Genomic DNA, 144,179 nt, shown 5'->3' with positions numbered 1-144,179 from the left:
TAGATTACACACATGCACATATTTAAAACTTGTTTGGTCTACTCATAGGGCAGATATTAAAATAATGGATGCTTATACAGTTCTGAAGACCAGAGTAGATATTCATAACTGAGTTTGATTGACTATATAATTGTCTCTCGGGACTTTCTCCCTTAGGCCAAGCCCTACAACAGCGGCCTTCAAACCTGGCCCTTTTATGACTTGTGGACTTCAACTCCCAGAATTCCTCAGCCAAGCATGCTGGCTGAGGAATTCTGGGAGTTGAAGTCCACAAGTCATAAAAGGGCCAAGTTTGAAGACCCATGCCCTAGAAGTTATGCCTCGGCTTGACGGTAACCATTTCCCAATATGCTCTAGTTAAATGAATTTAAATTCAAGGAACACATATCAAGAATTGTTACTCACCTTTACTAATGCCAGCAGGAAGAACTTACTGCCAAGCCAAGTGAACCCTCCATCTAAATCAAATGATAACTGAACTACTGGCTTTAGATCACCTTCAGCTGAGTCTCTTGATGCAGTCTTGAAGAACTATAACTTTACCTTTCCCCAAGAGTTCCAACAGCATCTAACCCACAATAATAGTGCACCTTTGAGGCAATAGTAGCATCACTCCAAACCCTGGTTTGACAAGGATTACAGTATATTAATGCCAAAAAAGCTCTTGCTACTAATTACCAGGCTTATGTATCCAATACTGCACCAACAGCTGCACTGGACTTTCTCCAGCAAAAGAGATACCACAAATAACTGCTGGCATACAAGAAAAAGGAAGCCATGAAAAACAACTGGACACAACTCATTCAGGCAGTCAGATCCAATGCTTCGACTTTATTCTGGCATATTGCATCAAGTTCCTAAAGCAATTGTCCATCCATAGTGGACTGTCACATCTCCCCAGGGATTTGAGAGGCATTCTTTCAGGTACTCCACACACACATCTCTGTTGAAAATGGATGTCCTAGCCAAAATATAGAGAATCTGCCAATGTGGGCACCAGTGACAATGACTCTGGCCTCACTCTTTACCTGAATCAACACTTATGACCGAGTCCAAAGGAATGGGGGCTTATAATCATTGTCCCTGTTAAATAGTGGGTTCTTTGGTGCAGGAATGAAGACGCGAGGCTGAGTACAGGATAATTCATACTTGCTGGAACTGTACTGAAGCAAGGGCTGCAACCAGCCGCAATATATAGTCTAGCCCCTAGGTGGCAGCCAATAGGTTTGAACCAACCATTGCCGCCTGGGGCTAGCCAGTTGCAGGACAGGAGACAGTTAGTCTGGGTTGCTGGAGAGCCATTAGCTGCTCCAGCAACCCACGTGGTGTATCACAAGAGCCCAGTACATAACAGTCCCTATATATAAAAAGGGGGAAGGAGTTATTATCCAGCTAATTATAGACCACTAAGCTCCCTCAACATAATAAGCAATCGCTATTCAAGACACCTCTAATGGAAATTCCAGTACCAGCTGGAATAAGAAAACATTATTGTAGAAGAGCAAATGGCTTTAGGGAAGGCCGAACCACCACTGATCAGTGCTTTGTACTCCATCGTCTCACTGAAAAATACTCCTCTCTGCAATACGATCTCTCTTTAAGCCACCTGCATAGACTGCAAACCAGCATTTGATTCTACATCCTGAACTAAACTGTGGGGAAAACTGGAGGCCTCCTACACTGACCAATGTCCACTTTATTTATTACATATGCTCTACGAAGGGACCTCACTAAAAGTAAAATATAATCCCCAGGGCTATCTCACCAGTGCCACTGAAACCAAAAAGGCACCAAGAAGGGCTGCATATTTGTCCCTAATTGACTTTCTCTTCTTTTCCTTTTTTCTTTTTACAACTTTATTGAATTTCAGAAAAGTATAAAACGCAAAGCACAAGGGGAAAAAAAAGGTTTAAACAAAACAGAAGCCCGTATAGACAAGGAAAAATTCTAGTTGGAACTACCAAAAACAGCAATTTATTAAAAATCTTGATCTTTAATCCTTTCAAATAATGTCCCACAAATTAACTTCTTGACATTTTCTTTTTGTCTTGTCTCAGAAACTCCTTCACAACTTTAACACTTTCCTTCAATTTTAGTACCACAGCTGATACCACTTTCTCTAAAAATACAACAAAAAGATATCTTATTCCCATATCTTATCTATAAACAAATCTTGAAAATCTAATCATTCAGTCCTGGTGAAGCAAAATTCATTAAAGGCTACTAGAAATAACATTGTACTGTATATATTTTAACCTTGATCGAATAAACCAATTTTATAATTCTCTTCTTTAACTTTTAAATGTCTTGATGTTTGTTCCTTTCAAGTAATGTCCCTAAAGCTGATTTAATCATAATCATAATAGTAAAGTTGGAAGGGACCTTGGAGGTCATCTAGTCCAACCCCCTGCTCAGGCAGGAAACCCTATACCATTTCAGGCAAATGGCTGTCCAGTCTCTTCTTAAAAACTTCCAGTGTTGGAGCATTTACAGCTTCTGGTGGCAAGTTGTTCCACTGGTTAATTGTTCTAACTGTCAGGACGTTTCTCCTTTCTTTTCTTTTCATTCTCTCATTATCTTATCTCAGGAATTTCTTCATAAGTATAACATGTTTTCTTTTTGTAAATTCAAGATAGGAAAGTTGTCCAAGTCATTCTTCTGAGTAAAAATCCATGCATCCCAGTCACTCTTCTGATTTATTATTTGTCTGTCCCTTTGGCTATTAAAATATCAGCCAGTTTCATTTGTCCATATCATTATTGTAGTCTGTCATTTTTAAGTCATTATAAAAAACAGCCTGATTCTCAGTTGTATCCTCTACTATCTCTCCTTTTAAAACCAGTTTTATAAGTAGCAGACAGTCTGAAGGGAAAGTTCTGAGTAGCTTGTTGCCAAATATCCTTGAATTCTTTCAGAGTTAAAATACTTTTCTCCATTCTATATTAGTAAGACTCTTCTTATTTAATTATAATATTTAGTCCTTCCTGGTTGTCTCTGGCGACCAGTTTCCAGGACTCCTCTTATCATGTTTTTCTCTAATCGACATTTTCTTTGGAAAGGTTTCTGACATTTAAATTCAAGATCTTCATATATTTTAATATATATATTTTTAATCCCATTTATATCCCGCCCTTCTCTGAAGACTCAGGGTGGCTTACAATCTAAGCACAAATCAAATGTGCTTAGCAATAATAGGATTTTAAACAAACCACAGGAATGATTCTTACAATTAATTTCAAAAGTTTATTTCCGGTCAATTTGTAATTTGAGAGTTACAATCTTCCATATACTAACCTTTATGTTCCCTTACACACATATTCTATCCATCCTTTTAGATTCTTTTAGACTTTCTTTAGAGACACAGAGAAAGAGAGACTATATATATATAACATTATTATGTTCCAGTAGATATATTTTTATATCTTCTAGCTTATCATGGTGAGCCGGTGTACAGTAGCGATTAAGGATTAGTTAATTCAAATTCTGCCTTAGACACAAAGCTGGATGAGCTTGGGCCTTTCACTTTTTCTCAGCCCTAGGAAGGAGTCAATGGCAAACAAATCATTTCGGAAAAACCTTGCTCCAGGCAGTCTCTGAAAATCAGACACAATCAAATGGCAGGAAAAAAGGGGTTTTAATATTTTTGTTAGACTCTGGTGTATCTTCTATGCTTTTTAACTGACTGAATCCCATCTTTCTTATGCTAGTCCATAACTGTAATAAAGATTTATTTGATCTCATTATATGAGTTTGGGACTGGATCTCATTAGACCAGGGCTTTTCAACCAGTGGCATGGGTACCACCTGTGGTACATTGGCACCTGGCAGGTGGTATGCAACCAGCCTAGAAAAGTGGTAGCGGGGGAGGGGAATGAGCTGAACTGGTGGCAGCACCGCACAAGCCTGAGCGAGAGATGGCTGGAGCTGCAGGGCTGTCAGGGCTCAGCGGAAGCGTCAGGATCAGCACCAGGTTCCAGCTGGAGCTTGGCGCTGATCCTGGCACTTCTGCTAAGCCCAGAAGAAGCGCTGATCAGCTGGAATGTTGCAGCATCTCCAGGGTCTTGTGATTTACATTCAGATACTTGGCAACTGATTCATATTTATGATGGTCACAGTGTCCCAGGGTCATGTGAAGTGACCAAAACATGCTGCAACCACCCAGCAGATGGGGGGGAATAAAAACCAAATACCCCCCACCCCACGCCCGCTGCCAATCCTCAACAGAAATACTCACAACAATGAAAACCTCAGACAGGAGGAAGAGCACCGCTGGGCAGGCAAGCAGGTGTTTTGCTTGGCTGTGGCTTGGGGTGCACTTTTTTCAGTGCCATTGTAACTTCAAACAGTCACTAAATGAACTGTTGTAAGTCAAGGACTACCTGTACTTCATCACTTTTTTCCTTTTTTTTTTTTTTTTGGTCATCAAGTTTTTACACCTTGCTAGGTGACTGGTGGTACTCAGATGTTGCCATATCCTAAAAGCGGTACAATGGGTGAAAAGGTTGAAAAGCCCTGCATTAGACTACAAGGGATCATGGACCTTGAGATCTAATTCTACCTTCAATAGATATTCAAACTTGTTTACCTTGCTTTTGTTTTGTAATCAATCCATTGTATAATTTAAGTTAATTTTAATACTTAAAATAAAAAAATGAAATTAAAAGATGATGTTCCTTTTTGCCAAAACACAAAATGGCTTCTTCCTATATGCACCCAAGGGAATGCTACTCATTAATTCTTGGAATCGAGCCATAGGAACTGGCTAACTGCAAAGCTGAATAATGTTTCTATAGATAATAACTTCAGAAATTCAATTCATAGGAGTGATGAAATACCTTACTGTTGAAATGGAGTGTTGAGGAAGATAAGAAGACTTCCATAATTCATGAGGGCAGGAATCAAAATGGCAGCTGCATCCAAAGACAATAAATTTTTCTGTGTGGAAGAAAGGGGTCTTAATTGTTTTTGATTTGTGCAAAGAAACTATCCCTGTTCATTCCTTCTTCAGTGATGAAAGCTTTCAGGCAGCAGGCTCAATGCAGCTTTTGTGTGATAAACTGAGGGTGGGGAGAGAAGGAAAAAAGTACTGAGATCTCAAGGAAATTACAAATGACATGTATCTTTGTCTTTGATAAGCAGCAATCAATACAATTCTGCACATCATCTAAAATAACCAATATAGCCATAGGCTACTAGATTATATTCTTAGAGCATGTCAGGATTTTAAACAATGAATTGGTGGAAACTGTATTCTGAATGAATAGACAGAAGAAGATATAAGGGTAAAATAATTCAAATCAGATCTGCTCACCATTTATAGAAGTATTAATCTTTGATCATCTAGAAAAGCAACAGTAAAATCTTATATATTCAACTTGGTTTTGTATCAAATTTATTCAAGAATGCACAAATACAAAGACTGCAACTAGAAATAGAATGACTGTGGTCAAAGAAAGCAAAGATAATCTCCAATAGAAATAGGAGCTCTTGTGTGCAATCCCAAAACATCTGGAGCACCATTGAACACCAACATTTGTCATTGACAAAGTCATATCAATCAATTGCAAAAGTCAGCTTTACTTGGAAAATCTTACATCCTGCTACAATATCGTTAACACCATCAAATAGCAACATCTACCTATCCCAGATCTCAATAAATACCTAAACCAGTCTAAACATCCTGGGTTGTATAAACAGAGCCACAGCAAAATATTAGTACCAGTTTATAAAGCCCTAGTAAAACCACACTTCGAATACTGCAGCCAATTTTGGTCACCATATCACAAAAAGATGTTGAGAGTTTGGAAAAAAATCAGAGAAGAGCAACTAAGATGATCAAAGGCCTGGAGACCAAAACATACGAAGAACGGCTGCGGAACTTGGGTTTGGCCAGTCTAAAGAAAAGAAGAAATAGGAGAGACATGATAGGAGTATTCCAGTATCTGAGGGGCTGCCACAAGGCAGAGCAGGTCAGGTTGTTCACCAGAGCACCAGAGGGAAGGACGAGAAACAATGGTTGGAAACTGATCAAAGAGAGAAGCAACCTGGAATTAAGGAGAAACTTCCTGACAGTGAGGACAATCAACCAGTGGAACAGCTTACCCCAGAAATCATGGGTGCTCCATCACTGGAAATTTTTAAGAAGAGACTGGACAATCACCTGTCTGTGATGGTATAGACTCTCCTGCTTGAGCGGGGGGCTGGACTAGAAGACCTCCAAGGTCCCTTCCAGTTCTATTCTATTCTATTTGGCTGAATGGGCAACCAACCATAATAATAAATTAAACGTATATGCCTACCTTCTGAGTTAATGATCCTTCAAATATTTCCAACATAAAAAATCTAATTTCAGTTCCTTTATGAACATTCTTTGAATGGTCCAATAAACATATTTTCTAATGAATTTTCATTTTTAAATTATAGGAAATATATTTCACAATTTTTAATACCTAGACTCATTGATTCTCCTAAAGTGGATATTCTGATTGTTATTCACATAGTTCTGATATATTACCAATACTAACTTTCATTCCTTATTTTAATATCTTATAAAATTGAATTTGATTTCCATTCAAGTCCTGCATTTCTTAAAGGAACTAGAATTACAGGTGCCTCAGAAATTCCTAAAGCATTCTGTTAATTAATGCAAGTTTCAGTTGTATACAGTCAAGCTCAATTACAATCTTTCAATATCTTTAAAATACCCAGTGCTTTTTTTGTTAAAAAAGAAAAAAAGTGCTGGAACTCACACATGTCAAACAACCTGCCTTGGCTACCCTACAAGGTTTACCTTTGTAGTTGAAAAAAAACCTCTTCAATTTTTAGCGTATCTAAAAAACTAAGATTTTGTTCAAGGTAAGTTAGTACTATTAATGTTACTATTACAAGAAGGCATTTTTAAATCTTTTGGTATATTTACCACTGGCATACCCATTTAGTTTAATGAGTGGAAATGTCAGTCTTCTATGTGGAATGAAAATGGCCCAATAAAACAAAATTTGGTTGCTTGTAAAAAATTGAATTATTTTTAAGAAGTTGTCAAACAAGGTGGAAAAATTTGCATTTGGAGTTTAATATGGATACTGACTTGAAACAAATTAAAGTTGAAACTTTGTCAGTGAACATATTACTTTTAATTCACCTTTAAGTTAAACCCAATTTAATAAATAGATCTGATTAAACCTCATACTGTAGGTCTACCTTTACATCTGACCAATACATAATTAAAATATATTATTAATAATAATAATACCTCCAAATCACAAGACATTGGCTTTATTCTTATTCTTCCCCTATGCAGTTTGAATATAAAGTATAAAAGACTAAAAAAAGATTTTCATAGACATCCCAGCCTTTGAACTACCCAAGAAACCAAAACAGCAAAAGCTTCCATGTCAGCCGCCTTTTTTCCCTCTCACTTTGCTTCTTTTTAACCTCACACCCCACCTTCTATAAGGGAAGGCAAAAGGCTTACTCACCCTCTCCTGAAATCTGGCCTCCATGTTTATGTGTCTCCCACCGCCACCATCGGCTTCCATACCACATAGTCTGACCCAGCCAATCAAGCCACCCTCTGGCTGTGGTACTCCGGCGCCTCATGGCTCCTGCTAGAGGAGGTGGACAGTGCCAGAGGGGACCCCACTCACACTGTACCACCAGTGGGGCATTTTCAAAAGCAAATGAGGATAGGAAGGGCAACAATAGGAAAAGAACACAACTCTGCAAAATCCGTCGAAAAAAGGTACTGGAACACCGTTGCAGTGCGTTCTATGACAAAAAAAGCCCTGAAAATACCTATTAAAAAGAAATGATTTAAAATATTCCAACAAAACATTTTCCTTGCTGTTTTCAAGTTTGAGTCATATTACATATCACTTTCTCATGTGAATCAGGATCAAACTTAACAGTTATCTAATAACAACCAAATGTATCTGGCAGCTTTGAAAGCAGGAAATAACCTAATTTAATATATCTGCATCCTAAAATTTGCCAAGTTTTCGTAAAGCTATATACTTGTTCTTCCAATACAGGGACAGTCATAACATGGTTAAAACTATCATAATATGGATCTAAGTAGATAGCTATTGATATTTAGGGACTTTAGCCCTACCACAGATATTATCTGTGGGTAGATATAATAATAATAATAATAATAATAATAATAATAATAATAATAATAATAATAATAATAATAAGTAAGTTGGAAGGGACCTTGGAGGTCATCTAGTCCAACCTCCTGCTCAGGCAGGAAACCCTATACCATTTCAGGCAAATGGCTGTCCAGTTTCCTCTTTAAAACTTCCAGTGTTGGAGCATTCACCACTTCTGGAGGCAGGTTGTCCCACTGGTTAATTGTTCTAACTGTCAGGAAGTTTCTCCTTAGTTCTAGGTTGCTTCTCTCCTTAACTAGTTTCCATCCGTTCCTTCTTGTCCTGCTTTCAGGTGCTTTGGAGAATAGCTTGACTCCCTCTTCTTTGTGGCAGCCCCTGAGATATTGGAACACTGCTATCATGTCCCCCCTCACCCTTCTCTTCGTTAAACTACACACACCCAATTCCAGCAACTGTTCCCTATATGTTTTAGCCTCCAGTCCCCCAATCATCTTTGTTGCCCTTCTCTGTACCCTTTCTAGAGTCTCAACAGCTTTTTTACATCGTGGTGACCAAAACTGGATGCAGTATTCCAGGTGTGGCCTTACCAAGGCATTGTAAAGTGGTATTAGTATATAACCTGGCTATTTGTCTGAAGTGTCTAATTATATTAATCTCAATATAATATTTCTTATAATAACATTAATCTTAGTTCCTTGTTATTGCTACAATAACTGATTTTAAAAATCAGATCCCATTAGCTTAATAATCTTGACCAATCTTCCAATACCAAGCATTCTCTGAAGAACCTTGAGTTGAGAGATACCATCATGGCTAAAGATAAATTTGAACCTTGATTTCTCTGGTTCTAATCTAACACCTCGGTTACTGTAGCATACTGGAAGATTTAATCCTTTCATCCCAGATTATGTAGCACAAATCTGTACCTGATCCACAGCCACTAACTCCTTAATAACACTGTTGTTGCCCAGTGGAGGAGTTGTGGATCCAAAGGCAGCTGAACATCAGATTACAAAATTAGTCCTTCTAGGAGAGGGGCGAGCAATTAATTTTCCCAAGATGCCGCATGAGGAACTGGGATGTTGTGGAGAGCTAAACCAATAGGGCAGTGAAGGCACATAGACTTGCATGCATGCACATACTGTATGTACATTAAAAAAGAAATAACAGTAGCCTTCAAAGTAAAAGCAATCCACACAGGCTGAAGAGGGACAACCAAAGAGCCAGATGTGGCCCCAGGGCCATAAACAACCTTTATGGAAGCTAGAATCAATAGGAATACTAGCTGAGCCTGGAAGAGGTCAGCTGCCGGGAACTTTATAAAGCAGAATGAAAACTAAGGTTGCTGAAGATTTTGTTTCATCTTATTTTAGGCTCCAAGCCTTTGATTTTGAATTGCTTACCTGAACATTCTGGGTGTTTGATCGTATTTTTACACTTTAACTCTTCATGTTAACTCTTCTTACGATATCTCGCAAAGTACTGAACTTCTCATAAAATAGTTTTGAATTGACCTTTGGAATTGGCATCTTTCTGGGTATGAAATACTAGCTTTTGATGGCCCTCTGGCTGTTCTCTCTATTGCTCCCAGTATTTCTAAGAGAGATTTTTATTTTTATTTTTTAAAGAGAGACTTCATATTACTTCTAGACTAAATAAGCAACCTCAACCAATATCATTATGTAGGCCTACTTTATTATTAAATCAAAATGTTAAACTGTTCACTGTATAATTGTGTTGGTCAATAGGCTAAACAAGTATGTTTTATTAGTAATTATATCTTCATTGAACAGTCTGGATTTCTCCCATAAATTAAATTCATAATAAACATACTGTAATGTGGTTGTGCTAATTTCATTACATTCTACTAGCTATGCTGTCTTTGAGTGCTATCAAGGTGGTACAGTACAGTTTTTAATAGTTTGTTTCTACGTAACGTGATTTAGATATAATTTATTGTTGGGATCAATTATTTCTATTTACCAGCAGAAATGCTCTTATTCAGTTTAGTCTTATACAAATATTGGCAAAGAATATTAGGAAGAATAAGGAATAAATCTGTTTCTTCTAATATGCCTACTTTTCTTTAAAATCTTTTTAGTAATATCAACAGATTTTAATAAATTTAACATAGCGTGAAGAACTAAAGTCTAATCTGATCAATCATCTAGAATATTAATCAACATGACAGAGTTACAAAAACACCTTCAAGAATCCATTACTTCATATTAACCCAGGTGCATTCAGATGTTTAGGAATAATTATTATAAAACATTGGCTTCAACTAAAGGAACATAATTATGGGTCTCTCTTGCAAAAGATCAAAACATAATTTAAATCATGGCACAATGCTTTATAGAATAGCAACAATTAAAATATGATTAATCTTTCTAAAATTGTATTCCTGTTTCACATACTTTCCCTTAGCTATTACTTGGATTACTCACAATAATATTTTATATTTGGTATACCTGAACCTTTTGCAATTGTAGTATGAGTCACTGAATATATATATTGAATATTATATATATATATATATATATATAAAATATGTCATACTACAATTGCAAAAGGTTCAGGTATACCAAATATAAAATATTATTGTCATGTTTTTCAATTAAAACCATAAAGTTATATTATTCAGAATTCAAAGGGAACAAATTAAGTTAGCACTAGATACTCACCTATAGGCCAATACCATCCCTTTCTGACATTAAAAGTTAATTAACTATTACGGTATCTGTTATCCCAAATACACATTTAAATATTTCCATAGAAATTTGTAAAGAAATTCAATCTACTGATCTTTCTTTTTTTTTCCTCCCTTTCTTTGATCACTCATATTTTAAACTGATAAATGTGATTAGTTCAATGAAATGAGAAAACAGAGGACTTCATAGACTACAGACTTGGTCATGAATGGGAAAGTTATTTCTACTAAACATGTTAGTCAAATCTTTCAGTTTCAAGACAATATTGGGAAGTTACCTATATCTGCAACATTTGAAATCAAAGGAACACCTTCAATAGCTTATTATACAAAACTCTTAAAGATTAAGGTTTTTTTAAAAAAAACGATCTTTGGAAAGCATTAGAAATAAACGTTTTGCTACTTCCTTTTCTTACAATAGAGATGACATTGATTGTTCTAATAGATGATGGTCATGGTATGCTTCGGACTGTCTTCCAGGATGAAGGATTGGAGGAACAGTGTTTCAGTCTCTCTGTTCCTTTCTGAAAGATGGTTCTAAATGGATCCTTGACTTTATATCTCAACCTGTCAGTCAGATGGGATAGACCAAATCAGGAAAACTGACTCCACAGGAAAACTAGAGCCACCCTTCATTGAAATAGGCTATATAGTGACAGAATCTTGCCAATCTCATTCTGCTTTTCCTCCCTTTCCTCTTATACTTGAGCGAGTATAAGGAAGGCATCAGCCTGAGTTTCTTCCTAATGCTGTTTTCCTTCCCAAGACTTAAGGAATGCTTCTCTCCATTTTGTTTATGTCACAGTTTCTAAATATCTGCTTCAAAGAGACCATCTCCCCACTGGTCTCTGCACAACTCCAGACAATATAGTGAAAATGTTCCCTGCAGGCTCTAAAGGATTGTATAGAATAGAACACACTGAGATTTAAGTCTCAGAAAAAAAATGGTTTCATGGATATTCCAGGGTATTACCCTGGATGAGTTGTCCTGTAAGAACGTAGGCATAAACTGGATTCTTTCCTGGACTCACTTTGGAATAGCTTGTTCCCCAGATTCCAGTTAGCTCCTGCCCTTTTATTGTCTTGGAATCCAGGGTAGCGGTTCCTGTAATCTGACATTCCAGTATCGACAGCCAAGAAAAGTATTAGAACCAGAGAAACCTAAAGACAGCTTCAAAGGAACGCAGCTTCTCCTCCCCACCTATTGTACACAGACCGTCCAAACCACAAACCTGTATGATGAAGAAGAGTGTTGCATTAATCAGAGAAGTTCTTTTTGTTTCTTAAAGAGAAACCAATGGAAAGGATTCAGATATAACAGAATAACAGAATGGTTAGATACCCAGCCTCAGGGAAACAGACAGAATGTTACATGCCAGACAAAATAATTGTTCAGTTGACTTAAATCAAGGGAGGGCAGCCTGAGACAAAAAAAAAAATGCAAACTCTGAAAAATCCCAGGGGTCACCTGCCTTCTTCATGCTAACATTGAGTAGAGCACGAGTAAAAGCATCTCTTTCCCTTTCCCCCCATTTTATTCTTGTTCATCTTTGCTCTAATAATCCAGGTTATAGAGAAAATGTAACTTCTGTCCTTGTCAGGGAACGTCAACCATCTCTTTTCCTGTCCTGGAGAAAATTAAGATTAGAAATAAGACATATGGGGAGATTCCGTATTGGTTTCCCTAAGGAAAACAGGCTGCAAGCGCAGTTCCTATTTAATCCAAATACATTGGGGATAAAATAAACTGTGAAAGTGACTCATAAGTTCAACCGAGGGGCCAAACTATTGCCAGTGTCCTAAGCATCATCATTGTCCAGTTAATGCCATGTAGATTTATGAGTGATATGTAAAGAATCTCCTTATAATGCTCTGTTTAGCAACGCAAAACAGCAAGAGGTTGCTTAGAACATAGATTATAGAATAAAATATAGAATATAGATAAAGTTAACAATAGATTAAGGATTCGGATGGATTTGGAATTACAATTTTGAAATAATTAGCAGAAATCTTCCTGTAGGAAATGGTGATTGTCTGACTGTTTTTAAGAGAAAACATGATAATGGGACCATAACACTTACAGGGCACTAGGGGGACAATAAATTCATCTCATTAAGAAAGAACGGACCAAAAAACTTTGATGGACTGTTTTTAATTACTTAGATTTAGACTTATATCCTGCTCCATAGTGCTTTACAGCCCTCTCTAAGCAGTTTACAGAATAAGCCTATTGCCCCCTACAATCTCATTTTACCAACCTCAGAAGGATGGAAAGCTGAGTCAACCTGTCAGGATCAAACTCCTGGCAGTGAGCTGAGTTAGTCTGCAGTACTGCATTCTAACCACTGTGCTACCACAGCTCTGCATTATTTAGTGATGGCAATCCCTGCAGTCCCGCTTGCCTTCATTAACTAAATCCCACAGTCATTAGGCAAGACAACTTCCTGCTGGTTTCTTGCAACCAAAGTCATGGGAAAACTGGCAGCAAGTTGCAAGTCCCGGGCCTGCAGGCAGATAAGCGACTCTGGGTGGCGAACAATTCTAAAACAATTAAAATGATTGAAGATTATAGATAGATATAGGAGCTGTTTGCCTCCCTGAGGCTCTTTCCATTCATAGATAGATACTCAGCAGCACGCACACATGCACACACATCTCACACACGCAAATGATCCCACTCCTACCAAATGCATCACCAGGAACCTCCAGCTGCTGGAGAAGACTGCTTACTACCTTTCTAAGTCATGGTATAATATATCAAGATTTGTTGGATAGACTGTAATGCCTGGGCTCAAGAATGGTAAACCAATAGTTCTGTTTAATTATGACCATGTTAGATAAGCGCCACAGTGTTTGAGCTTAATATTAAGATGCAAACTGTGATAAAGGAAGTATCATGGCTGGGTTTATACACATGTTAAACCAAAACCAGACAAATTGTTCTGTGGCCGAGCTTCATGCAGGAACCTGAACTGTAGATCCTCAAGCTCTTTGTGGTTATGTTTCCGCAAACCACACTTTGATGTACATGACTGCATCTACACCAATCTTTTTATTCTACCGAATTCAGACCTGCATCTGAAACTGGGCAACCCTCTGCTGTGAGAATTTCAGTTTAGCTTTCTTTTTCTTCATTCTGCAATTCTGAAATTTTTCACATGCGATATAGCTGCCTCCCAGAGGATCAGTCTTCCACAAGTACTGTAAGACAGTAATTGCTGCCTTGGATTCTTGCCAATGGTATTTTTATTTAACAAGAACCCAGTTCAGCCTGCTTTAATTTTGGCTATTGCTCAAAATTATCACTACCGCAGGCTCCTTCTATCACCCACCCCACCCCACCCCCGCAAAGCCAATGTTCCTCTGCTTTCAATGCTGCAAAGGGAATAAAAGCACAACAGATCTGTATTTGGTCAGTGCCCTAGTTTGGCAAATAGTTTTGTCTCCGTAAACTTGGACTTTGTTCATTTATGTCAGACATGTCAAACACAAGGCCCGGGGGCCAGATCCGGCCCACAAAGTGGTTTCATACGGCCCGCAAAGCCATCCTGGAAACAGTGAGGGAACGGCCCCCACTGCCTTGGCCCTGGCCCAGAGACCCTCCTCCTGCCAGAGACCCTCAGATCTGTCCCATTCCTGCCCAGGCCCCCATAGGCACCCTTGATGCGAACGATGTAGAGCTGGCCATGCCCACCCAGTAGGCCATACGCACTTTAGCCACACCCACCCAGTAGGCCACACCCACCCAGGCCACACCCACCCGGCCCCCTGAGGGCAACCGCAATGCTGATGCGGCCCTCAATGAAATTGAGTTTGACACCCCTGATTTATGTTATTATCAAATGAATTCCTAGCATTTTCATCCCCTTCTCGGACAAATATTGTTTTCCAAGTGACTCACATTGACGAGAAACACAGAGATGAGAGACAGGCCCTGCCCTGGGGCTTGCAAATGGAAAGGGTAAAACTAACTGGGAGGGGAGCAGGAGGGGAGAGAAATCAACCTGACAGTGCCAGAAAACAAAATGAAGAGTTGTAAACAAGCTTTTGTACAAAAAATGGGGACAGGCTGATCTTTTTCCTGCTCCATCTTGTCTGAATAGCAATGCAACAAGACCTGCAGACCTGCTCATCCTTTTTTTCTCTTTGCTCAGGGCTGCCGATTTTTCCTTCCTCTCCGTGTCTCATTTTTGCAGGTTTGTCAAGTTTATTTTTTTTTAAATCCTTTTCTTCTTTTTTGTGAGAATCTGAATCCATTTTCTTGACCTTGAGAATTCTTTTAAAAGTCAGATTTAAATTCTGCATTGATTTTTAGGAAAGGCGTTGATTTGGATAAATACGGTCTCCAGGCCCGATTTTCACACCTGTAGCTGTGTTTGAAGTTTTACCCAAAATATGTGGGGATTTTTTTGCAAGAACTTTGCCTAATAGAATGCATTTGGTACATTTTATATTTATTTATTTATTTTATTGGATTTGTATACCGCCCTATTCCCATAGGACTCAGGGCGGTTTACAGGGCAGTTAAAACCATGAATACAAAAAATTAAAAACAATTAAAACAAATTAAATTCAAGCCCCAAGAGTAAATCTAAAACCCAGTTAAATTAACAACCCCACAGTCTGGACCAAACAGATCGAAGAGCCAAGTTTTCAGGTCCCGGCGAAATGAGCGAAGGTCGGGGGCAGTCCTAAGTTCTGTGGGTAGTTGGTTCCATAGGGCAGGTGCACCCACAGAGAACGCCCTTCCCCTGGGAATAACCCGACGGCATTCATTAACCGGTGGTACCCTGAGAAAGCCCTCCCTGTGGGGGCGCACAGGACGATGGGAAGATGATGCCGGCAGCAGGTGTTCCCTTAGATAGTCCGGACCATATTTTTATTATTTTACTATGATTCATGCAGTAATGGTTTACCTTGAAAATAAAAATGCTTAAAATTCAGTAATGAAATGGCATAAATTAAAACAATACAGAAATCTATTCCACTAAATAGTTGGGAGAAAGAAAGAAAAAATCATTCACAAAAAAAATCATATCCACAAAGGGAAGGGCTGGATATAGAAAGAAGTCTTCAAAAAATGCCCCAAAATCATGTAGGGAGTTGGTCAAATTATTTTATGGACTTCCAGAAGCAGAACTTTCTAATGAAATAGATGCACACTTACACAGATTTTGTTTCCTTTGGCGTAATACTTTTAATGGCCAGATAATATTGCAAAATTCAAAAACATGGTCAATTTGAATAGTAACTTTCAGTTCATGGATGTTTATTGGCTGAAAAATGCAAAACCAAGTCAATTTGCCTTCAGCTGAGAACTAAACACATTTTTCTCCCTATCACTAGTTGGTACAGCTTTTAAGCACTGAAGAAATTAAGGTTGGCTTGCCCTGACAGGGATGCTGTAAGCAGATAGTGCTGCTATTGGGAATGTATCATCTCCACTTTCTTGCTTGCCTCAATAGAGTGGAAAGAGGGGTGGGAGTTTGTCCTTGCTCTAAGGAACTGGATGGGTGGAGAAGCCTTGCTGCTGGAAGATTGACAGGTTGTTTGATGCTAGATGAGAAGACCAGAGCACAAAAACTTGATATCATTAAAAATTGGCATAGGTGACATTGAATGATGTGATCAACTAAATGAATCTGAGAAGCTCCTGCCAGGTTGCTTGTTGAGTTTGGGGTTGGGGAGGGAGGAGGGGAGAAGAAAGAAGAGACCAACCTGGCCAAAGTCACAGAAATCAGTAAGTGAAGTTTCTTGTAAGCACACCCCTTTGCCTAAACCAGGGGTAGGCAACCTTGGCTTTTTTATGACTCCTGGACTTCAACTCCCAGAATTCCTGAGCCAGCATGGCTGGCTCAGGAATTCTGGGAGTTGAAGTCCAGGAGTCATAAAAGGGCCAAGGTTGCCTACCCCTGGCCTAAACATTGGCAGGTAAAAACTCCTGGAGACTATATGGTAAAACATATAAGTAAAAACTCCTGGAGTCTACAGGGTCACACGTGCAGTTTTCTTCCATGCAATAAAGCAGCATCTTCCCAGTCTAATCCATGGTCCTGAGATTTTCTGGTAGTCTCAAATATTAAGCAGGCCCAGTCTGGACAGGGAGGGGGGGATAGGAGGGGAGAATCTCTCCAGACTGGCTAGTCTCTAAAACGAATCTCTGTTTATTAGCTTCAACCTCTTTTTCTGCTATCTGAAAGAAATGTAGGACTGCCTGCCTACATTATCTGCAAAAACGGCTAGTGTGGGTGGAAGAATAAGTAATGATTATTCAACCTTACTTGGGTTTCTGGTGGCCATCTCAGACTCTGGTCCCTAACCTGTCTTATCCTTGGATAAGCCACCACTCCACCACTCCACACAGTAATTTTCCAATGGATTTTCTAAAAGTGTAGGATCCAAATGGAAGTTGGTCAGTAAGGAGTCAGGCTCAAGGGATAAAAGAAACAACGTGGTTTTTAGGAGAGTAATGCCGCCACCTTGTGGCATCGTTGCAAGCCTGAAAAACTGTGGGAGAAAAATCAAAGAATCCTTCCATAATAGATGAAGTGACAAAGATGCATCATTTTCCTGAACCTTGCATTTGGGCTACATTTAGATTTATAAACGTTCAAATTCAAAGCTATGTCATATATATCCTGTTGTGACAGTTGAAAATGGAAATATCTGATATATTTTCTATACTTATTGAATAATTTCATGTTATCGGACACATATATCACTACCATTTGGTGGGCTCTATAGCAGGACATACTGATTTGAAGAAGCTCCACAAAACATCTTCCTTTTAGATTAATGAAGGTGACAGAAGCCAGACATTGAAGAGATAATTACTTAGTGAAAGACAGAACACTCACACTCATGCATTGACCTCTTCTGGTCTCAGTCAATGGAAGAATCCACAGTCCCTTCCTGAAAGCATCACTAGAAATTTCATTCTCTTTGGAAAGGGAAACACTGCAACCCATTTATTTTCCACAAATCATAAACTAATCATAAACTAGCTTGGCTAAAGACCACTCAGGGGTCAGAATACTTGGCTATCAAGACAAGAGCACAGAGAGTAACTGCTCAGGCACCCTGGCTGAGGAATTCTGGGAGTTGAGGTTGACAAATCATAAAAGGGCCAAGTTTGAAGACCCCTGATCTGCAGCCGTCCCTTTGAAGACGTCAGCCACGGTTGCTGGTGAAGCATCAGGAATCTGTTGTTTATTAAACCATGGTTGCTAACCCCTGAAGCCCAACCCTGCCAAACATGAGTCAATCATCAAGAAGTATGTATTCCGTAGGCATTTACTAGTTCAGAAGCCTTATGATGCTACATTATTTGATCCTCAAATCCTTCCATTGTTCTCTCATTTAATATATACAGTATACACACACACACACACACACACACACAGAGTTGTGTGTATTAAATATGTATTTATATTTATTTATATATTTGTGTATCCAAAAACACATTTGTGGGTGGGTGGGCAAGAGGAGTTTCTTAATCAACATTTAATATTTTATTTCCAATGGAGACCTACAAAATTATAATTATCCCACTTACATGTAGGTTTGTATTTCATCTCAGCAGATGAAAGGCACTTTTCCTCATCCCAAGCAACTCAAAAGCTTTCCAAAAGAACAAAAGAGCCAGCTTCAATTGCTTCCATCTAATGCAATACTTTGCCCTGGCAGAACAATTTTAAATAAAATGAATGAGATGATAGAAGCACAATTTGCCTCGATGATACATATCGGGAGTGAAATAATGGCAATCTGGAAATGCCATATTCATTGCTGTTGATTTTGCAATCTGTTCTTAATGTTCTGCATTGTCTTCTTTAGGATCTCGCAGAATAAAGGTACTATAATAACAGGAATAAAGCATAATATCCATTATATATATTTTTTCTTTCAAGGGCTGCATTAAATTCTAAACCATGTTTCTACATTATAAATTCTCTTCTAATTTAGTTTGCATGTAGAACATTGTGGCTTTTTAACAATTAGAGATTATTGCTTGCATAACACTTACTCTGAAAGTGGCAAGTAGTCTTGCAGTTTTCCCAAATTGTCAAAATGCATGTTAACAGAAATCTTTAAAATAGCAGCCAAAGTTTCCTTTCACATCCCACTGCAGATGCACTAGACTGTGTCTTTTAGCAACTTCATTCTTTTTTGGGGACTCAGTAACACACAGCATATGCTAATACACATCATTCTATATCTCTGAAAAATCGTATATAAATGCCTAGCTATCCAACCATCCACCCATCCATCAGTAAAGTTTTATTATTATTCTATCCCTTTGGCAACTAAGCAATCATTAACAATACCCCAAGGAAAAAAGGATTAAAAAAGAGGGAAGGAGAATGGCAACATCAAAACCAAGGTGACTAGAAGAATACTAGCTATTCTCAAATAGATTTGTCATATTTTTTTCCCCTCTGGACTATTGCATTTTATTAGTGTGCATGACAAACAGCTAAAGTGCTCAGTTCTGTTTAAAATACCAAATACATTTCAGGTAACTTCTTTTCGGGTTGGAAAATCTATCTGTCTATCATCCAAGTAGAACACCCTATGCACATCAATCTGAAAATGAGCAGAATACTCAGTTCATGGTTAAGTACTGTGGAATGAGGACATCCAGCTTGGGTCAACCAGGAAATAAAGACTTGAGATTTCTGAGAATATCCCACTACAAATACAGCTTTGCAGAAAGTTTCATTATGTTGATGGAGGAAACAGTCTAAAATCACAACAGTTAAGGCTGTTCTTCCTGACAAGGTTGTAATTTCAACTCTGAACTGAATTGAATCTCCGCTGCCAAATGAAACTATGGCCACAAGGCAATTCTGTTCAATTCCAGTTCTCCTGTTTTAGTCTTGACTGCTCCTTCAAATGAAGAATTCCAGTTACCAGGTGTGAATACCACTGCAGAAGCCATAACATTTCACTGTCTCCTGGGCAATTTGTGTTTATAAGCAGAGAGGAATGGATAGTCCTGTCTTCTAGAACGCTGAGGCTGCAATTGCAAAGAGAGGGCATGGCTAGAAAAGTTGTCCAAACAGAATTGTCATTGCATGACTAACAGGAAGTGCCTATCTTGGTGGATACAGAATTTCAATTGGGTTTAATTGTTTTTTTTTAACAAGAGGATTTTTGCACAAAAGTGAGGGGGCAGATTGGATGGCTACTGACACACAGTTTGGAAAGTAGCTATCAATGCTTAATTGTTGGTCAAAAAGGCCAAAGTTCTAAAGACTCATACATATGTAAATATGACTATTTCTATGGGTGTCCTAATATTTTAATACATATAGAATAAATCAGAATGTCCAGTCTATCCCAAATACATTTTAATTGTGGACTTAAAAGGCTGGTCATCTCAGCATACCCCAAGTTCATATTCTGCACTTAGAGAAAGATTGTTTTTTCTACTTAAGAATGTGAGGGAGGAAAAAACTACATGTTCAATACTAGTCTAGTTTCCCCCTCTGCCTTTGATGAAAAATTGATATTTCTGTATAAATCAATTGGGCTGTAGTACATTTAATCCAATAAGTGGGTCACTGTAAATACCACAAAACAGGTTTTTTTTAAAAAAAACTTACTTTAAAATCTAAAGAGCTTCTGAACAGCCATTTGATTCTCCATGGAGCTTTTGTTTTGTTTTGTTTTTAATCACACTTGTGCAGCTGTCAGCTATTTCGTTAACTTCACTTCTTTTTTTGTTAACATAAGATGCATAATGGAAAGCATATCATACATGCTGTAGAATTTTTTAGAGAAATGTATGTCGCTTGGTAATAACACTACTTAAGTTTTCTAGCCTCCCGCATTAAGCTTCACAAACGGCATCTGTAGAAACTCTTGAAACACAGCAATAAATCTCAAGTATTATTTAATATAATACACAATATGAGCCAGAATGTTCCTATGCAGTTTTGCATCCTGCTCTTCGTGATCAGAACAGACTTCTCTATTTGTTGACGTATAAGCAAAGGAGAACTGTAATCTTCCAAAAGCTCCTTGATTCAATTATAGAGAATAAAGAGCGCATCTGAAATTGTCACTAATTGTTACTTACACAGCCCAGTCCAGCAGATTTGGAGTACAGTATTATTTGTTGCTAGTATGTTTTTCTTCTCCAGTGAGTGGAGAAGAGCCTAATGCTGGGAAAGGTTGAGGGCAAGAGAAGAAGGGGACGACAGAGAATGAGGTGGCTGGATGGAGTCACTGAAGCAGTAGGCGTCAGCTTAAATGGACTCCAGAAGATGGTGGAGGACAGGAAGCCCTGGAGGAACATTGTCCATGGGGTCGCGATGGGTCGGACACGACTTCGCAGCTAACAACAACAACAAATGTTTTTCTACTATACTTGAATTAACTCTTGAAGTCATAAAACATTTCATAAGGTATCACTTTGTTTCTACAGTATTTTGTGAGCCCATAGTTATTTTTATTTTTATTTTATTTATTTTATTTTAATTCCATTTATATCCCACCCTTCTCCGAAGACTCAGGGCGGCTTACAAGCTTAGCAGTAGCCTTCATTCTATGTATATGCCTGCTTATTAGGGCTTTCACACACACCCCAAGCGGCATTATTACAAAGTCAGCTTAATTGCCCCCAACAATCTGGCTCCTCATTTTACCTACCTTGGAAGGATGGAAGGCTGAGTCAACCTTGAGCCTGGTGGGATGCGAACCTGCACTAATTGCAGGCAGCTGGTGTTACTTAAGGAGGCATTAGCCCACTGCTCCACCAAGGCTCCTGAATTTTCTAAACTGAAATTTTCACAGCAGTTAGGAGAAACAGAGAAGGGAGAATATATTAGACCCACCAGCTAACATCCACTCTCCAAGTATCTTGCCCACTCCTCAGATTGAAACAACTGTAAAATAATGACCACATCATTTACCATCAGTCTTGCATAGATGGATGACTTTCAATTTATGACAGAAGCAAATGCATTGCATGTAGTTTTATTGAAGAGGTTCTGGAAAAATAAGAGAAAGCATCTTTCCAGAATAGCTTTTGATCACCTTGAGTGTCTGTCTGAAGCAATCTCCACAGCTCTAGGCAGGACAACAAAGTCACCTTGGTTAAATTAATGGCCCAGAAGTAGAAACAATTCATAACTCTTGGGGTTATGTTAATATTGCTACAACGGACACAAAGAATCACACGACGCAGCTGTAAATCTTAGAAAGCATTTCTCTATCTTTCTGGACAACAGAGAGCAGAATTCAGGCCCAAAACATTCAGTGTAATGAAAGGAGAGCAAGATCACAGAAAAGACAGGAGGGGCAATAGCATCCAATTTATGCCACATAAATATCCAGATTGGGAACTCTGGGTGTATTTGCCTAATTTTGCATTCTCTGGAATCCTCCAAGTTTGCAAGGCGCTACTGTTGGTAATTTTAATATAAGCTTCATATCTTAGTTATATAGTGAGGTGTGAGTGTGTGTGTGTGTGTGTGTGTGTGTGTGTGTGTGTTACAGTGGTTTCTGTGTGTGTATCAGATAGTTGATGGATGGATGGATGGATAGATGATAGATAGATAGATAGATAGATAGATAGATAGATAGATAGATAGATAGATATCCAAAGATATTCCATTCCTGCAGTACAAATTCTTCTTGTTTTGTTTTCTTTGTGTCCAGCATTGCCTTCCTTGCAACCAGTGCCAGCCAGCTAGCTTTTGCAGACACAATCCCTTTATCCCGCTCTTCTTCTTTTCTAACACTTTAATATGTTCAAAGGTTTTATTGACTTTCACGGGAATTCAAGAAGTTCTCCCAAGTGTACGTGGTTAAGAAGAATATGCTTAATAAAGATAATGCCCAGCATGTGTTATTTGGAACAAGGTCTGTTTACTGTATTACTTTATTTAACACAGGACTTTTATATCCAGCTACCTCATATAATGACTCTAGGTGGCTCACAACAATCCACAAAACAGGGTTAAAAACAGAGGTACCCTTTTCCCTGGGCACTATACCAAACATCCTCTCCACTCAACCCCCTGCCCTGCTACCCCAAAATTTGTGGGGGGGGAGCCAGATCTTCACAGCCCTCTGAAAGACTAAAAGAGTAGGGTCTTAGGTGGGAGGCTGTTCCAAAGGACTGGCAGTTCTGCCAGGTTTAATTAGATTTATTGCCAAGTTAGTGAAGATAAGAAAATGCAGAACTTAAGAAAGTGAAGAGTTATTATTCTGCAGCATCTCTTGCCTTGGAAAAAGGATTTTTTTCAATCCATATTGAGTCAGTCGTCCTATTTCCTGTCAATTCCACAGTATCCAGCAACATTATCTCGAGCATCTAATTTGATTCTGGCACTTTGCAGGCACTGAGAAAGAAAAGGAAGGGGCCTGTTCAATGGCTGACTTCAGACCTAGAGATGGCTGCATCCAATCAGTGTCCCTGTCAGGACTGAGGAGACTTCTTGGAGAATGACTTATAACATCATCACATCTCCCTTATTTCACAGCACAGGCTCTTCTCCACACTGAAATACAGATCGTCCTTGCTTACCAACTGCCTTATTTACTGACCCCATTCAAAATTAGGATGGCGTAAAATATTTGCTTCGCAACCAGTCCTTGCATATTGAGTCAACTGTTACAGTGTCCCACAGTTACATGATTGCTATTTGTGAGCTTCTCAACTGGCTTGCACAACAAGCAGAGTTAATAGGAAGAAATGGAAATAAAATCACAAGTCATGGTCATGTGATGTTTCGCTTAGCGATTGTGGGGGAAGGGAGGTCATAAGCCTTTTGCCATCACCTGAATTTCTGCTTAGCAACCATGGCACTTAGCCATGGTGCAGCTGGTCCCAAGTGCGGTTGCTAAGCGAGCGATGTTACAGCTGAGATAGAAAACAAATTTATTTTTAAACGAATCCCTGTGGATGTGATAGGTCCAACTTCCTCATTCGCCTAATTCTTCATACCTAAGGAAACTATTCCCTTCCAGAACAAAGTCCTCTAATATTTACCTTGCCAAAAAAGAAGTACATCTCGCCTTAACAAAAGCAGAATGAAATGGACTAGACTCGCAGGAGTGTCAAACTGCCGGCCCATGGGCCGGTTGCATTATATGGAGGCCGTGCCCGCAATGCAAAAAAAGTCATGATACCTCACAACATGTCACATGACGTGGTGAGTTTGACACCTGTGGACTAGAGGCAGCAGAGATGCAGCCCCATTTAATTGTCTGAGACAAATAAGAAAAGGATCAACAACCTAACTTAGCAAAGCTGTAAATGTTTTATGGTGACCAAAGCCATCCACTCTTTATCAAGGATACAGGAGCTATTTCCAGCACCCCTACACCCTCATGATTCTTCTTAATAATAAAATGGCTTTCCTTACCTAGAGAAAACTTCTCCAGTTTTCCTCCTACGGTACTAAAATCTTGACAAGTGCCAGAATTTCCTGATCCACAAGTTCAACGTTCTTATAAAATGTTTGTTGTTTTCTGTTCCATAATTTCACATTCAATGGCACCTGTCTTCCCTTTTCTGTTCCACTTAACAAAGAAATGAAGGTATCTTCTTGTGTTTTCATTATTTCATTATTACAATACTATTACTGTGGCAATATTATTACAGTATATTTGCTCTTTCATTTGTGAACCTTCTTTTCTTTTAATCCCCTCCCCCTTTTTCCCCAACCTGATTTTACTAGGTGATAAGCAATGTTTTGTTTCCTTCCTTCCTTCCTTCCTTCCTTCCTTCCTCCCTTCCTTCCTCAATATTGAAACTTTATATAGAACTGCAGAATTGAATGTTACTCCAAGTGGTACATCTGTTCTCTGATTGGCTTAAAGTGGGGGGGGGAGAGAGAGAGAGAGAGAGAGAGAAAAGAGACTGACCAAACTCCCTAAGGGAGTTTCCCATGGATTCCATCAGGAGACTGCTGGGTGCCAGATTAGGGCTTGATAGTTTTCTTGTAATTCTAGACTCTAGAATTAGCATATGTCAGAAGTTTATTTCAGTATATGAACGCAGTGGCAATATCATTACATGCACAAAGATGGAAAGATTCAGCATTATCCACCATGAAGGAATGATTGGTGAAATTAACAAAACTGGCTGATGGCCAAGTTGACTTCTTTGAATAGGAAAAAACCCATTACTGTCATTCATCAATGATTAGAAATCCCTTATGGACTTCTTATTGAAAAAGGAAATCGTGTCTTATAGATCTGATGAATAGAAAGAGTAGGTTATAGAAAGAAAGGAATTATGGTGTAATCTTAGAGAGGGAGAGTCTGATTAAATTTGAATGTATAATTGCCAAGAGAAAAATCGGAAGCCATTTATTTATATGTATTTTTTCATCTTTTCTTGGTTTTTTATTTTCTTTTTTCTGTCCCCTTTTTCCTTGACTCTTCTTTTCCTTTTTAAAATTTTAATAACAGCTATTTTAAAAAATTGAATGAGCATATGCCATCCATGCATGGAAGTCTCTATGGGAGACTTCTAAAATCCAGTGGTAGAATCTTACTGGCAGAATGGAGATGGCAATAATTGAATCTGCCTCCCTGGGAAGGCCGACAGCACCAAAACGGTGTGAAGGCCCACTTAAATCAAAGCCACACGTCTTTTTACATGTATGCATTTATGCAGTGCATGCAATGTGCATTAAGAAAGGGCAGGGTTTTGATCACCAGATCATGCCCACCATTTGGTTTCCCGCTACGGGATGTCCAGGGTTCCACCAATTTTATTCTAAGATTATAAGAACTGTACAAATGTTGGTTCTCTTTTTTTAACTAGGCCTCAAAAAAATACCTGGTGCATGCAACTGTGTTTGGCATAGGTGGGAAGGGGACAAAAAAGGATGTAGCTCCACCACTCAGGGACTGTGGTAAAACATGGTCCAGACACAAAACCTAGCCACTGTTGTAGCTGAAATGGAGGAAAGTTAGTTAAAACTTAGAAGGCTAGTTAATATCTAGAAAAGAAGTTGGTATCACGTCAGCCGGCCCCATTTTCCAACCACTTTATATGAATGGGAGAAGCGACTAAAAGCTGCAGTGCAGAGAAGCCTACAGACAAGGTAAGTTGTGCCCCAGGTTGACAACCAGTTTATTATCATTTTTTACTCTGCTGGCTTACCTAGCAACAACAAGCCTTTATTGACTCACAAATCAGGTTCTGCATTTGGAATCCATTTCCATGGCACTTTAGAGAAAACACTGTATCGGGTTAAAGTTCCCTTTTGAGTGGGCTGTAAGCCAAAGAGGCATTCCTCTTAAATCATTAAACCAGCCTTCTTAAACAAGACATGTTAAATCCCTTTCTTCCAGCACCTGACCCTTTCCCATCCCTCCTGCCTTCTGATTCATGTACTTAACTCACTGTCTAGTTAAATTATTTTGATTCGAAATCATTACTCAAGTAGAGCATCTTGGTGGCATGAAAGGCAGGTGCTGCTTATGATGGTTTCTGGTGGATAAATGGAATTGATGGCACATGAATCTGCTGGCAAGTACCCACAGGGCTATTCTCTCAGCCAAGATGCTGCAAAGGCACTCCTCCAAATTAGATAACTGCAGCAACAGCAGCAGCCACAGCAGCAGCCACAGCCTGTTCAGTTTTCCACGACTGTACGAGCATCAGTTTTGTATCTGTTATAACTTACTTGGTTTGTAGTAGAATAGTATAGTTTTGAGGAGACAATACAGCAGACCCTTGTATCCAGCACAGGCAAAATTTCTGTTTTGCTGTGGATTATTGTCCCATTCCCTAATTCCCTAAATACAATTAAATGCAGAATAAGGTCTTTTGAGAGAGAGAGAGAGTGGGAGAGGGAGAGAGAGAGAGAGAGGGAGGGAGGGAGGGAGGAAGGGAGGGAGGAGAGAGAGAGAGAGAGAGAGAGAGAGAGAGAGAGAGAGAGAGAGAGAGAGAGAGAGAGAGAGAGAGAGAGAGAGAGAGAGAGAGAGAGAGAGAGAGACCAGGAATTCATCTCAAAGCAAGGACATAAAATAATTGTGTGGATTGAGAGCCTTCCAGAATTGGCTGAAAGAAATAACAAGTTTGTAAAGGCCATTAGGATAAGAAAAAATAAAGAAAAGGAGAGTTTATTTTGTAGGTTTTGAAGAAAAAGAAATTCTCAGTTATTTTATAGGCAATCATAGGTAGTGATTGATAGCAGGAGTAGAAGGAACTTTTTTGCAGCAAATTCTTTCATCCAGTGTTTGCAAGAAAGAAATTAAAAGTTGCTGCAAACACACTTTTTTTTGCCAGTGGTTGACCTTGCCTACTCATGTGTTTTATTTATTTCACTCTCAGCACAATTTTCTTGGAACAATAATGCGGTTGATGATTTTATCGAAGGAGATTTAGAACCAGTATTTGGCATAATTCCTTACTTTTGCCAGTCGTGCTGTTCTGAAAGGAGATTCTGTTAACCACATTACAAGCACCAGAGCTTATTTTCAAAGTTTATTTGATCAAATGATGGAACAGTAGAACTTTTCCTTTAAAAGGCTTGATTAACGACTAATTACTGAATATTCTTACAAAGTGACTGTGGTTGAACCCATTATGACTGTTGCACAGAATCAGAGAGAAACAGTATACAATATGCAAGATAAGACTTTTGTGAGGAGAGTAATCTGTACTAACAATACATAATATTTGTATGATATGCAAGGATGTATATGGGTTTTTTTAAAAAAAATATTGGGTGCTGCTAAAGGTAAATACTGTAGAGTTGGCACCAGCATCTCAGCATTTGCTCATACTGATATAATGAACTGTGGCTGATACATGTTTTGTAAAATTCCAATTTGACTTTTAAATCCCCCTGAAGCTTATCAAAAGGCAATGGATTCTATTGGCTGGGATCTTTCTGGCATTGTTTGGCATATGGGGCAGTTTTTGAAAGTTTTCATAAAATATTCAAACTAAGCAAAAGCAAACTCCACCCTAAACCCTTGAAAGACTGTTTTATTGGGGCACACTGCATCAGCTGAATGAATGAAACTTAATCATTCAAGCCAGAACATATTCTGATAGCCAAGCTCCTAAAAATATGGATTTGTGTTCTTTTCTACTTACCTGTAGCTATCATGTGAAATGTATTCTTTCTTATGTGGATATTTCAGAACCACAATATCTGTTGGCTTGCATTTCACATCACCTGAAATATTTGTTAATTAAGGAATCTTCTCTGGCTTATTAGAATCTGAACACAGATTCTACACAGATTGACTGATGGCAAGATGGATCAAAGAAACTGTTTTATATGCCAACTATTTTCTTTTCCAGAGCAGAGGTATTTACAGGATGAGTACAGAAATTTGGGGTGTGTACAGACTATACTTCTCTGTAGCGGCATCCATTTGTACTGTTAACAAATACAACACACTTGTATTTCAACCTCATAAAACCACCATTTATACCTCACAGCCAGCATCTCATCTGGAAATTATAATCACAAATGAAGGCGAATAGACATGTCCCAAGATAATATTGCAGGATCCAATTTGGATCAGTCACCAGGACCGGAGACTTTGTCTTCCGAGCTTTTGGACTCATGCTAGAGCCCATCTTCAAGGAACCTCTCTATAGCAAAGTGTATGCTGTTCTGTGTGCCTGTTGTAAGTGGCTTTTTAGGTGTTGATTGGGGTGTGTGGATGGTTGGCTTTTAAATCATTAGCTGTTGCTTGCTTGTGCTGCCTTCTAAGTACTTGATAGGCTAGTGCAGGGGTAGGCAACCTCGGCTCTTTTATGACTCATGGACTTCAACTCCCAGAATTCTGGGAGTTGAAGTCCATGAGTCATAAAAGAGCGGAGGTTGCCTACCCCTGGGCTAGTGCTAAATCAGCACTCTCGTCGTTGACTGACAAGAGGCCTGTTTCCCAGGCTTCAGTCACGTCCCTGGCTGTTTTGGTGCCTGCTCAACCAACAATCTTGGTAGCTGCAAAATTGAATCTGTGTCCTTGTTCATTGCAGTGTGAGGCTACCAATGAGTTCAGGTCTCCTCATCTGACTGCTCGCTTGTGTTCTAGCAATCTGGTGCAAGAACCAGATTATGATCTTTATGGCTCAACCCATTTCTGGGTAAATGAATATAGCTGATTTCTTACCATATCTTTCCATTAGCTGATTCAGGATCAAACGTATTGATGGAGGAGCATGTTTGATGTTTTTTTAATGTATGCATGTTGGATTTTGAGGAATTATTATTTTAAAATACCCTCACCTTGCTATCTATAACTAGGGAGACAGCAAGCAATCTGGCACCACTAATTGTGAAATTAATTAGACAAATGGAATGGGAAAAGTAAGTTATCACCACATGGAAATGGAAGAATAAAGTCTTCAATTGCTAAAATCATGAAAAAATACATGGAACCAGGAAGTAATTCAGTAAGCACGTAATTCAATCAGATGAGATCAGACAGAGACCAGAGCAGGTCAGAGAGAAGAATATAGGTAGTCCTCAACTAACAACAGTTTGTTTAGTGACTGTTTGAAGCTACAACAACACTGAAAAAAGTGACCTATGACAAGTGGTGGGATTCAAATATGTGAACAACATGTTCTCTGTGTGGATGCCACTTCCAGAAGTCCATTCTGGGCCTGGGCAACAAAAAGTAGCTACCGGTTCTGCCGAAGTGGTGCAAATCCCACCACTGCTTATGACCATTTTTCACACTTACAACTCTTGCAGCATCCCCATAGTCACATGATCAAAATTCAGCTGCTTAGCAACTGATTCAAATTTATGATGGTTGCAGTGTCCCAGGGTCATGTGATCCTCTTTTGTGACCTTCTGACAAGCAAAGTCAATGGGCAAGCCAGAATCACTTAACAACCATGTTACTAAGCAGTCACAGTGATTCGCTTATCAATTGTTGCCAGAAAGGTCATAAAATGGGTTAAAACTCACTTAACAAATGTCTCGCTTAGCAACAGAAATTTTGGGCTCAATTGTGGTCATACGTTGAGGACTACCTGTATTAATAAATCAGTGCCACATGACTTAACCACGTTAAAAAAGGTAAAGGTAAAGGTTCCCCCGCACATGCGTGCTAGTCGTTTCCAACTCTAGGGGCCGGTGCTCATCTCCGTTTCAAAGCCGAAGAGCCAGCACTTGTCCGAGGACGTCTCCGTGGTCATGTGGCCGGCATGACTAGACGCCAAAGGCGCACGGAATGCTGTTACCTTCCCACCATAGTGGTCCCTATTTTTCTACTTGCATTTTTACGTGCTTTCGAACTGCTAGGTTGGCAGAAGCTGGGACGAGTAACAGGCGCTCACTCTGCTACACGGCACTCGGGATTCGACCTGCCAAACTGCTGACCTTCTGATCGACAAGCTCAGCATCCTAACCCACTGAGCCACCGCATTATAGGTCAACAAAAAACTAATGTGGCATGGAAATAATATTTGATGGAAACTACAGGCAAAGAATTTTTTTAAAAAAACAAGATTTACAGGTGTCCACTGGAAGACTTCCGTCATCCAAACCCTCTCCTGCATTACATAGCTATCTTCCCTAAGGCCCAGGCTAGCTGAGCATCCAAGCTATGAAGTGGTATGCAAGTTATATGAGAGAGTAAGTATATGTTTCATTAAAAAAACACCTTGAAATTGATATACATCTATTGTTGCTGAATCTCAGTAGTGTCTTGTGTTGATTACTGCATCAGTTTAAGCTACCTCTTCAGTGACTGGCAGCCATCTTCCATATCAACGTAAAAGCTGTGAACGTACAAATGTAAAGCAGTGCAAGAGCCATTTCCTGTAACAGGAAGCTGCCAAACATCCTAATGTCTTTTTTCCCCAAAAAAAACCTTCATAATTTGGTTATGTTGAACTACAGTTCCCACAATCCCAAGGCAGCATTGCTTTTGGAGGTATGAGCCAATATTTACCATACTGAGTTTCACTGTTAAGTGGAAAATTCAAGATGGTGATATAAGACATGGACATCATCTATGACCGCTGAGATGTGATTCTCCTATTTCAGACTCAGAGAAGAGCAATCAGCAGCTTCCAGTGTAACACGGAGACATTTGATTTGCCAGGAGAAAACTTGCTCTCCCAATGAAGTAAATGTAAAAAGTCTCTATATGAATCAACTTTGATTACATATAGATACATAGCTATGATGCTAGCCACTGATTACATGGCTTTAAGAGAGATTACCAGATTTAACAGAAGATGGTTAATGGATGCCTTAGGATTTTCCACGCTGAGAGATAACCTATCTCAGCGCGATAGATACTGCATGTGCAACAACAGATGACCATAAGCTGGATCCCTTTATGAGAAATGTCAAATCAATTAGCTGATTATTAGAGGCATTGTTATGTACCGGACAGCTTTGCCCTCCTCCATCGAAAGTTGTTAGCCGTTGTTAACCATTTTGCAATCTTTATACAGCTACAAATCCTTACACCTGAGCAAAAAAAAAAATCACATGTTCCTCTAAAAAGGTTGCAAATAGATGCTGCATTCATGCATTCAGATGTAAATAAATTGCTATGAAAGAGTGAAAAAGGCACATGCATCTTTCTTCCACCTTTCTGTCCTTAAAAAAATACCCTTCCTTTCTCAGTATGATTCATTCCCTGCCTTGTGATGATGCTTTTCTTCTATATTATCTTCTGCCTGCGTGGTGCCCTAGTTATTGACTTACACTTTTATTTTTCTGAAATAAAAGGGGTTATTAATGAGCAGGAGCAGCACAATGAACAATGTTTGTCCTTATTGAAAGTAGTGATAACACCATATGTTCCTATGCTGAAAAACATAATAAGTGAAATATTTATAAGTTATGGCTCTGGCAATGACATCAGTACATATTTGAAGTATGAAGGGATATAGTTTTGTCTAAATGTTTATTTGATGTTACTTCCGCTTTGAAGCTATTTCAGTGGATATTAAATAAACGTATTCCAAATAGTAAAATAGTCATTGAGAATCCTAGTAGACCGGAGCAGCACACAAGCCCCAGCAACCAAACAAACAAACAAGCAAAACTAAAACATTGTTAATGCTGCCATATTATTAATGTTATCAATATTAGTTGTTTTTTTTAGTTTTTATTTTCTTTTTCTTCAGTACTCTGGGCAGATGGTCCAGCTTATTTCATTGCAAGTACTTTCTTTCCTTGAAAAAGAATAACTGGTTTCACGATATAACAGACATACAATTGATTCAAATATTGCCTATAGCTAAAAAGACTCCCTTTGTGATGACTTCTTACACATATAATGACACATATAATGACTCAGATCTACAATATCTACAATATATATATATGGTGACTTCAGCTTCGTTCTTCTGGGAAAACGTCTTCTGCTTCTCCCAGAAGAAGGAAGCTGAAGCCACCAGCCTGAGGATGACGGATGGGTCTTTTCTCGTGTAAGATTGAGGGTGTCTTGGCGACGTTTCGACGAGGTCCCACTCGTCATCTTCAGGCTTGTGTCTTCAGCTTTGTGCTTGTGCAAGCAATATATATATTTGTAATTTACACACACACACACACACACACACACACACACACACACACACACACACACATATATATATATATATATATATATATATATATATATATATATATATATATATATATATATATATATTGCTTGCACAAGCACAAAGCCGAAGACACAAGCCTGAAGATGACGAGTGGGACCTCGTCGAAACGTCGCCAAGACACCCTCAATCTTACACGAGAAAAGACCCGAATACGCCAAGACCTACACACACACACACACACACATATATATGTAAGTATGTGTATGTATGTATATGTATATATATGTATATGTATGTGTATATGTGTATATGTATATATATGTGTGTGTATGTGTGTGTATGTGTGTGTATGTATACACACACACACACATACATACTTTCAATGTAAATGTTAGGCTTCTTTGAATTGTTATGTGTTTTATGTGCTTCAAAAAGCTGAGGAAAACTTTAATTCAGATATTGGATTTGAAATCAGTCCAGTCAAATCAAACTTTCAAACTGAGGTGGAAAACCAAATTGAATGGTTTTCTGACTCAGTCTGAATTGTTCAATTGGACTCAATAAATTATCCCCAATACTTGGATCAATTTGAATGATTGAATGGAATGGAAAAATTCAGCTAAATTGTTTAAGTGCACTTGCTGCTCTGATTTCCTTAATTAAGTCTACACACAAATGCCAAAAACATGGAACCGGCCATTGATATCTTGATTGGAGACAGCTCTCTGTTTAAAGTCAAGCTAATGTTTTAAAACAGATCACTCTAGTGATTGGAATCAAGGTAGCTCTCCAAAGGAGTAACTTTTTGCACAGGCCAGTGGGCAACATGGAATCTTCATGATGTTGAAGTCTATCAAACCTAGTTTGCATAGCAAATTCTGAAGGATGCTTGAAACTGCAATCTAACATCTAGTTGCCAGTCTTATTCCAATTCTATGCAAAAATTGAATTGATTGCAGGAGATTTTGTGTTTTTATATAAATACTTTTAAAATCTAAGGCATATTTTGTCTAATTAAACAGTCTTACCCAGAGGTCATGTATTTCTTTGCTAACTTTTTTTTATGAGTCCTTAATCTATTAAAGGAATGCCTCCCACTCGGAGTTTCTAAAAGTAAAAACACAGTGTCTCTTGGCTGCAATCTGGCAAGAATATTTTTGATTATTGAAATTGAAATTAATTTTCAACAAATAGACTTTTTCTGCATTTCACATGAGAGGAGTAGAACTACTGCAAAATCGGACATTATATAAACTAGGGAAAAAGCTCATAACATTTTTCAACAGAGATCATGCAGCATGTTAATATAACATTCTATATTATCATAAATGTAGGAACTGATGGCCAACAGGGAGCCCATGAAAGTTGGAGTTAATTCATTGCCATCTTACTCCATCTGTAGCGTGTTTAAATGTATCATAGATTGTTATGTGAGCAAAACTGGATTAAACTGAACCTGTTAATTCTTAGTTCCCCAGGTTATCAAGCTGGGTCATTTAAACATACTTGTTAGTCCTTACTTCAACCATGTCAAACAGTTGGCTGACTTCACTCTCTCTTCAAAACTAAGACCATGCCACAGAAAGGCCACATGAAAATGGAGAGCCCATCCATTCAGGTTTTATCACTCAGTGGATATGTGAAAAATGAGCAGAAATGGTAGGCATGCCGTTTACATGGCACCAACACCAACATCTCATTGTATTCACTCACTCACTCATTCAGTCAAACAAACAACAAACAAACAATCAGTAGGGGCAAAATAAATGAATTACAAATGGAAAAGGAAATAGAAGCCTCCTGGCTAGCTTTAGAGCGCTCATATAATGGTCAACAAATGATTCATCTGATCATCTGAACTTGCCCTGGTACATGAAGGTGAATAAATATCAGCAAAAGGGAATGAATTTGCAAGCAAAGTCCCCAGAATAGATCCAGAGGATCCCTTTGCCTAACCATAATGAAGCTTTTAATTCAATGCTTTGTCGGCCATCTCCATAATGTAATTTGCTTATTCCATTCCTGCAATATGGCACGGTTTGTCTTTGTGCCTCGTTCTCACCACAATTCACAGCTTGCTAGCATCTTTCCAAGAAGAAGGGAAACATGGCTTCAACATCAGTTGCTGCAATCACTCTTTTGTTTTCAAATGACCTCCAGCAACCTTGCCAAGCATGAACATAGCAACTAATTGATGGACAGGGTTGATTGCTTCCCCCCTTCCTATACTTGAAGCAGCTTCAAGTTAAAAACCAGAGGCAGCAACATCAAATGCCTAATGAGACTAATGACTTAGAGAAAAAGAATAGCAGCAACAGGATTCCAATTGAATTGCATATTTTACGTTGTCCTCCACATTGCATAGCCTGGAGATCCCAGAATTCTGTACAGTCCTTAAAACCAAGGCTCTTCCCAAAATCATCCCTCGAATATAAGAATAAATGTGATTGATGGAAAATACTACTAAGTATATAAGGGTAATAATTAGCCATTGCATTTAACATATTTTTGTCTGGCTTGGACCACGGTATATTTTAGAGTGCAATGTTCAGCAAGCCACTCAAAGTCCCAAGATGGCTCTTGGTTTCAAAAGAGTCAGAAACATACGGCCTATATCATCTACAGTTAAATCTGGAGACTAGGTCCATGGACTTTTTAAATAGATGGCAAGTTAGAAAGGCCTCATATTTTAGGGTACATGGCTTTGTGCTTTTTTTTTTCTTTCTTCACTTTTATGGACTAGCCATATTATCAGTTTCCACTTCCCTGAACTAGAAAACAAGAAAAGAACAAAAATAACTCTGCATCTGGTGGCCATTATATTAGAGCATTATGGAGGTTCTGATAGTCCTTACATTCAACCCACATACAATCCCATTAGATTTTAAAGAGCTTTAGCTTGCACGTTTAATTTCTTTCTGCTGGGAAGCGGGGGAAATTAAGCATTGGACAATCCATCCAAAATGTTATTCACTGGGATTCCACATTCTTAATTCTGAACAGGATTCTGACCATTGAGCTGGCAATAGCAACCATTCTTTGAACTGAGAAAAATGTTACTACCCTCCCTATTTATCCCCTTCCAAAACTGTGAGCCTACAATGGCTGCAGGATATTTCGCCAGAGACATACGGACATCTGTAAGCCTTTTGTAATTTTTTTTTTTTTTACATCACAAGGCTGGCTTTCTTGTCTGGTTTCTGTAAATGCCCAGCTTTGTGAAACTACAGCAGGTGCTGCTCAATAGCATATTGACACAAAAATTAATGTTTATTTTGAAGGATGTCATTGTGCACTACAGCCGATCACCTATTGTTTCAGCATACACAGAATTTCTCTCTCCTCCATTTTCCCCGTATGCCTATTTCTGCAGGCATTGGGAAAAAGAGAGACACTCAATTTCTGATAATAACTATCAGACTAAATGTGGTGCATGCATTGAATGATTGTATGTTTTGTGGGCCATCATGCCTTCGTTCTAAAGCTGAAGACCAGCATCATCTCTTTACTCTGTAGAAGAGAGTATGAACTATGTATGATGCATATTAAAGAATTAAAAACTGCTCTGAGTACCATGATCTATCAGCAATGTTATTAATAGAAATGAATGTCTCAATAGTGGCTGATTGACAATTCTGCTGCCAAACAACACTAGGTAAAATTGTTCCAAGACTAAAGCAGCTCTTTTTCACATGGCTCAAACTTGCCAACTTCAAAGCCATTTCATATCAAGTCCATTGCAAATACAATACATTGAACATGATATGATCAAGCAACTAGAAATAGAGGAGGCATATAGCAATAGCAATAGCACTTGGACTTACTGAATATACCATTCCATAGCGCTTTACAGTGGTTTACCGAGTCAGCATATTACCCCCAACAATCTGGGACCTCATTTTACCAACCTCGGAAGGATGGAAGGCTGAGTCAACCTTGAGCTGGTCAGGATCGAACTGCTGGCATTGGGCAGAATTAGGCTGCAATACTGCATTTTAAACACTGCGCCACTCCAGCTCATTCAATGCACGATCATCATCTTCTCTCTGTATATATTTGTATACAAAGAAAATGCTTTATGATCTCCATTATAAGGATTTTCATATATTTGCTGAAAACATGTGAAACCTATCCCAACAAGTCCCATGTCAAGCCAATTGATGAGAAAATCCTCTCAAGATTACACAACACTTAGCAATGTTTCATATGTATACATGTAGTAATGTAAATGCCTATCTACTTACCATGACACAGATGATTAAGGATCTCCATAGACATCTATCTACTTATGGAAAAGAACATTGAACATTGAGTCAATTGAATCAAACCTAAACCAACAGTAGAAGAAATGAAAAGGTGCATTTGTGTTAATTGGATACAGACGCTTCCTTTGACACACCAGCCTTGGTTGCTAGAACCCATGCCTCACAAACACACAAACATACTGTTCTCCTTCTCTCCTACTCCACATCCAGCAAATATAAAAGCTTAAAGCTTTTGTAAAGCAGTACATTTTCTTACTCTCCCTTTCATTCTCCAGTTCAATTGACATTCTTATAGTTTGTACAGTTAAGATGCCTCAGCATGAGATGATAGTTTTAATATTTACTTTACCCAATCTCCTTCATTGGAAAGAAAATTCTGGGTTGCATTGATCAAATCCCTATTTTTAAAGCAGGGAATTATTGGATCCCCACAGAAAGCAATGAACAGCAATTTTAAAGAATCCAACACTGTTATTATTTTGCTGTGCTTCTACTAGCATTTTTTTTAAAAAAATGAAGTGGGTGGGAATATTACCATAAAGTTTAAATGGATAGCTAAGAAATTCTTATAACACATTCTGCTGTGCCAGGGAAATGAACCATAAAGTCAGAATATATGCTAGTCTTAAGCTCTTCTCCACAATTAAAAATAACTTAGAATGACTATTGGGTGCACTGACCTACAGGGATCACACAGAAATCATGCCTGAAACACAGTTTACTGTAGATAATGGATGTGCCTCTTTTGGTATTCCAGGACAGGTGATTTATTAAATATATACATAAATAAATACATATTTAACTGATGTGGTTAGTGATAAAGCAAGAGTTTATCTAGAATGCAAATATTGTAACATACAAGATTGAAATATATCAGATCAGACCATACAACCATAAAGACCAATATAGGTTGAAGCCAACTTTGTGGCAACTTTGTGGCATCATGGAATCCTTTCCCTATGCATATGATTACTTGCAGAGCTATTTGCTATGCAATCCCAGGATGAAAAAAAGCTAATTTTTTGAATGCTGTTATTAAATGGACAATTTAGATAAGATAGTGACCTGCAGTTGGGCTTCCTCATTAGTTCATCAAGGCATCCTGTCTTCTGCTGTATTTGGACCCAGCTTGGGAAATCTGGAAGTAGCTGCCATGCTATTTTCTCAGGGCAGTTTACAGGAATGCTCTATTGCAGTAGACGGCCCTAGACTTCATTCTATTTGCTAGACATGAAGTGATGTCTGTTATTCTGTTCTAAGGCAAATTCTTGCCTAACTTTCCATATGTATCTCTTCTTAAGTTATTGTTCTGTGAACACAGATATCCTGGTGAATGAATTATTGGAACATAGAACCAGAAGATCGTCTGGAAAGCCACTGGTCTGCTTTCAAAATCTTAAATAAGTCTTTCCTAATGATTCTGTGAACTGGAAATGTCCATGATTAAAAGAGAGACCTTTTGCATTCCCCCAAAGTATGGTCTACTGAGCTGTGAAAATTATGTAAAAAGATGCCCTCTAGACATATTTGTCCACAACTTCCATAATTCCTAGTGAAGACAGCAAAAAATATCTACAGGCAAAAGGCAAAATGTGGAGATCTTTTCTGGAGACAAATTCCCTTGTCCTGATCCCTTGTCATTTTCCCTCCCCTTCTTTCTCTACTTAAACTGCAAAGAAACATTTAAGTGAGTCTTTGCACACTTGTATCTACATTGCTTAAGAAATCTATTGATTAAATCATTTGCAGTTGACTTTAAAAAAACCCTGTATTAAATATATTTCAGTCAGAAACATTTCAGTTTTCGAGTCTGCATTAATAACATCAATATATTTCCATGTTTAAGACTGCAAAGGGGAAATAGTATTCATGTATAAAAGGTCTTCAATTCTTTAACATTTATTTTTTCTTTAGATCTCCTTTCACCTGGTTTGGTTGAAATATACTAATTTATACTGAATGAAATCACACACGAGAACTTTTTGTTCATCTGAGCAGACTGATATCTCATTAAATGTTCTCAAAGCCAGTTTGTGGGCTTCACCTACAATTTTTCTTTGATACCATCGTGCTTTTGCTACTACTTAAATTATTTGCTAGGGGCTGACACAATATTAAATTTGGCTTCTTCACTACTGGCCAATAGGTAGCAAAATAGTTTTTCTGAGTGCCAGAATCCTCCAGAAAGCAATTTTGCAATCTAGGGGGGGAAAAATGGTTTGCCACCCACTCTAGCTTCTACAAAGACAAGGGTGGCTCATGATGAAGTGGAGTGAATGTGAATAAAGGAAAAGCTTGGTGAGCACATTGCCTCAATCCCAAAAAACAAACAGACCAAGAACATTACAACTAAAGGAGAGGAAAACCCCCTAAGGGCATTGAAAAATAGTTCCATAAAAAGCAAACCTAGCACTGTTGTCAGGAGAAAAATAATGCAAAATTAATATGGAGACAATGGCTGGGTGAGGTCTGTTCAGCTTCGTAAAGAAAACAGAAACTTCGCCTTCTGTCAAAAATGACCAGAAAACAATGGAAGAGGTCAGATGGTCTCCCTCACCCCCACCCCATCTTTGCAGTATTTATCCATCCAATGCTGTCCTTCACCTCAGAGGTTTCAAGCTTATCATCTGTTTTGCGGGCATAGGATTATAAACAGCCAGCCCCTTTTCTTAACTGTGCAATGGTTTCTGCCCTTTCTTTCTCTTTTAGAACTTCAAAATAGGGATTTTAGATTTTTGGAATATAGTGTACCTATGGAGTTTAACTGGTCAATTTTCCTGGGAGCTTGATGGCCTGCAGATAAGTGATAGATGTCCCCAGGGCTTTTTTCCCTCATAGAATGCTCAGAACGGAGTTCCGGCACCTTTTTTGGATGGAACCTTGTAGGGTAGGTAAGGTGGGTTGTATGACATGTGTGAGTTCCGGCACCTTTTTCTTTTACAAAAAAAGCACTGGATGTCCCCAAATATTCTTCATACAGCAAGTGAAAACACAGCACCTGAATGTATGGGCACCTTAAGGAAGTCGGGAAGCAAAAGCTAAAATGGAAACCATGGCTTAAGTATGAACCTGGGACATGAAAGGTATTCTGATCTTGTAACATACTTTTTTATTATTACTTTAAACCACCTAGAGTCACTTACAGTAGGTGAGCTAGGTGGTGTACAAATGGGATAACATTTTAAAAATTCACATCATTTTTTGTGATCATCTATACCAGTGCCAGAGTGAAACCGAGGCTTATTCAGACATGCTGAATGTGCTTAGTTGAATTGGAGCTCTTTGGATGAATGTATCAACTATGAAGCTGAGATCAGTCACTTGTGAAATCTATTTATGCCCACAGGGAACAAGCATGTGTTTGACTGTCCAGCGTGCCCATGCTTGACTGCAGAAAGGTCTTTGTGCTACAGAAGCAAGCAAATGACCCTTCTGATGTACGAAATGTTACAGGAATGATTAGGGCTATTTTTACCAACTCTGCCAATTCGGGCTGCGAATTTTCTCCCTCCAGTGCATACCCTACACTAGAAGTACTAACAGCTGTCTGTTGCTCAGTAACAGTTCAAGATACAGCCCTTGAGTCAACCGCAACCTAGGATTACTCTTCTGCTTTCTTTCTGGAAACCACTCAATCAATAGATAGATGGATAGATTTTTCTTAAACTGCAAATTGCTCAGTTTTGGCTGAACTAGATCAGGTCATCAGTTTGTTGAGGAGAAGCAGACTGAGCAGACAGACAGTGGCAGTAGAGAGGCAGAAAAGATACCTGCTCAAGTCCCTCACCTCTTCCCCCTCTATAGTGCCCCCTGGTGGGGAGGCTGGTTCTAACTATACCTTGATAGGATTGAGAATTCTGTGTACTCAGTATTTTGAGCCACAGTAGATACTTTTCTTTCTTGTAATCAGAGCTTCCCTACTTATCACAGGCGTGTGAAGACACCAATTGATTTGGCAGCCCAGCCCAGAGGATTCCATGGAGTCCAAAAGGACAAATGTATCTTATGTAAAACAATAAGAATTCCATCCACATATATAATTCATTAATACAAGAGCTGATTAAGAGTGCTTTTCAACCCATGGAACAAATACCACTGGTGGTACTTTGGCATCTCTCGGGTGGTACTCGTGAGAAGGGTTGAAAAGCACCGTTAAAAAAAAAGTATTAAAAAAAGTGTAAAAGTGTAGTGGGGGAATGAGTTGAACTGGTGGCAGCATCACACAGGCCTGTGGGAGAGTCAGCTGGAGCTGCAATGTTGCCAAGGCTCTGCTAAGCACTCAGGATTGGCGCAGGGCTCAAGCTGATTGGCGCTTCCAGGAACAGCGTGCAGCTCTGGGGAGAGGAGTCTGCTGGAGCTGCACCAAAGAGAAAAGGAGAAGGGGAGAGACGAGAGAGGAGAGGATATAAAAGGAGGAGGCTTTGGCAGGAAAGGAAGAGGAAAGACAACGGGGAAAGAGAAAGGGACAGAGAAAGAGAGACGGAAAGAGGAGAGACAACCTTTCAGACAACTACGAGAGAAGGGGATTGGGTGTACAGATAGTCCTCAACCTACAACCACAATTCAGCCCAAAATTTATGTTGCTAAGTGAACAATTAGTTAAATGAGTTTTGTCCCATTTTATGACTTTTCTTGCCACATTTGTTAAGTGAATCACTGCCGTTGTTAAATTAGTAACACAGTTCTTAAGTGAATCTAGTTTCCCCATTGACTTTGCTTGTCTGAAGGTTGCAAAAGGGGATCACGTGGCCCCAAAACATTGCGACCAACATAAATATGAATCAGATGCAAAGCATCCAAATGTAAATCACGTGACCCTGAGGATGCTGCAATGGTCATAAGTGTGAAAAATGGCTATAACTCACTTTTTTCAGTGCTGTTGTAACTTCAGTCACTAAGCGAACTGTTGTAAGTCAAGGACTACCTGTACTTTATCACTTTTTTCCTTTCTTTTTGGTCATTAAGTTTTTGACACCCTGCTAGGCGACTGGTGGTACTCAGATATTGCCATATCTTAAAAGTGGTACAATCGGTGAAAAGGTTGAAAAGCCCTGATCTAAAAGACATTACATATATTTAGCAGGACACCACTAGATGCAACCTCCAAGTTCAGAAGACTTGTACCTCAGTCTATACACTCTGTGGTAATAAATATGCTTCTTTATGTATGCTTATATTCACAAATATTTAATCAATTTTAGAGAGGTAGAATTTAAAATGGATGGTATAGAATTTTCAGCAGAATCTTATGATTTGACTTTCATTCATTTGTGGTAATGATAGCTCACAAATCCTCAATAATATGTACATCTATCCATTTCTGGCAGTTATTTTTTTCCCCATTTCCCACTTGTTTAACTTACAGTTCACATGAAATCTAGTATTTTCTTCTTTTGCACTACTTTAGAAACAATAACTTTAGCTTTTGTTTATGGCATTAAACATTTTGGAATAATTATATTAAGGCTTCTAGAAGCATTCATGGAGGAACCTGTAAATCTTATACAGCTGACTTCTGTGGATATAAAACTAGGATTTCCAGTATAAGATGTCTGCTTTATTGGTCCTGATCTGAAATCAAAGGTATGTACCCTGAAAAATGAAAATTCACTGAATCTAAGCATGAACCTGGTGCTTTTGTTTAATTAGAATGAGGTAACATTTCCCCATTAAACCATTAAGCTTTTTTTATGAATGTATGAAAGCATTTGTTGGTCCATATTCCCACCACAAGGAATAAAAGACACTGATTCTTGATTAGAATTACAGAATTATTCTTCAAGGACTTGGTAACTCTTCATTTTCTACTAGATAATCTTTCTTTGCATAATTGGCCCCCCTAATTAACCTCCATATTCCAAGATAGGCATTCTTTAGTGAGTTTCTGTTAAGTTCTTCAGTACTACCATCTATTGGAACAACAGTAGCATTTCCTTCTTCTCCAGCGCTGCCCATCTCTTCTGTGCTATGCTGTTTCTTTTCATCTGCTGACTCCTCTATTATTGGATCTCCAGATACTGCCTCCTTGGGCATCTCCTCCATTGAAAAGGGTGGTTGGCCTCCATCATAGTCTTTCTTCTCTTCTTCTCTAAGTTCCTCTTCCAGATCTTCATAATTACTCTGTTTTCTTGTCTCAATAAACTTGACCACACAATACGTGATGGATCCTACGGTGTTTACCACCACGCCTGCTATAAACAGCTTCGTTGGCTCCACATCATTGAATGCTACCATACCAACCGTGATGGTTGCAATGCTCTTCACAACGCCAACAAAACTAGTGGTAACAGCTGAGTTAATGTACGTGCAGTGAAGGGTTGTGAAATTCATGGCACAGCCCAATAAGACACAGGAAAAAAAGATGAATGTCATGAGGGGATCTTTCCACCCTGGGAATGACCAGATATTGATAGCTTCCACGCTGACAAAGGTGAATAAGATGAGAAAAGGTGTGGCTGAAACTGCAATGGCATACTGGGCTGTCAGAGGCCCGTAGTCACTATCTGCACTCATCTTTTGAATCACAACCAAATATCCTGCATGTACCAACACAGCCAGAACTCCAGTCACATACCCAATGGGATCACCAGTCAGATCACCAGCACCTGCCAATTTTGAAAGAAAGAGAGAGACAATTTACATACCCTTGAAATATACGTTGTCTCTGTTATATGAACTACATCAATAGAAGGCTTTAATGGGCTACATACTGGGGACAAGCATTTTAGGATACATGGATTAAACTGCTATCATCAATTTACTTGGGAGCTGCTTGTAAATAATCATATCTGGCCAATGTTGGGAAAAAAGTTGAACTAGGAAAGTTTTGAACAAATCTGATAAAGAAACACTTACATTCCTGAATTGATTTATGAATGTTTCAGGAAAGGCAGTAAAACTTTCTTTGGTGATTATAGTTCCAAACATTCTTAGTCAACATAGCCACTGCAAAGAGCAGTGATAATGGAAATGTTTGTTGAAAAGATCTATAGGATAACAAAACCATCTAATCTAATTCTACTTACTGACAACCATTCATCAAGTTTATCTACGATAACCTGAAATAAGATATAGCATGAATAAAGAGAATCCAAAATGAACAACTCTCTTGCACACCTGTCAGCACTGGACTGGTTCAAATTCAAAAATGAATAGATGAGCACCATCATCAATTATAGAAACCAGATTTTGAACCTGAGTCCATTCTTAGACAGATAATTTAATCTTGCAGAGCTAATAATAATTAGGATTTATTTTGAGTGGTAAACTATGTATGGTTTAAGAATGTTAGATCGAGGCACAGCAGTGACTGCCTGGATTAGGGTTAGTATTGTGGGTATTATTATTATTTTTGCATTTTACCTTAGTAGCGTGCCTGGCTGAGGAATTCTGGGAGTTGAAGTCCACAAGTCATAAAAGGGCCATATTTGAAGAACCATGCCTTAGTCCAACTTTTGGGGATAATACCCTTAAAGCATTGTTGGAAGCCCAGAATCAGGCAAAGCTTATCTGTACAAATTTCACAAGTATTGCTTAAGATTATCTTTAATTAATTTTACTGTTCCAATGATTTGCAGGAAAATTCAACATAGGAGTTTCTGCATAATGAGGATTATTTTTTCTCTCTCATTTAATGAGTGTGGTGTTATCCAATGGAAGAAAATACTGAGAAATTCAGGTCAGATAAAGGGGAGAATTTCATCAACTTTCCAAAGTTAAACTACAATAAGATGCAAAGATGATCCTCTCTCTTTTGGGGGGGATTAGTCAAATTTAAGACATACAATTTTCTCTGTTGTTCTCAGTCAATAATAACAATAATAATTCAAATCCGAAACTAATCAGACACCATTGCTTTAATGTTCAATATTAAAAACAATGGAAAAATTCAGGAAGAGGGAGTGATGTTTTTAAAAAGCTGCTTAAAATCAATCAAAAATAACTATAGAATAACTAAGATAGCTTTAGTCATAATTACTATAAAGTGCTTTTCGTATCAGAGGCAGCATTTCTGAATACCAGCTGCTAAGAAATAACAAGAGGGGACTATTGGCCACATGTCCTATTTGAGATGGCCCCAGAAGCAGCTGGTTGGCTACTATGGAAACAGAATTGTGGACCAGATTGGCTCTTCGATCTGATCCAACATGGCTATTATGTTCCTATGCCTGTAATTAAGAATTAAAGCATAGGAGTGAGCAGAATTTTCTTGAAGTGGCAAGGTTCCACTCTCTTCATTTGGTCGAATTATCGAACTAGAGAGACAGAATCAAAGTTAGAGGCGAAATCAGGACATTTTTGCTATTGCTGTATAGAAAAAATATATATAAAAAGACAGCATGGATAATCTCAGTAATACAAAGAGATGTTCACAATTGTATCTAGAGAGCTATTTCAAATAGTTCTCATTGATGGATATTTCTATGGAAGCATAGCAGTATATCCGTAGATAACACATCCAAAAAATATAAAATAAAAATCCCTAAGCATAAAAAGAGCTTCAAAAATAAAAATAATCTCTTTTGTCTCTTTCCTTTTCTTATTTTTTTAAAAAATACAAATAAATTAAAATAACATTCTTTTAGAACAGTTGTGAAAACAATGCCACTGAGAGCATGTAGACTCGATCTTAATATTTACAAAGACCTTGTGTCATAGAAACTTATGTGAAAATGTAGTTGTTCACTATTGTTACTTCAGAATGTAGTCAGATCTTTTTACAGGGTGCGTGTATAGTTGGTTGTTAATGATCAACTTTTCACAATTTTCTGGGCAAAGCAGAAATCTTGTTTCCCCAGTAGAAAATAAATATGAACCCTCTTTTAATAATGATAATAATCACAAGAGGATGTCACTTAGAACTGCATGAACATTTTATTCATTTATATTCAACTCATTTTTTATATCTACCTGAAAGCAATGGGCCATCAACACAAGATTTTAACATTGCTCACCCCCACACTACACAAAAGCACACCAGAAACTCTGGTAACCCAATTACTAGAAGATGCAGTCAAGCTATTCTCCAAAGCGCCCAAAGGCAGGACAAGAAGCAATGGATGGAAAATAACCAAGGAGAGAAGCAACCTAGAACTAAGGAGAAACTTCCTGACAGTTAGAACAATTAATCAGTGAAACAACCTGCCTCCAGAAGCTGTGAATGCTCCAATACTGGAAGTTTTTAAGAAGAGACTGGCCAGCCATTTGTCTGAAATGGTATAAGGTTTCCTGCCTGAGCAAGGGGTTGGACTAGATGTCCCTTCCAACTCTATTATTATTATTATTATTATTATTATTATTATTATTATTATTATTATTATTATTTGAAGGGACGCGGTGGCTCAGTGGGTTAGGACGCTGAGCTTGTCGATCGGAAGGTCGGCAGTTTGGCGGGTCGAATCCCGAGTGCCGCGTAGCAGAGTGAGTGCCTGTTACTCGTCCCAGCTTCTGCCAACCTAGCAGTTCGAAAGCACGTAAAAATGCAAGTAGAAAAATAGGGACCACTCTGGTGGGAAGGTAACAGCATTCCGTGCGCCTTTGGCGTCTAGTCATGCCAGCCACATGACCACGGAGACGTCCTCGGACAAGTGCTGGCTCTTCGGCTTTGAAACGGAGATGAGCACCGGCCCCTAGAGTCGGAAACGACTAGCACGCATGTGCGGGGGAACCTTTACCTTTACTTATTATTATTCGCACAGTCAGCCAGATGTTCAGACTGGATTTGGCATTTTGTCTATGTATCGAGTCCTTACCAAGGACCTGGGATAGGCAGATGTGGATGTTTGATGGTATTACAGATATCATCGCAGGATGGAAGCAGTTCCTAGTAAGGCGGCCTTTTGCAATTGACTAATGGCAAATTTGTCAATGCCAATGGTGTTCAAGTGGTGCTCCAGTTGTTTTGGGATTGCACCCAAGGCGCCTATTACTATTGGTACTACCCTTTTTTGCCTTTGCCACAGTCTTTCTATTTCTACTGTATTTGTAGGTCTTTGTATTTTGTTATCTTCTCCAATTCTTTCTCGTCTATTGTGCTGTCTCCAGGCACTGCCACGTCCACTATCCAGACTTTTTTTGTCTTTCTTATCGACAATTGTTAAGTCCAGGGTGTTATGTTGCAGGTGCTTGTCTGTTTGAATTCTGAAGTCCCAGAGTAGTTTAATTTTATCATTTTCTATGACTTTCTTACAGGCAAATGATATTTCTTGCAGATCTTCCAATGCACCATTGCTGCTACTTTGTCATGCCACTGATGATGATGATGATGATGATTATCATTATCATCATTATTATTTCCTTCCTCCCTGCCCCCCTTCTATTAAGGTGACAATAATAGACTTTAATTATAGATTATAGAAGCAATGGGACTGCCCAGGAGACCCATGATGCAGCTTTTCACAAGAGTTTCTTTGCATCCTTGGCAAGAGCTTGTATGTGACAGAAGAAGTTAGGCAGCTAACAGGAGACTGAAAAGGGGAAAAAGCAGAATTGGGGGAAAAAACAGCTGGACCACTTCAAGTATCAGCTCTTCTGTACAAAAATAGCATCCATGAAGGATAAGAATCACCATAATCCATAACTGCTACTATTATGTGTGGGGAATATGGAAAAGTATATTTTGTTATGAATTAAAAGTTGTCATACCCACCTGTATACATTTTTGTTTGTTGATAAAGATACCTGTTAGTGCACAGGAAAAAAACATGAAACTGCTTCAGCCTTCATAAGCTGAAGGGTAAAGGAGCATTTATCATGGGAGAAAAAGCACGTGAGAAGCCCATAAACTTTAACCATTGGAAGACAGAGGAAGTGTGCTGTGAACTGGGGTGGAATCAAAGACAGAAAGTAGCACAGGCAAACTAAGGTTAGAAATGGACAACTTCACACAGTGCATTATTGCATTTTTAGCCAGGGTACATTTAAGGCTACAGAAGGAGGGAAGGCACTTTACCTTTAGGTTGGTGCACACAGCTGTTTATAGTAAGCATCCATATTTGCCAGGAGCCAGTAACTGAATTGCCTGAATACCTGCCCCATGCATTTGGTTCCTGACACATAGATTTGTGCCTTCTAATGTGTAGTGCAATGCTTAGGAAGCGGCAAGTACCAGAAGACCTGAAGTCTTGCCAGCAGAATAGGGGGGGGGGGAAGGCAAAAAGAAGACTCTGTTAATTGTATGTAGCCTGGGAGAAGACATGATGGGGGAAAGCAAAGGTTAGGACTTCGGTGGTTTGCTTTTCACATCCCAAAGTAGTAGTCAAAGCCTTAGAATGTGTAGAACGGAGGCTGTAAGGTGTGTGTGGGTGTATGTGGGGGGGAGGGGGAGGGGTGGAATTAGGTGAGAAAAAGGACTAAAACACGTAGAGTGTAAAGAGCACCTATCCTGACAGGACTGGGAGAGAATTGAAAACAACATACAAGAAAGGACATCAGGATGCAAAGATGGGAACTATGAGAAGACAGACTGGAAAAAAAATAACGGGATGGGGAAAGAAGAGTATTTGTTGTTGAGCACAACTACTACGTGGTGGTAGGTCTAGAGTCCCGTAGGAGCATAATAATAATAATAATAATAATAATAATAATAATAATAATAATAATAATAATAATAATAATAATAATAATAATAATAATAAACCAAGGAAACCTGGAAGGAGCAGGACATGGGAGCAGGTGGGAGCAGGGGAAGGGCAAAGCAAATGAAGATCCAAGAGGGAATTGGGCGGGGGTGGGGGGTGCTAGGTGGAGCTGAGAGAGATGAGATGGAAGGTGAGGTGTGTGCATGCCAAGGTTTGTGTGTGTGTGTGTGGGGGGGAAGCAAGTATGAAAAGAACGACAGGAAGGGGGATTATGGAGGGGCAACGGTGAGGGGAAGGAGGCAGGGCAGAAGGGGACTGAGCAGGCATTGCGAGATTCCGGGTGCAAGGAGGAGCCGCCTGGAGCCTCTTGCTGTGGCCCGCACTCACCTGCCAGAGCAGCCCCGCAGGTGGTGATCAGGACGGCCACCGACACCCCGAGGGAGGGGACGCCGTTCTTGAGCACCAGGACGCCGATGAGGAGGGTGACGAGGGGCAGGCAGCGCTTGAAGACCACATACATGGGCAGGCTGAGTCCGCGCAGGGACCAGAGGGTGAGGCTGGACTGCAGGGTGGAGAGGAGCGTGGCCCCCGCGAAGGCGCGTCCCAGGCTGAAGCTGAAGGGCGGCATCTCCAGGGCGCCCCGCCGCCGCAGCACCTCCAGACTGAGCGCCGCCGTGGAGCTGGTCAGGCACTGCAGCACCGTCAGGAAGATGAAGTGGTAGCGGTTGAGGAGAAACTTCAGCAGGATGTTGAGCGAGCCGGAGAAAACCCCGTGCGCCACCGCCACGGAGATGCCCAACGCGCGGCCCCGGCACAGCTGCATGCTGCCCACCCAGCGGCTCCTTGCCGTCGGCGCCTTGCTCCCGCCTCTGCCGGCCACGGGAAGGAGCCTCGGTCCTCTCCTGGCTGGCAGCCGCCGGGCTGCCAGGGGGCTCCCCGCCTAAGCAGCGGCCGGAAAGAAGCGAGAGACAACTTTGCCGGCCACCCCGAGCGCCGCGCGTGTCGGCGGCGGAGAGGCAGCAGCGGAAGGGGGACGCTCGGTGATCAATCGTGGTGGGCGGCGGGGGGGGGAAGGGGGGGGCCAGGATCCTCTGGGAAATGTCTCCGCAGCTTCGGCCACCGGCAGCCTACCAGCTCCCCCAGCTGCTGTTGCTGACGCAGAGGGGGGGCTGGGTGCCCCGGCGCTTCCCATTACCTTAATGAAATGGGGACAATGGGAAGAGCGTTATTGGCCACGTTTCCCACTTGACCCGCTGAGCTTGTTCTGGCTATTATGAATCACGGATCTTGCTTTGTTCCTGGAAGAAAAAAGCAAGGAGAGGAGGAGGAGTGGAGCTGGATTAAAAGGTCTGAGGGTGGGGGGGTGACCTCTTCTCTCCACGTGTTAAGATTTTGGGGTGGGTGGGTGGGTTGGTTGGTTTTAATGCACAAAACTCGTCGGTTGCTTTGCCGGTCTCGTCGGAACAAAGCCACTCACCCGCGTTTCGCCCTCCCTCGCAGGAACGCGCGCACGTGCGAACGGTTGCGAACAAAGCGAAAACCGACGCTGGGAAACCCGGTTCAGAGCTGATGCTTTCCCGCGCACAATTTGCTAATGGAATCGCCAACCGTCCTTATTAAATGAATTAGGGTTAGTGTTTTCCTATACGGAAATGCAAATATTGATCCAGCCGAGTCTGGCCGGTTTTCTGCAAGCTAAAAGAAACAGGTGCTTCGAAAGTAGCGGGGAGAGTTAACCCTTGCAGGGGAAGTAACCGGATTAGGCTCGGGCCAAGCACGACCAAGGAAGCTACCCGAAGCGCGCGAGAAGGAAATCTTAACGGTGCTTTTATGCATGCAGGATATTCTCCTCCCCACCCCCCTCTCTGTTTCCAAATTACTCTTCGAAATAACTTCCCACTTAAAAGTGGGGAAGGAAGGAAAGGAACAGGCGAAAAGGGAAGAAACGGCTGCGAAGGGAGTGAGCGAGCAAAGATTAGTTGCTCTGAAGTGATGGGAAACGACCGTATTCCAATAGTAAAAAAGAAGCGAATCAGAAAGGCGCGCTCCGGAGTCAGATATAACTTACAAGGCTAGAAATAGCCTTCTTCAGCAGCCATACAGGGAATTGTCGCCCGCGACATCTAGAAGGTTGGGAAAGGTTGGCCAAGCCACATGGAGCACCCCAAGCCCCATCCCCAATGAAATGGAGACACAGTTCTACCAGCCGCCTAAGAGATGGCTTGGGACACGGACCCGCTGCCTTGACCAAGGGGCCCAGCCAAAGCTGGCCAAAGCTAGCTCTTCTGGAAGGAGGAGCTCGCGGGCCGACGTGGAATGGATCTAGAAGCCGAATGCGTGGCTACCGGCTTAGACGGTGAAGCTCTTCCTCGGGGCTTCAAAAGAAATCCTGCGCTTTTGCAACGTGTCTATCTGTTGCGAGCGCAATTCCTCGCCAACTATCTGGAGCCCGGGGAGACCTTTCTCGTGGGCAACGCGCTGACCTGATCTTTTCCCGTTTCCCGGGGTATTGCGCAGGGGGTTGGCTGCCCAAGCAGATCAGGAGATGATCAAAGGTTAGTCTGGCGAGCGTAGCCTTGTGCTTCCAGCAGCCCAACTTGTGCTGCCTTGCGGGGAAGCTCGCAATTGAATTAGGCATGTGGCAACAGTCCCTTCTTCTTGCCTACAACTGGTCTTGGGAGGGCTACCGAGGCCGTCTCTGATTGAACTAGAGGCCTTCGTCATGAACAGAGGAGCTCTTCTTTCACATCCTCACATCCTGTTGTTCTTTGACAGCAAGGGCAGAGGTCCAGTCACCTCCAAAGATGTTAAAATCAGGGAGACAGCCGATCAAAACAGCAGTCTTGAGGAAGACTCAGTACAGATTTAATGGTGAAAGGACTTTTGGACACCAGCAGTGGGCTGGGCAAAGTCCAAAATGCTGTTCTATTCTGAGACCCATTTTCCCACCCCCTTTTGACATTCTCTGGTCTGTTTTGTGCTGCCTCACAATGCCTCCTCGGCAGCAGGCAGGAGTAGGTCTCTCTTGCTAAAGCTCTTGAATTGCTTTCTTGCAGAGAGCATTAGGCAAGGTATTGGTTTTGCACATCCCTGCCCAGGAGATGGACAGGTGTAAGGACAGTGGGAAGAGCCAGAGATAGAATTCAGGCAGACTCAGACAGGATATTACACATAGGTAAAGGTAAAGGTTCCCTCGCACATGCGTGCTAGTCGTTTCCGACTCTAGGGGCCGGTGCTCATCTCCGTTTCAAAGCCGAAGAGCCAATGCTTGTCCGAGGATGACTCCGTGGTCATTTGGCTGGCAGAACTAGATGCCAAAGGTGCATGGAACGCTGTTACCTTCCCACTGTAGTGGTCCCTATTTTTCTACTTGCATTTTTATGTGCTTTCGAACTGCTAGGTTGGCAGAAGCTGGGACGAGTAACAGGCGCTCACTCTGCTACCCGCCAAACTGCCGACCTTCTGATCGACAAGCTCAGCGTCCTAACCCACTGAGCCACCACTTCCCTTATATTACACATACAGACACACAAAACATATCTCTTTCTACAATAAAATTAGAAACAGTTGAAGAATCAAGCTGCATTTCGTTCTGGTGGTGCAGAGGCTACATTTAACACCTAAAATGTGAAACTATATGGACTATTCCTTCCCCCCACCCCAGATGATTAGTCCATTTTACTTATTTGCCTATTCAAGAATTTGTGGGGAATAGGTGTGGAGAATAGAATGACAGTGGAAGGAAGGGGAAAAAGTTTGTGTTCATCAAGATCAGTGTTTCTCAAACACAGCAACCTTAGGATGTGTGGACTTCAACTCCCAGAATTCCTCAGCTAGCATGCTGGCTGGGAAATCCTGGGTGTCGAAGTCCACATATCTTAAAAAGTTGCTGAGGCTGAAGAAACTCTGATCTAAATTAACACAGGTGACAATCTAAAGGAGAACCCATAAAAGAATACAGCTCCCATAGGTACCAATATATTTTGTACAACCAACCAATTTTCATGCTGTACATGATTTTCAAAGACTTTTTTTTAACAAATAAAAGATACAACTCGATGTTTAATAATGCTGCTTGGCTATCATATCCTGGAGACATTCTTAGAAAAACGGCAAGAGAGTGTTTGTTTTGCACGGTGCTTGTGTGTCCAAAGGATGGTTGGTGATAGAGAGCAGCCTAAGGTTCTATATAGCTTGCTTTTTTTATTTTTCGTTTTGTTTTTATCCCGCCTTTAATATATATATATTTTTACAAAAAAAACTTTGGGTGGTGTGAGTTTACCTATCACTCCTTCTTCTTCCTCCTATTTTCTCCACAACAATCCTGTGAGGTGGGTTGGGCTAAGAGAGGATAACTGGCCCGAGTTCATCCAGTTGGCTTTCATGCCTAAGTATCCTGGTTTCTAGCCTGCTCTGTACCTGCTGCCCTCAGATGAGGCACCAGGATACTGTCTCATTGCCAACCCTGTTTCTTACCTTTGCATAGTTTGGCTGACTGTCTGCATTGACCCAGACTCTGTCTCAGCAGCCAAGAAATGCATAGCAGGAGAGCAGGATAATGGCCTAATTTCAATTAGAAGGTACAGCAGAGCTTCTGCAAAAAGGTGGCTCCAAGGGCAGAAGTAAAATGTCACAAACTAGCATTTTCCCAAACCATGGACTATAGTCCACTAGCACTCTTTGTAACACAGCAAAGCAATTCAGTGTGTGCCTATAGCAATTACACGTTCCAAGCTGAGAAGCCTTGGATAGAATCCATAGGGATTTGACAATGGTAATTTATCCTAAGATCTAGAACGTCATTTCTTGTCATTGCTGTTTGCTTCAATTGCCCTTTTAAGTTTATTAGCCAAATAAATAAATACATTAAAATTATATGGCCTCAACTTGCTCAAGTTGTGTTTTAATCCCATTTTTCCTCCCATAGAATTGTGCTGAAGGATCCTGATGTGTTTACTGGATTTTTAAACTCAAATTGTTTTTCACTGTTTTATCTTAAATGAATTTCTAAATCTTATTAGCTTTACCTTTCATTCTGGTGGTGCAGAGGCTACATTTAACACTTAAAATGTGAAACTATATGGACTATTTTTTTTAACAAATAACAAATAATTTTTTAACAAAGCTTTACCTTTCGGTGGGGGGGGGATTATTTGCTTCCATTTATTTTGCTTAGTTTGAGAGAAATACCTAAAGCATTTTCTGGATATCATGTTTATGTCAGACTTTATAGTAATGCTGCAAATTACGAAATGGAGGCATATACAGCAGAAAGAAGATAACAGCTTGAACGAAAACAGGACCCTATGATGCCAGCAAAATTGTTGCTATTAAAATGCATTAAGGAGCCAAATGAAAGGTCTGCTAATCTTTTTTTTTCTTCTTCTTCTGAAATCTCAATTTTATGGTGATCTTGAAGAAAGAAAATTAAACATAAGAGGGCATGGTGGTCAAAAAAGCCTAGTGTATATTCCTCCACTACTTTAGAACTGATTCAATAAAAGTCATATATGCATTAAAGATCTTTATTGGGGCGGTAAGAAAAGATCCTTCTTTTAAAGCAACACTGACAAAATGTGGGACAAGGATTGCCATTGTCAATCAGTCAATCATTTATAATGGCCACAGACCATTATAGATTGCCAGTCATTTCCCACCATTGTTCCTTTGCAATTCTTTTTTCCTCCCTCTCATTCTTAAGAGTTAGACCTGCAACAGCCTATTACAGTCTAGTGATTCTAATCAATCAGCCTGCCAGCCTTGCCCTTTTACAGAGGGGCCCAATTTTATCATCTCTCCAACCTGCATTCTATGCTACTCAGATGGGGGGTGGGTGGGGGGGTTGTTTGTTTTTTTCTTTTTGGATTTCCCTCTCCCTTCTTCCTGCGACCCACAGGTCAGAAATAGAAAAAAAATTTCTGGGCAAATAATTTGCATTCCTAAGAGAAAAAGAACACCTGCATTAAAGACTTTTTTTTACTATCAGATAACAGAAGAGAGGATGGATGGATGCAACACTTCCCCAGGCTTGACTCATTTCATTTTCAAAATAGCCCTCTACCGAATAGATATGCAGAGGTAAAAAAAAAATCAAATCTACCCATAAAAAGGCATAAAGAAAATTCAGGGAGGAGGTTTTTGTCAGCACTACATCTTTCAGCACATACAGTATAAAGCTATCGACATACCAGCGGTTCTCCCTCTTTCGTTCCTTCCCTGAATGAAGTCATTTTAGTGAATGCTGCTTTGGTTATGAAAGATGTTGGATCGTGTGTGAAATAGGTGGAACATCTTTGTATTATTATTTTTTTTCCCACAAAGCAAGGGGCTTTTACAGTGATTTCTATACCCAAGTCATTTCAATGTACCTTAAAAGTAGAGCTGAGGATGGTGAATTTTCTGTGAAAATTAATAATAATTTTTAAAAAAGCAACTAGCTAACAGAAAGAATTAGAGGGAATTTAGAGCTTGATATTACAACTTGTAAGCACTGCTGAGATTTCACTAAATGCACAAGCGTCAGTTTAGATTGCCACATAATGACTAAGCTTAAACTAAAAAAAGGGGGGGGCGAGTGGGGAAGAGAATCATATAACTCTCTTGAGCTCTCTGGAGGAAAGTCAGGAAATACACATTCTAAATGTACTTTCTTGGTTGCCTGCCTGAGTGGTGATCCTATAATAACTGGATGGCAGCAGCAGGTTAGGGAAATGATAGGATCAGCAGGCAGTAACATCCTGGAAGAAATCAAGTCAACATGGCCATTAAGTCTTACCAACAAATTGTTGAGCAAATATATTCTAGTGCACTACGAACCAACATTAATCCCCTGAAGGGAGCTTGAAATATGGAATTAACTGGATCGTGGATTGCTTATTTAGGAGACCGAGATGCTACACCTTTGATCTTATAGATTGTTCAGTGACTGTTCATAATGGTGAAATCTTGTTGTTAGTACTCCAGCCTAAGAGGTAAATGAATTAATCCTCTAGGAACGGTAACTTCAATCTGTGTTCACGATAATTTAAAAAAAAAATCATACTATGATAATAAACATTCAGAATAGTTCCATATAAATCTCAGATTCTCATGGCATGCAGTGAGGAAAATATGAAATGGGATTATAGACTTACAGGGTTGACTTAAAATCTATTTTTGAATGTTACTGAAAGATCTGAAGATACTGCAGTGAAACTTTAAAAGCTGCAGCATTAAAAAAGAAAAAAAGAATGATGCTCGCTTGAGGAATTAAAAGTTGATTTACTGTAACTGGTGCTGGTGAAGTTATGTTGCAAGATGTTTGTAGTATAATTTTTAAAAATTATTTGTTAAACGTGATTAAGTCACTTAGTCTATAGCACGGGTGTCAAACTCGCCGCATCACGTGACGTGTTGCGACGAATACCAACTTGTTTTGCATTGCCAGAGCTGGGGTGGGCGCGGCCTCCTCATGATGCAACTGGCCCACGGGCCGGCAGTTTGACACCCCTGGATAGGGTTTAATCTTGACATTTTTGTTTTTCCAGTAATTTCATTAAATCTATTTTCTCTAATATCTTGTTTATACAATGTCCCTGAGAAAGAGATAAAAGGAAGTGGTATTAATACTGTACTGGAAATAGGTAGTTGTAGTGTATTTTCAAAGTAGTATATTTATTACTTTGAGCATTATAATAGCTACAGGCAATAGTTTTATTTTTCTATGGAATTTCTTGGGTGAAGAAATTTACAAGGGTTTGTGATGCTTCAGTCTCCTGCAGTCTTTTTTAAAACACAAAAGCATTTATTACATAAAATTTATACACAATTTTTAAGAAAATTGTGCCTTTTTAATCCTTACATGCATATTAACTATTTGTAGAATTTTGTTTCTAGAAATACTTATATTTTATCTATCCTTTATGATAATTATAAACAAAATGTGTTGGATGCTTGTGGGTCAAAAAATGAATCAGCTGTTAAACCAAGTCTACAAACAAACTGGTACGGTAATTCTTTTTTTAATCTCGCTCCAAAAACATGAATTATTATTTGAAAACTTATATGTAAACTAAGCCACATCCCTCAATATGATGTGCCACTGGGGCAAAGGAGCATTTCTGAAAGGGTCAAGCAAGTATATATCAAGAATATATAATTTCATCAGGGTCACCTATGATGTGAAGGTCAACATAGTTGCTAAGGGTTGACACCAATTGATGGCAAATAATGAAAACTAAAAGTTGAACAAAGCAAGGAAAGTACAAGTCTCTATAGCAGTTAATATTTGTTGAAATTTGTTCCTAGGGATGAAAGGTTATCAGTTATAATCACTCAGATTTAAAAATGTATATAAGTATTTAAAACAGCAAGCTCTCTCTGTGATCTGCAGAAACTGCGTAACAAGCTACGTCATATGGTGAAAAATCTTGTCCCAGTGTTAAGAGCTCTGAAATAAGGTCTCGCTGATCAATGCTACTATCTGGACAGGCATAGAATCTCAGCTCTACTCAACTCTACTTAATTCTATTCCAGACAAACTGGCTGCCCAGACAATTTCCCGTTAACTTTATTCAAAGTGGCTAATGAGCAGCATAAAAGGTCATTGCAGATAAAACTATGTACAAAATTGATGTTACTGTATACAGTACTGGTGGAGAAAAAAATAGAGTTTGTTAAGGGAAGTCAGAGTTCTGAAAATGTTGTGACTATTCTAACTATTCTAACTAGTAGTCTACTAGTTACAATTGGCACAGATGACAACTCACCAGTAGACTACACATTTGGAATCCTGGACTTTTTCTTCATTTCTGATCAAGGAGATGAAAGCCAATTTTACTCCCACATTTGTATCAATTATATTTTTAATGGACATGGTTGGTGAAATCCAGACTGCATTAATAGGGATGGACACAAATACATTAAAGCTCACTGCCATACCTCACATAAGACTGGATTGAGCTCTAGAGAGCAGCACGTTCTTGTTAGGAGATGTTTGTTGACTTTCTACAACTTAGCATCTTCCAGGTGAGTTTTATTATACTTCCCACTATCTTTGGTAGGCTGGCTGAGGGAAACTGTATTGGTAAGATCCTAACACAACTAGATGATATCAGGTTGTCAGAAGCTGGTCAGTATAAACATTCACTTTTTACATAGTACAAAAAAGAAAAATATGCAATGGATAACTTTTTCAAAATAGTTTTGCTGACTGTTGTAAGACATACTGTGACAATACTTAATCGGTGCTAAGTTTGCTCATTTGACAGATAGCTTTGTGGGGTATTTAAATCATCTGTCATGACTTTTTAAACAGATAACTCTTAGTTTTAATTATTCTCATTAGTAAATATGCACAATGTTTAACAATGTTTAAATGGATTACTTTGTAACAAGTAAATGCTAAACACAGAAAGTAACTATACCATTTGGATAACTGTTTTTTTTTTGTCTTAGGCATTTTGGCCCTTCCTTCTAGTTTTTCTGGATTCTGGCCTTAAGATCCTGTTCATTTTTTCCTTCAGGAGCTGGTAATTTTAGTTCAATCATAGTTTAGTTCAAAATAACAGAATCAAAAAATGTACTAAATTTGGTCAAGAAAATGATTATAGAATTTGTCTTACAAACAAAAAGGAAGATAAAACTCAGATTATACAACCATCAATTATGTAACTACGTCCTATATTATAATACATTATTGCAGAGAAATTCCATAATGAACTCAGTTCAATGCTGATACACTGTTTTATGATAAATTCTACATCTCAACAATGAGAATACTTAAACTGCAATAAAATTTGTATTTTAATTCTTCTAGATATAAGACACAGTTTCTACATTGTACCTAATATTTACAACAGGAATACTGTTGTAAATACTGTTGTAAAAATTCCAGATGTCTTGGAATACAATTTCTACTCTTGACAATGATCATGCTATTTGGACTGTTAAAAGCTAGAGACCAAAACATTTTGAAGTTACTAGGATGCCTGTTCATAATTTACATAATTGTTGTATATTCTGCACGTAGCGTGTAATCATTTTGCTAATTCGGTCCAGGTTCAGTGCAAGATGTTATATGTGTCTGTCCTTAATCACATGTTTGAAACGATGAAGCTCATATTAAAATCTAATATTGTTAGTAAGGCATAATATGGCAGATGCCCAAGAAAAATAAAAATAATTTCTTCTAAATCAGTTCTTTGCAACTGAGAAATCTTTCTATGCAGGAACTACTAATGAAGATGGATAATAGATCTTCACAGTTTCATCCCAAGCGCAGTCAGCCACCTATGGAGAACAAACACAATTTAGGACAAGAAATAATATGTATCAAAAAAATAGTCATGTAATATAATTTGTATATTTGTGCTGGTAATTTTGCCCCTGCAATACTACCAAGTATAAAGCCAACATATACAAATAAACTTTAAAGCATCAATTTTGGGTTAAAAAAATAACAAAATAACATTCTAAATATTTTCATTTCATTTTCATTAATGCCCTTTAAAAATAAAACTAACAATACAAAATCAACTGGTCCAAAACAGGTAAAAAATTTAAGTTTACTTAGGTGAGACATATTGAATACTAAAGAAGATTTTCCAGAAATTGATTTTACTACTTTATAGTACATAGTGATGAAGATTTAATCATTTTTATTAGTATCAGTAAACTTTTAACAATTTGTAAATGTATTTAATAATATTTTAAAATAAATAAAAATAAATGTAAGCTCACAATATATATTAATTTATTCCAAAGTAAATTAAAATTAGTTTCAGGAAAAAAATACTGCTTAAAAAGAGCACAATGCACATTAAATCTGGTAGTGCAATTAAGCTTCTGTAGCAAAGCATCAGAATATAATAACAGCATAAAAAGACATAGATATATAACAACATAAGAATGAGCGTATAAATTATTTTTTTTAAAAAAAAAACCTTGTAGTTAGATCAAGTTAATTATAACTTAACTACAAATGGATCTATATGTGTCAAAAGGTGTTTCAACATTTTAATTCAACATTAACAAAACCTGTAATAATTTTTAACCATGCATTATATTATTCTAAACCCAAACTAACTTCCCACTTTATTTACATTTTTCAAACGTACAAAAGACTTTATTTTCACTGGACTTCAATTAGTTGCAGTTTGCTGAGGAAAAAAGGTTCAATATTAATACTTAAATAACTGTGTGATGCAGCCTCTCCTGCTTTCTATTCATGGTTTCTTTTCCCTGATCAACTGATAGCTCTATAATGATCATTCACAGTAGACTACACCTGTCTGTACACAATGTATTTAGAGTTCACAAAAACAAACACTCCACCGCCAAGAGGAAACAATAAACAAAATACCATCTGCAAAATCCCAGGGGAATTTCCACCTGAGATTGTCTTAATTAGCATCACATAGCAATTTCTGAATATTAAGTACAGCAATCATTATTTCAACCAATTTTAGGAAAAGCAAACACAATTGACAAAAGGTTGGCTGATGAAAACCTTTTGCTTTAATGCAGTCTAGATTTGTTACTGATAGCACATGAAAAAAATAGAAATGTAACTAGGAAAAAATAGCAAATAAAAGATAAATTGCTTTGATAAATTATCTTAGTATTCTGTGAACTCTTGAAATCTGATCATCAACCAATCCCTACAAGATCGCTTTTTTCTGTTCAACTGTGTCCAGTCTTCAGAGGCTAGAGACAATTTTTCTGAAGAGGTTTGCCAACGGCCTCCTTCCTCGGGCTGAGAGAAAGTGACAGACCCAAACTCACCCAGCTGGCTTTGTGCCCAAGGCATGGCCAGTACTCATGTCTATGAAGATTCTCAGTCATCCAGATTAGCTATCCCAAAGATGCTTTTTCTTTTTCACAAGCAACTGGACCTTCTTGTCCAGTTGACCTGCCTATATGGACTCCCCAAAATCCACAAAGAAGGAACACACCAAGAAAAAGAAAAAGCATCTTTGGGCCAGTACTCACGGTTTCCTAGTTTCCTGCCTGATGCCTTAACTACTGTACCAAAATGGCTCTCATAAAAGATTGATTTGAAAGATCCCTTAAAAGCTTTTACGTTACCCACATAGCACGAAACCTGGATCTCACTCATCATCTTTAAACATGAATAGACAATTTAATTTAAATTATGTTATCATGTGTCCTAATTGAAACTTAACGTTTATCGTTATATTAGCAAAGCTACCTGGATCTAACGTATTTGATAAACACATATTCCCCTTTTCCATGTGAGACAAATACAGTCTTATAACTTCCACTTCAGATAGTGAATTGGAGAATGAAAGCAGAAGCAGAACCATTAGACTTTGGAAAAACCTCCCTTCATTCTGAAAAATACTTGAGGAAAATCAGAGCTATACAAACATATGCTTCTGGTTCGTCAGCCATAAAATATGATCATGCACTATTTTCTGCTGTGTAGTCTTTAGCTACTTTTCTCTGTCTGGGTAGAATAAATTAGATTACTTGAAGTATGGCTTGAGGGTTCTGGGCTGTTTCAGATTCCTGTTTTAGGACTGTCAGTCATGATTTTACTCCTCCCCAGTCCTTGAGTTTTAAATTAGTTACGTCTAACTTGTTTCATTTTGATGGAACTTATTCGTGACTACCTTTAGCTGGCAGTGTTAATACTTCTATAGTAAGGAACGTTTACCTGAGAGCAAGGATGGTTCAGCAGGTTTACAAATATAATAAACTCAGAACAACAAAACACAGTGGTTAAGTCCACTGTGGTATGTCCAAACAAATAAAAGAAACCACCATACTTCTTAATGTGTTTTTATGGCTCATCCAATGAACTAATGGAAAGATTGGATCCCCTTCCATACCCTGAACCGCTAACTATTCAACACCATTACTCTATAACCTACTTTATTTACAAACCAGCCTTCAAGCCCTTCAGCAGGTAAGAAGGAACTGATTAGAAGGCAGGCAGTTTCAGTGAAAAGAGCAATTAAACCAGGGGAAGGCAACCTTGGCTCTTTTATGACTCATGGACTTCAACTTCCAGAATTCCTGAGTCAGCACAGCTGACTCAGGAATTCTGGGAGTTGAAGTCCATGAGTCATAAACGGGGCCGAGGTTGCCTACCCCTGAATTAAACCATTATATGACTTAACTATGTGAACTTCTAAATAGCATCCAGAATGTACAATTACTAATCAGCTGTGAAAAGGATAAAACAACTGATTAATAGATTGCTAATGTTTCAGACCCCTTCATGGATTACTGCCTTGTCGTGGCGAAGGGGCTTGTGTAATTCAATGAAGCTATGAGCTATGCCGTGCAGGGCCACCCAAGACGGAAAGGTCATAGCAGAGAGTTCTGACAAAAGGTGATCCACTGGAGAAGGAAATGGCAACCCACTCCAGTATCTTTGCCATGAAAACCCTATGGACAGTTCCAAAAGACAAAACAATATGACGCTGGAAGATGAGCCCCTCAGGTCGGAAGGCATCCAATATGCTACTGGGGAAGAGCAGAGGGCTAGTACTAGTAGCGCCAGAAAGAATGAAGCGACTGGGCCAAAGCCGAAAGGACGCTCAGCTGTGGATGTGTCTGGTGGTGAAAGGAAAGTCCGATGCTATAAAGATTTTTTCTCCATAGGAACCTGGAATGTAAAATCCATGAATCAAGGAAAGCTGGATGTGGTCAAACAAGAGATGACAAGACTGAACATCAGCGAACTAAAATGGACAGGAATGAGCGAATTAATTCAGATGACCATCAGGTATACTACTGCGGGCAAGAATCCCTCAGAAGAAAGTAGGGAAAAGCACTAGGCCACTCAGGTATGAATTAAATCATATCCCTGTTGAATATACAGTAGAGGTGACAAATAGATTTAAGGAATTAGATCTGATAGACAGAGTGCCTGAAGAACTATGGACAGAGGTTCGCAACATTGTACAACAGGTAGCAACCAAAACCATCCCAAAGAAAAAGAAATGCAAGAAAGCAAAATGGCTGTCTGAGGAAGCTTTGCAAATAGCTGAGGAAAGGAGGGAAGCAAAAGGCAAGGAGAAAAAGAAAGATACGCCCAATTGAATGCAGAATTCCAGAGAATAGCTAGAAGAGATAAGAATGCCTTCTTAAATGAACAGTGCAAAGAAATAGAAGAAAACAATAGAATAGGGAGGACCAGAGATCTTTTCAAGAAAATTGGAGAGATGAAGGGAACGTTTAATGCAAAAATGGGCATGATAAAGGACCAAAATGGCAGGGACCTAACAGAGGCAGAAGAGATTAAGAAGAGGTGGCAAAATTACACAGAAAAACTATACAAGAATGAGCTTAATGTCCCTGATAATCACAATGAGGTGGTCACTGACCTCAAGCCAGACATCCTAGAATGTGAAGTGAAGTTGGCCTTAGAAAAGCTGAGCAACAACAAAGCTAGTGGAGGTGACAGTATTCCAGCTGAGCTATTCAAAATCGTAAAAGACGATGCAGTAAAAGTGCTACACTCAATTTGCCAGCAAATTTGGAAAACTCAACAGTGGCCACAGGATTGGAAAAGATCAGTTTACATTCCAATTCCAAAGAAAGGCAGTGCCAAAGAATGTTCAAACTATCGCACCATTGCACTCATTTCTCATGCTAGTAAAGTTATGCTTAAAATCCTACAAGCTAGACTCCAGCAGTATGTGGATCGAGAACTACCAGAAGTACAGGCAGGATTTCGAAGAGGCAGAGGAACTAGAAATCAAATTGCCAACATACGCTGGATCATGGAGAAAGCTAGAGAGTTCCAGAAAAACATCTACTTCTGCTTCATTGACTATGCTAAAGCCTTTGATTGTGTGGATCATAACAAACTGTGGCAAGTTCTTAAAGAGATGGGCGTACCAGACCATCTTATTTGTCTCTTGAGAAACCTATATGCGGGCCAAGAAGCAACAGTGAGAACTGGACACAGAACCACTGATTAGTTCAAAATTGGGAAAGGAGTCCGGCAAGGCTGTCTACTGTCGCCATGCCTATTTAACTTATATGCAGAGCACAACATGAGAAAGGCAGGGCTAGATGAATCAAAAGTTGGAATTAAGATTGCCGGAAGAAATATCAACCTAAGATATAACACCCTTAGTTGTGGGGTGCCTCAGGGGTCGGTCCTCTCGCCCCTCCTGTTCAACATCTATATGAAGCCACTGGGTGAGATCATCCATGGTTTCGGGGTGAGGTATCATCAATATGCTGATGATACCCAGCTTTTTATCTCCACCCCGAACCAACCCAGTGATGCCCTCGATGTAATGTCCCGTTGCCTGGAAGCGGTACGCATTTGGATGGGGAAGAACAGGCTCCAGCTCAACCCGGCCAAGACTGAGTGGCTTTATGTACTGGCATCTCGATTTGTCCAAGAGATTCCATCTTTGGTTATGGGAGGAGAGGTGTTACCTCCCGTTGATAGGGCACGCAATTTAGGCGTCCTCCTGGACTCACGACTCAGTTTTGAAGACCATATTGGAGTCGTGGCCAGGGGGGCATTTGCCCAGGTTCGCCTGGTGCGCCAGTTGCGCCCCTATCTGGACTGAGATGCCGTACATACGGTCACTCATGCACTCGTTACCTCTCGGATAGATTACTGCAATGCTCTCTACATGGGGCTGCTCTTGAAGACCACCTGGAGGCTCCAGCTGGTGCAGAATGCGGCTGCGTGGTTGTGATGGGAGCATCCCAATACTCCCATATTACACCCCTCCTGCGTGAGCTGCATTGGTTGCCAGTTGTCTTCCGGGTGAGATTTAAGGTGCTGGTACTTACCTTTAAAGCCCTACATGGCCTAGGCCCGGGATATTTGCAGGACCGTCTGCTGCCGGGGACGACTTCCCATTGCCCAGTGCGCTCACACAGAGAGGGCCTCCTCAGGGTGCCGTCGGCTAGACAATGTTGGCTGGCGACCCCCAGGGGGAGGGCCTTTCTGTGGGAGCGCCAGCCCTGTGGAACCAACTCCCCCTTGAGCTCCGGATGGCCCCGGATCTCCGGTCCTTTCGCCGTGACCTCAATCAGGCTGACCTGGATTGATGACGGGTTTTTAAAAAGTTTTAATTTTTAAATTGTTTAGTTAATTTATTTTGGGGCTGTTTATTTAATCTCTTTTAACTTTTGTATTGTTGTTTTTATTGTTGTTAGCCGCCCTGAGTCCTTCAGGAGATAGGGCGGCATATAAGTCCCAAAAATAAATAAAACAAATAAATATGCAGATGATACCACTCTAATGGCAGAAAGTGAAGAAGAACTAAAGAGCCTCTTGTTGCAGGTGAAGAAGGAGAGTGCAAAACCTGGGTTGAAACTTAACATTAAGAAAACCAAGATCATGGCATCCGGCCCTCTCAATTCCTGGCATGTAGATGGGGAAGAAATGGAGGTAGTGACAGATTTTATTTTCCTGGGCTCCAAGATCACTGCAAATGGGGACTGTAGCCAAGAAATTAAAAGACGCTTGCTCCTCGGGAGGAAAGCCATGGCAAATCTAGACAGCCCACTAAAAAGCAGAGACATCACCCTGTCAACAAAAGTGCGTATAGTCAAGGCTATGGTCTTCCCAGTTGCAATGTATGGCAGTGAAAGTTGGACCATAAAAAAGGCTGAGCGCCCAAGAATTGAGGCCTTTGAACTATGGTGCTGGACTGCAAGGCGATCAAACTGGTCAGTCCTAGAGGAGACCAACCCTGACTGCTCTTTAGAAGGCCAGATCCTAAAGCTAAAACTCAAATACTTTGGCCACCTAATGAGAAGGAAGGACTCACTGGAGAAGAGCCTAATGCTGGGAAAGATTGAGGGCAATAGAAGAAGGGGACGACAGAGAATGAGGTGGCTGGATGGAGTCACTGAAGCAGTAGGCGTGAGCTTAAATGGACTCCAGAAGATGGTAGAGGACAGGAAGGGCTGGAGGAACATTGTCCATAGGGTCGCGATGGGTCAGACTCAACTTCACAGCTAACAACAACCAAAATGTTTCAGAAGTTGTGGTTTGCTTCACAAATTATTATAAATCAATTGACTTTGCATTGCATAATTACAATGCATCAGGGACTTTTTAATTGAGGCACTTATGATATGGCTATCATAAATCTATTTTATTTCTGTTTTTTTAATTAGGTAACACAGGAACATGTTAAATTATACACCACTAGCTAAGTTTTGCAGAGCTTTCCATAGATATCTTCTCATATATTGTGATTCTATAAATTGCTTTTGTTTTGCTTCAAGGGCTGTTTAGTATATTTTTCCACATGTGCCATAGTGCAAATGCAGCCTATAAATGAGTCCAATTTAAGTAGATTTAATATTATTGGGCAAAGTGGCAAAATTACATCTCCAAATTTCTTCAGTTTTGGTTTGTCTAAGACAGGGGTCAGCAACCTGAAACAGTGAAAGAGCCACTCGGAACCGGTTCCCTCACAAAAGGAAAAACTGGGAGCCGCAAAAAATGTGTGCACATGCATGTAAATGCGCAGAACAGGGTTTGAAGAGTGGAGCCAAGGCGAGATATGCACCTACCCTGCATATTTGAATTGATTGGTTGAACTTTTTTAGTCCCACTTTTTTGGGGGGGACTGCACATGGCAGAGGACTGGGAGCCGCAGGAGACGGCTGAAAGAGCCGCATGCGGCTTCGGAGCCGCGGGTTGCAGACCTGTGGTCTAAGACAATTGCAAAGTATGTCCATAGACATATATTTTAAATTATAGTTACATTTTGGTTTTTATATATTTGTTTTAAACCACATTAAGATTTGGGGATCTGTACATTCTTCAGAGTAGAGCAGTCTATATGTCCTGCAGATAAATAGAATTGCAACTGAAATATACCCAACATAACTGGAGTAAAATGTTAAGCTATAAAGGGGTTTAGTTGGCTATTCTTGCAATACATGTAATTCATCTTTTTTGTATAAGCTGGCATTGGATCCATACTCATTATGTTCACTGTTTTTTGGCCCACCTCTTACTGTGTGCGTGTTTCTCTCTCTCTCTCTCTCTCTCTCTCTCTCTCTGTGTGTGTGTGTGTGTGTGTGTGAGAGAGAGAGAGAGAGAGAGAGAGAGAGAGAGAGAGAGAGAGAGAGAGAATATGAGAGATTTTCTCCAAGACTGCTAATAGTTGAACAACATGCATGAGTGATACCATTTTGACTTTATAAGTTTCTTTCTCAAATTGCCTCTTCATATAAAATAAACAAAAGCTTCCCCAAGGCTAAAAATGGTGAAGAGACTCACATCACTCACTGAACAAAAGCAGCAAGAAAGGTGCTAAAAATGAGTATTACATATTTTCAGAGTAATTCCCCTCTCTTTTTTTTTCATCTTTTGCATCCTTGAGTATGAAACAAAATAATAAGAACTACAACTAATGAAATAGATAACACCTTTGTACATTTCCTGGAAAAATTTCCCACCCCATCAAATAAGACAATGTAATAAAAACCTACCAGTAAAAACGTCTAATAGTCTTGCTTAAAAGAAAGTTGCTAGAGCTGTACAAAGCAGAAGACTGGTTGCTCACTTCAAGGCTGGATATTACTACTACTACTACTACCACTACTATTACTAGTACTACTACTACTAGTACTATTACAGTACGCTTTGTCACAAAACCTTCAACCTTTGGAACAGGGAGTTCCAATCACAGAACAGGTCATTGAGTTTCCCAGAAATGGTTAAATCCTGAAATATGCCATTCTGAGAAAGCTCAGAAGAAAAGAGCCAACACACTTCAAAGATGGACCACTTCCAAAATATTTTCAACAACCAAAATCAGAACAATCTATTTCAGGGTCAGAATGTTCCATGGCAGAGCATCATATATACCTCTATTACTGGGTTATGGCAACCATCTGGCAGATTTGTTTGCAACACATAAATTAAGCTTCCCTTCCCTCCTTCCAAAAACAAGGAATATGAACTAGGTAAATATTCAGGCTGACAAAGATTACTCTCCTATGTTCAGCTTTCATTATGATGAAAATTCTTCAGTTTTTGTTAATTATTAAGTCTAGTTTCCATTACCCAGTTTAGTTCCCTAATAGATACCCCATTCATTAATTAACGTATACTTTTACTTTCTTGGTCAAGCCATTTCAAATAGTAGAAATGACCAACTTTGGGGCTGAAAAAGGAGAAAATAAAAATCTGTTAGATGTTGGTTGATATTTATTCATTTTTTCCAATGGGAAAAAGTTTAGCATCTATTGTTGTTGTTGTTAGCTGTGAAGTTGTGTCCCACCCATCGCGACCCCGTGGACAACCTTCCTCCAGGCCTTCCTGTCCTCTACCATCTTCTGGAGTCCATTTAGGCTCACGCCTACTGCTTCAGTGACTCCATCCAGCCACCTCATTCTCTGTCATCCCTTTCTTCTATTGCCCTCAACCTTTCCCAGCATTAGGCTCTTCTCCAGTGAGTCCTTCCTTCTCATTAGGTAGCCAAAGTATTTGAGTTTCAACTTCAGGATCTGGCCTTCTAAAGAGCAGTCAGGGTTGATCTCCTCTAGGACTGACCGGTTTGATTGCCTTGCAGTCCAAGGGACTCGCAGGAGTCTTCTCCAGCACCATAGTTCAAAGGCCTCGATTCTTTGGCGCTCAGCCTTTCTTATGGTCCACCTTTCACTGCCATACATTGCAACTGGGAAGACCATAGCCTTGACTATACGCATTTTTGTTGGCAGGGTGATGGTCTCTGTTTTTTAGTGTGCTATCTAGATTTGTCATGGCTTTCCTCCCGAGGAGCAAGCGTCTTTTAATTTCTTGGCTACAGTCCCCATCTGCAGTGATCTTGGAGCCCAGGAAAATAAAATCTGTCACTACTTCCATTTCTTCCCCATCTATTTGCCAGGAATTGAGAGGGCCAGATGCCATGATTTTTAGCATCTATAAACATGTCCTAAACTCATTATATTTCTTTATATCTATTAAATTGTGAATAGGCATTCTTGTGGGACATGTGTGACTAAGGGACAGCTACACTGGGAAAGGAAGGAAAAAGAAATAAGAAAAAAAACAAGATGAGGATGGGGTATAAGATGCAACAGTGTTTCTTAAATTTGTGAACTTTAAAGTGGCTGACTGGAGGAATTCTGGGAGTTGAAGTCTGCACATCTTAAAGTTCACAAAGTTGAGAAGGATAGATAAAAGTATAGATAGGAGGTGCTTTATATTTGTGCTTCCCCTCTATATTTCTAAAATCCCCTAATGGAAGCAGAATAAGTTTCCTCTTTTGAATACAATCTGTTCCCTTTAAACAATGGCTGACCTTATTCTGCAAATACAAAACCACCTTCCCTCCCACTTCAAAAGTCCACATTTTGGTAAAAGCTCATCTCCTTTAGAAAGACACAAAGTTAAAAGGTACTAAAATCTATTAAAAGGCTTTACATTGTTATTAAAAAGTTTTGCGTAGTTCATGTATTCTGAAAGCTCTTGATTTTCAGTTCACAAATACAATCAGTTTAATTTCAGCTTCGCCAACACAGGCTCATCTCAAAATGATCTTTCAAGCAAGGCTGAAGCATGACATACTGTGTAGGTAACTCACCAGTTAGGACTGCAGTTCTGCTCTACTAAGACCAATAATTGGCACAGGAAAAGAATTGCATTGCAAAGAATCTACCTCGTAACTTAGGTTTTAATCTCAAAGAAGCTTTTCAACAATACGATTTGCAAACAGCAACATATGTATACGGTATTTGTAAGTATCTCACCCTTCAGTGCTTAAGAAAAAAAAACCCTTATTATGTTTTCCTTTTAAGAAATGGCAACATTATAATTAAGAAAACTGAACTATAATTCGTACTTCAAAGAACTTTCACAATGTTATTTCTCCCTATTCAAAGTACCTAAATCCTGTTTTCAGGCAGACAAGAGCTGCAGAAAAAGTCTTGCTCAGCAGAAAGCTTTCATTTACATATGTGAGCCTAGCACTGGTAGTGTGGAAGACATGATGATAACTAGGCATAGAAATAGAGAAAGGAACCTCAGACTGTCATTTCTTTCTTCACATTCGAGTTGAACTATCTACTAGGCTTATTACTCAAGCAGACCCAAAATAGCCTAATCTCAGGACCTTTGTGCCTTGAGCAATACTTCCTCACTCCTTTATATCTTCAAATTAATATATTCAATCAAGTAAAGAAATGAATTTGGCATTAAAGCAAGAGCTGTAACTCTTCAACCATCTGATTTAGATGACTAAAATTATGCCGTATAGAACTTCAAATGATGCTTCAGTGGTAGCAAAATGTTTGTAAGGAAAAAAAAAATCTCAGTAGAACTGTACCTCCCAAATATGATTTTAAAATATGCTACTGGCCTTATTTTTTAATGAGAAAGTATCCTGCCTCATATATGTTTTCAACAAATGTGTGAATTTTTAAAAATCTATATATTTGATCAACATAGAAGACATTGGGGAAAAGGGCGGGGGGGAAACCAAGCCTTGAAATATTCAAACATAGAAGTGCTAAATCTGAATAAAATTTAAAATGGAGGAGAAATTTAAAAAGAGACTGATCTTTTCCAAACATAAAGAGTCTGTGCAGAACTATGCACAATTAAATTTTATTGAGATAGTGCAATCAGCTTGGTAGAATATATTGATATTAACTACATTATGTGGCCTAGCTGTTTACCATGCATTTTTTTAAAAAAAGAAGTGACTCTGTGAACTAGCCACAACTTCTGTTTTAAGGAACTCCCAAAAAAGTGCATTACTAAATATCGACAGCATGGTTTTATGAAGTTTATTCATCTAACTTGCCACCAATTATAATTCTATTTTTAAGAGCAAAATACCTACATATAAGCCCTCATTTCCTTATCTACTTTCAAATGACATTCCCATTAATATTCATCCCTTAACCATTGAAAGGGTGTCAACCCTTCTTCTAAATTATTGCTTGATATTAATACCTACTTATGAACAGCATGCAGATTTGTAAATTTAGTAGAGATTAATTGAAGGTATTATCAAAAACAAATATTGTAAAACCCATTATTTCCTAATCCGATCTCTACTGATAGTGTGTTTAATGTAATTTACTTATATTTTGCAGGGGTGTGTGTGTGTGACACACTTGAAATATAGGAGGCTCAGTATTTTTCATTTTGCTGATCCTATTATTTTACTACAGCCTCAAGAATGTTTGCATTAATGGCCCAATAAATAGAATGTGATTTCATTTTTTCCTCTTATATAAACCTGCAGCGAACATAATCTGAAAAAAGTTTTGCATTTCTTTCAAGGTACAATGATTCATGGAACTGATATTACATCTGTTCCATAAAACAAGTCAAGAGACAAATGCTATTTTCTGAGAACACAGTTAAAAAATATGCATACGTCAGTCAACATATTCTTTACAAAATATATTAGCAGGTAAGTGTGGGCTGAAGTCAAACAAACGGCTTCGTAATTAGGACAGCAGCTCATTTTTCTGCCAATTTAAGCTGAAGGACCAGAATACGCTGCTGAATGGCACAGGCTCTGGCACAAGTGTATGAAGGGGAAGGAGACAAGCAGCTGAACACTTGAGGGCTCCATTCACTCATGAAGCATGATCAATGCCAATTGGCAAATACCTCTGATCTTAGGAGAAGCTTTTGTGGGTATGGGTTCTTCTTGGGGGGGGGGGGAGGGCAGAAAGAGCCAGGTTACAAATGAATCCAACCCAGTGTTTAAATATTCTTAATGGACCTTTTTTAATAGCACCCATTCTTATGAAAACAAGAGAATTCAATGGGCAGATCTGAATATAAGAACAGCAGAAATATGTTTATTTAGCTTCATAAGCAAATGATTCTTATGTGCTTTTCACCTGGTGATGGCACAGCTCCTAAAATATGTACGTTCTGCAGACTTTTATTTATAACTTTTTTTTTAGTTAACTTGTTCGTTGCCTCGATCACAAATTGCAACCTGTTACCTTAAAACCATCCGACAACCGAACCAAGAAGAAGACTTGGACAATGTTTTTCAAAAGCAAATTACAAAATTTTTTCCAGAAAGGCTGAAAAACTAAATGGGTACATTTAATTATCAAAGAAAACATGGGAGCAGTGCGTTGTCTTTCAGAGTAGAATTTAATGAGTTAAAACCATTAGATATTGATCAAATTTGAACATTCTATAAGAAATTATCTCTTCAAAGTAAGCAGCAATAATTACAGTAGACATTTTTGCTTGCACAATTTTAAATGTACATAAGTTTGGATACAAATTCTGCTAAGTATATTCCTTCTAGAAGTTCCTGATCTGCCTTGTCAATTTTTTTTTCTTCAAGGAATGCTAGAAGGAAAGGTCAGCTTCACTTGATTTGAGAATAACTAACAGAGAAGATTTAATTGAGGAAATGAAAAAAACTAAGAATACTGGGAGAAAGTGATTCTATAATGTTGGACAGAACTTTGATATTAAATGATATTTAAAAACTACAATTAAGTAGATTACTTTATTTAAAGAAATCATATTTAATTAACTCAGAACAATAGTTGAGTAAAATACATTGATAATAGAAGCTGATGGAGAAGTGAGCCCACTAAAGATGGGAATTTCTTAAATAAGAGATATTACAGCAAAACCTCAGTGTAACAAACCATTTGGAGATTGGCTTGTCTGATTCTACCACATATGAATTAATGCTATTTGTGTTAACTTATATCATTTTTGTCACCTCGGTAAATATGCACACAAATGACATTAAATCAATGCAAAATTTGTAACTAACATTTTTCTATCTACCAATATGTAAGCTGATAATAAATTTAAGTAAATTTAGACTATTTGTGATACCAAATAGATTTAATTTATTATTTTGTGGAAACATCAGGACAGAAATCTTGTCCATCTACCAAAATCATTTGGTAACTTTAGTTTTACTGTATGAAAAACATCACTCAAAACAACTCTAATGAGAAAAGCTTAGTGAAAATCTGAAAGTCACAAAGGACATGTAGAGGAATTGGAAAGAGACATAAACCACTAAAAAAGATTACATACAATAGTCTGGATTGTAGAAATAGTATCAGAAAAACCAACATTTAGAATCAACTGAAATTAATAAAGGATGCTAAGAATGACAAGACTTTTGGATCTTGAAGAAAAGAAAGAAAGGAATTAAATAAAAGTAAAATTTCCTCTATAAAAGGAAAAAAAATACTTCAGCACTCAGTGAAAATGACAAAAATGTAGCAATCAAAAAGAAAAGACAGAATTATTCAAGTAATTTTTTTAGCTCAGTTGGCTCCACAAGGATATACAATTGATGCTGAATGAATTAAAATCTTTAAGGCCACATGGATTGCTGACTGACAGATGACTGAAGGAATTTGTTGCTGATTGATTCGATTGTTTTATTTTTGCATATTCTTAACATAAATTTGCAGGTTTCAAAAAAGAAGCTATGCATAATCCGGAGTTCAGCTGGGTTTACATTCACATAAAAAATGACTTATTTTCTTACCTGACCCGAATCATGCAAACTTAAATCTAGGCCACAAGTAAACTCCGTATGATGCTCCACAGTTTCAAGCAGAGGGTCAGGCTTGGAGAAATCCCAAAATCTATAGAAGGAAACAAGAATACAATTATGGTAATTGAAAGGCCACTGATGGCATGCTTGAAGCTGCCAGATGCTTTTAAAAACCAAACCCATCTACTTTATAAACATAATTAATCCTATTGCCACAGGTCTCTTGCTTCATCTGCATAAATGAGCATTTCATTAAGAAATTCATTAAGAAAGCATTTTCTTCAGTTCAGTATGGAAATTTTGGTCAAAAAAGCTGGCCTAATTATCTTCCTTTGGGAAAATCTGCAAAACAACAACGTGAAGATTGTTTATTGCATAAACAATTTACATATACTGTAACAATTTATATGTGTTATCCTTGGGGGGGGGAAACATTTTTGTTGTCAGACCATCAGTCCACTGGTACAGATAGCTTTTACTGAGAGCTTGTCTCTCAGGTAAAAATATTTCATTGCCCAAGTTCTCTTTTTTCCTCTCCCCCTCCTCCTCTAGAGATGTCAAGAATTAAACAGGAACATTGAATTTGGCTCTTCCCCATATTCTGTCAAAGGTGTTACATTATTTCAGTAATTTAAGGCAGCAGAGGAATCTATATGACTATCAGTGCATTAGATAGCTTGTGTGGCCCCAACACTGGCTAGCTGACAATATATAAGAGATGCCGTAGCATGAGTTATCCCTTGAGGAATTCATTGATCTTGCAAAGCCAAAAAAGCAATCGAACACATGATGACTTAGTGTAATGTGCATTTACTCCCATGTTACACCTTTGCTCCGTGAGCTGCATTGGTTGCCAGTTGTCTTCCGGGTAAGGTTCAAGGTTTTGGTTATGATCTTTAAGTCCCTACATGGCATGGGTCCGCGATACCTCGAGGACCACCTGCTGCCGGCGTCGACTCCCCTCCGCCCTGTGCGCGCCCACAGAGAGGGCCTCCTCAGGGTGCCTCCTGTCAAGGAATGTCGACTGGTGGCCCCCAGGGGGAGGGCCTTCTCTGTGGGTGCTCCGGCATTATGGAACCAACTGCCGGTTGAGCTCCGGACGGCATCAGACCTCCGATCCTTCCGTCGCGGGTTGAAGACCCATTTATTTGAACTATCGGGTCTGGCCTGATGGGGGTACATGGGTTTTTATAGGCTTGTTTTATTATTCTTGTTTTAACTTGGGCATTATTTAATTGTCTTTTAATTTTTGTATTGTCATTTATATTTATGCCCTGTGAACCGCCCTGAGTCCCTTTGGGAGAAGGGCGGTATAGAAATCTCAATAAATTAAATTAAATTAAATTTGATTCCTTAACACTGAAATTTCAAAAAGCAACCTTTTCCAATATTCTTTTTCCTGCTTCCACATGCTTCAATGCGTTATTCTATACATTTACTTGCACAAACAAGTAAATTTTCTGCAAAAACTCTCTCAAGATAGCCAAACTGGTATGTCAGATGAATAGAATCCAAATGAAAAACTTCCTAGGTTCTGAAGATTACAAATTCATGTTCCATTATCAAAATAAGTTGTAGATTTTGTTTTCATACTGAAATGAACAATTTTGGCTATTTGCTAAGCAGCTATATTAAAACAGGAGAACTTAAATCTCCTACAAGCTAAAGCTGACGGAAGGAGACGAGTATTTATGTTTAGACTAGTAGTGACATTACAGACATTTTGCCCTATCTGCCACACTATGACAACTGCAATAAAGAAACAACTAAACAAAGACACCTAATTTAGGGAATGCTTGAAGGCAAACTGTATCTTCCATCAGAGAGAAATGGGCAGAGAAGCTTCAGGAGAAATGGTCTGCAGGGACCTCTTTGTTCTACCTTAGGATATGGAAGGTCCAATTTAACTATGCATTCCCACACCTTTTTAAGAAAATTCTTCAGTCTTAAAGAATTTTGTTTGCTGAAAGCTAAAATACAAAGCTGTATTTTAACTGTAGTACAGGTAGTCCTCGACTTATAACAGTTCGTTTAATGACCGTTCAAAGTTATAATGGCACTGAAAACGGTGACTTTCCATTCTTCACACTTATGATCATTGCAGCATGGTCACATGATTACAATTCAGATGCTTGCCAACCGACTCATACTTATGACGGCTGCAGTGTCCCAGTCATGTGATCACCTTTTCTGACTTCTGATTAGCAGAGTCAATGGGAAAGCCAGATTCACTTAACAACCGTGTTCCTAACTTCACAACTGCAGTGATTCACTTAACAACTGTGGCAAGCAAGGTCATAAAATGAGGCAAAACTCACTTAACAAACGTCTCACTTGACAACAGAAATTTTGAGCTCACTTGGTGGCCGTGAGGACTACCTGTATTACATTTTTTGAACATGCTTGCTTTGAAATACTTATACAGTACAATACAAAAAGTCGTTACTGCAGTAACTTAAAAACTAGCTTGTATTAAAAATAATTTTCAATTATTTCTGTTGGGATAACATCTTTCTCTTGACTTTACCCAGTCATACACTGTAAATATATTTCCACTACCACTATCTTTAATATATTTCCACTACCACCATCTTTACACTCTCACTTCAACCCCTCCTTGGGCCCCTTTGTACCCTTTCCTGTCTAGGTGTCATGACTACAGAGTGATGTGTTATGCTATTCATGTGCTGCAGGTTTTGCTACTGAAACGGTTATCAAGGAGGAGTAAAAACCATTCAACTACATAAAATTCGACATAGAAACAACTGAAGTGTACAGCAAACACTAGAGGCCACGCAATTAAGTTTGTTTAAGCCAACTTGATTAAATTTTCCGCAAATTACCTGGCTAGAGTGATGGCCACACAATGGATGTGCTATGGCAACAGCCCTCTTTAGAGACTCCGAATACTAGAGAGCAGAAGAAATTTATAGTTTCCCAATAAGCTAATTTTCAAAGAGAAGCAAATGAAGGTCAACAGCCTCTTTTCATTTACCTATGAATGTTTTGTAGTATAGTTTGCTAAATGTTCTGACAAGGAAGATAGTTTTGCTATTTATATACAACATCTACGTAATACTAAGACTCTTGTTTCATGATCTTTACTTGGGTGAAATGGTGCATTCTAGAACCACAATTTTTGAATGTAGGTACCTCAAATGGGCTACCTTATAGAATGTGTACAGAATCTGAATCCCATGACTCCAAAATGTATGACATTTGAGAAAGCTGTGGCTAATTCAGTACTACTGGTTGCTGCTGAAGTCACATTATCTTTTATTTTCAATATTCTGTAATCATTTCCCAGGCAGCCGAGAACCCCTCACTCACTGTCCCATCTAGCAGCAAGGAATTGATTCATCATGTAGCTTTTAAAGGAGCAACAACTTTAAGGTTCATGAAGGAAAGCCTGGATATTTGTATTCATTTTACGTGTCCCTTCTCTAGTACACAAACATCACATACAAATATCTATATCTCAATTTTATTTGTTAGTTCGTTTACATCCTGCCCTTATTATTTTTACAAATAATTCAAGGCAGCTAAACATATCCAACACATCTTCGTCCTCCTATAGTTGTCATAACAACCCTGTGAGGGGAATTGAGCTTAGAGAGAGTGACTGGCCCAAGATTTCTTAGATGGCTTTCATGACTAAGGCAGAACTTGAACTTGTGGTCTTTCTTCAAGAACTAAACGCACATACATAGTGCTCCATCCTCCTACGTTTCTTCACAACACTGTGAGGAAGGTTGGGCTGAAAGTCACAAAGTGAGCTGCTATGGTTTCAGATGAGAGGACACATTGGATCTATCTGGCATCAGAGAAATACATTAGCCACTATAACAGATCTTGCCCATCCCTGTCTTTAGAATCTTGGCAAGGATTCTAAATTGTTCTGAGATGAGAATCTCTAAATACAACTTTGTGGTTAAAAAAAATTTGGGGGGGCAAAATTATGCCAGGTGGAAAGCGAAGGGGGTCATCATGGTCAAGAATAACACCAAACATTGTTGGGATATAGCAAACAGGAGGAGAGATGGACATTAGAAAACAGTGTTCAAATATTAAATCTACAGTATTTCAGTGAGTAATAATTTGATTTTTCTTTTTTGGAAGAAATATAACAACTATTACTACTTATAAGCTATTATTATGTAGAGTGCAGGTAGTGGTTGAGGAATCCATTAATAAATGGCAAATTATGTGTTACTCATTATGTTTTTACATTGAAAGAAGCACATTTGATTTTTACATGCTTCACTAAGCATTTACTTACTAAGTTGATTTCCTTTAACATTTCTTAAACCAGAAAATTTATTTGACTGGAAAAAAGAAAATTGTTAAAAGCTAAGAATATATTTAAATATTATGGTTACTAAAGAAATACAGTATCAAAACTGCAATTTTTGTAACCGTATTTCATAAAAAGTAGAGCTGAAAAAGGGTACAGAAAGGAAACAAAATGATCCGTATCTGCAGAATACTTTTCCTACAAAAAAGATATATTTAGAGCTTCGCTTTTCATCTATCTACATACTAAGTCTGCTGTTTGTAGTCTTCAATTTGGCAAAATGGTGTATCATAGGGCAACAATTTTTTAATCAACATACCTCAAAAGGGCAAACTTAAAGAATGCATCCAAAATACAAGATTTATTATTCCCATGGGAATGAAATTTGGCAAAATTGTGGGTGCTTAAATGCCATGACTGTCACATGATCGTCATTTCCAACACTGCCTGCCAGCTTTTCATAAGGAAAGTTAATGAGGAAGCTGGCAAGAAGTTGGGAATAACTCCCATTCTCACTGCTTTTTTGCCCAGCTTTGTCTCTCTGTTTAGGTAAGGAAATATCTTTGAAACAACCTAACGAGTCACGGGTTGTCTAGTCTATATACTGATAAAACTCTCCTGTGTCTCTTTGCCTGTTTATAACCTTCAATTGGGAAAAAGGCACACTGTTGAATTTTTCGAATTTTTGAATCAAGTTACGTCAGATAGGCTGTGTACAAGTGGTGTGAAAATCCTTGAAATTTCAATTACACAGGAGTAATGGATTGCAAAGTTTGGATAAATTCAAACATACATTCCTCCTGATTTAGTCTGGAAATGGAATCCCTTTACATTGGGACAATCAGTATTTGAATTGAGAAAATTTCTTGGGTGTAAGCCTCCCTATATTGCAGAATTACACGAATGCATCCATGAAGCAGCCTTTTATGTATTTGTAATCTTCGCTTTTTTGAGGTCACTCTACAACTAAATCCTTTCTCACTTTTAGTCACCTATAAATCAGAGCTCCATTTACTTGAGTGACAGAGACTTATTATGACAATATATAAATGGAAAAATCCCAACTGCAAATCACAGAATCTCAACGTATTTTTCTTGAAAACTTCCCTTATTTAAGAGCCCACCAGAGACCAATGTTTTCTTAGAAGGTGCCTATCTAAACTAGAAGGTGCCCATCTAAGGTATAAAGTTATTTTAAATTATTACCAGTATAGTAAAATTTAGCCTTTCAGGCCAATAGGATTGCAAAGTAAATTTTGGTATCAAATATCAAAAATACAGCATTAAACATATTCATTGCCGATTTATGTGGCACCTACTAAAGTGGTACTTTCAGTGTCACAGGTTCAGCCTTAAAATGATAACAGAAAATACTTAGTATCTGGGAATCAAAATATAGCACGTAGGGACCCATCCAAATCATAACTGGAACAAACACAGGAATCATCAAGATATTTTTTCCACCACTGGAAAAAAATACCTCTATATGCAGTTTAAATACTGTAATTATTATTAACAGTGATTTATAATTTATTTAGCAATATAACAGTACATTACTAATGAAGTAGTGTTTAAATATAACTTAGACACTTATTGAAAGAAAATAAACCCAGCATAACCCAATGGGAATTCCTCTGTATGCAACACAAACACATATTGTTTTTAATCTTGCATTTATTATTTTTATGAATAACTCAAGGTGGCACATATATATTACGGTATATTCCGTTCTTATCCTATAGGTAGTCCTCAACTTATGACACTTGAATCCAAAATTTATGTTGCTAAGTGAGACATTTGTTAAGTGAATTTGGCCCATTTTGTGACCTTTCTTGCCCCAGCTGTTAGGTGAATCACTGTGGTTGTTAAGTTAGTAACATGGTTGTCAAGTGAATCTGACTTCCCCATTGACTTTGTCAGAAGGTTGCAAAAATTGATCACACAACCCTGGGACACTACAACTGCCATTAATATGAACAAGTTGCTAAGTGTCCAAATTTTGATCATGTGACCATGGGGATGCTGCAATGGTCATAATTGTGAAAAATTGTCATAAATTACTTTTTTCAGTGCTGTTGTAACTTTGAACGGTCATTAAATGAACTGTTGTAAGTCGAGGAGTACCTATATTTTCTCCACACTAACAATGCCGTGAGGTGAGTTGGGCTGAGAGAGTGTGTGTGACAGGCCCAAAGTCACGCAGCCAATTTTTCATGCCCAAGATGTGAGTACAACTCACAGTCTCCTGGTTTCTAATCTTAACCACTAGGTTACTACTCCATTTGTGTCAGAAGTTCCTATCAAAGTGTTTCCAGGTTGAGAGGATTAGATCAAACTCTGCAATGATTACTCATACTCTAGAATCTTTATCACAACAATTGTGGACAGAGACAGCCTGCCTCAGTGCCTGCTTGTATGTGATGCCAGATTATGTGAGAAATAAATAAAATAAAATAAAAATAAAATGAAGTAATTCGTATAAAGTATACTGCCTGATCAGCACACTGGAAGAGAAAAACTGCAGATCTAACTGTATACACAGAACAGGACTTGGCATGCAGAACAGAAAAAAAAGGTTGCTGGCAGTATCTTCCTTCTTAACTAAAATCTCTCTGTTGATGCACTGAAGGGATGAATGAGAAAAGGTAAGTTCCAGGAGTTCAAATTGCTGTTTCATTAAATCAGTATCAGATTGAGGTCCTTCTACAGATACATCTGTATAATGCTGTCATCTAGTTAATAAAATCTAAAGCAGGTGAAATCTATTTATTTACTTATTTATTTAAATAGCAAGAGCCTAGGTACATGAATGAGCTTGGAAGATGCACTACTAATAATTCAGAACTCCCATTTAACGTTGGGTTAAATTTCCTATTTGGAATTAGGTATGTCTAGTTTAATGAAGAGAAGGATGAGGGGGGACATGATAGCAGTGTTCCAATATCTCAGGGGTTGCCACAAAGAAGAGGGAGTCAAGCTATTCTCCAAAGCACCTGAGAGCAGGACAAGAAGCAACGGAGGGAAACTAACCAAGGAGAGAAGCAACCTAGAACTAAGGAGAAATTTCCTGACAGATAGAACAATTAATCAGTGGAACAACCTGCCTCCAGGAGTTGTGAGTGCTCCAACACTGGAAGTTTTGGACGACTGGATGACCATTTGTATGAAATGGTATAGGCTTTACTGCCTGAGCAGGGGGTTGGACTAGAAGACCTCCAAGCTCTATTAATAATAATAATAATAATAATAATAATAATAATAATAATAATAATAATAATAATAATAATAATTTTGTTGTTGTTGTTATTCATTGCCCAGTCAGCCAGCAGCCAAGATGTTCAGACTGGATTTGGCATTTTTTAGCCTGATCATCATCATCATCATCATCATCATCATCATCATCATCATCATCATACACATTTTGCTTTCCTTTTTTTAGCACAAGCATTACCAACAGAAGATCAATCCATAAGTAAAGTTAAATCAACAAAGGCAGCAAAGTATAATTTATGTGAGGCTTCTATTGCTACAAATTTCATTATGTTTCCAAGTACATTTCTACCAAAAAACCCCCCCCCAAAACTACAAATATTAAAGTAGCCCAATTTTCTACAAAACTTTCTGTAGAATGGGTTGAATTGCATGATCTCATAAGACTCAGTTTACTTCATCCTATTATGGTAAGAAAAAGAATACCCATCTATTTGGGGTTTTTTCCTAATGAAGTCTATTTGGGGGTGGGTGGATTTAAAATTATGTTTGAAATCTGAACTATAAATTGGATTAGGCCATGTCTAAAGCTTTGATTGGGTGGTCTCTGGATATCTACCAAGAACTTCCAGTAAGCTATAACTCATGAAATGTCACTATCAAAACAGATATTCTCTGAGGCAGTTCATTCCATGGTATTTTTTAATCTCATGATGCGCTACTTTTCTAAGCAAGGTCTCGGCATCTGTCTTTAAAAGCAAAAATTGGAGATTTCTTGTTGTAAAACCTTTTAAGGTTACATAAGTTATTTGGTTAGTTATGTTGATCATGCCTGTAATTTGATAAGTTGTCAAACTTATTTATTGAAATTCTTGTACATTGCTTTATTATTTCCTGTTTTTGTGGTTAGAATTTACTCTAAACTGTCCCTAGGATACTGAACTGAAAAGGCAAAGTAAACATTTAAAACTCAGGAAGTCTCTATATAAGGCACATCAAAATAGAAACTTAATAGGACGCACATTTTTAAAATAATTCAGAAGAATAAGTTACATGAGAAGAATTACATAACAGCCATGCAGGATCATGACAACTAGAAATTCCCCATCAATTTAAGTAATCTTTTAGGCAAGATCACCTTGCCTAAAAGATTACTTAAATTGACGGGGAATTTCTAGTTGTCATGATCCTGCATGGCTGTTACGTAACATACCTACTTTTACTATAGCCTGTTAATGTAATATTTGGTTCAGGTTATAAATAGAGAACTAAACTAAGGCCTATCCAGACAACCAAGCACTAACCAAGTCACCCTTAGAACAGGTTTCAACGTAATTATAGGGCATTTGGATGGGAAAGTTATGAAGTAGGTTTACAAAATTTTTGAAGGTTGTTACATATCTTCTAAGAAAACATCTTGGCAGAATGGGCTGCCCTACACAGCAAATTAGAAGGTGCTTTATGATTATTTGGAACAAATAGATATTTCTCAAAAGAATTCTCTATTTTGCTAACTCTAATGATGAACATGCGCTCCAAGAACATTTTCTGGATTTCAAAACATACATACGTTATCCGTCATTACCACTATCTCCTTTTGAGCAATAGATATTTTAAATAGGTATAAACATACGTAACAAAATAAGAAGGGATAACTTTGACTCCATCCCCTGCTCAATGCAGGAATACGAATTAAAGCATCCCTAACAGATGGCTGGCTGGCTGCTGTTGGAACTCATCCAATAAGAGAGACCACCATATCACTGGGAAATTGGCTCTACTGTCAAACATCTCCTACTATTACAAAATGCTCAGTTGCACTTTGTCTTCCTGAAACTTTACTCTATTCATTGTCCTGATCTCCAAATGACAGCGAACAAGTCTTGGCCTTCTTTCATGGGACATCATTTCAAATATCATATCTCAACTCAGTCTCCTAAGCTTCCCAAATCCTTAAAATATGATGTTCAGAACCAGACACAATACTTCAGATGGGGGTCTGATCAAAGCAGAAGAATGTGGAACTTTATAAGAAGTAGCTTTTAAAAAATAAAAAAGTACTTCTACTTAAGTAATGTTTTTAACGAAAATCAACAAACTAATAAAAGCATTCTGAAATGCAGACGGGTGACTACTATATATATAGATGTATGTATGTATGTATGTATGTATGTATGTATGTATGTTATAAACTGTTTTTGTTGAATTGCTACAGCTTATCAATAATAGAATTCTATCCAGAGGAAAAAAATCAGGTCTGTTTTGTTTTTTAAAAAGCTTACAGAGATATCTAATTAGTTGATTTTGTTAATGCTGGAACACAAAGCTTATCTTCCAAAAACCAGAAGAAACAGATCAAGGTTCATAAAACAGTTTTACAATAACAAATGGCATAATGTTATAATAAAAACTATTCCATTTGTGAAAAATAATCTTACTGATTCCAAAATCCTTAGAAAAACAGTTATAAAGAGCATTTGTCATGGCAGATGGCCAATATTATCCTCTCACTCATTATTATTTAAATGGAGAATACACACATTTTTAGTTAGCAATTTTGCAAGTATAATACTAAGTACAATAATAACATTATGCCTAAAGCATAATAAATATAATTTTCTTCCTAGGCTTCATTTGAAGGCAGTTTAAGTAGCAAACATATGTCCACACAACTGTGTGATCTTCAGATGGATTGAATTATAGTTCCTATTACTTCTAGTAGCCATGAGCAATGATCATACTGACTGGATATGAGAAAAATTCCTGTTTATATAATTTGAGTGCCAGGTTAAAAGATGGCGAGTTTATGTTTAGAATACACTTAGGGGGGAAGGAATGATAGTAAGGGGACTAATATTAAATCTTGAGAGGATATTGTAGCACTTGCATTATATTGTTGCTGTTGGAAAAGCAAGATTGTTCCGAAAATTACTGCTTTGGTGAATAAGGGTATCCTCTTTTACTGTCTGTTTTCTATTTCTACAGCTTATCTGGACATGTTTGCAAGCAAAACATCAAGCTATTGACAACAACAATTTTTATTTTCTAAGGATAAGCATTTGTTGCTTATCTTTCTGGTAAATAAAGGTAATGCTTAGACCTGATATTTTGCTTTATAAACTGTCCAACTTATTTTTTTTCAATTAAAAAGATTTCTTAATTGTTCAATGATAGAAGAAGCGTGGCAAAAAAAGTGTCTGCAGTGACTTTGGCATCCACAGGTATCAGACTACCTAATTAAGAATGCCTCTGCAAACATAATTTTTTGTTATAGAAAACTAGAAATTGGACTACACTGTAGCTACACAGTTTTTGTGTGAATTGTAAGTATCAAATCACTGACTTACCATACTTACCAGTTATAAGCCTCCATCTAGAGAAGCACTGTTCATTAGTAATATGAGAACAGATTCAGCCCACCCACTGCATATTCTCTGTATGCTCACTGACTTCAAACAATATTTATATTACCACATTCCCTTTAAAGTTCTATCATCTGCATATGATATGTGGTCTTAGAAGATAGAAATTCAAGAAGATTGCACATATGCAAATATTATTAATGAAAATTACAAAATCTTTGTTACAGAGAAAAAATATTGAGCTGATTAAGAGATGAAAAGCAGTAACATTTCTCAGTCGCATTGCCAGTATTAGAATTGGAAGAAAAGGCTATCTTTTCTTTTTTTTAAAAAAGCACTAGGGATTATTTTTTTTATATACAAATAAGGAAGAAACCATCTTTTTCTCATCTCTATTTAACAGACAGAATCAAACTGTTTCTCACAAAAACCTTCCAAGGCCACAGATGCAGAATGTAGCACCTTACCCTGGAAATTCTGTTTTCATAAACTATTAGCAAAAATTAAGGTATGCTTCATTAAAAAGTGCATGGCAGATTATGTGAATTTAATCAAAAATAATTACTGTACCTCACAGTGAAATCGTAGGAACAAGAAACCAATATAGTGGGATGAAACGGTGAAAACTGCAAAAGAGAGAGAGAGAGAGAGAGAGAGAGAGAGAGAGAGAGAGAGAGAAACACAAAATAAGTCTCAATACATATTTGTGGGGGTGGAAGATAGGGAGAGAAAAGTATTTAGAAAGAAAAATTATCCTGTAAAATAACAGTATTAGGGAACCAAATCAAAATATTGTTTTCTATAAAAATCAACATAAAGCTGCTTTAATGTAGCATTCATAATCCCTGCCATATATTAAAATTTCAACTTAATATGAAATATCTTACAGGTTGATCCCCTAAGCAGGTTATGGTACATGTCTCTAAGACTGACCATAAATTCTCAAATCACAAAAAATGCAATTTGAAAACCCAAACTATCTAAATGTTTAAAACACTTTTAAAACATATCACAGCAGTGATATATACCTCTGAAAATCTGTCTCATTTCACGAAATACTTATGAAAGATTATGTCTTTTATTGTTAGCATCAAGGCAGGAATTCTTTTTAATTACCAAGACATAACTTAATCTGGATTCAACTTAACTTAATCAATTGGATTCAAGGATGAAAACTGGCAACAGAAGTTCTTAGTTTCACCCAGTACAAAGAGTAGATCATTAATCATAGCCCTTGGCATGAACTGGAAAGTTGAACAAGAGTTGCAGCAAAGATGGAGAGCAAGAGCCAAACTCTACTAAACCCTCATAGCTGATTCCAGCAACATTCACTTTAAACCAATCTTTTTCAAGCACATTCATAAAGAAGAGCAATTTTCCTCAGAAAGATTTATAGTACTAAACATGTCTTATTTTTTCCCCTTAAATGCTGAAATAGCAAGAATGCCTAACAGAAATCTGAAATAAATTCCACGTTTCAAATTCTGAATACTTTCTGAACGTTTGCAAGTCTGATTTACAACTGAAACAGCCGTTGAAATAGAACATTTCACATTCAATATGGTTTTAAATCAAGATAGTTTGCACAGCCTTCACTACCAATTAATTGTCTGGATTAAGAGACGGGTAGGATGTACAATATTTTTACACTTTACAGTTTACTGTAGCTTAGGTAATCTGGATGTAAAGTCCAAAGTCTACAATGGTCGACCTGAAACGTAGCTTTACTCTGGTGAAGGATTGTTGGTGAGCAATTTTCAAGCAACTTACTAATTTACTTTCAAAGCAATACTTAACTAGCTTGCTAATAAAATATAAGGTACAGGTAGTCCTTGTATTACAACCATTTATTTAGTGACCATTCAAAGTGACAATGGCACTGAAAAAAAGTGATGTAAAAAAACACACAAATGAGCTATTTAAATATTGTGTCCCCACGCCATCACAAGTCCCTTGTGGAATGTAACTCAGTGCCAAAGAAAGATCTGCCAGACATCAGGAGGAGGAGACAGGGCCTGCTAAATGAGGAACACAAATATGGAGCTCATCAAATGCTCTGCTGGGTTTTGTGAACTGCCTGTTTTCCTAGCCATTTAGAAATGCAATAATTAGAAAAATACTAAAACTTACTTTCACTCTTCTTATTGCATATGTATGCCCAAGCAGACTGAATATGGGTTGCCGGATATTTCTCAGATCCCAGCCTTTCAAACTGCAGTCAACAGCACCTGTTACAAGCAAGTTCTGATAAAAAAAGCACAAAAAGAGTTTTATTCTAAGAATACCAACAGCTCTCAAGTTGTAAACCTAAACAACAATGGCTAACAGAAATTTCAATATGAGGAAAAACTTTGGAATGCCAATTCATTCCATTAAAAATGGGAATTTCAGAGTGACTTTGGATCAGCTACTATCTGATAGCTCAGCTTATTTCAAAGTTACTACACTGAGGATAAATTGAGGAAGATCCCAACTATATAAAGTAGCTATAAAGCTGTTGATATTATTAAAACCAATAGTAAATGGAGAATAATCATAACCTGAATTATTTATAAACAAACTAAAACAGTCCTAAATCCTAAAATAATAAAAGCAGCTTCTCCACTGTTTAAAATGCACTATTTCCATTTACTGTACCTGATCATATTTGCACCAATCACAGCTTAAAATCTCAGCTTGGTGAGCAGGAATTATCACCGGGAATCCTGGTGATTTCGCATCCCAAATTCTTAGAGTTTGGTCGCCTGAAATAGACACACTAATAAATGAAACTTTACATAACAGTTTACCACTTTATAAATTGTTTAGAAAGGATTGACAGATAATCAACAGATTTGTTTACAAAGACCGTTTAGTTCATCAAACTGATCACTTCATGAATGAGAAAGCACTGAACGCTAAAGGAAGAAGTTTAATATGTACACTTTAAAGAGGAAGAAGTGCTAGTCACCTTGTGAGGAAACTGATGCTATTTTTAATTATTTTTGTTATTTTATTGTGATTATGAATCACTCTATAGCTGTACATATTATGCTAGAAAAGATAATTATATCAGGTATATAGTATAGAATTCTGTGGAAAATAAGCTATGAACAATGAAAGTGAAATAAACCATAAACTGAGTAAAACCATGGCAAGGAAATTCATGCATGGCTAGTTATCAAATTTTCAAGACTGATTTCGTACTTTCAAGGTCAGGAATCAGATTCCTCAAGAAATATAATCTTTATTTATAGGTTATAAATTTCATAATTTCAGGGTGCTTCTGGACTCATGGCTCCTTGTTTGTCAAGAAACTGTGAAAAACAAAGTGACTGAAAAGATATCTAAAGCAATAGTGGCAAAAAAGAGGACACAGTTGAACAATTGTAAGAGCTAAATAATACCAATAAGCACAGCAAATGAGCAATTATGCTCTACATTTATTGCATCTTTAATTCCTATGTGGTGTCCCTGTTCACATTTACCCACAGCCTTTCAGGTAGGGATAGCAGACCAAAGCCCTGCAAGCACCAAAAATGAATTTGAGGATTTCCTGTTAGATGAACTCAATCATATCTGCCCTAAATTGGGTGCCAATTGATCATAGCACCTGGTGGTGAATCAGGCACCATTTTGTGGCATATCTTTGGATACTTTTGAACATTTAGAAGTATCCTAGGGAATGGATACTTGAACCCTGCTACCTGCAGGTTTTATCCATGCCTTCCCTGTCCCTTCAGTCAAATAGATGGGGTGTGAACTGCTGAATCCACGAGGAACTAACATTTTTTGTGAGGAAGGATCTGCCAGCTTTGAAAGGAGCAATGATCTACAGCAGGGGTCCTCAACCTTGGCAACTTTAAAACTTGTGGACTTCAACTCCCAGAATTCCTCAAGCAGCATTGCTGGCTGAGGAATTCTGGGAGTTGGTCCACAAGTCTTAAAAGTTGCCAAGGTTGAGGACCCCTGATCTACAGTTCTTTAAGATGTGATCACTAGATCTAGCTCAGTTTGATGACTCCCCCCTCCCCCCCCCCTTCCAATCTTTCCATTCTGGGCATCTCATTCCAAGTACCTTAATAGCATCACAGACTGGAAGGATTTCCACCATCAAAAACTGAACATGAATAACTCTGCTAACTTTCCATTCCCTCTTCTATTTTCAGAATTGCCAGTTATGGACATCTTGGAACCTAGGAAGGAATCTAAATCTGAGGGACTTTTATTCCAGCTGTTTATCAATATAGCCACTTAAATTTGTAACTCTCATTTAATGAGCACTTAGTAGAACCTGCTGGTTCACAGCTGAGATGGCGAAGCAGCTGATTTGTACACTGATCAGCTCCCATCTGGAATAACGCAGCAGTCTGCTGGCTGGATTACTCAATTCCACTCTCTGCCTTCTTATCTAGTTTGTTCTCTATGTTGCTGTTTCAGTTGTTCCACATGTCTGCCAGACTATCTTTACTTCTCCTTTGTTACCATTCCTACGTGCTTGTGAAAAATAACAGTTTAACGTTAATTTTAACTCTCCAGCCCTTACACATAGGAACAAAAAAAAAGCCTATTTTGAAAATAAGCTTGTATCTCATGTCTGTGTTGAGAGTTGACAATTACTTCTCTGTACCTAATTAGTTACAGGGTGGCTGACAGCTTTTTCTTCTAGTATTCTTTGGAATCACGTTCCACCGATACTATGCTTAGATTATAATTTATTAAAAATGCAAAGGGTACTTATCTTTATGGGGATTTAAAACTGGCTTAATTATCAACTCCTCATTAATGCTTGCAGCCAATTATGGTTTTACTGAAGCTGTACATTTTAAACCATTAGGTCAAATTGCAATGTACAAATTTATTAATATTGTATTTTATCATTCTGTACTGAATCTAATAACAAGCCAATGAAAACTGAAGCGACCACTGCTACTCCAATACTGAAGTATTTAAAAACCAAATTAGCACTTTAGTAGAAGAGTGTTTGAAAAAGGTGCTTTTGGGGACCTGGGTGAAGGAACACTGGAGAGCAAATTGCAAATTATGGCAAAGAAGTATTTTCCCCCCCAATATGTTATTAATGCAGTGTGGGATTAAACATCAACTAAGGGAATGGATGATATACTGAACATATTTTAGGAACGCCAACTGGGAAAAGAAGATTTTGTTCTGGCTTTGCTTGTTGAAGAAAGCCACATGCACCAGAACCTCTGCCACTGTTCAGAGAAACTGTCCTGGCATGATGCTGTGTAAGAGGTTAACAGAGTTAGAAGGGATCTTGGAGGTCTTCTGCTCAGGCAGGAGATATGACAATGCTGACCAAACCAAAGCATTTCATTAGGAGGCAAAAACAAGTAGAGGATCTCATTTATTATATATTGATCTGACCACTGTATAAAAATCACAAAAAAAGATGGTGATTCTTTTGTTATCAGGAAGCCTAGAAAATTCTAATGACATTGTTTTCATATGAATGATGTTGATATGGCATTGTTTGCATTGGCAGCTAAAAAACAAAAAAAACAAAAGGAAAGGCTAGATATAGTAGCGTGGTTATAAATTACTTTATACTGATTGATAACTTAAGTGTTTCTTGTTCTATGAAATTTTCTGGGCAACAATTGATTCTATTTGCGATTTTGACCCTTTTCTCTGTACGTTGATTTTTTATTGTCCCAGTTTGAGGGAAAGAGAGAGAATGCCCCATCAAATCAGCTCTAGCGTATCAGTTAGCTACTAAAACAGCTGCTAATATCTGCCATTAAAAAAATACGCTTGGAAATAGTTGGAGTGTGTAGGTCAGGGGTGGGCAATTAATTTTCCCAAGGGGCCACATGAGAAACTGGGACTATTGTGGAGGACTGAATCAATGTATCCTGATTTGATGCCCTCAAATTCCGTCAACGCAACTCCTCAGCTGCTTCAGGTGAGAAGCGAGTGCTGCGCAGGGGCAGAAAAATGCTTTTTCTTCTCACCCTTCCATGGCTGCCAACCAACTGAAGCAGCGCATGGTAACTGCGCAGAAGCAGACGCAACTTAGCTTCTTCTCCTGCTACCTGTGGTGTGCTTATTTACATTCAATTTCTATTTTCTGAATGGCCTCATGCGGGCTATATGGAGACAGCCAAAGGGCTGGATGTGGCCCGAGGCTGTAAAATGCTCATGTTTGATATAGGCCTAAGTATCTGAAATATATACAATTATGTAGCTCTGTTTTTTTATGATCAGAAAATAACAATAGCAATAGCCCTTAAGACTTATATACCGCTTCACAGTGCTTTATAGGCCTCTCTAAGCAGTTTACAGTGTCAGCATATTGCCCCCAACAATCTGGGTCCACATTTGACCGTCCTCAGAAGGATGGAAGGCTGAGTCAACCTTGAGCCCCATCAGGATCAAACTCATGGAGTGATTAGTGAGTTCGCCTGTGGTACTGCATTATTATTATTATTATTATTATTATTTATTAAATTTTTATACCGCCCTTCTCCCGAAGGACTCAGGGCGGTGTACAGGGCAATAAATATCAAAAGTGTAAATACAAAAGTTAAAAAAGAGATTAAAAAAATTAAATAATTATGCCCAAAAATACAATACTAAAAATGTGTTAAGAACTTATTTAAATCCAACCCCAAACCTATCAGACCAGGCCAGATTGTTCAAAAAGATAAGTTTTTAAATCACGCCAGAAGGAGCGCAGGTTGGGGGCCATCCGGAGCTCAACCGGAAGGCGGTTCCACAGGTCTGGCGCGCCCACAGAGAACGCCTTCCCCCTGGGGGCCACCAATCGACATTCTTTGATCGGAGGCACCCTGAGGAGGCCCTCTCTGTGGGAGCGCACTGGACGGAGGGAAGTTGATGCCGGCAGCAGGTGCTGCCGTAGGTAATCCGGACCCATGCCATGTAGGGCTTTGTAGGTCATAACCAGCACCTTGAATCTCACCCGGAGGGCAACTGGCAGCCAATGCAGCTCGCGGAGCAGAGGTGTAACATGGGAGTATCGGGAGACCCCCAACACAAATCGCGCAGCTGCATTCTGCACCAGTTGAAGCCTCCAGGTGGTCCTCAAGGGCAGCCCCATGTAGAGAGCGTTGCAGTAGTCCAAACGAGAGGTCACGAGCGCATGAGTGACTGTACGCAAGGCATCCCGGTCTAGATAAGGCTGCAACTGGCGCACCAGGCTGGGCGAAGGCCCCCCTAGTCACAGCTCCTATATGATCTTCTAAGGAGAGCCGTGAATCTAGAAGGACCCCCAAGTTGCGAGCCCTATCTACGGGGGGTAATAGCTCACGCCCCATAGAAAGAGATGGAATATTCTGAATATCCTGAGATGCCGTCACGTACAGCCATTCTAGCCACTGCGCCATCACATAGATCATAAACTATCATATACTATGTGATATACTGAAATCTCATTCCACAGATTGAAAAATCTAATGATACAGGTAGTCCTTGACTTATGACCACAATTGAGCCCAACATTTCTGTTGCTAAGTGAGACATTTGTTAAGTGAGTTTTGCCCCATATTATGACTTTTCTTGGCATGGTTGTTAAATGAATCACGGCAGTTGTTAAGTTAGTGACACAGCTGTTAAGTGAATCTGGCTTCTCCATTGACTTTGTTCATCAGAAGCTTGCAAAAGGAGATCACAGGACTCCGGGACACTGCAACCGTCATAAATATGAGTGAGTTGCCAAGTGTCTGAATTTTGATCACATGACCATGAAGATGCCACAATGGCTATAAGTGTGAAAAATGGTCGTAACTTCAAACAGTGCCATTGTAACTTCAAACAGTCACTATACAAACTGTTGTAAATTGAGGTCTCACTGTACAAGTCTATAGTGGATCAATTATGCATTTATTTGTTCATTTAACATAACAATCATAATTAGTCATAATACAATTCAAAATGTATTATGTATTGATGAAATCAGGGATGGAAGATGTGTGTCCACTAGCCAAACCTTTTATAACCTGTAATCTTTGGAAATACTTTGAGAGTTAGATCAAGAATTAAATAATATTTAAAGTACTTAAGCTTTAGCAGAACTCTAATCTTTAATAGATTAAGCCAGAATCCAATATTCAAGTTTCTAATTATGTAAAAATATACCAGTGAAAAAAAATTGCCCTTAAATTAGTTTGTTAAAAATAATTATTAGGAAAAACCAGAAGGAACTTTTTTAACGGTAAAAAAAAAGATTATTGAGCTTTGGTCTAATGCTGGACACAGAGTACGAACCTATCTCCTAATTCTTTGTATGTAGGCATATCCAACCATTTGAATCTCTGTCTCAGATTACTTAACCGCAGGTTCCTATAAAAAAAAACACTCCACAGATCTGAAATCCATCCACACCTAATTGTAATCATAAAGCCAAGCAAAAGTTTATCAGATTAAATTTGCTATGGCAGTTATCCGGTTATTTGTGTCAGTTTTCAATCATTTCTAATATCTGAGGATGCTAGCACATATATTGTCATAAATGGAAGTGTGACCAGTCAATTTTAAATCAATGTGTCAGTGCATCTGGCTATCATAACTGCAGTACCGACATAATGTTAACTTTCCCAATAAACTGGCAAAGTCAATATGCTCCAACCTAAGCAATTTTTTTTGTCAACACTGCAAATCTTGGCCCATTAGGTATATTAAAAATGTCTAATCTTTCTTGGATTTAATAGTCCATTTATATAAAAACAGATCATTTTCTACTCATATTTAATTGCCAATGGTGAAAAATCAACAATCTTTATCACTAGCATTTTCAAAAGAAGCTATACTTGTCCTAAAATAACACTGTACTTCATTGTGTCCCAATTAAAATGGTAGCAGTATAGAAGAAACATATTTGAAAAACTGTGTAAGAGATTTTTTTCCTAACAATTTAAAGTCTTCAGTTTGCTTCTGAGACAGCTGATATCTTACTTATCTGCAGCTCCAGATACCTCAACTGTTAATTACTTTCCTACATTGCACTGTGGTCATTAACACTGCTGTCAAACTCTTAAACATAAAATGTTAAGTACTGAACATGGAAAAAGAATTTAATTTATTCAAGAGCTAAATAGCTTGTAACTTCTTCTTCTGTTTATACTTTCATATACAAATTCAAAGACCAGGTTCCATAGCAGTAGTGGGAAATCTCTAGAAAAACATACCACTTTTAATATTGTTGAATAAAAAAGAATGATGTGATTAAATCCTCTGAAGATATATGACATTTTTTTTTCCTAATGTAGGGATATGCTGAACTAACCTTACCTGAATTTACTCTAACATACAGTCATGGCCGAAATTGTTGGCACCCCAGAAATTTTTCCAGAAAATCAAGTATTTCTCACAGAAAAGTATTGCAGGAACACATGTTTTGCTATACACGTTTATTCCCTTTGTGTGTATTGGAACACAACAAAAAAGGGAGGAAAAAAAGCAAATTGGACATAATGTCAAACAAAACTCCAAAAATGGGCTGGACAAAATTATTGGCACCCTTAATATTTGGTTGCACACCCTTTGGAAAAAATAACTGAAATCAGTCGCTTCCTATAACCATCAATAAGCTTCTTACACCACTCACCCAGAATTCTGGACCACTCTTCCTTTGCAAACTGCTCTAGGTCTCTCTTATTGGAAGGGCGCCTTTTCCCAACAGCAATTTTAAGATCTCTCCACAGTTGTTCAATGGGATTCAGATCTGGACTCATTGCTGGCCACTTCAGAACTCTCCAGCACTTTCTTGCCATCCATTTCTGGGTGCTTTCTGACGTATGTTTGGGGTCATTGTCCTGCTGGAAGACCCAAGATCTCGGACACAAACCCAGCTTTCTGACACTGGGCTCTACAGTGCAACCCAAAATCCTTTGGTAATCCTCAGATTTCATGATGCCTTGCACACATTCAAGGCACCCGGTGCCAGAGGCAGCAAAACAACCCCAAAACATCATTGAACCTCCACCATATTTCACTGTAGGTACCGTGTTCTTTTCTTTGTAGGCCTCATTTCATTTTCGGTAATTAGTAGAATGATGTGCTTTACCAAAAAGCTCTATCTTGGTCTCATCTGTCCACAAGACGTTTTCCCAGAAGGATTTTGGCTTACTCAAGTACATTTTGGCAAACTGTAATCTTGCTTTTTTATGTCTCTGTGTCAGCAGTGGGGTCCTCCTGGGTCTCCTGCCATAGCGTTTCATTTCATTTAAATGTCGACGGTTTGCATTGACACTGATGCTCCCTGAGCCTGCAGGACAGCTTGCATTCCTTTGGAACTTGTTTGGGGCTGCTTATCCACCATCCGGACTATCCTGCGTTGCAACCTTTCATCAATTTTTCTCTTCCGTCCACGACCAGGGAGATTAGCTACAGTGCCATGGGTTGCAAACTTCTTGATAATGTTGCGCACTGTGGACAAAGGCAAATCTAGATCTCTGGAGATGGACTTGTAACCTTGAGATTGTTGATATTTGTCCACAATTACGGTTCTCAAAATCCTCAGACAGTTCTCCTCTTTCTGTTGTCCATGCTTCGTGTGGCACACACAGACACACAATGCAAAGACTAAGTGAACTTCTCTCCTTTTTATCTGCTTTCAGGTGTGATTTTTATATTGCCCACACCTTTTACTTGCCCCAGGTGAGTTTAAAGGAGCATCACATGATTGAAACAATCTTGTTTATCCACAATTTTGAAAGGGTGCCAATAATTTTGTCCAGCCCATTTTTGGAGTTTTGTTTGACATTATGTCCAATTTGCTTTTTTTCCTCCCTTTTTTTGTTGTGTTCCAATACACACAAAGGGAATAAACCTGTGTATAGCAAAACATGTGTTCCTGCAATACTTTTCTGTGAGAAATACTTGATTTTCTGGAAAAATTTCTGGGGTGCCAACAATTTCAGCCATGACTGTATATGAATGGAGACAAAACTTAAATTTCTAGCAGGGAAGGTAATGATTCGCTGTTAGGTCAAGTTTCACAGGTTTTTGCAAACAGTGGATCTTCTCAAGATGCCAGAGATGCCAGAATATTTCTTACAGTAAGCATCTACTGTATCATTTCATACAGATAACTGTAAGATATTTTAACTACAGCATTTTTATTTTATAAAGCAGTGCTTTTACACCAAACTGGGAAAGCCAATTGCAAAAGGTGAGCTCCCCAAGTGATTGATGAAGCATCATCTGAACAATGTTGATTATGCCTTGTTCTCTATGAATCCTGGATACATTTTAATCTTCTTTACACAATATTCAATTTCACTGTGCAGGTAGAGAACAGAAAGCTACTTTGTGTACAAATTAAACACTTTAAGCTATCAGGCAGTTGTGTTGTTTATGTCATTTTTTAATGATGTTTTCCACATGACTAGCCTTTTGTTATCAGAGAGACATTTATCAGCCAAAGCAGTCCTTCCGAGCTGATCTCTAGCTACATTATTAGCTTAAAAACTGATACCGATATGATAATAGTCGACAAAGGTGTAACAACTCCAGGTTGTTATCAAGATTTCCTATTCTGAACAAGAAATGAAGCAAGTGAGAAAGCACCCACAGAAATACAGATGATTGAATGCAGTATTAACAGTTCTGCAAAGTGCTTTGCTCTTTCCAAACATATTTAATGCTGAATATACCTTAATTGAAATGCCACTCAGGCAGGCCCATTATTTTTCTGTGCTGTAATCTTTTTCCCCTTCATATCCATGCTTACGGCTATAATTTGCACAACTTCAAGTTCTTAAATACTCAATCACTTTTTATTCATTTCCCTTTAAATTTTAACTTTAAATCTTTCCTTTAGATTTTACACACATTTGCTGACAATTTGATTAAGCACACGCTGCAGGAAACTGAAAGCATCTCACAAACTATCTAAAGCTGTCAATATCATTTTAGAATTTGCTATTTATTCACATGTATTTTATTTATACCAACTCACTTTTGTCTAGAGAAGCACAGACACGTCTTTGGAGAAGCACTGTGGTAACAGCTAATAAAATTTGGGCTTAGCCCAGGTAAACAAAAAAAAATGAGAAAGAAATTCAAGATTCTCTTGAGAAAAGGGGAAATGCTGTCAGGCTTTCAAGATTCAGTTATAGCCTCTCAATAAAGTCAAACTTTAGTATTTCTTGTGATGTCTGTTTACTGACCTGGTCTACCTTAAAGGGCTGATACCATCTTTTCACTTGAACATAAGTGTGTGTGTGTGTGTATTTATACAGAAAGTATGTGAAAACAAAAGGAACGCTTTTACAAACAGCATTTTGGTTCAAACAACCTATTTAAACGTAAATAATCTGGCTTCAGACATTCACGCTGTAGTAGTTTCCTACTGAGTTATTGCTGCATTATATCCAGAGTTGCTTTTGAAGATATTTTACAATTTTCAGTTGCATACATAATGGCAGCAAGAATATAGGAAGGTACCAGCATTTTACACACACACCCGCCCACCAATTCAAAGTTCAGGTACAAAAATTCATTGAAATTTCTTCTTAAGAAATATTCCTGAAATTTTCTTCTTTTCTATTTGGTATATGAGGCGTGCTTGACACATACTGATATCTCAACTGTCAAAAGAGATTTCTGCTGGTTAAGTTATAACTATTGTAATGTTTGTAATATTTTCAGTTTATATTACTTATTAAAATAGTATTTATATAAGCTTTTTGAAAAACTGTTTACATATTTGCTATGGTAATACTAATTGATGTGTTGTCGTAATTTACATTAGTAATTTACATTACTAATTACTAACTTAGTAATTTACATTAGCACTGCCGTCTAATGTTTTTCATATTTTGTAATTCATTTTTTAAAAATTTCTGCTTATGTTCTTTCTGAATAAAATAAATGGGACCCAAAAGGTATAGCATTAGGTTACTTGAGGGACCTACTTATATTACCGGTTTTATCAGGGGCAGGAGAGACATGTTCTGGGCTCTCATCAGCTAAGAGATTTCTGCTGGTTAAGTTATAACTATTGTAATGTTTGTAATATTTTCAGTTTATATTACTTATTAAAATAGTATTTATATAAGCTTTTTGAAAAACTGTTTACATATTTGCTATGGTAATACTAATTGATGTGTTGTCGTAATTTACATTAGTAATTTACATTACTAATTACTAACTTAGTAATTTACATTAGCACTGCCGTCTAATGTTTTTCATATTTTGTAATTCATTTTTTAAAAATTTCTGCTTATGTTCTTTCTGAATAAAATAAATGGGACTCAAAAGGTATAGCATTAGGTTACTTGAGGGACCTACTTATATTACCGGTTTTATCAGGGGCAGGAGAGACATGTTCTGGGCTCTCATCAGCTAAGAAATGTCATGTGAGGGGACCTAAGAGAAGAAACGTTTCTGCCATGGTACCCGCCCTTCAGAACATCACCTCCCAGAGATTAGATTGGCTCCACCCCTGACGGCCTTTCATAAAATCCTGAAAACATGAGTTTACCAACAGACCTGAGGATCTGGGAATGTAGCAAAGTGGTTTTATAGTGTTACTGTTGGATGTAATTACCTCAGGTATGGATTTTATTATTTTTTATGATGATTGTATATGCTCATATTTTTTTCTAATTTTTAAAAAATTGTTCTATTATTCTTTTGTGTGCTTTTTTAGAATATTCTTAAATATTAAATTGTTAATGTTTGTTTTAATTGTTCGTAAGTTGCCCAGAGTCACACATATGAGGTAGGTGGCTATCTAAATTCAATTGAATTCAATTGATAAATTCATAGGTAGCTACAACCTGGCCTTTGTGTTGAACAAAGTAGAATAAACTATTAGCAAAATAAAACATCTGCAGATATGATTGCATTATATCAGGGATCCCCAACCTATGGTCTGAGGCCTGGTACCGGGCTGCAGCCTGTTGGCACAGGGCACCGGGAATAGCTGGTGAGCCCCGCCCCACTGGTGGTAGCACCGCCATGTGGGCACTAGTGGCCCCATTTGTACATGCCTGGGGATGCTAGCACCGCCGCCAGCATTATGCGGGCGCCGGCAGCCCGTCTGCACACACGTGTGTGCACCAGCGCACATGATGGCGCATGTGGCCTGTTGGTGCATGCACATGCATGCTAGCGCCATTGTCATGCGCATACCTATTTGCATATGTGTGCAAGGGCCGCACATGCACACAGTTCCCTGCTGTTCCCTTTCCTTCCGAGCCGGAACTCTGCATTATATCTTAAAGCTAAGAATATGTAAGAGTGGGTTGGAATTTCAAGAATCATAGGGCTTTATACTTTTGAGGAAGCTATGCTCTTCTGCCATGTGGTACAACCCTCCTAAAAGTGATACTTTTTTTTTAGTTTTAATTTTAGATCTAACACAGACGTATTAGATACAATACGTTTACTAAGAACAAAGATTACTCTTGGCATTCCCAAGCCCTTAGGCCTGCCTTAAGTAGTTCCCTGGATCCTAGCCACAGTCAACATTAGTGATACAGATACAGTTCCCATCAGATATCTCAGTTCTGGACTAGAAGGCTCATTTCTTTTTTAAAAAAATAGTGCAAAGACAAGAGAAAATATATTTTGCTTTTCCAATACCTACTAATCAGCACCATGGGAGTAATCTCTTTCATATTCTCTTTTAGTCCAATTCATACCAGGTGAATAATTATTCACTGTTGAAACGGCTCATTACTGTACATCTACAACTCTTTTGGGGTATTTTCTTTCTAAGCAACATTATAACCAGGGTATACTATTATATGACAGCTAGTTCAGTGTAGTGGTTAAAGGCACCAATTTAGAAACCAGGAGATTGTATGTTCTGGCCCTGTCTTAGGCATGAGCAAGTTTCTCTCTCTTAGCCCTAGTACCATAAGCCACTTTGAAAAACATGTCAAGAAAACTGTAGGAAATTGTTCAGTCAGTCACCAGGACTCAACATTACAGATAGTTTTTGACTTATAACCATTTGTTTAGTGGCTGTTCGAAGTTACAACACTGAAAAAAAAGTGATTTATGACCGGATTTCACATTTACGACTGTTGCAGCATCCCTATTAGACATGTGATCAAAACTGAGCCACTTGGCAACTGGCATATATATTTATGACAGCTGAACTATCCCAGGGTCATGTGACTACCAACCTTTCCAGCCAGCTTCCGACAAACAAAGTCAATGCGGGAAGTCAGATTCGCTTAACAACCGCAGGATTCACTTAACAACTGTGGCAAAAAGGTTGTAAAACGAGGTGCAACTCATTTAACAACTGCCTCATTTAGCAATGGAAATGTTGGGCTCAATTGTGGTCATAAGTCGAGGACTACCTGTAATTCAAAAGATACAACATATGCTGCTACATTTATTAAATAAAGTAAAACATTCTCAAAGTAAAATTGTTAAAGCTGAGTTGCTATATTAATTCAGTCGCTGTAGCTCTATACTGCAAGGTATAGCAAAACCTAAAAGCCTTTTGCACCTTAGCCAAGCTGAACACACTCTTGTTCCAAAAACCTATGGCAACTGCAGTAAGTACTGGCATGGAATACCAAGGTTACAAAACAGCAAAAGTCCTTAAAACTTGTGAGATTTGCCAACGTACTGAATTTTATTCCTCTGATAATGTTTTCTATTAATAAAAAAGATCCACCTGGTTAAATATTCTATTCTTTAAAGAAGCTATCAAAAGAGGGGGAAAATAGTACAGCATGACCCGGATCTCTGTTCCTTTCGTCGCGACCTTAAAACATGGCTTTTTCAACAGGCCGACCTGGACTGATGGGAGGTTTTCTTAATTTTGTTTTATTGTGTTTTTAATTGGACTATTTATGGGATAATTTGATTTAATACCTTTTAATGTTTGTATTCTGTGTTTTTATCGTTGTTAGCCACCCTGAGTCCTTTGGGAGATAGGGCGGCATACAAATCCCATAGATAGATAGATAGATAGATAGATAGATAGATAGATAGATAGATAGATAGATGTCTATTACACTAATCAAATTTTTGAATGAAAATGTTCAAACCCATACCAGTAAAAAAGCATTTAGTGTTTCTTTTACACCAGAGCAGAGCTTGACTGCAGATTTTTGTGTCCTTTGATAAATCACCCCTATTTACTTATTAATGTTAGTGTATTCACTTTATTCCAATTTCTGTAACATCATTATTACCATACCACCTATAATAGACTCACTACACTACATATTTCATGCATGTGTGTGTAATATGTGTGTTATATATATACACAAACACATATACAGACACACATATATAATACACACAAACATGAGCTCATTTCTATTTTATATATGTAAAATCTAACTGTCATACATAATATCTTGTACACACAACAGATTTCTCAGCCAACTTAAATGTTTTTTAACAGCATAAATGGATGATAAGTGGAAAATTCACAGAACAATAGGATTATGTAGAAGTAGGGTTAGCTGGGAAGCTGAAAATTAAAACAGACAGGAAGACTATCAGGAGGTAACATTTTTCTAGGAGAATAGCTTTATTGTATAGAAATAAAAGAATGTAACTTGCTGAATTTGTTAAACAATACAAATGTGATAAACAAGGCAAAATCCTTATGATAGAAGCAGAAGCTAGCTATTCTAAAGCTCACCAACAAGAAAAAGTTTGAGGCTGTGAGTGTTCTGACAAAGTTGTAATCTCTGAGATTTGTACCATACCACTGAGAAGGCCTTCTTCTGAAAGTAAAAATGATCTGTATATTATTAAGAACAAATATGAACAATCTCTTTAAAAGCACAGAGTTGCACCACGTGTAAGTGCCAGAGTAGTTCAAAATTCCTAATTTAGGTCTTGTCTTTTGGGACTACTATAGGAGACACAGTCAGTTAAAAAATGTGCTTTAATACTTCACATAACAATTGCAACAATGCAACAATTCTGTGTATGATATGCCCCCCCAGTTAGGAAGACCAGTCAAAGAATAGTACCTAGTGAAGTAAAACAATATGTATATTGCCTGCACTTCAAAAAAAAAACAAGCAAAAAGATCCAAAGCAATGAGATTCAGTTTCAAACAATCATATTCAAAGTAGATGCATTACCAAAGTGTTAAATGGCATTACTTTTGAAAGAAACACTCAACTGACCTCTCTTTTTAAAATACAGAAATGATCATGCTGCTACTAATCAAAGAGACAGAGCTATTATACTACTTCCACTGGTAAAGAAGCTCTACAACCTGCTGAATTGTAAAAAACAAAACACTCATATACACACACTGAAATCTTTCCAAAACACAATCCTGTTGATTATTTTAAAATTAAACATGCTGACAATGATTAATTCATTAGTTGGGAATAAATAAAGGCAGTTCAGAGACTCAGCACTTCAGCCTCAGGCTTTTGTATTCCCCCCTTTTTTTGTATTCTATGCATGAGGAGAGCAAGGTCTTTCTCTTTTAGTTTAGAAATTAGTTTTAATCATAGGAAATTAAAGCAAGATAAAACAATTTTGCTTTGTTAACCAAGCCTAGCTAGAACAAGCCACTCACTCAAATTTGAATCCAGCCCTCACCATTTTTGCAATGGGATAAACATACCTTTCATAGCAGTTCAATTTATTTGTTGCATATATTCAAATTGCAATATTTCTACCATTTTCTGCTAAAATAGTTTAACCTAAGAAATAGTGACTGGCCCAAAACCACTGAAATGTTTTTTTCCTGTACAGGAAGTCCTTATTTAATTATCACAATTACGACCAGCAACTCGGTTGTTTACTTAAAGTGGGCATTAAGTGAAAATCTGAGTTCAGCTTTCCTACAAAGGTTGTAAATGCAAGGGCTGATTGCAAGGTTACATTTTCTTCGCCATGATTAACTGTGAACAGTCACTAAAGAAGAACTAACTGTAGTAAAATATAGATTTGAAATGTTGTGTCCCCAATCCTTATCTAACACCCAGCCCCTATACCAGGGGTAGGCAACCTCGGCTCTTTTATGACTCATGGACTTCAACTCCCAGAATTCTGGGAGTTGAAGTCCATGAGTCATAAAAGAGCCGAGGTTGCCTACCCCTGCCCTATACTCAAAAAGCACTACAACTTGTATACAAGAAGTAAGTAACCTGGACAACAACTTCCAATTCCCTGGTGATTAACCATAAGGTAAAGGTTCCCCCGCACATGCGTGCCAGTCGTTTCCGACTCTAGGGGCCGGTGCTCATCTCCGTTTCAAAGCCGAAGAGCCAGCATTTGTCCGAGGACGTCTCCGTAGTCATGTGGCCGGCATGACTGGATGCCAAAGGCGCATGGAACGCTGTTACCTTCCCACCGTAGTGGTCCCTATTTTTCTACTTGCATTTTTACGTGCTTTCGAACTGCTAGGTTGGCAGAAGCTGGGACGAGTAACAGGCGCTCACTCTGTTACGTGGCACTCGGGATTCAACCCGCCAAACTGCCGACCTTCTGGTCGACAGGCTCAGCATCCTAACCCACTGAGCCATGCTGTAATCCAAACACCTGAAAAGCATGAGGATGGCCATCCCTGGATCCAGTAGTATTACTACTACATTACCATAAACAATGTTTATATATAACTAAATAGTTAGGTAAATGGTTCGAACCACAGTATGACCAATTCATTTTTCCAAAGGCACTACTTCCAGGAGCTGCAACCCAACGCTCTACATACAAACTTACAGGTTCCAAGTAACATTTGTGCCTTCAAATCCAAAGGCATAATCCTAACTCATGTTAATATATTCCCAAAAGGACTGTTAAGTATATGTTTTCCAGGAAATGAAATGACTTGAACAATGTCCATAAAGTCATGAAGGTATTGGATAAAAGCAGGGCTTTTTTGTCATAGAACGCCCAGAACGGAGTTCCGGCACCTTTTTTGGATGGAACCTTGTAGGGTAGGCAAAGCAGGTTGTATGACATGTGTGAGTTCCAGTACCTTTTTATTTTACAAAAAAAGCACTGGATAAAAGACATCCATTCAGAAATTTATAACTTCTTGTAGTGCCATATCAGCTAGGAATGGGAAAAAGCTGGCAATGCAGTAAAAAACGAAATGAAATGACAGCATGAAAAACTGCTATTGGTTCACTTGATTAAAACAGTTGCTGATCCACATAGAGGGGCCAGATATGTGTAGTTAAGAGATAACAACTGAGCCTGCTCTTTAATTATAGCTACACATTCTTCATTCCTTCCACTATTTATTTAAATTTATACCACCATCTGCTGGACGGAATTTTAGAACAATTGAATGTAATTGAAGTGCTCCTGCTACAAATAAATAGAAATTGCAGCTTTTACCTGAGGTAGAGGCAAAGCAGCCGGGGACGTGTGGAGACCATATGGTGCTATAAATGACACCTTCGTGGCCTTTGAATGTGCACAATGGCCGTCCCACTTCAGGATCCCACTAGACAAAATGTAAACAAATAGATAATTGGTACACCTACTTTCAGGATATAGCTCCTACTTTGGAGAGCGACTTTATCTTTTAAAACAAGCAATTATTGTCATGAAACAAATGTATTGCTTTCCCACAGAGTTATTGCCCAGTGTAAAAATGCAAGTCTAAAATTTGCCATAATGTGTACCTATAAAACAGTTTTAATTTATGCCTTTCTGAAAATTAGCTGCTTCTTTGGCTAGATTTAGATGCTTGCATGTTCTTAATATCATCATATGTAAGACTAGTCCAACTATCACTTTCACAGACCGAGTTGCAAAAACTATAGTTTTAACACTTTTAATTGAAGATTTTAAATTTTTGGTTTGAGTGTGCTTTTCCTTTTAAAACTGGGAAGCGTCTCTCTCTTTCTCTCTCTCTCTCTCTGAAAGAAATAGAAATGAACAGACTTAGAAACACTCAGAAATGTAGACATGGGATGAGGGGGTGACCATCAGAATTTCAAATCTGGGTTGCAAGTAGCTTTTTCAGCATCAATTACAACTCTGAATGGTCACTAAGCAACTAGTCATAAGTCAAGGTCCATACTTTCAATGATCAACCGCACTGGATTGCGGTTGATAATTGAAATAATTTAAAGAACAATCACATATGCAAGTCTTGATCAATTTGCAGTTTTGTTATGTACAGAAATACATCTCATCACTTCCGGTGGCGACGCGGCGCCGAAGACAGCCGTCTCCGGGCTGTCCGCTCCACAGCTGTGTTTATCCATCGAAAACAGCGCCGATCAGCTGTTTAGGTGGATTTGAAGCCCCCTCCTCGGGAGAAGAGGAGGGGGTGAGGCCCCAGGTAGGGGTTGAGCTCTCCGGGGCCGCCTGAGCTGAAAGTTTGGGCGGCTGAAGGATTGAGCCCCCCCGAAGCCTGGGTTGCTCCGAGCTGCGCAGCGTCTCTGCTCCGTGATTTTTGGAGCAGAGCCAGGCGTTAGCAACCACCCCTGCCAGAAGGAAAGACTCTTGAGTATCAAGGTGCAGGCAGAGCGGTACAGGAGGTCAAGGTGAAGTGGACTTTTATCTTTACTCTCTAGCTCAATGGATTATAGCTTGAAAGTGAAAGTACGCAACAAGTGAAAGTGGGGAAAGATGGCGGCTAAAACTTCTAAAACTCTTCGGAGTGCAGGAACTTCCCCGGTGCAACAGACTTCGTTGAAGCTTTGCTTCCTCCTGCACCTCCTCTGGCATTGACACTTAAGGACTTACAAGATGCCTTTGCAAAGCAATCGCAAGTAATGTCAGATATGATGGATGATAAGATGGAAAAGCTGGAGGCAAAGCTGGAGGAGAAATTGGAGAAATTGGAGGAGAAGATGGAAGAGAAGTTTAGTGCAATGAGGGTAGACATTTTGTCTACAATTGAAAGTGTGGCTGAATGTGTGCAACGTTTGGATGAAAAAGTGGAGGATCTTAGTCAAAAGAACTCTGTATTAGAAGTAAAGGTACTAGAGAATGAAAATATAAGGGACAAAATGGACCGAGAATTGAGCCTTGTCCAGTACCATCAGATGCAGTATGCTATAAGAATCAGGGGCTTAAAGAAGACTTAAAACAGCTGATCTCTGAGGCTTTGGAAGCAGTACTGGGCCAGCCAGCATCTGAAATAGAGGGAAGTATGGATAAAATCTTTCGTGTTAATTCATGGATTGCAAGGCAGAGGAAGTTACCTAGAGATGTGGTGGTCTATTTTACAAAGAGAGCAACTAGAGATGAAGTTATTCAAGCTGCCTACGAAACTAAATTTGTGGTTGCTGAGCAAGAAGTCCTGGTTCTAAAAGAGATTCCTCCAAAGATTTTAAGGAGAAGGAAAGATTTTGCATTCCTTGCACAGGAACTTAAGAAATGTGATATCAAGTTTAGATGGGAGATTCCAGTCGGAATGGTGGTGATGCATGAAGGTAAAAGACATTGTCTGGTTACTGTGACTCAGGCACGTGATTTTTACAGCAATGTGTTAAAAGCAACCCCTCTATCACTTCTGGAAGCTGCAAAGGGATTTGGAGAGGGAAAGCCTCAAGACGCTGAAGGTAGACAGACAGAGGAGAATGGTGCTGGAGGAGATCAAGCTACAGTCTCATCAGCTGCTGCTGGAGAGCAGAGGATGACGCGTGCCGCCTTAAGACGAGCGAGACAAGAGCAAGAGCAAGACCAGCAGAAAGTAATGGAACTTCCAAAGCATACTTACAGTGAAGCTGTGGGAGGGGCGCGGCCTAAGGAAGCTACAGGGGCCATTGCAGACGTGCTCCAAAAACTTTGGGACGCCAAGCATGGCGACTAAATTTTTAACTTGGAATGTTAATGGATTAAACTCACCACAGAAGAGAAGGAAAGTTTTTCAATATTTAAAGCAATTTAAGACTGATGTTATTTGTTTGCAAGAAACGCTTATTAGGGTTATGGACCAAAAGTACTTATTGAACTCAAGGTTGGGTACGCAATTTGTTGCTTCTGCGATGAACAAGAAAAATGGAGTGGTTGTCTACGTTAAAAGTACTCTAACAGCGGAACTAATTGAAGTAGATAAGCAAGGAAGATATGTTATGATAGATTTGCTGTTAGAAGGTAAAAAAACGCTTCTAGTTGGACTGTATGCTCCTAATCAACAACAAGCTGACTTTTTTAACTTACTACACACAAAGGTTACCCAATTGGATTATAAATCTTTTATTTTTATGGGAGACTGGAATGGTGTCTTAGACGTACAGATGGACAAAGCTGGTTCTTTTAAGCGTGTTCCGAGTCATGCTAGATTGCCTAAATCCTTTTTTGAAATGAAGGACGATTTGGAACTGCGAGATATTTGGCGTGATACACATCTACATGAAAAGGATTATACTTTTTTTCTGATAGACATCAATCTTTTTCCAGGATTGATTTTATTTTGTTGACTAATGACTTTTTTTCTAGGATTAAGAAGGCAAAGATCTGTGCAAGAACTATTTCTGACCATAGCCCAGTTTGGTTAGAGATCAATAAGGACAATAGGGATAGGCGCTCTTGGCGCGTAAATGAGAATTTGTTTAGAAATCAGAGAAATGTGGAAGAATGTAAACAGCAGATGAAGGATTTCTTTGAAATTAATATGAATAAGGATACCTCTATGGACATGGTTTGGGATGCTAGCAAGGCCTACATGAGAGGGGTGTTGATATATATGAATAATAAATACAGACGTACCTTGGAAGTTAGAAGGAAAGAACTGGAGAATGAAATTAGGGAAAAAGAAAAGGCCCTAATTTTGAACCCATTGGATGTGAAGATTAAGGAGGTTATTAACCTATTAAGAGGACAATTTGATAAGTTGATGGCTGATCAAGTGGCAACCAATTTACGGTTTGCTAGGCATAATACTTTTTGCAATGCTAATAAGCCAGGTAGATGGCTAGCTTACAGGTTAAGGAAAAAGCAAAGGGCTTCTAATATAGATAAAATTGAATATAAGGGAAAGGTTGTGTTTCAACAGGATCTTATTAAGGAAGCCTTTGTGGATTTTTATTCTAAATTATATGCTAAGGAGAAGATTAATGAAAAAGACATTGATGTATATTTGAAGAATGCTAGCATCCCGGTTCTTACGCAAGCACAAAAGGAGGAGATTAATCAATTGATAACAGAAGAAGAAATTCTTATAGCAATTAAGGAACTGAAGGTGGATAAAGCGCCAGACACGGATGGTCTGACTGCGGCTTACTACAAAAATTTACAATTGGAGCTGATAAAGCCGTTAAAGGAACTGTTACAGACAATTCAGAGAGGGGGAAAGGTGCCTCCATCTTGGAGAACTGCTTTTATTTCTTTGATTCCGAAGGAAGACCAAGATGCTACTCAAGTAAAAAACTATAGACCGATATCACTTTTAAATACAGATTATAAGATATTTGCCAAGGTGTTAGCTAACAGATTGATGAGGGTTCTGCAACAGGTGATTCATGGGGATCAAACTGGGTTTATTAGTGGTAGACAAATGAAAAATAATGTGAGGCATATAGTTGATGTGGTGGAGTTTTTGGAAAGGAACAACCAGATCCCTGCGGCGCTAATTTTTCTAGATGCTGAAAAAGCCTTTGATCAATTGAATTGGCAATTTTTGATGAAAGTTTTAGATAAAATGAATTTCGGGGATAAATTTTTGCAACCAATTAGGGCATTATATCAAAAACAAACTGCCCGAATAATAGTTAACAATAGTCTGACTGAAGTATGTAATATTGAGAAGGGCACAAGACAAGGGTGTCTGTTATCACCTTTATTATTTGTTTTAACATTGGAAATATTATTGGTAAAAATACGGAATTCGGAAAGAATTAAGGGTATACAAATTAGAGATCAGGATTATAGACTGAGAGCGTTTGCAGATGATCTGGTTGTTACGGTGACCCAGCCAGAAAACTCTGTTGTGGACCTGATGGAGATAATAATGCAATATGGGAAGGTTTCTGGATTTAAAGTTAATGCACAAAAAACTAAAATTCTGGCCAAAAATATGACAGTATCGCAAAAGGCCCTTTTAGAAGGATTAACTAGATTTGAGATTGTTAAAAGGGTCAAATATTTGGGGGTGTTTTTGTCACCCTCTAATACAAAGTTATATAAAAATAACTATGAAAAGTTATGGGGGAAAATTCAAAAAGAATTGGAGAGTTGGGAAAAACTGCAATTGTCTTTGCTGGGAAGAATTGCAGCAGTGAAAATGAATGTCCTGCCTAAATTTTTATTTTTATTTCAAATGATACCGGTCCTTAAAAAAGATTCTAATTTGGAAGAATGGCAACGGGGTATCAATAAATTTGTTTGGGCAGGGAAAAGGATACGAGTTAAACTTAAGATTATGCAGGATACTCGTGAAAGAGGTGGTCTTAAAATGCCTAATCTTAAATTATATTATGAAGCTGCTGCGTTAGCAGGTATAAGTGATTGGATTAATTTGACACAAGAGAGATTATTAAATCTTGAGGGCCACGACTTGCTGTTTGGCTGGCATGCATATTTGTTGTATGATAAGAAGGTAGATAATGTGTTTAGAGTGCATATTTTAAGACAGGCATTGCTGAGAGTTTGGAAGAAGTACAGACATAAGTTAGATTGTAAGATACCATTGTGGGCAATTCCAAAACACGCAATAGAAAATATACATGCTGGTTTCAAACATGATGTGACTACGTATAAGGAGATTTTAAGCTTGGAAAGAAATGTCTGGTGTTTGAAGCCGTACAACCTCTTGCGAGATGAGAAGATTGTTCAAACTTGGTTTCAATATACTCAGTTACGGGCCAGGTGGAAAGAAGATCAGAAAATTGGTTTTGCAATGACTGATTAAAATTTGATAAAGCAAATTAGAAATCAGGGTCCAGCACATATCAAACGGATATATCTTGCATTGATAGAAATTGACTCAGAAGCAGAGCTTGTTAAAGATTGTATGATAAAATGGGCCCAGAATATTCAAGAAGTTATTACAATAGACACGTGGGAAAAGATCTGGGTGAGGAACGTAAAATTCACACAAGCCCAAAACTTAAGAGAGAACTTTTATAAAATGTTTTATAGATGGCATTTAGATCCCAAAAAGCTTGCAAGTATGTATCCGAACTATCAGCCAAAATGTTGGAGGTGTGGTGGTGAAGATGCAACATATTTTCATATATGGTAGATCTGTAAAAAGGTTAAGGCTTTTTGGATAAAAATTTGGTGGAATATGCAGAAGATCTTCAAGCAAAGGATAAAGTTTTGTCCGCAATTGTTTTTGTTGGGCATAATTACAGATGCTACTGTTGTGGACACTAAGTTGATGTTGAACTTAATTACAGCAGCAAGACTCTTAATAGGTCAATATTGGAAGAAGGAGGAACTGCCGACTATAGAACAATGGACTCTAAAGGTTTCTGACCTGGCGGAAATGGCAAAGATCTCGGCTTACTTGAAAGATCATTCGCAAGAACGTTATATTATGGAGTGGAAAAATGGATTGATTATATCCAGAACAAATATGGGACTAAAAAGTTTCATTTAGCATTTGAATAAGTCTTTTTTCTTTTCTTTTTCTTTTTATATGTAATATTAATATTGCTTGTAGTTATCTTATATGAGCTAGAGAGCGACAGAATTAATAGTTTATTGTTGTTAGCATATGGACGTTTATGATTGTTCTTTGTTTTTATACCTTGTACTTAGCTTTGGGAAGTCGGGGGGGGGGGGAGGGGGGAGGGACAGGGAGGGTTAGGTAGGGGGGGAGGGGGGATGGTTAAAGATAAAATGTACTGTAAAACTTTTCAATAAAAAAAAAGAAATACATCTCGTGACTCTTCCCACTTGATCAGTGAATTCATTAAATACTGTAATTACAAAACAACTAGATATCTCACTTTCATTCTTTTTTTTAACCAATATTAATTTAAACAAAAGAAAACAAGTAGTTATCAGTTAAAGAAAAGAACAGAAAACACGCTGAGAATATTATTTTAGAATGTTAAACCAATATGCAATTTAAGTAACCTGAAGTACACACATACCAATTTTGCTGTTTGATCCCATGATCCAGATACTATTAACTGATCTCCTCTGGTCTGACTCCAGTCAACACTATAGACCTGTAAATATTAGACACACTTTAGCTTGCTAGGCACACATTGGATAAGCCATAATTAGAGCATATTTCCTGTCCTGATACTGAAAGAATATACTGACTATACTGTGTAAGAGAAATAAACACTATATATCAAGGTTCAAGACTGAAAAATGAAAATCTACAACTCAAAATAAAAGGTTTCTTTTAATACATATGCACATCAATAATCAACTATTTATGAAGGTACCCAAGAATTTGTTAGATTGTGACACATAAGAAATTTTATGCACGCATGTCCATTTATACTAAAATATACTTGTATATAGATACATAGATATGTGTGTGGTTGTGTGTCTGTGTATCCAATGTGTGTATGGCTAGTTGGTACATCCTTTTATTTATTGCAAGGTAATAACTGTAATCTTTACCTTTTCTTCCTAAGACAGAAAATTAAGACTCACTCAATTGTGGTTTTCGATAATATTTCAAGAATTCTTTTTGCTCAGAAGAATGGATCTGTTTTATTGCTTGCTATTTCCTCAATTATAGTTTTTAAAAGCATTGGTCCAAACACTGCTCACTCTTTATTTTCTGCCCAGTTATTCTTAGATTTGCACATTTCTTTTCTCTTTTTCTAGTACTGCATCCACTGTGCACAGAAGATAATCTCCAGGAGAAAACCACAGCCCGTTATAAAAACTAGGTTACCACTGCAAATATCCCAGTTCAGATACTCATCTACAATTGGTGTAGCATGGAAAAATTGCACAAGCCCAAGGGCTATTTTTAAATTTGCTAAAAGATAAATGCAGCTTCCTGACGTGATCCAATTAGTTCTAGTATGGTGTATCAGTATTAACAGTTTTTTAAATATATTGTTCAAAGACTGATACTGAAACACTATGTACAAGACTATTTTCAAAGGATGGTCAGACTATTTTATCAATTAACTAGGCTGCCCAAAACAAAACAATATTCTTTTACCCTGGGAGTAGAATGTTTTTTTACCTTTATTTTATTTTCTTAGATACCGTCTTAAGACTAACCAATTAATGAACTATTACTACAGAACTTCTAATGTTGTAGAAGAGTCAGAATATTTAATTTTCAGCAACTGAACATATTTCTCAAAAGACTAATATAGCAAAAGCCTGATGGCACTCACTGCTTGTGAACCTCCTCTTGAGAAGAGCTAACCCTGATGGGTTGCAACAAAATACTCCTGCAGACTATATGACTCCTGCTTAACACGGTCACCATAGAACAGGGATCGCTCCAAATACCAACAACATAAAATAATGCTTAATATATTGTTTAAGTTTATCTGCATTAATTACCGTAACTGCTGCTTTTGATTAAAGGTAAAGGTTCCCGCGCACAGGCATGCTAGTCGTTTCCAACTCTAAGGGATGATGCTCATCTCTGTTTCAAAGCCGAAGAGCCAGCATTTGTCCGAGGAAGTCTCTGTGGTCATGTGGCCGGCATGACTAGACGCCAAAAGCGCACGGAACGCTGTTACCTTCCCACCGTAGTGGTCCCTATTTTTCTACTTGCATTTTTACGTGCTTTCGAACTGCTAGGTTGGCAGAAGCTGGGATGAGTAACAGGTGCTCACTCTGTTACGCGGCACTCGGGATTCGACCCGCCAAACTGCCGACCATCTGGTCGACAAGCTCAGCGTCCTAACCCACTGAGCCATCACGTCCCTCTGCTTTTGATTAGGTGAGCCAAAAAGCCCAGAGAAGTTTCTTCTCTGCCTTTTTCCTTGCAAAATAAAGTGTTTTGCCCATGTACAGGCATGCCACAACAACTGGAAGCAGTTTATGAAGCAGCCAGTCATGTCTGGAAAAATACATTAATTCTTCAAATAATTTCTTTTGTAACTGTATCTGGCACTAAAGCTAGAAGGATGACTTTGAGCCAGTCGTTCTCTTTCAGCCCATTTGCGAAAAGCCTTACAAGAAACCTGAAAGGACTTCCCCAGGCAATTGTCAAGAATCACATTGACTCAAAAGTGTATGTGTGTGTGTCTTTAATACTAGAATGGGAAACTTTTAGTCAACCCAGGCAAAAAAACCAACCCTTTACTCAAAAACTCATCATCCTGCCCAAAAGCTTCTTCTCCCAACCACTGCTACCTTCCTTACCCTTTTAGGATGATTTCTTCAACACATATTTTCTCCTAAAGAAGAATGTACAACTGTACATGCCATACGAAGAGCTGCACTTGGCACATGCTTATTCATTCCTTGCACACCTTCCTATTACTACACACTTTCCCTGATGGAGGCGAACGCAGTGGCCTCATCTGACAATAACTCCTTAGAAGAAGATAAGTTAGGCTACCCCAAAACTGCTCTCTGAATCAGTTGAGGCAATCACTAGCACAGGACAATGGTTAAACTCAATCTCTGCTAACCCTCTCTCCATGTCTTTGATCATCACAGCCGATCTGTTTCCTGCTTCTATTGCTTTTGTTTCATGTCACTGACTTTCTTCAAAGGCAATGGATGACAATTCCTAACACATTTTAAAGGCCTTGAGGCTATAAGGAGGATTCAAATGATATCCAAATAAAAGGAAGAAAAAAAACTACTTTATCAATTGAGGATGTTAAGCCTGTTTCATTCATTAGTGGACAATTGGCGCTGGTAGAAACAAAAAGCTGCCAGGTGGAGAAAATCCCACAGACAGGCCTTTGAATTTTTTACATAATTAAATGTGGAACCTGTAAAATAAGAAAACAGAAGGGCAAGAAATGTGAGAAATGCTTGAGGCTAATTCAACTGGATTTTGAAATGTCCTACTTCTATAACAGTCTGGCGAAAGATATTCCAGTGTACGGTAGAAACAACTATTCCAGGGGTCTTCAAACTCAGCCCTTTTATGACTCATGGACTTCAATTCCCACGCTGGCTGAGCAATTCTGGAAGTTGAAGTCCATGAGTCATAAAAGGGCCAAGTTTGAAGACCCCTGTACTATTCCAATCTTACCAATAGTCGCCTACCCTTAAAATTATGAAAATTATGAAGTTAGAACAATTGATCTCAAAACATTTGTTAGAATAATTGATCTCAAAACATTTTGCAAACCCCTTAGAGAAGGTATACTTGGATTGCTCCAAATTTTGGCTATTTTAAGATTCTAACTTTGCCACAAAGACAATGAATACATTTTTACGTTAGCTTCTCTTATTAATCTTGGGACAATCAGCATAGTTCTACAAAGTGATAAACCTATGTATTCTGCAGAGCAGAGAAAGTTATGTGTAGGAAAGCCAATAAAGAACTTGTTTTATATGGCAGAAGTTCATACAATATAAAAATACCACAATCTTTCTGGAAAAAGAAAAAAAATAGCGTAATTTTAGATAACATAACCTTTGTAGTGTTTCTATAGTTACTGTAACACTTTAAAAAAAATCTTTCCATTTTTCCCCAATAGAACTAACAGAATCATTATGTTACATAATACTCAAAAATAATCTTCATTGATCTCAGTGATGCAAAACTGCTATTCAAACAGGGATACAAGATTTGTGAGAATAATATATTGCTGGATAGAACATTGCAATTTCCAATGGAAATTCTGCTTGTTAGTTATTATATATTTTCAAATGTTATTTTCTCCAAAGTATATTTCTTTTTAAAAAAATATTTTAATAACATTTTTATAAAGAAAAGATAAAGAGAAGAAACTTACAAAAGCAATAGCAGGATAAATCAGAGGGATTATCCAATCACAATTCATACAAGTGAAGAAAATTCTGGTATTTTTAAACTTCAATTACTGTTTTTATTAAGAACAAAGAGTTCCTTTTTGAAGAGTTTATCTCAGTGATGGAGAAACTTTTGGAGACCGAGTGCCCAAAACCTGCCCCCGCCCCACCCCCCTGCCTGCCCCCGCCTCAACCTACCTGCCCGCAGGGCCACCCACTGCCTCCACAGCCTGCCACAGATCACCCAGGCAGCCCAGCAGCACCATGGCGGCCAAGCCCTCTGCCCACGCCCTGCAGCAGCATCTGCGTGTGACAGGGCGCGAGGGCGGAGTCTTGTCTCCACTGCCTGGCTGCCATGTCCTTGGCTGCGTTGCTCCGCGCAGGCCGCACCCAGGTGTGATTCTCCTCCGGGGGGGCTGTTGGTGAGGAGGGGGCCACGGGGGGAGGCGGGGCTGGGTGACGGCACACATGCCCACAGAGAAGGCTTTGAGTGCCGCCTCCAGCATGTGTGCCATAGATTCACCACCACTGGTCTATCTTGTTCTAGACAAAAAATGACTATATTTAATTATACCTCTTGAGTGTGTTCTTTATAGACCTGCAAAGGACCTGCAGGTTTTTCTGTATCCCAGATTTGTAAAGATCCATCTCCACTAGAGGTGACCAGCACATGTTCATTCTTTTCACTCCATGTCACATCAAATAGACCATCATTCCAGTCAAAACTAAACCAAAAGCGAATATATTAATTTATGACAAGAATATAGCATGTAATATAACTGGGTACTATTTAAAGATACAAAATTTTTATATAATAGCTAAGTTCACCCAACACACAATCTCAGACCAAAAATTTACACCTCACCAAAAAATATGATTATGTGGGCCTGGGGAGAACCTGGAATGAAATTTTTAGCAAGTCACAACATTTCACTGAACTACATTCACTCAGTTTAACTTATCTTAGAGAGAAATTGTGAAAAGACAGGAACCGTCACAGATTCCACTATGAGCTTGTTTAAACAAAGAATGTATTGGGGGAGGGGGTTGATGTCACGCTTTTAACATTCGACATTTTAAAAATTAGTTTACTAGAAACAAATAGATCCAACTTTTCATGAAGTTCATATCCACAGTTTGTCTTTTTCAAGCTTATTGTCAGTGGGGCCATTGATAGTATACAGAGTAAAGGTGATAATGAATCACCTTGGAAAATTACACATTTGATTCCAACTTCTAATTCTTCTCCATTAGCGATCAACTTTGATCACCAAAACGTCACTGAATTATTCGTATATTGTTAAATGTTGTACTGACTGAGATATTTCTCAATCCAGCTATGTGAAATGGAATCAAATGCCTTTTTATAGTCTATTCAAGTTATACTTTATGAGAACAAGCTGGAAGGAAATTTAATAACCTAATTGAAATTAGGATGGATTTTCTATTGGTTTGATCAAGCAGGTAATTAAAAGAAAGTTCAATGCATTATTTTGTGCTTATAAAATGGGTTATTCTTTTTTTTCTTTGATATATAATGCTTAATTCCTAAATTTTGCAAAAATATTACTGAAAGTGAATTTGAAAATATATATTGCATGTTAAGAGAGTTTAAAAAGATGCATTAGAATTGCTTTTAGTTATAAAGACAAAATGTTTAGAAAAATGTTTAGAGTTTTAAAAATAATATAAGAGTTTTCCCTGTAAGGTTAAAGAATTTGAATGAATGAGTTTTGTTAATATAATTGTTGATAGTTTAGAAAGATTAATAAATATAGTTATCACTTCCCAGAAGAGGGAGAAAAAGATAAAAAATATTTTAAGATGGTGACGTAAATTATTTTTAACAAAGAGATTTTATTTGGTCTTATTTCTATTGGGATATTGCTTCTGGTATTTATGTTTAAAACAGAAAAAATGAAATTAAAATTTAGTTGGAAGATTTATAGAATTGGCTTGTAACAATTATAGGTAATTAAAAAGCTGAAGTCATATTTAATGTTTAATATTTTTAAATTGTGATTTAATTTTTGTGGCTAGACTTAATTTAATTTATTTTAATTTTATATTGGATTGTTTTTAAATTTTGCCTTTTAAACCGCCCTGAGTCCTTTGGGAATAGGGCGGTATATAAACCGAATAAATAAATAAATAATAAATATTAGAATTTTACTATGGTGGAAAAAGAGTTGGAAGTGAATACAGTACCTTTCTCTCTCTCCTTTTTTATAGTCATGCATTCCCCTTCCTTTTCTTAATCTTTATTTTCATTGTATTTTATGCTGTAATGAACCTTAATAAAATTTCAGAAAAAGATTTGGTTTGTAATTATGCCCACAAGTTACTTATATGTTGTTGGCAAACAAGTTATGGATCTGTAGTTAGAAATGTCCTACCAGTTGTTAGATGTTTTACTTACAGATTACTTGATGGAAAACCCCCTTTGCAGTTTTAATGAAGAGAACATCTGTTTTACATGGCTGCAATAGTGACAAATATCTCTAGTTCGTGTGTAGGATGAGAATGAAGGTTTGTTCTTTGAGCTTGTAGGTTGGCTTCCAAACGTTTTGGTAACAGGCGAGGTAACATCTTCAGAATTAGGGGATGTCACTGTCAGTGTTCTGTTTATAAAGGCTTCAGGTGTGGGGGTGTCAAATGATGGTCTTGTGATGGGTCAAGTGAGAGTCATCAATGAGAGGCTTGTGATAGGTTTTGTGATGGATCAGGTGTGAGTCATCAGTGAGAGGGTTGTGATGGGTCTTCTGATGAGTAGGTTACATCAGGTCAAGGTCATTGGGAGGTGAACTGCAGGTGGAGGGGAAGGGGGGCTTGCATGAGCTGGTTGACACTCGGTGCTGTCTCTAGTTGACTGGGTGGTTGATTTGGATTCTGAGGGGTTCATCGATTGGTTGTAGGTCCATGTGTCTGTTGATGGAATTGCTTGTGGAATGCCAAGCTTCGATGAACTCATGAGCATGGCGGGTGGTAGCGTGGCCAATGATTTTTGTGTTGTTCCAATTGAACTGGTGCTGTTTGGTGTTGGTGTGAATAGAAATTAAGGATTTGGGATCATGGCATTTGACTGCCAGACAGTGTTTGTGGATCCTGATTGATGACTCAACCCACTCAATAAACTACCCAGAACAATTTCTCCAATGCATTAAACACACCAAGATCAACGAGGAAGAAATTATGGTCTTGTTTGACATCACTGCCCTCTTCACCTCAACTGACATCGACCTGGCTAAACAAGCCATACACCACCTACTCACTAAACACCAAACCCACAAAGATGATGCCATTACAGAACACTCCATGTCTACAGAAACCAATGTGAAATTCCTGGATCTATGCCTCAACACATATTTCAAGTTCAACAGGAAAATGTACAAGCAAGTACAAGGTGCACGGGTGGGTAATTAGAAAAAGGAGTCATGCAAAAATTCAAATCTATAGCTCTAATCATCCAACCAAAATTCTGAACACGCTACATTGATAACACCTTCGTCATCATCAAACGCTCTCTACTTAATAACATATTCCCTGGGATCAAATTTACACGTGAAGAGGAAACAGACAACAGACTGCCATTCCTCAATATTGATAGAAGACTAGATAACAGAGGACTGGAAACCTGCATCGACCGCAAACCCACACACATGGACCAGATCCTCAGCTTTGCAAGCAACCACACTACCGCACAGAAAAGAAGCTGTGTCCAGACCAGACATGTCAAACACAAGGCCCGGGGGCCGGATCCGGCCCGCGAAGTGGTTTCATGTGGCCCGCGAAGCCATCCTGGAAACAGTGAGGGAACGGCCCCCACTGCCTTGGCCCTGGCCCAGAGACCCTCCTTCTGCCAGAGACCCTCAGATCTGTCCCACTCCTGCCCAGGCCCCCATAGGCACCCTTGATGCGAATGATGTAGAGCTGGCCATGCCCACCCAGTAGGCCATACGCAGTCTAGCCACGCCCACCCAGTAGGCCACGCCCACCCTGGCCATACCCACTCGGCCCCTTGAGGGCAACCACAATGCTGATGCGGCCCTCAATGAAATTGAGTTTGACACCCCTGGTCCAGACCCTCTTCAGACACACTGCAGCACAACACTAAGAAAAACAGAGGAGAAACGACTGGACATCTTTCTCCATAACGGCTATCCCAAAAACTTCGTATTCTGACACACAGCACCCAAACCACGACACATCACACAGCTGACTACGCAAAAACTCTACCATACACAAAAGGGGTGCCGGAAATGACAGCCAGAATTCTCCAACCCCTAAAAATAGCAATAGCCCATACATCCACAGCCACACTCGGCCAGGAATTATGGATGAAAGAAACAATGTAATCTACAAAATCAACTGTAACAATTGCAACCAATTCTACCTAGGACAAACATCACATCAATTAAAAAACAGGATCCCTGAACACCAGCTGGCAGTCAAATGCCACAATCCAAATCCTTAATCTCTACTCACACCGACATCGATTGGAGCAACACTAAAATCATCGGCCAAGCTACCACCTGTCATTGTCATGAGTTCATCAAAGCCTGGCATTCCACAAGCAATGCCATCAACACATTGACCTACAACCAGCCTACGAACCCCTCAGAATCCAAATCAACCTCACAGCCAACCAGAGACAGCACCGATCCTCAACCAACCGACACAAGGCCCCCCATCACCTCCACCTGTTCACCTCCCAATGATCCTGACCTGATGTAATCTCCCCATCACAAGACCCATCACCAGCCTCTCACTGATGACTCACACCTGACCCATCACAAGCCTCTCACTTGACACACCCACACCTGAAGCCCTTATAAACAGAGTGTGGTGGGTGGTAGCGTGGCCAATGATTTTTGTGTTGTTCCAATTGAACTGGTGCTGTTTGGTATTGGTGTGAGTAGAAATTAAGGATTTGGGATCATGGCATTTGACTGCCAGACAGTGTTTGTGGATCCTGATTGATACTGACATCTTCTGAACTCCACTGAAGAAATTTTACATGTCCTGTCACTACTAACCATAACAGATCCAAGGAATGGAAGGTAGTTTTTTTTAAAGTAATTGCTGACAGCTTTTATTTTTTGGTAGACTTTAATGTTGTAAGGTTGTTTTTCCTTTTTGTGGTACCAATGTAGGCAAGTTTCATATGCAATGTTTTTATGAAAGGAGAATCTTGAAATTTGGAAAGTGAGCAAGTGGTTCAATTTCCTTCTTCTCTCTGCAGTTGACTTTTGTTTTATGATTTGGGGGTATGTGTGTGCTATAAATATCCCTCTACAAGAAAGGATAAATGCAAGTAACAGAAAATGAAAGCCATTTTAAAAAATTTGTTTTTGTTAAATTAACACCTGTACAGTAGAGAAAAGAGAAAGACATTTCCAGTATTTCTAAATCAACAAGTAATACTATACTTTCAAAGGTTTGAATAGGTGTTTACTGTCTTTGTCCATGGAAGATAAAAATTGTAAAATAAAAAAAATCCCACCCCATTTTGCAATACATTTCACCAAAACAATATGCTGTAATCAGAAAGTCCTTGGAAAACATTCCCTCCTCTTCCCTGTTGAAGTAATTTTGTTTATATTATAGAGTTTTGTCCTATAAAGAAATTTCTGTAAAATAAATTAAAAAAGACATGAGGATTACAGAATTAAGATTCATATTTGGGTCTCAAGACAAATTCACCTTTGGGGTTTGAGATAAAATTTGGAGCTGGCAATACCCTTTACAAAAACTTGAATATTTTGGTGCATAACAAAAATGGAGTAAACCTTTTCCAAGACTGCGGTAAGCTATTAAACTGAATAAAATTTAGTAGACATAAATCTGTGTTGCATCTAAAAAAATTTCTAGTTGTCCTTACTACCTAAAGGCTTCTTGAGGCTTTAAAGGCTTCTGAACTGTTCTACTGTCAATATTCCTTTCAACTCATTTTTTATTCAATACTATTCTATTAAATCAACACACAAGAATTTAGCAGTATAAGTGCATTTGGTAGTTACGTTTTATCAAACTACATCAGAATATCTAATTCCCCACACACAAGATTATGCAATAATTACTTTTATTATGAAAAAACAAAATACCTCCTGAAAAGATGAAGTCCAGCTTCATTTTGTTCCAACACTACTAGAGTTCCACAGCCTAAAATGGAAGACAATAAAAAACACACTGAAAACAATGGTCTGTATAGTATAATATGGACTAAATTAGAGTAAGATTCTTGAAAACTGCTGAACTTTGGGAACCCCTTTTAGAAAACACTGAAGCCTACCTTATAGCCTTGTCAAATTATATCTATTTAACATAGAATTGCTACTCTGGCAGTGCTTTTCTAGGGTATGAGAGGCTTTCATCACTCAGTTTTTAATTCTTTTAACTGAAGCTGGGTCCTATTATAAACAAATTATGTGCTCTACCACAGGGATCCCCAATTCCTGGTCCGTGGGCCAGTACTGGGCTGCGGCATGCCAGGAACCGGGCCACACAAACCAGCAAAGCCCCATCTGCGAGATGCAGGCAGCACACAAAACCACACACCCTCCGGTCCGTGGAAAAACCTCTCTCCACGGAGCAGGTCCCTGGTGCCCAAAAGGTTGGGGACGTCTGCTCTACCATCTTTTTTTTTCAAAAGTTGTACAGGATACATTGATACTTAATGCTATGCTTGGATGAATTTTACAGTTAATAAGTCTCCAGAGACTACATATACAGTAAAAATACATCTCTATAGCATGGGTTGTTAAGCAGAATCAGTATTACCTTTTACAGCCTTCAAAGTTGGACATTTCAAAAACCATTTTGAAAGCTTGTGATGGGGAAAGGAAGGAAGAAGCATTTTCAAATAAACATTTGAAAAAAGATTATTTTTTGACTTTAGGGTACAAAAACAGAACGGTCACAATTAACTTCAGATATAGTTTTAAGATGACCTTATGGAAGGAATGGCTGAACAGTTAAGGTAAAAGAAACAGCAAATGAAACCAAATGGAAAGAATGAGAAAGAAAGAAACTCAAAATAAGCCCGCTTTGATTTTATTTTGTGCAAAAAAAGGTAGAGGGAAACTATAGACTTTCAAGATTCTGTTTTATATCCCATAACAATAAAGTAGCATATTGGAATTCTTGCGGTATCTGGTCTGCAAGATCCTGGGCTAAAGGAGTAACATATAGATCTAATGACTATCATAAACTGTGTAACTTATACTGAATATCTAATTGTATACTTATTCCCTATGTAAAACGGAAACACAAATGTTTCACATGTAACTCCAGAACTTATTCAAATGTTGTCCCCATCACTGGGAGAAAATGATTAAATGTATGACAGGGAGCTACCATATTAACTACATTTAATTTAATTTTAATTCAATACAAATGATTATTTTTTCTTTTCATTCTTGTACTGTACACCTTTTGGATTGCAACCTCAAGCACACCATTCAAATATCACAGCATGTGGGAATGCTTCTTTCCTAAGGCATTTTTGTTATCTTCGGAAGTTCACTTTCACATGCAATACAGGTACTCAATTTACAACCATTCATTTAGTGACCATTCGGAGTTACACTGGAACTGAAAAAAGTGACTTATCATTTTTCACACTAACAACTGCTGCATCGTCTCCATGTTCACGTGATCAAAATTCAGACACTTGGCAACTGACTCATATTTATGATGGTTGCAGTGTCCCAAGACCATGTAATTGCTTTTTGAGACCTTGTGAGAAGAAAAGTCAATGGGAAAGCCAGATTCACTTAACAACCATGTTACTACTGCAGTGATTCACAATTGTGGCAAGAAAGATCACAAAATGGGGCAAAACTCACTTAACTGTCTCGCTTAGGAACAGAAATGTTGGGTTCGATTGTAGTTAAGTCGAGGCCTAGCTGTAGTAACATACATTAGACAAGGCAAAGAACATTTTCGATACTAGATTTGCAAAGAGACATACAGGTAGTCCTCAACTTTTGAGAACAATTGAGCCCAAAATTTATGTTGCTAATCAATTTCCTCAACCACATCAGACATAAAAAAATTACCAGCCACAATACTATAATGAACCATGCATTTGTTTAGGATGCATGTGGGCTTTTAGCTGACGTTTTTCCACTGAACGTATGTCAAAAGCTGTTTTATTTCTGCTTTAAAAGAAGGGAACTTTTTTTTCCCCTCGGAGCTTCTTCATTCCAACTGGGTGTAACCTAAAAGCACACGCCCAGGAAAGCCTCAGCAGTCTCTTCCCACGTGAGGATTGTGTACAGCGCTTATCACGGCTTCTTCACAAGCCCCTTCCCCTGATTTTTCGTGATCTCTGAGCGAATCTATTAAAAATACCGTCCTAAAAAATGTGCATTTATCACACTTGGAAGTCTCCCAGTTACTGTAATTTTAGCTCACCAAGAGCATGTACGCGTTTCTGTGCCAAGGTGAACTTTTATCAACTGGGTTGAATTGCAATCTAAGCTGCAAAAACCTAGCATTGCAATCTAGGAAGCAAGTCCCATGAAACCCAGGAAAGGAGCAGTGGCTTCTATCCAAGCGAAGCGCCTCAAACACGCACGCAGCCTATGGAGCCTATGGCAGCCCTGTCATGTTACAGGACAAGTCTGCTCCAGACAGCCTATCATCCTCTCCAACCACCCTTTGGACACGACCAAAGAATCTAGGTCAGGGGTCTTCAAACTTGGCCCTTTTATGACTTGTGGACTTCAACTCCCAGAATTCCTCAGCCAGCCATGCTGGCTGAGGAATTCTGGGAGTTGAAGTCCACAAGTCATAAAAGGGCCAAGTTTGAAGACCCCTGATCTAGGTAGCAGAAAGCGCTTAGGTAGGAGGGTTGCTACTGCTGCTGCCGTCACTGCGCACGCGCCACCTGCTGCCGTTTCACCTGCAATCCCGTAGTACTGCGAGGTAGCGCAGGCCAAACGCCCCGGCAGGTACGGCGAAAACTCTACCGCGTAACCGTGGCGGCCGGGCAAGCGGAAGGCCTGCGCCCTCGGGAGCTTCCCTAGCGCCTCGCCGCCGTTGCGGCTCATGGCTTCACCGCAGGCGCTGAGCTCGTCCGCCTGGCAGCCGGGTGGCAGCTGCTGGCGGGCGGCTTCGAAACCGCCCGCTCCCTTCCTTCTTTCGCCGCCCCTCTCGTAGGGGCGGGGGTGAGGGAAACAAGTCGCCGCCGCCGCCATGGTTGTTTTGGGCTTCAAAAAAAAAAAGCCTTCGAGGATGCCTTCTTGCGAGCCGGACTTCCGGTGACAGCTTGCCCTTCTTTGGAATCCCTTCGCGCGAAGAAGGCGCGCGAGGAGCTTCTAGTGCAGGGGTAGGCAACCTCGGCTCTTTTATGACTCATGGACTTCAACTCCCAGAATTCCTGAGTCAGCTATGCTGACTCAGGAATTCTGGGAGTTGAAGTCCATGAGTCATAAAAGAGCCGAGGTTGCCTACCCCTGTTCTAGTGATTCGAGGATTTCTTTTTGTAGGTTTGTCTGGTTTGCGGCGTTCCTGCCGTCTTCTAAGGCAACTTGTGAAAAAGAAACGACATTTGTGTTTTCACAACGCGCTCAAGCTGGCCAGTGACAAACCCATTTTCTCGATTCGCATAATGCATTAAACTACAGACTAATCCCACGGGCTAGTTTTGTGCAAGACGTAAAACAGAAACAAACGTCACGATTAAAACTATCCAAGATGTGTTAGGTTGCGCACACGACACTACTGCGTCTTTTAACTGACGTGTTTAAGCCTGTTGTGTAATGATACTGTGTTAACGTTGACTTTGCGATATTTTATATTACTTTTCATTAAGATGGATTATAGAGTGGTTTACAAGGGTACAATAGTAAATAGGTAAAACCACAAATGAATATTTGTTTTTGACCTTTTAAAAGGCAGATTAATAAATTAACGTCAAGGCATATATTGCAATAAAATCTTTTAAGGACGTCATCGCTCTCTCCTTTCTGTAAATCTTCGGTTTGACAGTATACAGAGGTTTTTTTTAAAAAAAAAGTTAATGCACCTTTAATCTTAAAACCAACACTCCCCCTTTCTTTGGACCTGTTTAAAAAATTAATATTAACATATATTAAAATCTTACCGACATTAACCTAAAATTACAATTCCTATACTGAAATTACATTCTCTTATAACACTAAGTATTGTTGAAATTTGCTGGTGATTTTGCTCAGAAGAGCTCTGAGATCCCTTCCAACTCTGTCATTCTGTGATTCTGTAAGGGTATACTGCTTGAGCAGGGGTTGGACTAGATGACCTCCGAGGTCCCTTCCAACTCTTATCTTTCTGTGATTTTGTGATACTATACTTTCATCAGACCATTACAATTGTAGATTATAAACAATTAAGATTTTAATTGCTATTCATGCATACTGTGTGAACATTAGAATATTCATTTTAATACAGAAGTATATCTACAAATTTCCACTCAAGTGTAATAACAGAATTATCACCAAAGCTACCAGCGTCTGTTTCCTGTTCTTTTATAGACCCACTGGTAATTAATTGGACTGACTGAAATTCTATTGTCCCACTCTTCTTTATTTCTGTCTGCTCTTAGATAAAAAAGCTCTTCATTAGCATTTTACTAGAATAACAAACTTATCTCACAAAGAGTGGAGGTCAACAGATATGTTATTATTTATTAATTTATCAGATTTACATGGCCACACATATCACCAAAGGTGATTCTGGCTAGCTGACAACATTTCAATAAACCAATGCATACATTAAAACAGCCATATAAATCACATGTGTTAAAAAAAATTTAAAATTAAAATATACAAGCTCTAGGCACGGAGAGAATGAGTATATCCACTTCAGTAGTGGAACCACCTGAACAATATCTCTAATTGACAAATCTTTTTCTTTAATTAATCATTTAAAAAGTTTAAGAAAATAGCATTGATTTTAATACAGTACAATTGAACTTCTAAGGTAGCACACATGGCCTGGTTTGCCCAAAATGTTGGCTAAAATGAGGCTGCCTAATTTATAGCTCAGCATGTAATCTGAGTGAATCTGGTTAATGTCATGGGCAAATTTAGCATGCACTTCATTAATTCAGTTAACTATATGCATTGTGAGAAGACTATACAACCCTATGATGTGAGTAAATTTTAATTAATAGTATTAATATTTCAAACAAAATAGTGATCAAAATATGCTAAATATTTTGCAACACTGATGTTATAAAAATAATGCTACTGTATATAAAAGCTATTTATTACTCTGTATAATTTTATGCACAGATAATAAGGACACCTGAAAGTTTGTGGCTTATTGTGTAGATAGTTGAAAGATAAATAGGATGAACAATAAGATTTTGCAGAGGTTACAGTACAGAATCCAAAAGCACCTGTGTGGTAAATGCTTATTTTGAACAGGTTTATTAAAAGTACAATAACTGTTAGAAAAAGCCATAATACGTCTAAAATATATATACTTGGTATATAATAGATTGTATTTGATATTCTCTTCTATTTAAACACTTGATACACATCACGAATATGTGCTCTTACCGTCAGGAAAAAGAGGAATAAAGAAATTTAAATTTATTATTAGTTCCAAAATGCATCATATTTTTTTCTCTGTCTACCTAAAATATCTCTCAGATTTCAGGAATTAACCTTTGGAAATGATTGTGTAGTGCAGGGGTGTCAAACTCAATTTCATTGAGGGCCTCATCAGCATTGTGGTTGCCCTCAGGGGGCCGGGTGGGTAGGGCCAGGATGGGCGTGGCCTACTGGGTGGGCGTGGCTAGAGTGCATATGGCCTACTGGGTGGGCACGGCCAGCTCTACATCGTTCGCATCGAGGGTGCCTATGGGGTCCTGGGCAGGAGTGGGACAGATCTGAGGGTCTCTGGCATAAGGAGGGTCTCTGGGCCAGGGCCAAGGCAGTGTGGGCCATTCCCTCACTGTTTCCAGGATGGCTTCACGGGCCACGTGAAACCACTTCGCGGGCCGGATCCGGTCCCCGGGCCTTGTGTTTGACATGTCTGGTGTAGTGGAAATTTCTGCTGGATTTCAGGAAAGCTCACCAATGCCTGCTGGAAACCCTATGAGTCTTATTATCTGTGAAATTATTGCCTACCCACTTCCAAAATGGCTGTGGCTAGCTTTATAAAGTGCAAAGGAAACAAGGGTATATACAAAATGAACACAGGATTATACAAAAGCAATCATCTGGTGGAATAACATACCATATTTGAACATTATCCCCCAGCTAAAAGATACCCACCCAAAATATATGCATGGGGGAAATGGTTTAGAGAAAGAAAGGAAGATTCCATTAAGATCTTGATGGAAATACTGTTCCAAAGAATAGGTGCAATGACAGACAGCTCACTTCCTGGTTCCCGCTACATTATATTTTTTAATTGTTGGGACCCAGAGCAATCTGACTTTGTTAGAACAAACAGGATGGGCAGACATAATGCAAGACAGATGATCCCTCAAATAAGCTAAAACCTTATACCAATGCCCCCCTCCCCCAACCTTTTGGGCACCAAGGACTGGTTCCATGGAGAGAGGTTTTTCAGCAGACCAAAGGGGGCATTTCATGTGCTGCCTGCATCCCACACATGGGGCTTCGCTTGTTTGCACGGACCGGTTTCTGGCATGCTGCGGACCAGTACCGGTCCATGGACCGGGGATTGGGGGATCTCTGCCTTATATCATCAGCACCTTGAATTATATGTAAGTCTTGACACCAGATAGAGAAACTCAGGAAGAGACTTAGATATAATTCAAGGTGCTGATGATCAGCTACACTTTATAGAGCAGGGCAGCTAGCCACCACAGAGGTCTCTTAGAACAGAATTACTACTTCATTTCTCTGGACTTCAGAGTTGTGACTGCTACAGCACCCAAAACACAGTTAAGTAAATTTTGGAGAAGGCAACACCTCCCCCATCAATCAAGCAGGTTTCAGTAATTTGTCCATTTTCTCTACAATTAAATTGTGGAAGAACGTGGACTCTAGTGGAGTTCCCCAAGGCCCTGCAATTGTTAATTGGGGATTCCATTAATAATGAGGCCTGGTTTCCTTTTGTTTTTTGATGGTTTCCTCAAATTCCCACTTTCTCAATTTGTGAAAAATCCAAATGGGAACATCTTGGAGAGCTATCAGAATTTTGCAAGACTGAGCGATCTTATAAAATCTAAACAAATCTTAATTTTTGGTAAAATAAATATTGTAATGCTCAGGCCAGTATGTAATGTTTTATTTACCTGAAGCATAAGGTAAAGGTAAAGGTAAAGGTTCCCCCGCACATGCGTGCTAGTCGTTTCCGACTCTAGGGGCCGGTGCTCATCTCCGTTTCAAAGCCGAAGAGCCAGCACTTGTCCGAGGACATCTCCGTGGTCATGTGGCCGGCATGACTAGACGCCAAAGGCGCACGGAATGCTGTTACCTTCCCACCGGAGTGGTCCCTATTTTTCTACTTGCATTTTTACGTGCTTTCGAACTGCTAGGTTGGCAGAAGCTGGGACGAGTAACAGGCGCTCACTCTGTTACGCGGCACTCGGGATTTGACCCGCCAAACTGCCGACCTTCTGATCAACAAAGCTCAGCGTCCTAACCCACTGAGCCACCGCGTCCCTTTTACCTGAAGCATAGCTAACCCCTAGTACGAACTAGGCCACTATAACCTGCTATGGTTAAACCATAGTTTAACATGTTTTCTTAGGTTATGTTGGCAAATTAGACCTTTACTAATGCAAATATATAATCCTTGGACACCTGTATGAAATAAATTCATGTTTCCATCAAGCAAACTTGTTATTCTAAGCTTCAGTTTTTATTTTATTTTATTTTTAAAAAATGTAACATGTTTATTTTTGCAATCATCCGTATGATTTCTGAGCTGTTCATCTTTATTTTCAGGTTTCCGATTACATCATTTAAAGATATATCAAGGGACCTTATCTCAGGAGGCACAAGTGGCAATGTTTGTTTTATTGCAGGAAAAGGCAGAGGTTGCATTGTGCAAAGAAAAACGTGAAAAGAAACTTTTAGAATGAAATGTCCATTTATTATGCAAAATGCACTTTCAAAAAGAATGTATTCTAAAGCGGGCATTTTTGAGGTAAGGTAGCACATAGGGTGGTGCAAGAGGGCATAGAAATCACCTTGGAGAAAATAAGCAGCAGCTGTTAGCAAAATGTGAGCTTAGCCTGAGAAAACAAGAGAGCTTGAGAAATAAAACAAAAATTGCCCTGCATTGATGCCTTTTTATACAAGACAGAAGGAAGGGAAAACCCAATCGAGATGTTATTAGAGCTGATATCAATAGAGTGGAGTTCTATTATATATTGTGTTTGTTTCTTGACCTGACTTATCTTGGTTGACAGATACCGATCTCTCTGGTCAGCCAGTGCTTTAAATCTCAAGAGACATTATATCTAAGCAGGACGAGACACTCCTGGTGACAGAAGTAAATTGTACTCCTGTTCAGATACAGGTAGTCCTTGACTTAACAACAGTTTGTTGTTTAGTGATCGTTCAGTGTTACAACACCAATGGAAAAAGTGACACGACCGTTTTTCACACACTTAACGACTGTTGCAGCATCCCCATGGTCATGTGATCAAAATTTAGATGCTTGGAAACTGACTTGTATTTATGATGGTTGCAGTCTCCTGGGGTCGCGTGATCCCCTTTGCGGCCTTCTAACAAGCAAAGTCAGTGGGGAAGCCAGATTCACTCAACAACCATGTTACTAACTTAACAACTGCATAGATTCACTTAACAACTGCGGCAGGAAAGGTCATAAAATGGGGCAAAGCTCACTTGACAAGTGTCTCATTTAGCAAGATAAATTTTGGGCTCAATTGCGGTTGCCATTCGAGGACTACCTGCACTTTTATTTTTGCATGTTGCCTTAACCAGTGTGCAAAACTGTATTATACAGCAACATCCATAATATCCGACATATCAATCAGCTTTATGGTGAGCTTAGTGGGAATAGGGTGTTTCTAAAGGCTAGATAATATGGAATGTGTTGTTCCATGCAGGCACATGTATAGGTTGTTATGTGAAAGCTCCATTCTTGGAAAATTTTACACCAGATTGGCTACCACTACACAGATTAACACCAGATGTGTGATTACTCAGCACACTTCTATTCCCCTATTAGAAGAGATTACAGATGTAATCTCAGAAGGGCTATAATTGCTAGAATGTTATGTATTCTCTGCCTTATCTAGAATAGGCTAGAAAAGACTCGTCAACTTGAGAAAGTACCAAGGATGCCTGTTGATACTATCATCCCAACTGGAAGCTCCTTACCAGTCCTCTAATCTTCTAGCTGTTGCTTTTTGCTTGCCCGTTGGAAGCAACATCTGTGTAACTTGAATTCTCCCGCTGAGTAAATATGAGTGGAAGTTGGCTCAACCGTGGAATATTGTCGTTTGTTCCTGTTTGGCAAAATGCAGGAGAGAGCCACCAAACCATCCATGTTTAAGAAAGTACAGTTAGTTCTAGACCAGACATGTCAAACACAAGGCCCGCGAAGTGGTTTCATGCAGCCCGCAAAGCCATCCTGGAAACAGTGAGGGAATGGCCCCCGCTGCCTTGGCCCTGGCCCAGAGACCCTCCTTCTGCCAGAGACCCTCAGTTCTGTCCCACTCCTGCCCAGGCCCCCATAGGCACCCTTGATGCGAACGATGTAGAGCTGGCCATGCCCACCCAGTAGGCCGTAGGCACTCTAGCCACGCCCACCCAGTAGGCCACGCCCACCCAGGCCATACCCACCCGGCCCCCTGAGGGCAACCACAATGCTGATGCGGCCCTCAATGAAATTGAGTTTGACACCCCTGTTCTAGACTTACAACCATTTGTTCAAAGTTACAGTGTCCCCTGAAAAAAGTGATTATGACCGTTTTTCACACTGACCACCTTACCAGCATAGCCATGCTCATGTGGTCAAAATTTGGACGCTTGGCAAATGGGGCAAAACTCACTTAACAACTGTCTTGCTTAGCAATGAAAATTTGGGGCTCAGTTGTGGTTGAGGAATACCTGTAATCTCTCATGATTAATTTTGTCTTAAACAAACAAAATACTGCCTGCTTCACCTTTTTATGACCAAAGAAAGAAATTGATACTTATTTTTAGTGCCAGTAGCACGGTGAGATGAGAGGAAGTCAATTTGGGGGTTGTATGGGGATTACAACACACAGGAACAGTTTATGGATAAATGTTTATGATTGTTATTTTAAAATTGCTTAGATACATGATTAATATTTATGTGGATGCATACATGATTGTGCATAAAAAGAACAACTGCAATATGGTTTACCCAAATCAAAGAAAATCACTTAACATGGTTAGTAGAGTTCTTGCTTTTAAGAGATCTTTTAATGATTTTCCCCATTTCTAAAAAAAATCAATATTTAGAGTCTGGCTAGCATTTTTCTAAATAAAAATCCTTAGCTGCCTTTCTTTTTCAAGAAATCTGGAAGTAACTATTGTTACCTTTTCAATTTTAATAAAATACGTGGGTTTTGTGTTTTTAAAATTAAAAATATCTGTTGCTTTCCTTTCTCTCTTTTCATTGCCAATTATTGCTGTCTCAAGTTACCTCCTGTCCATGATGTTGCAACCATGTAAATATGAAGATTAAAGAATTACTGCATAAATCTTTCACACATAACCTGTACATTCTTTTTCATTTAGGATCTTACAAGTTACTTGTTCTAATTTACTTTTCTGAGAAGCCACATTTGTGATGCTAAATTCCTGGATAGCTCTAAGCTATGGCTTATCTTTCAACCCTGATTTTCCTGGGCATCAGGTAGTTGCTTTGGATTCAAAAGACAGTTGTGTATTTTGCTCCAGGCATCATTTTCCACCAAGCCTGAATTTATACCCAACTCTTTAGCCAAATTTTAAAAATTCTGCAGGGACTTACAGAATCCATTGCAGACAGTTCCTGCTTTCAGAGTTGCAATCCAAAAGACATTACAGAGGAAAGGGGAAGTCTAGGAAGAAATAGTAAACCATTATTTACTAAGACGTTTTTCCCTAGAAGTATTACCACCATTCTTCTGAAAGATCTCAGTCAAGTTCCTTGTTTAAAGAAAAACACAGATAACTGAAAAGTTGAAGTGGCAAGAGATTAATTTCTCCTTTTTCTAGCACATAATGCGTCCATGGTTGAGTAACAGCAGGGGTGTCAAACTCTTATTTCATTGAGGGCCACATCAGGGTTGCGGTTGAGCTTGGGGGATGGGGGGGCATAGTGGGGGTGGCCAGGGTGAGCATGGCCAGCAAAACGTCGCTCGTAACGTCGCTCGTGTTGGGGGTGCCTGTGGTGACCCGGGTGGGGCTGGGAGGAAGGCGAGACCAGGGCAAGCACCATACCCTTGTCCACCAGAGGAGTCTTGCTGTCCCGCTCAGGCCATGCAGAGGACCCCCAGTGATGGAGGCTGCCCGGAGCCCTGGGTAGTGGAGGGTTAGCACCCAGCCCAGCCTTTCCCAAAGGGGTCCCCGGCTGCCCTTGCCTCCTCTTCAAGGCTGCTGCTGATCGTCTCGCTCTCCTTGTCCAAGTTGCTCATGGTGTGTGCGGGAGGGTAAAATGTGTGGGTCAGAGGGAGGCCCACTCCCTCTCCCTGCAAAGAGACCCGGCTTTGTAACCAAAGCATCCCCTGCGACAATGTTTTTCTATTAATACATGAACCGTAAAAGAGCTCTCCTGTAGGGAGTCTGCCATGGTCTAATTCAGACTGGAAATATAGCAAAGGAAAAATATTTTTCCCCCACTCTGCTTTGTCCTGTTTTCCCCACTGGAAATGGCTCCTTGCAACACACAAGGAAGGGATACTTTCCTAAGAGTTCACAATTCAAGAATACCAGTGTTAACTTGGATTGCCAATTAAGTCCTGTCTGTGACAAAAGAGAACACAAAATTGCTTTCTTTTTTGAGCCCGAGTCTCAATGGATCCAGGATTGAAGAACTGCGTGAACTGGGGCACCTCCAACCAAGTTGCTCCTTCCTTCCTTCCTTCCTTCCTTCCTTCCTTCCTTCCTTCCTTCCTTCCTTCCTTCCTTCCTCCCTCCCTCCCTCCCTCCCTCTGTTCTTTCCTTCCTATTCTCATCTCTTTCCTTCCTCTGCACTCAGGAAGGGGTGATGGGAGGAGAAGAGATTGCCAGCACTACTGGTGTCCATGCTGCTGCCGGCTGTCGCTATGCCACATGGGCGGGGCTGGTCCCGGTGAAAGGGAAGCCTTGCGGCTGCAAGGCTAAGTCAGTGAATGGGCCATGGAGGTGCTGGAGGCTGAGATGCGCTCAGCATTAGATCCACAGAGCTGCCCCACTGCCTCTGCCCCTCCCCCCAGGTGTACCCACAGGAGACAGCCAGCACCGGCGCCCTGGGTGAAGTCAGCCTGCGGGACAAGACAGGCAGCAGGGACATGACTCCGCTTGTATGCGCACCCAAGCAGCAGGGCAGGGGCGCCTGTCACTGGTTCCAGGGCTGCCCCATGGATCTAAGGCTGAGCACATTCTGGCTTTGATAGCTGGCACCAGGTTATAGATCAGTGCCTGGTCGGCCTGGGCCAGGTGGTGGTGCCACGAGCCGGTCCTTCGCTGTTTCCAGAGCAGGTCCCCAGGTCAGCTGGAACCACACGGCGGGCCAGATGCGGCCCACAGGCCTTGGGTTTGACATGGCTCAGTATCAGAATCTAACCATTGCTAGTAGAAAATGAACTCATACACCAGTTAAATATTATGATTGCAATATACTTTATTTACTGTATTTTTAGGTAGGTTTAAAATAGGTTAATTAAATAATGTCAACTAGTTGGCTCCCTCCACCACAAGCCGCACACCCCTTCTCACCAGCTCTTGCAAAACGTTGGTATTCTTGCATGAAATCTCATGCGACGATGGTATTTTTTATTTTGCCACCATCTGCACAATACGTTGCACCATTATTAAGGTTTGAAAAATTTTAATACGTTTTATTTTGAGAATTTTGGATTGTATTATATTGATTGTTTGGTGGTTTTATATCCTGTAAATATGGATGTAAGATTGTTACCGTTGTTATATATTTTGATTGTGTCTGGCCCTAAGGCTGTAATAAACAGTTGTTGCTGTATTTTGCCCATTTAATTTTTATCTACTTTATGTGAAAATTTGGAGATCTGGAGATGCCATTGACAAAGTTCATGTGAATCGATGTACCCAAAGGTCCTGTACAATATTGACCTTTGGCTTCCATAATAATTCTCAAATTATTTTAAAATAGTTTAGTGATTTGTTGTAAACTGCTGCACTGATCGGGCGTTGGACCTTTTGGGCACCAGGGACCGGTTCCTTGGAGAGAGTTTTTTCCATAGACCAGAGGAGGCATGGTATTGTGTGTTGCTTGCATCCAATCAATGGGTGGGGGCTTCACTTGTCTCAACGGCCCAGTTTCTGGCATGCCGCGGACTGGTGCCAGTCTATGGATGGGGCTGGGGACCACTGGTCTAAACAGGATCATTTAGGCTGACTGTATTTTACCTAATTTTTCAATTGGAACTCACTGTCCATTTCCAAACATGTTTTTAAGTTTTGGGGTTTAGACTTTAAAGGCTATTACTTTAGATTTGGTTGACTGAAGCAAATTCTTCATGTTTTTCTACAGAGCCAAAGTTTATCATCTAAAATCCCCCCCAAATAAAATTACAAGAAAACATCCATTCACTTTGAGAGGTGAGGGAATATATGCCCTCTAATCTTTAGGAAGATTCATCAGATGTCATTTTGACTTTTTATACCACATAAACATCTTTAAAAACTTTTTATTGGCTGCTCTCACATACTTGCACTGATTTTCCCTCTTTATTGCTGGCCTTAGTCTTATGCTGTACTGTTATTAGTTTCAGCCTTGGTATTTTATGTGTTTATATATACAGCAGCCAGACAATTCCAGTTACTAGGCATGGTAATAAATGAACAGTATTTGTGTAGAATCATACAGCTGGAAGAGGTTAACCTTTTGCTTAGTGCTACAGTCCAAATCAAAGTAACCTTGTGGCTCTCCTACACATACAACCTATTGTATCTTTAGGTAATTGGTTCCACTCTTGAACTGCTCTTAATAATTAAAAAAAAATCTAATATTGGACTAGAATTTGTCTTCCGGTAACTTAACCCCATTATCTTTTTATTTATTCTATCTCCTGCACTCTAGAATGACAGAAGAAGATCGAGATCTGTTCTCTAAATGATAGCCTTTCAGGTATTTGAATATTGCTGTTATATCCTCCATCAGTCTTCAATTCCAAATCTAGTTCCAATTTCTAGTTCCTCCCACATGTTTTCATAGGATTTAGTCTCCTTATTATTCACATTCCTCTGAGTGGTTCTTTTTTTGCCTGAATCTGCCAACAATACTCAAATAGGGATTAAACAACATCCAGGTAGTCCTCAGCGTATGACCACAATTAGGATGGATCTAAGTGATGGGGTCATTAATTGAGTGTGCTTGATTTTACAACCTTTTTTTTCTTGCTGCTGTTCTTAAGCGAATTAATCGTAATTAAGCGAATCACACTGATTGTTACAAGTGAATCTGACTTCTCCTGTTGACTTGCTTGTTGCAGCTCTTCTGGGAAGGTTGGAAATGGTGATACATGTGACTGGAACATTGCAACCATTGGAAATACATGGCACTTGCCAACCGCCTGAATTTTGATTACATAACTCTGGGGACGCTGTGATTGATGGTTGTAAGTATAAGGATCAGTCATGAGTCACTTTTCTAAGCACTCTCATAACTTTTAATGGTTGTTAAACGAATGGCCATAAGTCAAAGACTACCTATAGTAATTAGGTTTCCCCAAATATACTATTGTTGATTACAACCTAAAATAGTATTGGAGGTTTTTGCAACTGTATTATCCTGCTGACTCTTATTCCATTTCTAATCAACTACTACGCCAAAGTCTTTTCACAAGAATAACGGCCAGAAATCCACCCCTTTCTATACTTGTGCTTTTAATGTTGTGACAAGCTCAGTTGTTGTTTTTTACCCACTAATGTATTAGTGACTAATACATAGTGTTGATTTAAAGAGGAAAAACTCTCCAAACAAATTTCTGGTAGCAATCCTTGTTCTGCTATGTTCTCATCTCATTTTTTGTGGAACCTGGCTGCCTTGTATTTGACTCACAGATTCTACTTACCAAGAAGCAGTTATTCACCACGTAGGCACACAACAGCCACTCAGAAGATGGCTTTCACAACTGCAATAATATCAGAACAGTTTCTCTGGTCACTGCCCTCTCTTCCTTGCATTTTCATGATTGAACTCCAGAAGAAAGCCCCTTCTTTCCTTGTCTGGATCTATTTCCTTTTCTTCTGTAGTCACGTTACATTTTTTTACTTTTGCATCCAATCCTAGAATTTCCCAGCTTCTGGCTTATCAAGCTCAGAATCAGTAACTGGGTATTTCCATGCCTTTTCCAATGAGGAACTTTCCCAACTCTTCCTGAAAATCCTAGGAACTGAGCCTGGGTCCCTCCCTGCTCTGTGTCTTTCAGTCAGTCTTGATTCCTGGCAATCACACAAGACAAATTATAGTCGCTGGCCCAAGGTCCACGCAGCTGGCTTTGTGCCTAAGGCAGGAACTAGAACTCACAGTCTCCCGATATATGTCCTCTGCCTTTAACCACTATGCCAAACTGCAAAGATATACATTACCTATATACAGTGCTTTTTTTGTAAAAAGAAAAAGGTGCCGGAACTCACACATGTCATACAACCCGCCTTGCCTACCCTACAAGGGTTCCATCCAAAAAAAGGTGCCGGAACTCCTTTCTGAGCGTTCTATGAGAAAAAAAAGCCCTGCCTATATAATAAATAACAGAATTTATATCCAAAGGGCTGGGATGGCTTGTCACTGAGAAAAATGAAATATTCGTGCAATAAGTGAGCAGTGGAACAGCAGAGGGCGCCATACAATACAGTATAGCAGCGTAAAGGGTTTTTGTTTTTTCCCCACTTTCATTGCCGCAACGACTCTTTACCAAAACTTTCGCACTCCCGAGATTTCCCAGCGCAGGAACGCGCAGCTCCTTCCACTAAAGCAGGGGTAGGCAACCTCGGCTCTTTTATGACTCATGGACTTCAACTCCCAGAATTCCTGAGTCAGCTATGCTACTCAGAAATTCTGGGAGTTGAAGTCCATGAGTCATAAAAGAGCCGAGGTTGCCTACCCCTGAGCATAGCTGGCTCAGGAATTCTGGGAGTTGAAGTCCATGACTCATAAAAGAGCCGAGGTTGCCTACCCCTGAGCATAGCTGGCTCAGGAATTCTGGGAGTTGAAGTCCATGAGTCATAAAAGAGCCGAGGTTGCCTACCCCTGAGCATAGCTGGCTCAGGAATTCTGGGAGTTGAAGTCCATGAGTCATAAAAGAGCCGAGGTTGCCTACCCCTGAGCATAGCTGGCTCAAGAATTCTGGGAGTTGAAGTCCATGAGTCATAAAAGAGCCGAGGTTGCCTACCCCTGAGCATAGCTGGCTCAGGAATTTTGGGAGTTGAAGTCCATGACTCATAAAAGAGCCGAGGTTGCCTACCCCTGAGCATAGCTGGCTCAGGAATTTTGGGAGTTGAAGTCCATGACTCATAAAAGAGCCGAGGTTGCCTACCCCTGAGCATAGCTGGCTCAGGAATTCTGGGAGTTGAAGTCCATGAGTCATAAAAGAGCCGAGGTTGCCTACCCCTGAGCATAGCTGGCTCAGGAATTCTGGGAGTTGAAGTCCATGAGTCATAAAAGAGCCGAGGTTGCCTACCCCTGCACTAAAGGTAACCCCTCCCCCCTCCCCAGATAGGAGCGTTTATTTAGCGAGATTTCACAAAAAAACAACAAGCGAGGTTATTCAGACAGGGTACTTACATTAGAAATTCAAAATTGCGATCAGAAACAGGCCTCTGCAGCCATGTGACTTGGATTCAGTCTTGGCTGCTGCGGAAGTGGGTGGTGTGTTGTTTTTTTGTGTGTGTGCCTGGTCACATGGCCAAAACCATCCGGTGATTTTTTGCAGCCGGCAGGACTGATCATTTTTCCTGGAGCTGCGTGGAAGATCTGCTGCTTGCTGGGCTTAAGGACTGCGGTACGGTAGAGAGCTAGAATTACTTCTGTGAGTATTTTAAAATATTCTTTAGTACTGTGCCGTGTTGTTGTTTGTTTTTTTTTGTAATCCCTTTGGGGGAAATGCTCTGCTTTTGATTGCGTTTTGTAAGTACAGTACTTTGCAAGATTGATTGTTTGCGTTTGCCTGAAACTTATAGCATGTGGCTGCTGCTGTCTTCTCTCCCTAGCATAGACCCACCAGAGATTCTGCCTGGAGAGGGTGGCAGTGTGTGTGGGGTTTTTTTTTTTTGTTTTTTAAAGGTTTAAACATTTAAATTGCTTCCAGAAGTTGTGGCTGTTCCCTCACTGGAGGCTTTTAAGAAGAGACTGGATAGGCATTTATCAGAAATACTGTACAGTAGCGTACTCTCTTGTGAAAGCAGTGGGTTAGACTAGATGACCTCAAGGTCCCTTCCATCTCAGTTACTGTTGCAAGCCAACAGTTCTGGAAACTCCATCCCCATCTCCCTCTGCATGCCTGGTTGAAGATGCTTAAGCTAATAGCCTGTGTGTGTGTGTGTGTGTGTGTGTGTGTGTGTGTGTGTGTTTAAAAGCAATCGGAGATTTCTGTAAACTCCTGGAGACCTTAAGCTATTTACTTTAGTGGCAGCTGCAATCGTAGAGTTCGCCTCCCCCCCACCTCTGCCTAGCCAAAAAATGGGTTATTGTTTTTTTAAAAAAGCCTACTGCTTGCTTGGAAGGCAGTTTACCGTACTGTGGTTACTGAAACTGGAAACAGCCTGCAGCAGTGGCGAGGAAAGTCTCTCAGTTCTGGCAGCCATCGCAGGAAATAGTAAATCAAATTTTTGTTCATTTCACGACCCATTAATGAGTTTGATTTTAAAATGTTGTAATATTGAGTCTGATTCATTTGACGATTACGAGCCTAATGGGCAGGCTCTATTAGGCTCCTACCTTGGGGACTACCTGTATTGGGCAGGGGGCGTGGCTGAGGTGGAAAGGCAGGGCTTGCTTTGGGCGGGCTGCTAGCAGCTTGCTGAGGGTTGTAGCAATGCAAGAAGTAACCGTGTCCTGCTCTTGTCTTTTCATCAGCCGAGGCTCTCAGGGGAAATGGCCGCTGCCTAGCATCTTGGGAAGAGACTCTCCGAACCGGGTCGAAACCGGTCAAGAAGAGGCAGGTTTGCAAACAAGAGATTGCGCGTCTTTTTAAGGCTGCAACATTACCGAGGCTCATGAGCTCCAGAGAGGAGTGCCCAATGGTGGCGCTGGCAAATGCCGGAGGAAGTCACGCTGTCTTCGCTGCCACCATCAGCTCTGCAGCCTGAGACCAAAGAAGGGCTCCCTTCCCTCCCGCCCAGTTTCCAAGTAGGCAGGATCTTGCAGACATACCCGTCAGCCGAGGAAAACAGGTCTGGAGGCAATGGCAGCATCCACGTGAAAGCCCATCGTAGGGAGGAGAGTCGAAGGCCGAGAGAGACGCCACTGCAAAGCCCCGTCGGCATGAGCAACAGGAGCGAAGGAGAAATTATTAGCTTCTCCGTGCCAAGCATGATTGGCGGGGGTTGCCCGCTGCTGTACGAAGATGGGCTCAATAGGAGAGCGCCTGCAGCAAGTGAGGAAATGGTCCACGGGTTCTCGGCCAGCCCGGGTGCCCCGCCGGCCGGCACTTTTTGGAATGAGGATAGTAGCACCTCCTGTCTGGCCACAGACACAGCAAATCGAGCCAAAAGCGGTGTGGGTGGTGGTAGCAGCCGGCAGACCACTGTGTCGTATGTGATCAATGAGGCAAGTCCAGGGTTGCTGCAGGCGGCGGAGAGCGGGGCCCTGCAGAGCCTGAAGGAAGCGTCCGAGGCAGTTGGCGCCGACCTGCAAACTCTGCACTTCGGCAAGCTCGACTTTGGGGAGACATCCGTGCTCGACCGCTTCTACAACGCGGGTGAGTCGCTGGTTTCTCACGGGGTGTGGGACCTAATGGTTTGTGCCGATGGCCCAGTGGCCATAAGCTCATTTAGACGCAAAGGGAGCTTAGGAAACAGGCTTTGCCAGGTTGCACACCGCCGGCTTGGCGACCGAATAGCTCAGGGACAAATGATCTTCTCTCTCGGGTCTTCCAAATGTTTCCAACGTATGTCACGGTTAGGTATTGGTCATTATTCTGAGTCTCTACATAATAACGTCATAGAAGGTCTTGAGCACCTCCAGAAGGTATCCTTAAATATTCTGAGTCAATTTCTGTTTTTGACACAAAAGTGTAAAAAGGTCCGTGGCAACAGACCTTGGTTTGCTGCTGCCTATTTATTCAACTCATCTCAGAGCAATACCTGTATTTGACACGTGCATTTTTTTAATGCAGAACTAAAAGACCAATGACCAGAAGTAATATGGTCGGGCTTTCTGATGGGTTCTCTTACAAATAGCTTCCTTCCACTTGAACAAGTATGTTTTCAGCCTTATCTCAAAGGCCATCGAACAGGCTGTAGTCACACCGGACAGTTCATATATTTTGTGTAAATTACTAACAAAGAATTAAGGAGACTGAAATGCATTTCTGACTCATTAGTCTTCATCAGTCAGCCATACCCTTCTGAGATAGATATATATGTATAAAGCCCATTTGTGAAAACTGCTATTAAATAAAGTGAAAGCAAGAGAGAATCCTTTTTCTTCTATCTCACAATAGCCAGCTTCCAAAGCTTCAGCCTAAATGTCATCTGTAGGCGTAGGAATACATTCATTTTAAAACAGACATTGTGCCAGTTATTGAAGAGATTTCCTTTAAATGCAGTACAGGTAGTCCTCGACTTACAGTCACAGTTGAGCCCAGTTGTGTTGCTAAGGGGGAAAAAATGGTTAATTTTACGACTTTTCTTGCCACATTTCTTAAGTGAATCGCCGCAGTTGTTAAGTTAGTAACGCGGTGGTTAAGTGAGTTTGGCTTCCCCGTTGACTTTGCTTGTCAGAAGATTGCCAAAGATGATCACATGACCCCGGGACACTGCAACGGTCATAACTCTGAACCAGTGGCCAAGCATCCAAATCTAAATCGCATGATCGTGGGAATGCTGCAAGTCCTAAGTGTGGAAATTGGTCTTTTTTCAGCACCGTTGTAACTTCGTACAGTCACTAAAGGAACTGTTGTAAGTAGAGGTCTACGTGTACATGCATTAAAGATGACCAGGTGATGGATTTGTTAGCATATGTAAAATAAAATTAGAAGCTTAAATTAAATATCTAGTCAATGTCGCTATTTAATTCTTTAACCTTCAGCTTTTATTCCTATCCGGGTCCTTATGGTTATGTTTCTAATGAAGGAGCTGCATTCTCCAGCCTCATACAAGGACCTACTGTCTTCATTGCCCTAGTCAAGCTGGACCTCTGCTCTTGAAACTGTACTTAAGTTTGATCGAAGTCCTGAGGCAGGCAGAATGTGACATACTTCCTGCTTTCCTCGTGGCTTATAAGGAAGCTCATGCTAGTCCTCAGGCAAGCTGAAATTTGTCTTTCAGCGTCTGTGAAAGGTGGAATAAGGACTCTTGTTTTGTCATGTTTTGAATTCCCCCCCCCTGTTTTCGTGGTTTGAATATGGGAATCGGCCAATTCCAGTGGCAGCTGGTTCAGGACAGTAAACAAAGGCAAAATAGGTCATTTGTTGATAGGTGTCTGGACAGGAAATCTCTGGGTATAACTTATTCTGTGCAGGATTTTGCTAGAAGCCATAAAGCTTTTTTTTCTCTTCAGAATTAATGTATCCATCTCAGTTATCCTAGATCAGGGGTAGGCAACCTTGGCTCTTTTATGACTCTTGGACTTCAACTCCCAGAATTCCTGAGAGTTGAAGTCCATGAGTCATAAAAGAGCCGAGGTTGCCTATCCCTGTCCTAGATGCTGTTTTCCCTTTGGCCTTATTCATGTATCTCTTGTAATACATGGGCTGGACATATCCAGCTTAGGTTTTATTTGTGATGTGATCCTGCCTAGTGGCTGTTTCACCACATACCTGGCTTGAAACTTTCTGGCCTGGGCTCATGATTGAAACTGCATCAGTCTTACTTGTGAATCGTTCTAATCTGTGAGGATTGGGGAGTTGGAAGTGCTGTGTGATGGTGATTCTACATCTTCATGGAAGGGTAGGTCCAGACAGTGATCATTCGGTGGGACAGGTCTGGCCTTTGGGAACTCTATCATGTGATATAGAGCCCGTAGCCCGGAGGTTGTTAGTGTTTGTATATACCTAGAGAAAGAAGCTTAGGCTCAAGGCAAGGAAGGTCAAGTGGTTATTCACTCCAAGGTCCTTTGATTCCGAAAATATGTCATCTTGGAATTTTAATAAGGTTATGTCCTCCTATGGAGAATAGTCTTCCTGTCTGAAGATCCTCCTGGACTCACAGCAAAAAGCAAATGTTCTGTGGTCAGTCAGGAGGGCCTTTGGCCAGCTCCAGCTGATACGCCAGTTGCGATCTTATTTAGAAGTGGAGCAGTTATGCTGTAATGATCTTCCTCATGGATTACTGCAGTTTGCTTTGCCCAAGGCTGCTCTTGAAAACCACCTGGAAGCTTCAGGCGGTGCAAAATGCAACAGCTTGTACGCTCAAGACACAGTCATGCTATTACAGTGAAATGCCACTGTTGTGGGAGCTGCATTAGGTACCTGGGTATTTTTCCAAATCAGTTCAAGGTGCTGATGGTAGGAGATTGCCTGTTCCAAATAGATTCTGCCACCCTATCTGAGTGAACGGAAAATGATTGTTGAACATTCCCATCTACTAAACGTTGTGAGGGCTCCAAACTCCTCACTCCCATCACATTCTGGAAGCTTGTAAAAGCGCGGCTGTTCCACACGTGGCCTTTTTGACAGGACCGGTGTAAAATTGCTAGTGCCAGATGTGTAATTGTTAGTATAAAACAATATAATCTTTAGGTTTTATTGTAGTTTTATATTGTTTACATTGGCTATTTCAGCATTGCTCTTTGTACGCTGTTACCGCCTTTCAAGAGAGAAGCAGCATGGACATTTCACAAATAAACTTTTAAAAATATGTTTAATATAGGTTGGCTTCTGCCAGGATATGCTTAATTGCTTCAATCCCCTCAGACCTGTTCAGGCCCACTGTAACTGTAGGTTCATTGTACCACAGTCATTATGCTCTGAGCCTGTGTATGTACACCCAGATGTGCTAAACAGGAAAGTAATAGTATCTGTTTCTGTCCTACAACAGTCTTGCTTATGCAGACAAAGAAAGAATGGTGGATAATAAGATCTTACAATTGCTCAGCCTTTTGAATGCTGGCTTACTGGCATAGAGTAAATATGCTAAGGCATGTTGCCTTTCCTCCACAATTAGAGAATTGCTAAATGAACCCAGGAATCTCTCATTACAGTTCTTTTACATTATATCCCAGTCCAGAATGTTATATTAAGGCAAACCCTTAAGCTTCCAAACAAACTGTGGCTTAGATTTCCATTTTTACAGGAACCACAAGCTAAGAATTGCAGTCCAAATTCCATGGTAAAAATGTTATAGTCAGAAGCTGTCTGATTTGTTCAATACCTCCTGGTCAATTGAGACAGATTGGACAGATTTCCTGTCCTCATCAGCCACCCTTCAGAAAATTCTGGCTTGTTGGGATATATAAACCAGCAAAGAGTGACAATCGTGGTATCCAACTTGGCTTCTTCTGATAGGGTGGACAGAGCTGGAGAGACAAATATCTTCCCTGCCTGTAGGTCCTTGTATCCTCAGATCTTTTTTAGAATACTAGGAAACCCTTCAGAACAGAATGGGAAGGATTTTAAAGAGTCCTATTGTATTAGTCAGAGTCCATTTACGTGACACTCAATTGACTCCTTGTTAATATTTCTCTCCCAAATAAAAGCTCATGTTCCAAATGACCTCTAGTCTGTCAGAGTCATTTGTAGAGTAAATATTATTTAATTTTAAATGATTATCCAACAAACTTTTAAATTTTTTCTTCATCGTATTTCACTGTTGTGTTATTCCTCCTCCCCCTTCTCTTCCCCCCCCATTGCTTGCAGGAAAATTGTGTTGTGTGCTTGTTTTGTGAATTTATAATTTAACTATTTAACAGATATTTTAATATTACTTGAGTGTTTTAATTTTCCTTATTTCATGTGAAATGCTGAGAGCTGCAGGACATAAAGGCAGTAAATAAACATTTAAATGAATGTTACAGTGACAAAAAGTGACATTCTGGGGGCCAGGTTGGAGACAATTGTTCTGCCCAGTTTTGATGGTTATCTTTATTATGATGGGTGGGGCAGTGACAAAAAAAAGCCTTCAGTAGTTTAAATGTTTCAGTAATCTTATTCTTTGGTACAAAAAAGGCTGATTTTTTTTCCCTGATGGCTGCAGCAACAATCCCAGATTTTTCCTTGATGCAGATTTGGATTCCCATACTCAGATTGCATAGTTTGATACCGTGGAGTGTCGTGTTCATATCAATGTTGTGAAAAAGCACTACTCTTTAGATTCATTGCATCTTATATTTATGTAAAAATAAGAACTATTTTGGCATTTATTTATTATATAACCAAGGATTACAATTTATTTGATCAGATGTCTGGAAGAAATAGGCTGGGATCTACTAAAACCTAGGCAACAGTAACCTTAGTTTTTTTTAAAGATTCTTGCTGCAAAAGATTAACACGATCAAACCTTTTACATATTGACTTAGCAGATAAAATAAATTATGAACCAAAATTAGAGAGCCAGTTTAGTCTAGTCGTTAAGGCACCAGATTAGAAAGTGGGAAACTGTGAATTTTAGTCCCACCTTAGCCATGGAAGCCAGCTAAGAGATCTCCAGCCAGCCACTCTCTCTCAGCCGAATTCACCTCACAGAATTGTTGTTGTTGTGGAGAAAATAGGAGGAGGAAGATGTGTTATGAATATGTTCATAACGTATTTGAGTTATTTGTAGAAAATTATAAAGATGGGACAATAACTAAACAAATACATAAAATCTTATTTCAATATTATACATTAAAATTCTGCGCTATTATGTTATTGATGTATTTAGCTTCTCCTAGTCCACTTGCAGCACTGTTGTGGACCACAGGCTGAGAAGTGCTGGGCTACAGGCAGTTGTTGCTTAACAACCCTAATTGAGACTGAAATTCTGGTCACTTAGTGAAGTGACCGTTAGGTGAAACAATCATGTGACTGCAACAGTTCAGTTCATCCTGGTTGCATTCATTAGGAGAGGACTGCAACACCGTTGGCAACAACATCATGCTTCTCCTGACCTACCTCCTCTCCAGTTAGGCCTGGTGAGCTCCCTTTGGCTCTGCCGCCATGCTACACGCTTGGCTCAACTTTAATGCTCCATTCACCTGTCTCCCTCATCTCTGCCTTTTTGGCTGCCTGTACTTTGTCACCGGACACGGTGGCTCAGTGGATTAGGATGCTGAGCTTGTCGATCAGATGGTTGGCAGTTTGGCGGGTCAAATCCCGAGTGCCGCGTAACAGAGTGAACGCCTGTTACTCATCCCAGCTTCTGTCAACCTAGAGTTGTGCGGGGGAACCTTTACCTTACCTTACTTTGTCACCATCTGCATCTACTGCCCCAGCTGGGCAGTCTTTTTTTCTCCTGCCATTGTCAGGGAGGACCAGGCCAAGGCAGCTGCTAGCCCTCTGAGATGCCTTTGCAACACACCTGTCAGCAGGGAGTGGGGGTGGCAGGGGCCAGCGGAATGTGGACTGTGCAAAGCAGTGTGAGGAGAAAGATTGCAAAGATCAGTGGTGTGTGTGTGTGTGTGTGTGTGTGTGTGTATCCCTGCAGAGTGCAGGATGGCAGGTGTGGTGGATTGCAGAAGGACAAAGTTGGGGAAA

The 144,179-nt window shown here is 39.2% G+C and overlaps 3 protein-coding genes across 3 annotated transcripts in view; 1 reads left to right on the top strand and 2 right to left on the bottom strand.

Annotated features, from left to right (window-relative positions):
- Window positions 1–42,381: 42,381 nt before the first annotated feature.
- SLC35D3 (solute carrier family 35 member D3) lies at window positions 42,382–49,005 on the bottom strand (the record flags this gene model as incomplete). Its single annotated transcript, XM_083358318.1, has 2 exons — window positions 42,382–43,208; window positions 48,570–49,005. 2 exons carry the CDS (start codon window positions 49,003–49,005, stop codon window positions 42,382–42,384), a joined length of 1,263 nt encoding a protein of 420 aa, XP_083214444.1.
- A 7,161-nt stretch (window positions 49,006–56,166) lies between these two features.
- PEX7 (peroxisomal biogenesis factor 7) lies at window positions 56,167–122,371 on the bottom strand. Its single transcript, XM_083368475.1, has 10 exons — window positions 122,121–122,371; window positions 119,317–119,374; window positions 113,787–113,937; window positions 109,438–109,515; window positions 102,773–102,881; window positions 86,153–86,259; window positions 85,646–85,759; window positions 84,086–84,141; window positions 72,641–72,740; window positions 56,167–58,451 (listed from the first exon to the last, which is right to left on the bottom strand). The coding sequence occupies exons 1-10, from the start codon at window positions 122,266–122,268 to the stop codon at window positions 58,383–58,385; spliced, it is 990 nt and encodes a 329-aa protein (XP_083224601.1). The 5' UTR covers window positions 122,269–122,371; the 3' UTR covers window positions 56,167–58,382.
- A 13,916-nt stretch (window positions 122,372–136,287) lies between these two features.
- The window catches only part of MAP3K5 (mitogen-activated protein kinase kinase kinase 5), a 115,246-nt gene continuing 107,354 nt past the window's right edge, over window positions 136,288–144,179 (top strand). Inside the window, exons 1-2 of the mRNA XM_083368242.1 lie at window positions 136,288–136,376; window positions 137,423–138,266. Of these exons, the coding sequence (XP_083224368.1) occupies window positions 137,603–138,266 (664 nt within the window). The 5' untranslated portion in view covers window positions 136,288–136,376; window positions 137,423–137,602. The remainder of the gene's footprint in view (window positions 136,377–137,422; window positions 138,267–144,179) is intronic.

Source organism: Vipera ursinii (genome assembly GCF_947247035.1).
Source record: "Vipera ursinii genome assembly, chromosome: 1".
In the NCBI taxonomy this organism is placed as follows: domain Eukaryota; kingdom Metazoa; phylum Chordata; class Lepidosauria; order Squamata; family Viperidae; genus Vipera; species Vipera ursinii.
Note: the sequence above shows the minus strand (reverse complement) of the source record. Positions and strands in the feature narration are given on the sequence as shown.

Bases quoted from the DNA above. Each gene is read 5' to 3' on its own strand.
- PEX7 (XM_083368475.1), bottom strand. From the start codon at position 122,268: ATGAGCCGCAACGGCGGCGAGGCGCTAGGGAAGCTCCCGAGGGCGCAG. The intron at 119,375-122,120 runs GTGAAACGGCAG...CTTCCATTTTAG, and splicing joins GCAGTACTACGGGATTGCAG to GCTGTGGAACTCTAGTAGTG. The intron at 72,741-84,085 runs GTACAGTAATTA...TTCCTTCTATAG, and splicing joins TCCTACGATTTCACTGTGAG to ATTTTGGGATTTCTCCAAGC.